The sequence below is a fragment of the Canis aureus genome, chromosome 19 (genome assembly GCF_053574225.1).
Source record: "Canis aureus isolate CA01 chromosome 19, VMU_Caureus_v.1.0, whole genome shotgun sequence".
Lineage (NCBI taxonomy): Eukaryota > Metazoa > Chordata > Mammalia > Carnivora > Canidae > Canis > Canis aureus.
Window position 1 is genome coordinate 51860174 of NC_135629.1, and position 109968 is coordinate 51970141.

Here is a 109968-nt window from a genome sequence, read left to right on the forward strand (position 1 = left end):
GAGAAGCAGGCATCATACAGAGAGCCCGATGTGGGACTCAATCCAGGGTCTCCAGGATCACGCCCTGGGCTGCTGGTGGCGTTAAACCGCTGCACCACCGGGGCTGCCCTAGCACAAAAAATTTAAGGAACAATGCTATGAGGCACAAAGGACTTCAGAAAGAACCCTTCAAATACCCACTGGATCTGGTGACTGGAAAGTTAACTGAGAACCTTTTCGGTAGAATAATGAAAGTAGAGCAGCAGATTCCTTCAGTAAATGGTTATGGAGTGCCTCCTTGCAACAGGTACTGTTGCTGAGAAGACAACACTGAATCAGTGCAGGAAACTGAGAAAGGGAATATGAATATCTCTTCTGAGGCATTAGGATGAGAAGAGGCGAAAAAAACTGGATGAAAAGCTACAGCAAAAAAAAAAAAAAAGGGATCCCTGGGTGGCACAGCGGTTTGGCGCCTGCCTTTGGCCCGGGGCTTGATCCTGGAGACCCGGGATCGAGTCCTACGTCGTGCTCCCTGCATGGAGCCTGCTTCTCCCTCTGCCTGTGTCTCTGCCTCTCTGTCTCTCTCTGTGTGACTATCATGAATAAATAAGTAAAATCTTAAAAAAAAAAAAAAAAAAGCTACAGCAGAACAAAGAGTTCAGGGTGGGTTTGGGGTTTTGTTTTTGAGATTTGAAAGACAGAGCCTGTTTATAAGCTGAGGGGAAGTTTCCATATAGAAAGATTATCAAAGATGAAGGTGAAAGAGGGTGGATTCATAGTGATGGTAAAAATAACTTCCTGCTCTCAATCAAGTGGACAGTGTCTAAGGTAACTTTTAGCTCTGTGAAGGGCACTGTAGTACTGGATGCTTAGAGCCCCTTGCTTTGTGCAATACAACATGCCTTCGATTCAATGAATATCTTCTCCCTTGGGTGTGCATTCTGGTTTTAAAAAATAAGTGTTAGTGGAACTAAATATTGCAGAAGATAGAACTTAAGGGGGGGGGGGAATACACTAGAATCAACAGATTAGCCTTGAGACCCATATCTGGCACTTCAACTTGGTGCAAATCCTCTCTGTGCCTGGCTTTCCTCGTCTGTAAAATGGGGATAATAACCACCTAGCACCTGGCACACAGTAAGATACAATAAGTGTAGTCTCACAGAAGGGAATGAGGTAAGTACTGGAAATCTGAAATGCTAACATTCATCAGGATTATGGAGGTTGTTACCATTAGCATGCTAATGGTATAACATTTAATGACCTCAGAGCACTTCACGTGTTTTACTTAAAATGCCTCAGTGGCTCTTGTGACCCGTGAAAACTCAGTGCTTCCACCAACCCATCTGCCTTATTTTGTGATGGTTTTGTAGCTCCCCATAACTCTCTGAGCTAATTCGGGAGGTGTGGTCGAAAAGGAAGGCAGCACCCTCTTGTGGGCTTCCAGGCGGAAAGAGGAAGTATTGCCAGAGACGGAGAGCTAGAAAAGGAACAAGATTGGAGGGGCCCAGGGTGCAAAATTACCTGACCTTGGCTTGTTCCTATTTTTTAAAATTAGCATTCTTCAAAACTTCTGGGTAAATTATATTTATAGTAAATGAAACAACTGCAAATGCCTCAGGAAGCTCCCCCTATTTAAAGAACTCTCCTATGAGCCCCAGCACCACATCCACACCTCAGGGCCATAACTTTGATTTTCTTAGGCCACACCTTACACAGGGCACTCAGGAGCATCTTTCAGACTACACATTCCAGGATCTGCCCTAATTAAATCAGCTGATAATAACTTTGGTGGGAGATTTTATATGTGCTGCCGAAGCAAGCACTGGTGGGAGATTTTAAACCGAGTTGCCCAATGCTGCTTTCAGCTGCCTCTTTGCCTTCACTTTCTCTTAGCTTCAGGGTCAGGAAAGATGAATCTCATTAGCCAAGGAGGTGGTGTTTAAATCTCAGTTATGGCAGGTACATCTCTTTCATGTCTACTGCACGTCTTGTCGTTATGCATCATATCTCCCTGGTCATCTCTCAATCCAACTAAGGATTCACCAAGTGAAGAGTCAGGGCAGGGCCAACAAATACTTCGGTGCCTACCTTGTCCCAGGCACTGGGTAGAGATGACTAGGAGCAGGCAGTTTCTGTCCTCGTGCAGCTTGTAGTCAACCAGGCAGGAGACAGACTTTTTGTTCCCTGATGAACCACCACAAACCCTGAGGAAAAAGTAGCCTGCAGAACTCAGAAGCACAGTATTTGTGGGCCTCGTATTCAGAATTATTCCTCTATTCTTCCATCTTGTTCACCACTTGATGAACACAACAGGAATGTCACACGTATTTGAATATGGACGAGACAATTCTTGACCTCCGTGGCGGGGGCGCTGAAGCGCTGTGGGATTGAATGGAATTGGCCAGCTCTTCCAGGCTGCAGATTTTGCCAACTCTGTGCTCAGTCTTTCAGGATTTCAGTTCAACACCAGGAAGCCCTCTTGACCTCCGTCTAACCCTCACCATCAGATCTCTTGGGACTTCATGGGCCAGAGTAATTCCTCTTCCAGGCAACGGTCCTACACATACCCGGTGACTCAATTAAGTGCCTGCTGACCATGTCAGGAACCATGAGAAGCCCCTGATATTTTAAGGCAGCTTTAGATCTTTCCTGCGGCTTCCATTTTGGGAGAAACAGCCCCAGTTCCTTAAAGAACTTCTCAGGGGACACAGTAAGTGCCTGTGTCAGCCAGTCTCTCTCTCTCTCTCTCTCTCTCTCTCTCTCTCCCTGTGAAGGCCCACACACTGCGGGCCAGCTGAGTCTCCCCCGTCCCCCTCCAAAGCTGCGGGCAGGAAAGCACGGGGTGGGACGGCTCAAATTGCAGAGAAAAGCCGGATAATGCTCCTTGGGGCTGTGGGGACGGCAGTGACAGGAAACCCTCAGCCAAGGGGGCGTGACCCCAGGCCCTCTGTCGGCAAGGAACACTGGGGACACTTGCGGAGGGGGGAATGGCAGGAGAGGGGACCTCTCGACGAAAGGGTGACGCCTGGGTCCCTTAGGAAAGACGATGCTGGGGCCCCTCAGGGAAGGGGACTGACACCGGGTTCCCTCAGGAAGGGCTGATGAAGCTGGGAGTCCACCTAAGGAAGTATGAATGGCTCTGGCGTCCTTCTCAGGAGGAAGGGACGATGCTAGGGTTCACCTCCAGAAGGAAAGACGACGCCGGGGTCCTCCTCAGGAAGAGGGGACATCTCAGGGGTCCCTCTTGGGTAAAAGGGTTGATGGCGGGATCCCTGGGTGGCGCAGCGGTTTAGCGCCTGCCTTTGACCCAGGGCGTGATCCTGGAGACCCGGGATCGAATCCCACGTCAGGCTCCCGGTGCATGGAGCCTGCTTCTCTCTCTGCCTGTGTCTCTGCCTCTCTCTCTCTGTGTCTATCATGAATAAATAAATAAAATCTTTAAAAAAAAAAAAAAAAAAAAAGGGTTGATGGCTCCGGGAAAAGGGGTGCAAACGACGCCAGAGTTCTCTCAGGAAGGGAGGCTGACGCTGGGGTCCCCTTAACAAGTGGGAACCACGACGCACGAGGTCACTCTCAGAGAGTGACGCCAGGTCCCCTCACCCACCTGGAGGTTCGAGCACCTGCAGCCGCCCGAGCGCCTCAGCTCGCTCAGCCCTGGGGCTCCCAAGGCGAAGCGGCCGCGCCCCTCATTGGCGGCCTGCTCGGCTAATGACAGCCACGACAGCCAATCGTAGCGCAGGAGGAAATCTCCCGCGTGCCCTCGCCACGCCTTCGTCTCGGTCTGCGCGTGCGTGCATTTCCGAACCCGCTGCAGTTCCCCAGCTCGGCTCTGGGTGGCGCTTGAGGGCTGGAGCTCCGCGTCCGCTCTCCCCAGCCCGTGACCCATTTACAGTAGAATACTTCGTAAGGCTGTTGTGAGAATCCAGTGCAATAACTTACGTAAAACAAACAGCGTCTGGCACCTCGTAACCTGGGCAGTTATTATTTGCATTCTACAGCGGGGGAAACTGAGGCACGGAACAAGTAAATAACCTGCTCCCAGGAACTCAGTCATTAACTGGAGGCGTGGGAGCTAGACTCCAGGCAAGCTGAACCCAGACTCTGTGTGCTTATCTACCATGCTTTGTGCCTCCCAGATAACAAACACCGGGTATTTCTTTACCCTGATTATAAAATAACTTTACCCTTGATTATAAAATTAATACCTGCTCACTGCTAAAGTTCAGAAATCAAAGTCTACGGAACGGAAAACACAGATCTCTCCGAATCCTACCGTTGGAGACATTGTTAATATTTTTATGGACAAACTGCCTTTTCTATGCACTTAATCTTTTAGTAGGATCATGTAATGCAGAACATTTTGAAATCTGCTCTTCTCATTGTAAATATGTTGTCATTTCAATAAATGTAGACCTACTTCATTGTTTTTAATGGCTGCATGTTCTTCCACTGTTCAGAGAAAGTATAATTTAGTGACCTCTAATGTTGAACATTTTTTTAAGGGAGGAAATGTATTTTTTTAAGGATTTTTAAAAGAATTTATTTATTTATTTATTTATTTATTTATTTATTTATTTATTTGACGGAGAGAGAGAACGAGCACCAGCTGGGGGAGCAGCAGAGGGAGAGGGAGAAGACAGGCTCCCCACGAAGCAGGGAGCCTGATGCCGGGCTGGATCCCAGGACGTTGGGATCATGACCTGAGCCTAAGGCGGACACCCAAAGGACTGAGCCACCTAGGTGCCCATGTTGGACATTTTTAATAGTTCTTTACTTTTCTTTTCTTTTTTAAAAAGATTTTATTTATTCATTAGAGAGAGAGAGAGAGAGAGGCAGAGACACAGGCAGAGGGAGAAGCAGGCTCCACACAGGCAGCTTGATGTGGGACTTGATCCCAGGAATCCAGGATCATGCCCTGGGTGGAAGGCAGGCGCTAAACCGCTGAGCCACCCAAGGATCCCCATTCTTTACTTTTCTAACCAATACTGGAATGGGCATTTTGTGCCTTTAGGTTTTTATCCAACTGTTTCTATCAGATGAATATTTTAACAATTTTTTAAAGATTTTATTTATTTGAGAGAGAGAGCTTGAGCAGGGAAGAGAGGGAGAAGTGGGCTCCCTGATCACCCAGTAAATATTTAAAAAACTGCAATGGCTAGGTCAAAATGCATGCAGTTACATTTTTGATAAGTATTGTCAGACCATTCTTGGAAAGCTTTATGTGCCAACTTCTACCAACACTAACGAGCTATGAAAGTTCTTTGCCCACCCCAGGATGGTCCATTTTTTTTCATTATTTGCCAGTATATTGTATATGTATATATAATATATATAATTATAAATATATAATATATATAATATACTGGCAAAAAAATATATATATATATAATCTACTTACAGGCCCCTGGCTGTCTCAGTCAGTGGATCATATGACTCTTGATCTTGGTGTTTTGAGTTGGTACCTCACTTTGGACCTAGAGCTTACTTAAAACTAAATAATTTTTATTTTTATTATTTATTTATTTATTATTTTTTATTATTTTTTAAGATTTTATTTATTCATTCATGAGAGACAGGCAGACACACAGGCAGAGGGAGACACAGGGAGCCTGATGTGGGACTTGATCCCAGGAATCCAGGATCATGCCGTGGGCAGAAGGCAGGCGCTAAACCGCTGAGCCACCAGGGATCCCCAAAACTAAATAAATTTTAAAAATAAAAACAAGTGTTTTAATTTGTACATCTTTATATTTTTATTCCGTGAAAGAGGGAGAAATATTATCTGTCTCAGGATTTTGTGCAGGTGGAATAAAGTAGCAATAATAGGAGCAGCGGGCTGGCTTGGTGGAACATGTGATGCTTGATCTCGGGGTGGGGAGTTCAAGCCCCATGTTGGGCTAAAAAAAAAAAAAAGGAGCGATGATAATGAAAGTATCAGGTCATTATCTAGTAGTTATCATTGTGGAACAGACAATAGGTGAAGTGAGGTCTCTGCCTTCCCTCAATGGCGTTAGATCACTTCCAGGCCTCAGTTTCCTATAATAGTATATATCTCCAGGACTGCTGGAGGGCCAATAAGACAATCCACCTAATGAGTTTGGCACAGGGCACGACCCTCTAAAGGCTGGAAGAGCCAGAACCGTTTGTCCCAGACCACATAGCTTGTTTGGAGGTGGCTGATGTCAACTTTAATTTGATCTGACTCCACCCCTTCCCCAGGTTTCCCTGTCTTCTTCAGATTACAAGGCCTTGGTGCTGTGCCTCACTGCCCTAGGCCACCTTTGCCTGAGGAGAGATGAACTCCCCACCACGAGGATTTTAAAGAGCCAGCTGGTGGTCACATGCCCACTTCTGCCCTCTGACTCACATTCTCAGATTGTCACAGTGTCCCAACGGAGGAGGCATTTGGGACATCATGCTTACACTTAGGGTAACCGAGGTCCAGAGCAAGAAGACTCATCAGCCCTCCCCTGAAGCCTGAGATTGGTGCTGTCGCCTCCTGACCCTCAGCCCGACACCCTTTCCCCGACTCTGCCTCCCTTTGAAACACTCTCGGGAAAACGTCTGTCTCTTCTTTACTTCTTGCACAAAGTTCAGATTCCCTGGAAACTTCTACCTAGTTTTCCAGCCTTTTTTTTTTCTCCCCTCTCTGGGTGCAGGCTGGACCCCACTCTTCTGGGTCAGGATATCTACATACTATAATGTCTTCAAACCACAGTGAAGCCTGCAAATCTTTGTACCTGCTAAATCCTATACATTCGCCCTCTAGAGTTCCAGAACTGTACAGTCTCAGATGGGAGTCATTGGCTGCATGTTGGTACTTAAGGTAAAAGGAAAATGAAAACTCCAGCTCCTCAGTTGCACTAGCCACATTTCAAGTGCTTAACGGCCACTTGTGGCTAGTCGCCACCACATTGGATAGCACAGATAGAACATTCCCATCATCTTAGGTTTCACTGGACAGCTCTGCTCTAGACTGGGATTTTTGTTATCCTAACTTTATAGATGAGACAATGGAAGGTCAGAGATCATGCCCAAGGTCACACAGCTGGAGCTGGGATCTAAAGTACTCCCTGATAACTAGACAGGAATAGTAGAGTAGGCAAGCCAACCTCTTCTTAGATCCAAGGAAGCTGCCCTCAATTTGTTTCAAAACACACATGCTGTGAATATATATATCTTTTGACCGCACTGCACTTAACCACTTAAGTGCTGTGTATGTGTGGATCTCAATTTATCACACCGCAGAGGCAGCCAGGATTCTAAACCAAAAGCTCAAATCACAAATGATTCTGTTAGCCATATCTTTATCCCCTTGGGAAATTCTCATTAGCATAAATGAATGTCAGAAACATCGGTGAGATCAAGGGTTTGTCAATTAGGCTGATAAAGGTTGGAAAAAACAGGATCCCTTGAGCGGAATTAACAGTATTCAAATATGCGGATTGGTTAAAATATCTGAAAGTCACTCACTCCCCAACCTTGAATGAACATGCAAGTAGAACAGCTTCCATCCCAAGGCAGTCTGGTGGGTAAATTTGGGAGGATTCGGCTCTCCTGATACCAATCACAAGACTTACAGGCTCAAAGCAACACAGAGCCCTGCCCTTAAGATGTTCAGGTTTGGGGGCACTTGTCTGGCTCAGCCAATAGAGCTGATCATACCACTCTTGATCAAATGACTGTGAGTGGTCAGCCCGGGTGGCTTAGCGGTTTAGTGCCGCCTTTAGCCCAGGGCCTGATCCTGGAGACCCGGGATCGAGTCCCACATCGGGCTCCCTGCATGGAGCCTACTTCTCCCTCTGCCTCTCTCTGTGTGTCTCTCATGAATGGAATCTTAAAAAAGAAAAATAATAATAAAATCTTGGGGCGCCTGGGTGGCTCAGTCGGTTGGGCATCTGCCTTTGGCTCAGGTCATGATCCCAGGATACTGGGATCCAGTCTTGCATCAGGCTCCCCACAGGGAGCCTACCTCTCCCTCTGCTTCTATGTGTCTTTGTGTCTCATGAATAAATACATAAAATCTTAAAAAAAAATGGCCAGGAAACTGGGAATTCATAGAACTCATAGAGGTAAATAAATTCTCTTGTGCCAGTTTATCAAGTTTAATGTCTGCACGGCAGAATTTGACCAGAGAACCTTTTATCATGGCCTGGCAGCCAGATGGTGGAGGCATTATCAATCAGGCCCCCTTGAGGTTTCCAGGAATGACTCTGAGATTCCAGAAGTACCCAAGAGTTATGTCAGATACGCTGTGTAGGGGAAGTAGGGTTTACCTACGTCTGTTGGCCTCTGAAGACTGGTTTGAACCTCACCTGGAGTCCCTGAGGCAGCACCTGGCCCAGGCCTGGGGGGGGTCTGCCCCCCGCCACACAATGCACTCCGTTCAAGTTCTATCTGCTTGGGGTGAGATGGGGACAGAACCTTCCTTTTGCCTTATCCCCACCCCAGGCAGACAGCGCAGGAGAGGTGCACCCACCAAAAACAGGGTGGGAAAGGAAGTCACATAAGACAGGAAGATCAGTGAAAGCCTCGGTTTAATTGGAGACAAGATCAAAGGATTGATTATCGATCAACGGACCGACTGATTGATCGTCAAAGTGGACAACACAAGAGCAGCACAGGGCGGGGGTCCCGTGCCCCCCGCTGGGGAGAGGAGCCCTGATTGGGGGTGGGGTTCCATCTCACCAGTCACACCTGGGTAAGGGGGAAGGGGCAGGCTCTGCTCAGCCCTCGCCCCCTACAATGACACGACTTCCCATCAAGCGGCAGCGCCGAATCCACCCATTTGGGGTCTATGGTACAGTTTGTATAATACAGTGGGAGTGGGTACTCTTTCTCTGGGAGACCCCACCCCTCCTTCCCCTGACTGGGTCAGCTGGGGAAGGGCAAGTTTATTTTCCCTTTTTGCCTCTGTAGAATAATTTACAAACCAACCATACAATATGTACAAAAAAAAAAAAAAAAAAAAAGAGAGAGAGAGAGAGAAAAGAAAGAAAACCCAAAGAAGTCCCACTCCAGTCACTGGCTGGGACAGAAACTACTTTTGCTACAAAAATGAACCCTGTACAGCATTGTGGGAGTGGGGGTGGGTGGTACATCCCACGGGGACGGACAGACAGATGGAAGGCTGGGGGCGGCTGGGGGCTACAGTACCGTGTGCTCAGAATTGGGGGCGGGGGAATGAGAGAGAGGCCCTGCCTTGCCCAGCTGCAGAATTGGGCTGGGGGGGCATAAAAGAGGAGGAAGATGGGGAGGGAGGGGGGGTCTTTCCTTCCAAACAGTCCCCAATGGCTTGGAGAAGAGTAGCCTTGCATCTGTCTGTTGTATTGCTCCAGGAATAGCTAAGGGTGGTGGGGTAGTGTGGCCAGGTGGGGGTGAAGGAGAAATGACTTTGGTTGGTGCCAGGGTGGGAAGGGCTGCCCAGAAAGGGGATGTGCATGTACACTGTTATTGCTTCCTCCTAGGGCAAAGGGTCATGAAGGGGGTCAGGAGGATGCTGGAGGGGGGGGGTGCCCAGGAGGGGGGCTCTGGGCCTGGCTGCACCCCACACAACGTGAAGGTGGGAGCTACTGCAAACCCCTCTCCTACAGCCATGGGCATCATTAAGGCAGAAACAAGAGGAGAAGCAGCTGGAAGGAGGGGTGTGGTTCAGAGCCACCCCCCCAAAATGGAGAAAACTCAAACAGAACCCAAAGTGGAAGGGGAAAGGGATGGCAAGCCAAGGGGGGGATCAGGCTCTCCTCAAACCTCAGACCCCAGGTTGGTGGTGTGAACGTCCCTCCAACACCCCCCTCTGCTACATCTTAAAGCACACAGCTTCCCCTGTCCCCCAAGTTAGTATTGCCAGGTTTGTGCAAAATGAGGTGGAAGACTTTGGGGGAGTGGGGTGGGCGGTGAACCAGAGAGGGGCTGGAGCTGGGGCCTCCCACGGTGACAGCCCCCTCTGAGCACCCTGCCCAGAATGGCTATTCCTGGTCGGGTTCCAGGGACCCTCCAAAATTCAGAAGAAAAACCTGGAGGGAGGCGTGATGCCTGCTTGGGCCCAGGCAGGGAGCCCTAGGAGGCCGGAAGACTGAGCCTGGGACCTGGGAAGGGGGGGACGCACTGGGAGGGACACAAGGGGTGTAGTCGGTGGGGGGAACAGGAGCGTCTACAGTGGCTGTGTTTTATCCTGGTTTTTTTTTTTTTTCTTTTTCTAAAAATGTAACAATTAAAATTCCAAAAATAAAATCCCTTCCGGGACCTCCGCCCCTTATTCCCCAGCCCCCACCTCCAAAAAGAGGCCCCATGGGTGGGGGTGGGGGGAAAGAGGAAAAAAAGAAAAGAGAAAAAAACCCACTTTTCTGTTTTCTTTTTTCTTGGGAGGCCCAAGAGTCTTTGAGGCAGTGGCGGAGGTGGTCGGGGGGTGATGGTGGTGGTGGAGGGAGGCAGGGAGAGCAACAGGGAGTAGGGCCTGGGACTCAGGTAGGACCTCCGGCTGATCCCCACCCGCCAGGAGCTGGGGGGGTCGGGGGGTCCTCGCCAGATGTTCCCGTGCACGCACTGCACGCCCTCTTGGCAGCCTGCTCTTTTTGGGCCCCCACCTCGGCCGCCATGGAGGGGAGGCCCGGGAGGCCCGGGGCTTCCTCTGGAGGGGGCAGGGTCCTCAAAGCAGGCAGAGGGGGGCTCTTGACAGACAGGGCCAGGGGGCCACCACAGCCCACAGCATCCACGGATGCATCTGGGGACCTGGCCTTGTCCTTGCCTGCAGCCACACTATCTGCTGAGTCTGCTTGCTGTGTGAAGCACGGTTCCTCTACCTTCACCTCCATGGGCATATCCTGGCCATCAGCCTCCAACAGGTCCTCGGCTGGGGACGGATCCTGAGCCATGGACAATCCCTGTACTTCGAATGCACCTGGGGCAGTAGACACCTCCTCCTCCTCTTCCTCCTCCAGTGTCAGCTCAAATTGGAACTTATCAGGTGGGGGTGGGTGGCCTGGCCCTCTTGGCTCCTCTTCTGGAGGTGGTGACGGGCTCTGCCTAATGGCACTGTAGTACCAGTCCCGGTTGTCCTCCAATGTGTCCAGGATCTCCTGTGCATCTGGATGGACCAGGTCAGCCCACGTCTCCCACAGTGGGTGTACAATATAGTCGATGAAACCCACCTGGAAGAGAAGGAACAAAGATAAAAACTGGTGGTCCGCTGGTGCAGATTGTCCTGCCATGCTGTGGGATCTAGTAAAATTTGCAAGATGTTGACAGCATTTAGCCTAGCAGTCTTGCTTCTCCAGATCCACCCTGGAAAAACTCTTGCACTGATAAGAAAAAAAAAAAAAAAACTTTACACATGAGATGCAAACAAATACTGGAAACCTTCAGATATTGGTTGGCTGGCAATTAGTTTTAAAAAATTGTGGTACCCCACAGATAGTAATAATGACATTTTTTTACAATGAAGAAAAACTAGAAATTTAACTCCACGGCAAAGTATTGGTTAACTCACTGTGATATTACCTTTCCTCCTTGTTAACAGAATCTTGATTTTTCTTGGTGGAGGCAATGCTTCCCCCCATACAGCTGAAAACTACATTTCCCAGCCACTTTTGCAAAAAAAAAAATAAAGGGGTGGCAATGTGACCACAGGTAGATGGAAGATGGGAGCTGGGGTGGGAGTAGAGGGTAGGGGTGCTGCCTCAGCTGGCAGAGACCTTTCCTCCCTGCTACGTAGCCAGAATGGCTACAGCTTCAACAGCATCTGTGACCATGAGACGGATCTCTGGGGACAGAGGCCCCACGCTTCGGATGATAGAAGTCTCCTAGGTACCTGACAATTTCATGGAGCCAAAGGGAGCTAAATTCTTTCTCTAGGCCTTTTCACATAAGAGGGAAAAAAAATGAAGGCTTATCTTGTTTGAGTCACTGTGAATTTTAACTCCTCAACACCTCAATGTCCAGCCACAGGAGAAAAACCATGTCTTCCCAGAAACCACTACCTATCTATATCTGTGAGAATACCATACAATAGTCAAAAAGAGTGAGTTAGGGGATGCCTGGGTGGCTCAGTGGTTGAGCATCTACCTTCGGCTCAAGGGGTGATCCCGGGGTCCTGGGTTTGAGTCCCGCATCGGGCTCCCCACAGGGAGTCTGCTTCCCTCTCTGCCTGTGTCTCCGCCTCTCTCTGTGTCTCTCTCTCATGAGTAAATAAATAAAATATTTTTTTTTTAATTTAGCACTTGTGATCACTGGGCCAGAGGCAAGAGGGACGTTTATCTTTGTGTGATCTATGAAAACAAAACTTTTTAAGTAACAGTAGTATAAAGAAGATTGCTAGCGGGAATGGTTACACTTACAAAGCAAACGTTTATTAAGTGTTTGCTACCACCAGACTTCAGCTCAGAGTGTGATCCCAGGGTCCTGGGATCGAGTGCTGCATCGGGCTCCCCGCAGGGAGTCTGCTTCTCCCTCTGCCTATGTCTCTGCCTCTGTGTATCTCTCATGAATAAGTAAATAAAATCTAAAAAAAAAAAAAAAAAAAAAAAAGAATGAGCTAGGGGTTCCTGGGTGGCTCAGTAGGTTAAGTGCTTGCCTTTGGCTCAGGTCTTTTTTTTTTTTTTTTTTTTTTTATGATAGTCACAGAGAGAGAGAGAGAGAGGCAGAGACACAGGCAGAGGGAGAAGCAGGCTCCACGCACCGGGAGCCCGACGTGGGATTCGATCCCTAGTCTCCAGGATCGCGCCGTAGGCCAAAGGCAGGCGCCAAACCGCTGCGCCACCCAGGGATCCCTGGCTCAGGTCTTGATCTCAGGGTCCTGGGATTGAGCCCTGCATCAAGCTTCCTGCTCAGCGGGGAGTCTGTTTCTTCCTCTTCCTGTACCCCTCCCCCCATGTGCATACTCTCTCTCTTTTTCAAATAAATAAATCTTTTTTTTTTTTTAAAGGATGAGCTAAATCTATGTGTAGAAACTTAGATCTCCAAGTCATTGCTTGGAAAAAAGGCAAGCTGCATAAAAATAAGTATATGTTGATAAAATTCATTTTTATTTTATTTTATTTTATTTTATTTTATTTTATTTTATTTATTTTAAGATCTTATTTATTACTTATTCATAGACAGAGAGAGAGAAAGAGAGGCAGAGACACAGGCAGAGGGAGAAGCAGGCTCCATGCAGGGAGCCCGATGTGGGACTCGATCCCAGGACTCCAGGATCGCGCCCTGGGCCAAAGGCAGGCGCTAAACTGTGGAGCCACTCAGGGATCCCCTAAAATTCATATTTAAAAAAAAGCAGGGCAGTCCTGGTGGCTTAGCAGTTTAGCGCTGCCTTCAGCCCAGGAGTGATCCTGGAGACCAGGGATCGAGTCCCACATCAGGGTCCCAGCATAGAGCCTGCTTCTCCCTCTACCTGTCTCTCTCTCTCTCTCTCTCTCTCTCTCCCTCTCTGTCTCTGTCTGTCTGTCTCTCTCTCTCTGTGTCTCTGATAAATAAATAAAAAATCTTAAAAAAAAAAGCAAAACTTATTACTATTAAGTTGCACAAACAGAACTCTATCATAAAATGTATGAAATTGGTTTTCCCAGGAGCTGGAGGATGGGGGTGATCTGCATGCTCAGGGGATATTTGGAAGCATCTAGAGATATTTTGGGTTGCTATAACTGGAAGGGGAGGATGGAGACCAGGGATGCTGCTCTACACCCTACCATGCACAGGACAGCCCCTGGGACAGAGAACGATGCAGGCCCCAAATGTCCACAGTACCAACACTGGGTAAACGCTGGTCTGGAAAGGCATGCGCAGTGAACCAGGGAAAAATAGGTCTCACCAGGGAAGAGACCGGAAGTAGGGAGGGTGAGAAACTTTCACGTTCACACTTTACAAACAAGATTGTGTTTCTGTACCTCTTGTTAAGTTAAATAGCACACGATGACGAATCATTGCATCTCATTTCAAAATCCACCAAAAATCAAGGATAAGCATCTGCCTTCGGCTCAGGTCATGATCCCAGGGTCCTGGGATTGAGCCCCTCATGGGACTCCCTGCTCAGTGGGGAGTCTGCTTCTCCCTCTTCCTCTGTCCCTCCCCCCAACACCCCTACCGCCCAGCCCTCCACTGGTGCTAACTCTCTCAAATAAATAAATACGTATTAAAAACAAAAACAAAAACAACCACCAAAAATCGAGGACAAGATCAGTGACCAGGTTACAGGGAAGCTGAGAGGCTGCATTGATGTAAGATCTGTAACTAAGAACTGGGTAAGTATTATCATTAATGCTATTTGGTGGCTACAAATGAGTTCGATCTGTGTGACTCAGGTCTCCAAGTTGTGAGTCCACAGTTTGCTTGTTCTGTAGGAGAGAACATGCTACAAATTTCCCATCAAGATGAAAAGGAAAAAAGCAAATGGAAAAACTTGACTTTGTAGAGAGGCAGGGCAGGAGGAGCTTCTAGGCCTTGAAGCTCCTGGCCAGCATGGGCAGGGAAGGGCCACCCTGCTGCCTTCCATAGGGGCTATAGAACTGTACCTGAGACTTCTCTACCGAGGCTGTGTGCTTGTCGCACATGGGGCTGATCTCCATGCCCCGCTCACGTTCACGGTCACCCTGCTGAAAGAACTCGGCCATGATGCGGTCAGTCCACTGGCGGTACAGCTCCAGTGGCTTGGTGGGGTTGCTGAGGTCTGCACAGTGCACCATGTTCCGAAGGACCTGCATGAGGTGGGGGGCCTTCAGAGGCCATGCCCCTATTCCAGTGTGGGGGCTCATGCTCCCTTACCACCCCCTTTATGGGGAGAGTGTGAAGGGGTAGTGGGGATATGGAGAGAGGGAGGGGAAATGAAGAAAGGAGACAGAAAGGTAGGGGGAGAGGAAAGAAGGCTGCGTTGGGGGAGGAGGAGACAGGAAACGGTTAATGAAGGAAGGGAAGAAGAAATGAGGGATGGCAGGAGATGGTGGTTGTGAGGGAGAGATGGGAGGGAGAGAGAAAAGAAAGAGACAGGAAGATGGGCAACAGGGGAGCCAGAGGCTGAGGGAGGGAAGCCACCCAGACCCAAAGAGCAGAGAGGAAGAGAGGAGGCCTAGACTCTTTCTATGGTGTGTGGGCGAGCACCTGGATACGGTCAGAGTAGTTGTCCAGCAGGAGGACCCCCGAGCTGGTCACTTTCTTGGTCTCCACCATGGTCTTCAGGTCTGCCAGGAGGGTCATGTGTTTGGACATGTCCGTGGCCAGCACCTGCGGGTTTGGGGGTGTCACAGGGGCTGCCGAAGCCCTGTGCCTCTCAAGTTTTCACTCTACACAACCCATCTGCAGCCGCCACAGTCCCCCTCCCCCACCAAGGGATGCCTCTCCTTGGGGCAACCAGTTCTGTACTCAGACCCTGCGGCTCCCCAAGCCTCAAAGGCATTGTCCCCTGTCCCGTGCCCTGTCCGGTCCCCTCCCCCGGCCCCGCCCACCATGTCGATGACCATCTTGCGCAGGCTCTGCCGCTGGCGCTTGCTGAGGTTCTGGAAGATGTCACAGTTGTCTTCCTGCAGCAGCTTGAAGCCCACGGCCAGGTGGTGGTTCTCCAGCACCGACTCATCGTTGTACATGAGCGCCAGCTCCGAATCTGCAGCCCAGGCCCAGGCAGGGGGTCAGGGGAGGGCAGGAGCCAACCGGGAGCCTTGTGGGGTGGGGCAGCGAAGGCCCCGCCTCCAACCCGGCAGGCCCCACCCCCGTGGGGGGGCCACTCACTGGTGTTGATGAGGAACTGGTTGGAGACCCCAGGATGGTCCACATCATGAATGGCAGCCGCGAAGAGGGCGGCAAGAATCTCCAGGTCCGTGAACACAGCCTAGGGGCAGAGAGTGGGGGTCGGAGAGAGATGGGTTAGAAAGATTAGGGAGGGGTCTGAGAGACAGGATAAGAGAGAGATGGGGGTGTCACAAAGGGGGGATCAGGAGAGTGAAATAAGGATCAGAAAGAGGAACAGGATCAGAGAGGGATGGAGGTCAAAGACCTAAGGCCAGATAGACAAACAAGATATGGGAGATGGGGTTGGGGAGACTCGGGGGCCAGACAGACAAACAGGACATGGGAGATGGAGTGGGGAGGGACTCGGGGGCCAGGCCGTGCTCACATCTAGCGCGGGTGTTGCCAGCAGCACATGGGTAGACTGCAGCACATCGGCCGCGTGCAAGCTGTTGTGGTAAGCCACATCGGGATGGTAGTGGTCCTCCAGGGTCAGCATATAAGTCACCATGGTGTCCACTGGGATGCGGAACTTCTTTAGCAGGTCCCGTTCCTGAGGGTAAGTAGGTATGGGGGGGGGGGGCAGTGATTCCTGCTGGCTCTCTGCTCCCCACCCTGCCCCCTCCCTCATGCTCTGCTCCACTCAGCCCATCTTACCTGAAATATCGTGTACATGATGCAGCTGAGTGAACGGCCTCCAGCATATTCTGAGACGCAGAAGATGTTCAGGCCCCACTTGTTCAGGTTCTCCAGTTCCTGGTGGAATTGGAGGCCAGAGGTCACAAGACCCAGGGCCAAGCCCCTACCCACTTGGGTGATCTTCACCCCTCTTGACTCTTTCCTAGAAATTCAGAGCTCTGGTCTGAAAAGAGCACCATTATTGCTCACCCAGTGGGTGACATGCTCAGCAGCACAGAAGTTACTGTCCATGTCCTACTGGGCCAGAAGATAACAAAGCAACCACAGCAACTGTGGACTGAGTGATGATTATCTGCCAAGCATTACACTGCTTGATCTCATTCACTTGGTTTGAGACCTAAAGCTCATAGGAACAAGGAGACTTACCCAAGACCCTGCATCTCAGTGGCAAAGCTGAAACGTGCACTCAGCTTGGCTGGTCCCAAAGCACAGTTTAACCTCTGAGCTAAACTGCTCAGGGGGAAAGAAACATGGGCTGGTTTTCCATGTCTCCCTAGAACCCAGAACAGTGCCAGCATGTAGTAGGTGCTCAATAAGCACTGGGTGAGTGAATGTGGCACTGGCTACTGCTGGCTTGCACGTTACAATAGATGTCAGCTGAGGGAGCCAACAAGAAGAGTGCACCACGTCCTGCCATACGAACCAGTGTGAGAGCCTCTTGGCTTTAGCTATCATGGAAGAGCCAGGGGCTGAACCCAGATCTGGCCTGTAGTGGATGCTATGGGGCATCTGCCGAGATCCCCTTCACTGACCAGAGTATGCTTCCCCACCTGCTGGGACTGTTGCTTAGCAAGACTCATGCTGCTCCGTTCTCCAGAAAACTGCTCTTGCCCCTCCCCACAGGAGCTACACGGAGGAGGCAATGCTGTCCGCTCTGGGGGCAGCCCACCACCAATGACTGACACAGCACTCTTGCCTCAAGGTGGGCTCAATTCTGTGGCGCTGTGCACGCTCCAGAGCTCCTCATGGGGTCAGGCTCAGGCCAGACTCTAGCTGACACTGTCTTATTACTTAGCTCCTTCCCATCCTGCTTCCTCTACTCTCCTCTCTCCTCGGAGTCTCATAAACCAGGATACCTGAATCTTCATTTCAGACTGACCCAGTGCCCAGCCCTGGTTTGGGCCTGTCCTGTCCCTCTCCAGTGCAGCCCCTGCTGAGCCGCCACTCACTTGGGCCAGGAGCTCCTCTTGATCTGTCTTCACCCCAAAGCGGGGGATGCTGGAATCATTCAGGCTGCTGCTGTGCATCAGTTTCTTCACCCCTGTGATCTGAGACATGGGCTGGAACTGCGGCCCAGGGGGCGGGGGCTGCTGGGAGGGTCTCTGACGTGGGGCTGGCTGTTTTTCTCGATCCTTCATTGTGGGTGATGGAATCTCCACTTCGTTCTGCTTGTCTGCAGAAGATGGAGGAGAGGCAAGCATGAGTAGCCCGCAGAGACCCCCTCATCTGGCCCTCAATTCCCCTCCCCTGCTCCCCACCAATGCCCTGGGAAGCCTCACTGGGGAGGGCAGACCCCTTTGGGTCATGCTGTGTGTTACTTATAAGCTGGAAGCCAGAAGGAAGGGATGAATTCTTCTGAGAGGTGGTGGGCTGGAGTGGGGACCCTGGAGCTGGTCCGGAGCTATGGGGTGGCCCCAGTCGAATGGCCAGGTTTGGCAGGGGGGTGCCATGGGAAGCCAGGAAGCGGGGTGGGGATGCTAGAGAGAGTCGCTGCCTGTTCTGTGTAGGCAGGGAAACTTGTCGGGCAGGGGAGACACCCTCGTGGTGCCCAAGAGCGCTGGTGGGGGTGGAGAGCACTGGGAGGAGGGAGGGAAGGGTAGTCTCTGGCTCCATGAACTCCCCCCACCAGCCCACCCCTCTGCCACCAGCCTGCCTGGGGGCCAGCCCCAGGAGCCCTCTTCCTGAGCTTTCAAGGGCTTCCAGAGCCCAGCCCGAGCCACCCATTGTGACCTGGGGCCCTGCCAGTCCCCAAGAAGGCCTAATAGGGGTTATTTGCATGCCATGCTCCCATTGGCTGGATCTCAGAACTCTCCATGGCCACACCCCCACCGGCGGGACCATTTGAAACTCTGAACCCTTCTCTTGAGCTCGGGAGCAGGGCTGGTCTCTAGAATTTGGAAACCTCTGGTGATCAACTGAGAGGATGAAATTACCCTGAGTTCGTGGGGGATAGTCTCAGCTTGGGCTCTTGGGTTCAGAGATTAGGATGAGCTGGAGCTCCCCACGAGCTTGAGGTTTGTAATGAATTTGAGGTGTTCCATATAACTGTGTTGGTATGGGAAAGTCTGGAGGAGGGCTCTACTGAATTTGGGGGTCATATCAAGGTGGGGGATTCTACTGAGTTTGGGAGACTGTTCAGCCTGGAGGGTTTTTAAAGTTTGGGGGACTTTTCTGGGCTCTTAAGGACAGCAGTTCTCTTAAGTTTGAGAACCCTAAAAAAAAAAAAAAAAAAAAAAAAAAGTTTGAGAACCCTACTGAGTGTAGGCATCTCAACGGTTCTCCCAAGTCTGAGAACTTACTGAGTGTAAGCGTCTCTCTTGAGTTTGTGGGAGGGAAATCTGAGTCTGGACATTCTGCTGAATTGGGGAAGGCTTCAGCCTGGAGGCATTTAAAGTTTAAGAGTTCTATTTTAGTTTGTGGGTTTCTTGAGGTCTTGAATTTGAGAGTTCCATTGAGGTTCCACTGAGTGTAGAGGGGCTTTTCTGCTTGGAGAGATATTTTTATGTGGAGGTTCAATAAAAGTTGACATCCCTCTGAGCGTGGGGGCATCAAGAGTATCTAGAGCATGGTAACCTTGATCTTTGAGGAATTAAGGGGCAGAGTCCCTTGGGCAGATGTCAGCAGTAGGACCTGTGGTCTGGGGCAGTCCCCCTCCAGTCCTGGCACACAGCCTCCCCACAAAGTGCTGCCCCTCACTCACCCAGGAATGTGGTGGAGATGTACTCAGAGACCTGGTTTCCTGACCTGCTCATCTCTGACAGGTGTGTAAGTTCACGGTTTAACATCCTCTTGAACTAAAGTGAAAGAGGCAAGAAGGAAGGAATGATGGGGAGACAGGGCATCAGAGGGTGGGGGAAGTCAGCCCCTCCCAAGAAACTTCTAAAGACCCCATGAGTCCCTCCTACTTTGCTATTCAGCCAACAGAGCCCTCAGCAAGCTGCTGGAGGGGAGGGGTCAGCCTTTCCTCTCCTCCCAGGTCTGGAGGGGGACCCCAGGCTTAGAAGTCAGGACTCAGCTAGCATACTCCTCCTTCTTAAGGAAGGGGGGGCACCCCTCCCGAGACTTCCTCCTCCCCAGGGCCCAAAGGAGGAGCCAGAGGGGCACCTGTGGAAGGGAGGGGCTCCTGCCTGCCAGTGAACCAATTGGGTGTCAGGAGAATCCCGTCGCCATGGTGATGGGAGTCTCCTTAGCAACTCCCCCTCCAACCAGCTGCTGAGCTGGGGGAAAAGGGGGCAGGCCGCAGGCCCCTTAACCCTTGCCTTCCCAGAGCTACCCTGGCCCAAGTCTTCCCAGATAGAGACCCCACTTCCAAGGCATCCTGGCCCCCAGCTCCCAACCGCCCAGTTTGGAAGGAGAGAATACAGTGTTTCCTTTACAGGAGAGCATGCAAGTTCTGGGTGAAGAGAAGGTTTGGCAGGGGCAGGAGCGAATAGTGAGCTGAGGAAACCTTGTTGGGTCACCCAGGGGAGAGGGGTTCCCATCATAGCCCCCTCTCCCTCAACCTCAGAGGGCTGGATGGATGCACAGACGAATGGAGTATACCCAGAGCCAGGCTTAGAGGTCCCTCCTGGTCCCCCCGTGCCACTTCACAGAAGCGTCTGCTGTGACATTGTGCATGCAGGAGAAAGGGCATTGGTTCCCCGCCCCCAAGCTCCACCAGAGCACCCCCAAAGCAGGAGCAGACTCTGTCCAGAAAGGCAGGAGGGACACTGGACAGGAAGGGTGAGCTCACACAGCCCACACCAGGATGGGGCACTTACTCCTCCCAGTGCTGCCAGAGACCCCAGTTGCACAGAAAGATACACAACCACACATAAGATGGACCCACAAAGTCACACAACCACACACAGAGTCACAGACTACCATCTTACACAGTTCCACACAGCCACAGACACGTAAATCAAAGGGCACAGACAATAAGGCAGTCACCGACACTTGGGGTCACATGCCCCAGAAAAATCACACAGCCCTGCGCTCACAACATGTCCCAACACACACCACCACAATCAGAGCCATATGATTGATCTCAGAGAGGGCCACATCATGACCCAGGCAAATCAGCATATGGTCAGACAGCCCCACACCACTGCAGACACACACACCGGCGAGTACTGACAGTCACACCCAGCAAGAGACCCACATCCCCAGCCATCCACTATCCCCGCCCAGCCCTGGGCCACACACAGAGACAGTCACAAGGTTTCATGTCCAGGCCACACACGTGCACAGCTGCACACACCAGCCCAGACCGGGGGCTGGAGGATCCAGAGTGGGAGGGCCAGGGCCCAGTCTCCTGCCCATCCTCCACCCCGAGTTCCCCTACCTGGTCCCACCAGCCCACCAGCCACGGCTTGGAGCAGGTCTCACAGAAGAAATCCACCAAGGGCATCTTGGAATCTTAGCCCCGCTCGGGGCTGCCGCACAGAGAGGCTGGGCTTGGGGAGTCCCGGGGTTAACAGCCACTGTGGGTGGGGGTGGGGGGGTTCTGGGCAGGTGGGCAGTGCAAGGGGGAGCCGCGGAGGGGCCTGGGCCGGCCCAGCAGGGCTGGGGGCTCCCCTCCCCTCCGCGCTCCCGACAGCAGCCCTGGTTACATGGTCTGCCAGCCCCCGGCCCTGGTGGGCCCCCCCGCGGCAGCGGCTGGAGGCGGCCTGGGACCCCTGCCCATGAGGGGGCAGGGCGAGGGTCCCGGGAGGTGGCTTCGGAGGCTCTCGGCTCCGTGTGTGCGCCTGTGTGTGCGTGTGCGTGCTCACTGCAGCACTGGCAGGCTGCATGCGACGTCAGGTGGTGCCGGGGGTGGGGGGGCATTAAAGGGGCATCAGTGCCCACGGGCCTAAGCCAGGATCCAGTGGGGGCTGCCAGGGATGGGCAGGGAGGCATGCACACCCTCCATGGACACACCCAGAGACAAAGACCCACACCCAGACACTCTACACATTCACAGACGCACAAACACTCTGAGACACACCTTCCACACCAACACACACACACAAACACACATCACACAGTCACAACTCTGATGTCCAACACATTTATAGGTATACAGTTGAGCTCACAGGATATACACACTTTCAGACACACCCCTTTCAAGAACACAGACTCACACCCAGACGTGGAGACACACACCTAGGAACAAACACCCAGATATGCTGGACATACTTCACATACACTCAACACACCCACAGACATACTTTCAAACAAACACAAATATGCACAAGCATACCCCCAGAAATCCACAAGGGCATGCTCATATTCACACCCACAAATACACACACACACCATCTCAGCAACACACCTGCAGGCCCACATTTAGAGACAGTCACATTCTCAGATGCTCAACACACCCTCAGAGACACAATCATCCTCAGACTCGAATGTTCCCAGACAAATCTCCACCCACAGGTGTATGCACCCCCCCAACACAGACACCTCCACCTGCATACTCATTTCCTGATAGACATCCTCCCACGAGGGCTACCACTGTGCTGCGCAACTCCAGGAAACATCATTCATAGTGCCCGCTTTCTGAATGGTGCCCTCTGGAGTTGTGCAGTATACAATCTACACAGCTGTACACAGAAGCCTTGTACCCTCCCCTGCAGCCCTGCAAGCACACGCGCACACACACACACACAGTCACAAACATGGAGATACACACTCAGATTCATACCCACACCGACTCACACTTGTAAATATACATATTCCTCTGGCACAAGCCCACACACTTACAGCCCAGTATAACTGCCTGTGCACACCCATACATCTTCCATAGGTACACATCTGCACATCACTCCTGACCTGATGTGCCCGCCTGAAACATCCCCTCACACCCCACCTTGTGTTCCAAATGTGTAGCCAACAAATTGAAGGCCATACAGACCTAGTCACATATATGCTTATAGACTCTAGCATAGGACAACCTCCCCCTGAGATGGTTGCCTTCATACAGATGTACAGACACCCACACCCACCCATACACCCAGCTAGCCCCACCCCTGGGAGAAGTCAAAATCCACAGGAATAGGCAGCCTAGGGGGTTGGCCCCACCTAGGGATGGACTCCCACCCCGTTGGCCCCATCTGCAAACTGGCTCTGCCCCCACTAGCTCCACCCCAGGCCCCACCCAGAAGTTAGTCCCACCCCAGGGGCCCCAGAGACTGGCCCCACCCCATGGATGGTCTCACCCAACATGGGTGGCCACCCCATCCTCAGGCCCGGCCTAGGGCCAGACACAGTCTCACCTTGTGAGAAGCCATCTCGCTCACGGAACGGTAGGTCTGCATGGTCTCCAGCTGCTCCAGACACCAGTCCAGCTCCTCCAATGTCTCCCGGGCCAATTGCTGACATGTCTCTTCTAGAGAAGGGGCAGCACGGGTGGTTAGCCAGGGGCCGCAGCCTGTGATGTTGAGGCTGCACCAGGTGAGAGGGGTGCTGGGAAAGGTTAAGACAGCCACCCCCAGGTGAGGGGCTCCCCCCCAAACACACACACACACTGGAGCACCAAGAGGGGCCCATTCCCACCCCCTGGGCTTTGTTACCTGACAGCGTGGCCTTGCAGACAGGGGTTGGGCCGCCCAGTGGGGACCGTCTGCAAAGAAATGGGGCTCCAACATCAGCCTGTGTGCCCAAGATTCCTGCCTCCCCCTTTGCATGAATAATGCCAGTTTTCCTTTTTCTGAGCGCTCAGTGTGTCCCATGTACTCAGCCTGCAGCCCCTCAGAAAGCCTCGTAGAATCCATTTTATAGATGAGGAAATGGGCTCAAAGAAGTGAGGCCGCTGATCAGCGGTAGGGACTGGTCCTTCGTATCCAAAGTTCCTGCTTCCTTGACCATCTCTCCCATAACTCCCAGAAGGGCCAGTAGTTCTCAGCCATGCTCCTGCTACCGCATAATAACCAATGCTATTTAGTGAGCTCTTAACTATGTGCTGGGCAATGTTCTCACACTTTCTAGGTATCATCTGCCAGACTCCCCACAGCAGCATATAATGGAGGTGCTATTAAATTCCCATTTTATGGAGGGGGTGCAAAGGTACCACAAGATGCCATTTGCCCAGAAAGTTGGTGTCAGGGCCAGGAGTGACCCCAAGGCTGGGATGACCAGCTACCCTTGGTCTCACCACTGTGTGTCTAGACCCCTTGGTCTTTGTTTTTAAAAGTTTCTGTCTTAGGCATTCAAATTGCAATGGTTTACTGGCTCAGAGGGAGCTGTGGCCTAAACCGAGGCTCAGAGAGGTGAAGTTCCTGCCTGAAGTCACACAGCAGAGCTAAGAGCTGAACCCAGGTGTGCTTTGCCTTGTGATTATAAGTGTTGGGGCCCAGCCTTGACTTACTTGTTGCTGGGAATGGGCACATTGGTCAGGAGTGAGAAGTTGCTGCGAACACTTCGGAGGCTGGCCAGCACCTGGAAGAGGGTGCAGCTGTGAGGACAGGTGGCTGGGGCTAGGTCCCTGTCCCCAAGGGTGGGGAAGTGTTGGAGTCCCTTCCCTCCTTAGGAGAGGGGTCTTACCTGGGCGAAAGGTGTCACAATGAGGTCCTCAGCGTGCCTGCAATCAAGGACAGGGGCAGGTCAGGACGCTCATAGGCCTGGGTGAAGAGGGGCTAGGGTGCCAGAGAAGCAACTCTCTAGAATGGACCCTCTGTGGGGGCTGGTGGGCTGGGAGGGGAGGCTCCAATAAGTCAGGGGAGAGGGAACTTATACCTCCCAAGGGTAGACCCCCTGCAGGGGCTGGTCCCGAAGGAAATGATGGGCAGGGAGAGGAGCTCAAGTGGGTGTTAGTGAGGGGTGTGCAGAGACAAAGGGGCCTGTCATAAATATATGGCCAAGGCTGAGCTTGGTGGGAGCAGTGGCTAGGAGGGGCAGCAGGAAGAAGTTAGGGGAGTGAGGTGGATGGGCAGGGTGAAGGGCTGGAGGATCCATTGAGAGGGGAGGGGGCTGAGCAGGTCTGGGGGTGCTCAGATCTCAACAGGTGGTCGTGACAAGGGGGGCTAGCTTAGGGAAATCTGGGGGAGGGGATGGAAGGGGGGCTGAGCCAAAGTGGACAATCTGTGGGAAGAAGTGGCAGCAGGGAGGGCCTCAGGTGGGGCCAAGCCCCAGCTACCAGTGGATAGAAGTGGGCTTGGGCAGGTTGGATGGGCAGGATTGCAGGGATGGGTGGAGGCTGGGCCTGAGCAGGGGCCCGGTGTAGCTAGGTAGGGAGCAGAGATGGGGTGCACACTCAAACATCACAGGGTGGACATGCTAGATAGGGACTGAGCCCTTGATGTGGGCAAGGAGGCTGTTTACTTTTCACTGGGAAGGAGAGGTGGCCCGGGGCTTGGGCAGTGTCCCCACTCCCTCCTGGTAAGGGCAGCTTGTGTTGGGAGCAGGCCTGGAGGGTGAGAATGGGGTGCTCACGCCTCGCTGGTGACTGACGAGTTCCGTGACATGGTTTTGGGGGACATGTCGTAGTCGCTGTCCGAACGGTACAGGAAGGACTCCCGGCGCTGGCTGGCAGCGGCCCCAGCATGCAACACGAGGCCCGGGCTCGCCTGCGAGTCCAGGGGGCTGCGGCCAGGAGATGGTGTGGGCCCATTCTCTGCCTCGAAGCTGTAAGGGGATGGGCGGAAGAGGGGTCAGGGGGGCTGAGATGACCCTGGGGAGGTCAAGAGGAGTAAGGTGCCAAGGAAATTCCTGGCACAGATGCGGGGCAGATGGAAGACATTAAAGAGAGACAGTTACCCCCAAAAGAGATGGGAGATAGGGAGTTGCAGAGATCAAACAACTATTGGGCACCTTTGTGAGCCAGGCTCTGTTGAGATGCCAGGGACACAGCAGTGACCAAGAGTAACCACCATCTATCCCTCACAGAGATGGCATGGGGAGGACCGGATTATAAACAGGTTAACCTAGCAGCAGTGCACACCCCAAAAGTGTGGCGGCCTTCTTGACTCTACTTTTCTCGATGCCCAAGTCTATTCAGAATCTGTCCACTTCTCACCTCCTCCTTGGTCAGCCCCCCACCCCCCCACCATTGCTTGCCTCTGTCCTGGTCCCAGGCTCCTGCCTTTGCCCCTCAGTCTGTTGCCCTCCACTGTGGCCAGAGGGAGGCTGTGAACACCTGCATCAGGCTACATCCTTCTGCTCAGATCTTTCTATAGCTCCCAGCTTACCCAGAGCAAAGGCAAAGTCCTCACTGTGGCCCACAAGGCCCTGCCCAATGGCCTCCCAGTCTACCCCTCACTCACGCTACCCCAGCCACAATGGCCTTCTTGCTGTTTCCTAAATATTCCAGATACATTCCTGCCTCAGGCCTTTGCAAGGCTATTTCCCCTGCCCAAATCTCCACTGGCTCCTCCTCCACTTCCTTCAGGCCTCAGCTCAAATGCCATCTTCTTAGGAGGCCTCATCTGACCAACACATCTAAGATCTGAATCTCTGCCCTAATAATTTATATTTCCCTTCCTTTATTTTTTTTAAGATTTTATTTATTCAGAGAGAGAGAGAGAGAGAGAGAGAGAGAGAGAGGCAGAGACACACATAGAGGGAGAAGCAGGCTCCATGCAGAGAGCCCGACATGGGACCCGACCCCAAGTCTCCAGGATCACACCCCGGGCTGAAGGCGGCGCTAAACTGCTGAACCACCTGGGCTGCCCTATTTCCCTTCCTTAAAAAAAAAAAGAAATACTACTTATCTGACATATTCTATGTTTTACTTCTTTACTATTTGCCCTCCTTTCTACAACTTAGCTATGCAGAGCAAGGATTGTCTGCTTTGTTCACTGCTCTGTCCCTTGAGCCAAGAACATGGCCTGGCACACAGTGGATACCCAATAGATGTTTACTGGATAAATCATAAAATGTAATGAATAAATATACAAATTGGATTGTGCCATGCACAGAATTAAAACCAAGTGGGTATTGGGACGCCTGGGTGGCTCAGTGGTTGAGCATCTGCCTTTGACTCAGGGCATGATCCCAGGGTTTTGGGATCGAGTCCCATATTGGGCTCCTGCATGGAGCCTGCTTCTCCCTCTGCCTGTGTCTCTGCCTCTCTCTCTGTCTCTCATGAATAAATAAATAAAATATTAAAAAAAAAACAAGTGGGTAGATGAAAGTTACTGGACAGGTGATTTTAGCTACTGTAGTTGAGCCAGGCCACTTTGAGGAGGTGACATTTGAGCAGGGTCTGAAAGATGAGAAGGAGCAGACCACTAATCAGGAGGTAGGAGAAAACACTCGGGGGGGGGGGGGGTGGGCAGCAAGTGTAAAAGCCCTGTGGCAGGATTTGGGTTTTGTTTGAGATGTGGCTAGAGTGGAAATACAAACAGACTGTAATGGAGACACAGCTAGAGAGAGAGGGGAGGATGGAGGAACCCTGGCCTGGGGACACTCAGGGTGGTGCCTAGCACAGAGCTCAGGAAACACTGGCAACTGTAAGTCAATCAGCCCCATACATGCCACTCAGGCAGTGGAATCAGCAAGGCAATCAATATGGAGAACCGAGGATGGGTGTGGGGAGCTATGTGCCTGCAGCATACTGTGTGGCCTTGGGAAGGCCACTGCCCTCTCTGGTCTGTTACCCTGTTGTTACAGTGACGGGAGTTAGAGTGGTCAGTTGACTTCAGGATATGCTCTGGTGGGTGCAAGAGGGTATGGGAATGAAATGGAATCCTCCCCTTTCCAGTCCTACCTACGGAGAGTCAGTATAAGATTTTATCTGAATGGTCCTCTGCTAATGACTAAGTCTAAAATCTCTAAGAGTGGGATAGCCAAACCAGGATCCATATATTAGCCTTTTTTTCTGGACCAGCCTGGGGGTAGGGGTGCAGGAAGACACTGTGCTGATTCCATTTTACAGATGAAGAAACTAAGGTCAGAGAGGAGAATGATTAGCTCTGGGTCACATAGCAAGAGCATGGTGCGGTCAGAATTCAAACTCAAGTCCTGTAACTCCTCAGACCAAAATGTGAACTGGTGCCTTTTGCCTGCTCGAGCCCTGTTTGAGAACATTCCTGCCATCAAAGCAAATGTCCCCAGGGGCCAGGCAGCTGACACCACAGGTAGGTTGGTGCTGGGGGCCCTGAGCAAACAGCTATTCCAATTTTAGGAAAGAAGTCAGAAATTTTATTATCATTATTATTTTTTAAGTAGGCTCCATGCCCAAAGTGGAGTCCAACCCGGGCTTGAACTCATGACTCTGAGATCAAGACCTGAGCTGAGGGATCCCTGGGTGGCGCAGCGGTTTGGCGCCCGCCTTTGGTCCAGGGCACGATTCTGGATACCCGGGATCGAATCCCACGTCGGGCTCCCGGTGCATGGAGCCTGCTTCTCCCTCTGCCTGTGTCTCTGCCTCTCTCTCTGTGTGACTATCATAAAAAAATTAAAAAAGAAGAAAAGACATTCAAAAAAAAAAAAAAAAAAAAGACCTGAGCTGAGTTCAAGAGTTGGATGCTTAACTGATTGGGCCACCCAGGCTCCTGAGAAATCAGAAATTTTAAACAAAAATCCAAACTTCTTTTAAAAACAAACATCAAAAAAAATCTTAAAAACTGAAAACTTCTGCTCTGCAAAAGAATAAAAAGACAAGCTTCATGCTAGGAAAAAATACATGACAAAGGATCTGTATCCAGACTATATAAAGAACTCTTCAAAACTCAATAAAAAGAAGACAAGCAAAAAAAAAAAAAAAAAAAAAAAGAAGACAAGCAATTTAATTTAAAAATGAGCACAGGCTGGGCGCCTCGGTGGCTCAGTGGTTGAGCGTCCACCTTTGGCTCAGGTCGTGGTCCCGGGGTCCTGGGATCAGGTCCCACATTGGGCTCCCTGTGGGGAGCCTGCTTCTCTCTCTGTGTCTCTGCCTCTCTCTCTGTGACTCTCATGAATAAATAAAGTCTTTAAAAAAATGAGCAAAGGTCTGGACAGTTTGCCAGAGAAGATATACAGATGGCAAATAAGCATAGGAAACACCATTGCTCTTTAGGGAAATTCAAATTAAAACCAGGAACCATCCCTTCATCCCTATCAGCATGGTTCAAACAAAGAAACAAACAAGAACTGGCAATCCTGGCAAGTGGTGACAAGGATTTAGAGCAACTGGAACTCCCCTCATTCATTGCTGGAGGGAACGCCAAGTGGTACAGCCACTCTGGAAAGCATTTGGTCAGTTTCTTAAGAAATGAACCATACACTTACTGTGTGATCCAAAATCCACTCCTATGTTTACACCCAAGATAAGTGAAAATACGGTTGACCCTTGAACAAATGGGTTAGGGATGCTCCCCCCCATGAAGTTGAACATCCGCAGATAACTTTGGACTCCCCCCCAAAACTTGACTACTAACAGCCTACTTTTGACCAGAAACCTTACTAATAACATAAACAGTCGATTAACACATATTTTGCATAAGTATTACATACGGTATTCTTACAATAAAGTAAACTAGAGAAACTGTTATTTAGAAAATCATATGGGGGGGCACCTGTGTGGCTCAGTTGGTTGAGTAACTGACTTCGGCTCAGGTCATGATCTCAGGTTTCTGGGATCAAGCCCCGCATCAGGCTCCCTATTTTATATAGAGTCGGCTTATTCCTCTCCCTCTGCCGCTCCCCACCACTTGGGCTCTCTCGGTCTCTCTCTCAAATACATAAAATATTTTTCAAAAAAGAAAATCATAAAGAAAATTCATTTCCAGTCATGTTCTATATATATCGAGAAAAGTCTGCATCTAAGTGGACCCACACAGTTCAAAGTTATGTTGTCAAAGGGTCAACTGTATATGCTCATTCAAAAACCTGCAGATATGGGGTGCCTGGGTGGGTCAGTCAGTTAAGCATTTGCCTTTGGTTCAGCTCACGATCTCAGGGTCCTGGGGTCGAGCCCTGCATTGAGCTCTCCTCTTGGCAGGGAGTCTGCTTCTCTCCCTCTGCCCCTTCCCACCATTCATGCTCTCTCACTCTCTCTCTCAAATAAATAAAATCTTAAAAAAAAAAAAACCTGCAGACAAATATTTATAATATTTAAGTTCTGCTCATAATCACCAAATACTGGAAACAACCAAAACAAATGAGCATCAACTGGTGAATGGATAATTTGTGGCAGATCCATACCATGGAATACTATCCAGCAATTTTTAAAATGGGGGGAGGGGCACCTGGGTGGCTCAGTTGGTTAAGCATCCGACTCTTGATCTCAGTTCAGGTCTTGATCTTGAGGTTGTGAGATCAGGCCCCCCACGTTGAGCCCAGTGCTGGGCATGGAGCCTACTTAAAAAAAATTTTTTTTGAACTACTGTGAAATAATAAGAAATATATATTTGGTCTCTGCCCTGGTTTCCTGTCACACAGTTCCCTAAAACCCTAGGAACCTCTGCAGTAAAAAGTGTCTTTGTATGCTAAGAGATGACTATCTGCGGGGGACACCTGGAGAGCCTCAAGATGGGGGGGCACTGCTTGCCTGGGGAGCCAACCATAGGATTAGGGCATTGGAACTTGCAATGCCCCCCCCCCCCCCCCCCCCCCGACCAGAAGGGAACAGAGCTGTAGGTTGAGTTAATCACCAATGGAATGGCCAATGATTTAATCAGATGTGCCTACTAAATGGAGCCTCTGTCAACATCTCTGAAAGTTCCTGGTTGCTAACCCATCAGGTGCTGTGGGTGGTGGGAGGGTGGTGCACCTGGGGAACGGCATGAAGCCCCATGCGCCTCCCCTTAGACCTTGCTCTATGCATTTCTTCCATATGGCTGTTTCTGAGTTGTATCTTTATAATAAACCAATAATCTTTTTTAAAAGATTATTTATTTATTTATTTGACACAGAGAACACAAGCAGGGTGGAGCTGCAGGCAGTGACAGTGAAGGAGGCTCTGAGCGGGCCTGAGCCATGTGAGGCTCAATCCCAGGACCCCAGGACCACGACCTGAGCCAAAGGCAGATGCCCAACCAACTGAGCCACCCAGGCACCCAATGAACCAGTCACCTAGTAAGTGCACTGTACTCCTAAGTTCTGTGACCAGCTCTAGGAAATCAGCTGAACCTGAGGCGGGAGTCCTTAGAACCTTGAGGTATAGCTGGTTGGTCAGAAGCACAGGTAACACTCTAGACTTGAGACTTAATCTAAAGTCGGGGCAGTCTTACGGGACTGAGCCCTTAACCTGGGGGATCTATACTAAATCCAGGCAGTTAGTGTCAGAACTGAATCAGGATGTAGTTCACCCAGCTGGTGTCACAAAGAGTTGTTGCAGGGAAGGGGGGGCGCGCGGAAGGCTGGGAAACCACATGCATTTGGTATCAGAAATGAAGAGTCAGCAAGAACGGAAAGAAACAGCAGTTTCCTTTTTAACTACTGATGCACAAAACAACTTGAGTGAGTCTCGAATGAATTTTGGGAAGAGAAAGCCAGCAGTGGGGATTACCTGTGTCAAAACACAGAACTGACTAATAAATGAATCTAGCATGGTTGCAAGATACAAAGTCACAAAAATTGGTTGTTTTTCCTTCTGTACACTAACAATGAACAATCCCAAAAGAATATTAGGAAAACAATTTCAGGTACAATAGCATCAAAACGAATAAGATGCTTAGGAATAAACTCAACCAAGGGAACAAAAGTTCATGAAAAACAGGAATGCCTGGGTGGCTCAGGGGTTGAGCATCTGCATTTAGCTCAGGGCGTGATCTTGGGGTCCTGGGATCAAGTCCTACACCTGGCTCCCCGCAGGAGAGAGAGCCTCTCTCTCCCTCTCCCTCTCTCTGTCTCATGAATAAATAAAATCTTTTTTAAAAAAGTGCATGGAAAACAAAAATGTTGCCGGATGAAATTAAAGAAGGAACAAATAAATTAAAAGACATCCTGTATTCAAGAATGAGAAGACAGGACGCCTGGGTGGCTCAGTGGTTGAGTGTCTGCCCTTGACTCGGGATATGATTCCACAGTCCCAGGATCAAGTCCCATATCAGGCTCCCTGCATGGAGCCTGCTCCTCCTTCTGCCTAAGTCTCTGCCTCTCTCTCTCTCTGTGTCTCTCATGAATAAATAAATAAAATCTTAAAAAAAAAAAAAAAGAATCTTGAAAGGGAAGAACAAAGTTGGAAGATTCACACTTCCTAATTTCAAAACTTACTACAAAGCTACAGTAATCAAAACAGTGTGGTGGTGGCATAAAGACAGAGTCACAGACCAATGAGATAGAGTAAAGAGCCCCAAAATAAACCCTCACGTATATTGTCAAATGATTTTCAACAAGGGCACTAAGACCATTCAATAGGCAACAGACAGTCTCTTGAACAAATGGTGCTGGCAAAACCGGTTATCCATATGCAAAAGGATAAAGGATAAAGGTGGATTCTTACCTCACACCATACACAAAAGTAACCCAAAATGGATCAAAGACCTAAATGTAAGAACTAAAAACTATAAAACTCTTAGGAGCTTCATGACATTGGACTTGGCAAGGATTCCTTGGATATGACACCAAAAGCACAGGCAACAAAAGACAAAATAAGCAGCACCTCATCAAAATTAAAAGTTTTTTGCATCAGAGGGCACTATCCAAAGAGTAAAAGGCAATCCGCAGAATGGGAGAAAATTTTTGCAAATCACATATCTGATAAGAGAGTAATACCTAGAATATATAAAGAGCTAAAACTCAACCAACAACAAAATACAAACAACCCAATTAAAAAGTGGGCAAAGGACTTAAATAAACATTTCTCCAGAGAGGTTATGGGCATACTTCAGAGATATTGCAGGCTTGGTTCTAGACCACTGTAATAAAGAGTGTCAGATAGATGTTTTCTTTTTCCCATACATATAAAGGTTATGTTTACACTACACTGTGATCTGTTAAGTGTGCAGTAGCATTATGTCTAAAAAGTTCATCTTAATTGAAAAATACTGCTAAAACATGCTATCATCAGAGCTTTCAGTGAGTCACTGGTCAGTTTGCCATAACAAATATAATAATGAAAAAGTGAAATATTGCAAGCATTAGCAAAATGTGACACAGAGACACGAAATGAGCAAATGCTACTGGGAAAATGATACTGATGGATAGACTTGCTTGATGCAGGTTTGCTACAAACCTTCAATTTGTAAAAACCACAATATTTGTGAGGCACAATAAAGCAAAGCACAATAAATAAAGTATGTGTGCATACGGATAAACAATCAGCACATGAGATGATGTTCAACACCATTAGTCATTAGGGAAATGCGTATCAAAGGTACAATGAGATATCACCGCACACTCACTAGAATGGCTATTTTCTTTTATCTATCTATCTATTTATTTATTTATTTATTTATTTTTAAAGATTTGATTTTATTTATTTATTCATGAGAAACACAGAGAGAGCGAGAGACACAGGCAGAAGGAGAACCAGGCTCCTTGCAGGGAGCCTGATGTGGGACTTGATCCCAGATCCCGGATCCCGGGATCACACCTGAGCCAAAGGCAGATGCTCAACCGCTGAGCCAGCCACCCAGGTGTCCCTTTTTTCTTTTTTAAAGAGGGGCTCTTGGCTGGCTGAGTCAGTAGAACACAGCAATTCTTTTTTTTTTTTTTTTTTAGATTTTCTTTATTTATTCATGAGAGACACAGAAAAAGGCAGAGACACAGGCAGAGGGAGAAGCAAGCTCCCCGTGGGGAGCTCAATACAGAACTCGATCTCAGGACCCTGGGATCATGCCCTGAGCCAAAGGCAGATGCTCCTACTGAGCCACCCAGGGGCTGCAGAACATGTGACTCTTGATCTTGGGGTTATAAATTTGAGCCCTACGTTGTATGTAGAGATTACTTAAAAATAAAATCTTAAGGGGCACCTGGCTGGCCCAGTTAGTAGACTGTGTGAATCTTGATCTCAGGGGTCATGAGTTTGAGCCCCATGTTGGGCATAAAGATTACTTAAAAATAAAAATATTGGGGCACCTAGGTGGCTCAATGGTTGAGCATCTGCCTTTGGCTCAGGTTGTGATCCCGGGGTCCTGGATCAAGTTCCGCATTAGGCTTCCCCCTCTGCCTGTGTCTCTGCCTCTGTCTCTGTTCTCTCATGAATAAATAAATAAAATCTTTTAAAATTTAATTTTTTTAATTTTTAAAAACTTAAAAAAATTAAAAATGAAAATAAAATATTTATTTAAAAAAGGTAAAAGGACGCCTGGGTGGCTCAGTTGGTTAAGTGTCTGCATTCAGCTTAGGTCATGATCTCAGGGGTCCTGCGATCGAGCCCGTGTTGGGCTCTCTGCTCAGCGGAGAGACTGCTTATCTCTCTCCTCCCCACTCCTGCTCTCTCTTGCTCGTGCTCTCTCTCTCGCTCTCTCTCAAATAAATAAAATCCTTTTTATTTTTATATTTTTAAAGATTTTATTTACTTATTCATGAGAGACACAGAGACAGAGAGGCAGAGACACAGGCAGAGGGAGAAGCAGGCTCCATGCAGGGAGCCTGATGTGGGACTTGATCCCAGGACTCCAGGATCATGCCCTGGGCCAAACCGCTGCACCACCCAGGGATCCCAATAAAATCCTTTAAAAAAAAGAAAAAAGGTTAAATAACAAGTGAGGATGTGGAGAAACTAGAATACGTGTGCAGTGCTGGTGGGATGTAAAATGTGTGGTCACTGTGGAAAATAGTTTGGCAGCTCCTCAGAAACTTAAGTATAGAATTACGACAGCAATTTTCCTTCTAGGTAGATACAAAGAATTGAAATACTAGATACTGGAGCACCTGGGTGGCTTACTTGGTACTGGGGCACCTGGATGGCTTACTTGGTTAAGCGTCTGCCTGCAGCTCAAGTCATGATTCTCAGGGTCCTGGGATGGAGCCCCTCAGCCAGGCTCCCTGCTTGGCGGGGAGTCTGCTTCTCCCTCTCCCTCTGCCCCTAACTCTGCTCGAGCTCTCTCTCTCTCTCAAAATAAAAATAAATAAAACATTTTAAAAAATGAAGTTCTAAATACTAAAGAGTTGCAAGCAAGACTCAAAATGTTCATAGCAGCATTATTCACAATAGCCAAAAGCTGGAAAAAGCTCGTGTCCATTAACCGGTGAACAGAAAAAGAAAATGTAGCATAGGGATCCCTGGGTGGCGCAGCGGTTTGGTGCCTGCCTTTGGCCCAGGGCGCGATCCTGGAGACCCGGGATCGAATCCCACATCGGGCTCCCGGTGCATGGAGCCTGCTTCTCCCTCTGCCTGTGTCTCTGCCTCATTCTCTCTCTCTCTCTGTGACTATCACAAATAAATAAAAATTAAAAAAAAAAAAAAAAGGAAAATGTAGCATATATTGCCAATGGAATATTATTCAGTCTTTTTTTTAAAATTTTTTTATGACATTCACACACACACACACACACAGAGGCAGAGACACAGGCAGAGGGAGAAGCAGGCTCCATGCACTGGGAGCCCGACGTGGGATTCGATCCCGGGTCTCCAGGATCGCACCCTGGGCCAAAGGCAGGCGCCAAACCGCTGCGCCACCCAGGGATCCCAATATTATTCAGTCTTAAAAAGAAATTGAAATCCTGACACATGCCACAACATGGATGAACTCTGAAAACACACTAAATGAACTAAGCCAGACACAAGAGGACAAGTACTGTAAAATTTCACTTACATGAGGTCCCTACAACAGTCATTTTCATAGAGACAAAGTAGAATGGTGGGTGTCAAGGGTTGGGAAAGGGGATGCAGGGAATTAGCCCTTAAGGAGGACGGAGTTGGGCAGCCACGGTGGTGCAGCGGTTTAGCACCGCCTGCAGCCCAGGGTGTGATCCTGGAGACCCAGGATCGAGTCCCACATCAGGTTCCCTGCATGGAGCCTGCTTCTCCCTCTGCCTGTGTCTCTGCCTCTCTCTCTCTCTCTGTCTCTCATGAATAAATAAATAAAATCTTTTAAAAAAAAAAAAAAAAGGAGGACGGAGTTGCAGTGTGGGAAGATCAGAGATGGATGGTGGTAATAGTTGCACAACAATGTGAGTATACTTAATGATGCTGAATTGTACACTCCAAAAGTGATTAAAATGGGTAACTGTATGTTATGCATATTTTACTACACTAAAAAACCCTCATATAGTATATACTAAAACAGGTAAATTTTTACCATATGTTAATTTTTAAAAGTAAGTTTAAAAACTCTTAAGGGACACCTGGGTGCCTCAGTCAATTAAGCATCTACGCTTGATATCAGCTCAGGTCTTGATCTCAGGGTTGTGAGTTCAAGCCCCATGTTGGGCTCCATGCTGGGTATACAGCCTAGTTAACAACAACAACAATAACTCTTAAGATGGAATATTTTTAGATCATGAGCTGGGCCTTTGATGATAATGTCCATTTACTGAGCACCTGCTGTGTACCGGGTGCCAGGTTAGATCCTTTTCAGTATGGAGCAATAATAACAAGATACTTACTGAATATTTGCCGTGTCTGGCATTGTCAAAGGGCACACAAACACAGTTATGTCTCCCACCAACTCTGTGAGTTGTGCTAACTCCCAGTTCAACAAGGAGAGTAAGGCATAGAGCGATGGCCAGGGGTTGGAGGCCTCATCACCTGAGAACTATGTCCTGTTTCCCAAGGCACAGCTTGGATTTTGTGGCTCTGCTGAGTGCCACTGGGGAGGACAGAGGAGCATACCTACATACTCAGGACCCCACCCTCGCCCCAGACACAGAAGCCAGTTTAGGGAAGATGAGACCCAAGTCCCAGAGGGCCGCCAACTAGCATGGCTGGCAGATACTGCAGCCCCAGGGGACTCAGCTCACGTAAGCAGGAGCCCAGAGGCCAGGATGCGAAGAGGCTCCCGGGGGCCCTGCTGTTTGCTTGCGCTTCCAGGAGCTGCTGTCCTCTGGGCTTTGGAATGGCAGAGGAAAGGGGATTAGGCCTGCTGTACAGACTGAGAATGTGTGTATGTGTGTGTGTATGTTGTGGGGAGTCTAAGCTACCCTCCAGAATTGTACCCTGGAACTATGTGGAGTCACCCTTCCCTGGCCTGCCACTGCTCAGGGTGAAACAAAGTCAGGCTGGAGGCTGCTCCATTAATGTCCCAACGGGACCCAAGGCCATAAAGTGGAGTCAAGGGCAGCCAAAAGGCCTTGACATCACAGCCACATAGCCAGACACTTCCTCATAAGGGAAATAACCTGCTCAAGGGTCCCCTTCAGAGAGGCTGACCACTTGGTGGCATCATCAAGTGAAGTTGCTACCTGCCTCCACCCGCCCCCCCATCCCCCCAGGGCCCCTAGGCCTGCCCACTTGGGCTCTTTAAGCATCAAATTGGGCCTCTGGAGGGCTGTGCAGCCCAGGAGCAGATCAAGGCTTCAGAGAGTTCTGCTGCAGGGGCCAATGGGCAACAAACAAGTTGGGAGGGGAGCAGAAAGGAAAGGAGACGTCCTGGTTGGTAAAAATCATAACAACAATGAAAGTAGTCAACTGCTATTAAATGCCACATGCTAGACACTGTGCTGTGTCTGGACATGTACTAATGCCCCATTTTCGAGAGAAATAAACTGAGGTACAGACAGGACAAACAACTTGACTATCAACTATCAGAAGGAGCATTTAAAACCTGGGCAGCCAGACTACAAACCTGGACACTAAATCACCGGGTGTCTATCTCTCCCCAGGCAGGCCCGGCATCTCCCTGGGCTCCCTGCCCCACTCCACCTGACTCCTTCGTAGGAGGTGCCAGGCAGCCTTTATGGAAAGGCCTGGCATTTGCTTTGTGAAGGTCATGCAGAGGTTGAGGGCGGGCGCTGGTGTGTGTCTGCCAGGCAGGCGCGTGGTGCCAGGTGACATGGCTGTTTGTAGGGCTGGGTGTGCACAGAGGGTCTGTGTATGTGTGAGTCAGAGTATATGTGTGCTCAGGGGTACCTGTGTGTATATAGCTCTCCGTGTGGATTTGTACATCCGAGTATGTCAGTGGGGTCTGGGTGTTCATGAGTGCCTGCGTGGATCTGTGTGTCTCTATCTATGTCTGTGAAATCTGTGCGACCTTGTAAGAGTGTTCCTGTGTGCCATGCATATATGCTGTGACCGTCCCTGACTCCTGAGTGGGCATGAGGTGTGTTCCTGTGTGTGGCTATGTGTGGGTGGGAACCAGGCCTGGGTGTGTGCCGAGGTGAAAGTGTGTTCCTGCAGGCAGTGTCGTGTATGATGCTGTGTGAAACCAGCATTTCTGTGGCTTGTGTGTCACTGCACCCATGAGTCAACTGTGAGATTCTCTTTGTGTCCCCACCGGCGAAGAGAACCATGCCTTACATAGTAAACACCAGGTGACCCCAAATACCCTGTGTGTGGGTGTGTCCGTGTTTCGGTCATGTGTAGCTGTGGATGTAGCATGTGTGTGTGTCCGTGTCTGTGTTATGTGTGTGTCCAGGTGTCTGAAGGGGCTGGTGGAGGGAAGCAGGAACAAGGCTGGAGTACCCTGAGAATTCTGAGAACTCTTCTTCTCCAGCACTGTCCAGCTGATTCTAAATAACCTCCAGGAGTTCCAGCAGTTCCAACCTACCCTCCCTCCTCCACCCCAGCTTGGTTTTCAGCCTGGCAGCACTAGCGAGGAGGGGGTGGGTAGGACTGGAGTCACAAGCAGGGCCAGAGGGACCTGGCTCCAGGCCGGTGGCCTGGGAGTGGAGCCCAGGTGACGCTGGACACCCATATTTGCTGCCAGGATGAGTGCCAGAAACCCAGGTTTAGGGGCACAAAGTGGATGAAGGGATCCCATCTTAAATAAGAAGGGGGCAGGACCTAGCACTCCTTTTGAGGGCTATCACCTGCAGGAAGCCCCCAGCAGCACCAAGAATGTTAGGGCCAGGGAAGGGGGTGGGGCTCCAGGCGGACCCTGGAAGCCACTCGGGGGACTCCCCAAGGCAGACTGGGCACCCTCTCCCCCCAGCCAGAGCCCTCCATGGCAAAGGAGGGAATTGGCCACAGGCCACCCACCTGACAGATCTGCCTGGAGGGTGCCAACAGGTGTCCTCGTCGCTGAAGGAGAAGTGGACCAGGGACTCGGGGCCCGCCGGGGGCAGTGTCAGGTCAGGGGGCCGGGGCCGAGCCCGGGGCGCTGTACCCGAGCGCATGGGTGCCAAGGACCGTCGGGGCGAGCATGGGGACAGCGGCACGCTGTGTGGCGCGCGCTGCTCGCAGGCCCGAGGTGTCTGTGGCCACTGGCAGCGCCGCCTCCACACCCGCCCTCCCGGTGACCCCCCCAGGGACGGCCCCGGGCGTTCGGGCGTCTCCGTGTCCCCAGCGCCTGCCTCCTGCGGAACTCTGAGCACACTTCCCGCTTGCCCCCCTCCCTCCGGGCCTGGGGCGCGGGGAGGGGTGTGCCCCGGGCTCCCGATTCCCGGGCTCTGGCCCCGGCCCCCCTCTCCCCCGCTCCCGCCGCGCCTTGCCTCTGGCCCCGCCCTCCCCGCTCCCCACTCTGACGCCAAGCTGGGCCCGCTGGAGCCGCTGGAGCCGCTGGAGCCCTTTGAGCCGCGCGCCCCTGGGGGAAGAGCCTGGCCCGCGGGGGCCTAGTTCGGGGTCCGGTGACAAAAACCCGGGGGAGGGACGACGGATGCGGGGAAGGGGGAGGGGCAGAGACAAGAAAGACAGAAGTGGAGACAGAGACACAGGGAGCAACTTGGGAGGGACTGATTCCCCCCCCCCCACACCCCGTCCCCGAGGCCACGCGGGGCTCCCGACCCCTCCCCATCTTCTCTCCCCTTCCCAGGCTCTTCCCGGGTCCAGACGCTGAGCCTGTCCCCGCAGTGCCCTCCCCCGGCACGTCTTTGGACTCAGGTTCCAAACAAGTGCGTGCGGAGAGTTGGGGTTAAGGGGGTAAGCAGAGGATCGTCCCCTGGTCCTGGAGAAGCCCCCAGACCCGGCCGGCTCCCACCTCCCGGCTGTCGATCTCCGATCTCCGTCTCCAAGCGAGACGGGGTGTGGTCTCCAAGCTTCCAGCCCCCCGCACCCCACCCCGGGTCTGGCCAGGAAGAGAAAGTCCATTTGCCCTCCGTGCCCGGTGCGCCCAGTAACGTCACCGAGCCTCCTGGCAAGGCAACCCCGGGGTGGCAGCGCTGGCCCCATTTCACAGGCCGTTAGCCTGAGGCCGGCAGACCTGAACACACGACCCCAGATCACCCTGGATGGCAGGTTGGCCTCACCCCTCCAGAGCCTGACTGCAGCCTCAGGTCTGCACAGGAAGTGGGAGGAACCTAACGTTTATTGAGTGCCTACTGCATGCCCTATCAGATGTCTCCACGGCAACCCTGGAGGGCAGGGATGATTTTTATCGCCGTCCTGTGACGGAGGAGGGGAAGTCAGGCTGGGGAGAGCCAGCGAGGAACCCCAGCCCCGGCCCGCGCCAGCTGGTCAGGGGGGACTCGAACCCACCGCCACGGGCGCGCACTTACCCAGCCCACGCCTGGCGGCCGAAATCCTGGAAGCTGCGGAGAAGCCGAAGACGCCTGCGGAAAGTTGGGGACGGGATGGCGAAGAAGACTGGCGAGGAGGGCGGCGAACGCAGGCGGCGGGGTGCGCGCGGGACCGGGGGTTCAGGCAGGAACGCCTCGTCCTCGGCGGCCGCCGCCGCCGGGAAGGCCGCCAGCTGCAGTTCGGGGATGCGGCCCAGGCCGTGCGGCCGCGCCATGGCCACAGGGGGCGCGGCCCCCCTCGGCGGGCGCTGGGGAGCAGCGCCGCCCGCCAGCCCCGCGCAGCCCACGCAGGCCGGCCGCCCAGCCCCGGGGCCCGCGGGCCCCACCCCGCCGGCCGCCTCGGCCCTTCCGGCTTCGCTCTGGGGCCGCCCCCGGGGCGGAGCGGGCCGGGGCGCCACGCGGCTGCGGCGGGACGCCCCAATGGCCCCAATGACCGCAGGGGCACCCGCAGTCCCCTTGAGGTCCCTACAGTCGTCGGAAGCGTCTCTACAAACATCTGGGATGTCCCCCAAATCCCTGGGGTGCTCTTACAAACCGCTGTGGCTCTCCCAAACCTCAGTGTCGTCCCCAAAGTCCCTCAGATGTCCCCACGATTCCAGAGACTGTCCCAACTATCCCTGAGGTGTCCCCACAGAACCCCAAAGTACCCCAAATCCCTGAGTTTCCCTCAAAAGCTAGAGGTGCTCTGAGAGGCCCCATGGACTCTGGGACAATCCCTTAGCCCCCCAAATGTCCCCTACTAGTGTCCTCATTGTTACTGATATATCCCCACAAACCTCAGGGCCACCCCGAGAATCTCAGGATGCACCCACAAATGAAACTCCTTCAGATCCCAGGATCATCAGGTTTCTTCAGATGTCCCCCAAATCTCCTAGAGCACCCCCACCATCCCGGAGTCAGGCAGAGACCCCCAAAGCACCCCTAAGAATTTCCCACAGCCACAGAGTATTCCTGCAGACCATAAATTGTGCCCCCCAAATTCTAGGATCCCTCACAGATCCTAAGAACGTTTCCACAGTCCCTTGGATGTCCCCCAATCCCTAAATGGCTCCACAGTATTCCTGAGGTGCCCCCATAAGTTCAAAGACACTGAAATAACCTCAGGGGTTCTTCGGACTCAAGGACTATTCCCATAACTATGTAGCTGCCCCCCAAATCCTAGGATACCCCATAGGCACCAAGGGCACAACTAGATTCCTCCGCAGTTCCTAGGCTACCTTCCAAAACCAAGATGAACCCACAATTCTTGGGGATACCTCCAGAATGCCCCTCACAGCTTCTGAAACATACCTTATAACTCAGAGACACCGCTAGAAGCTGAGGGTGCTCACAGCCCCTAGACACTCCTAAGGTTCCCCCAGTCCTGCCACTCCTTAGTCTCTGAGGCATCTTAGAATTGGGGCCCTCCTCAGCTCATGAGGTGGCCCCAAGAAGCTGACCTCCCCTTAGCAGAGCAGTACAGGCCGATAGGGACTTTCTGGGGCTCCTGTGGTGGCACTGCATACCCAGCCAGTGTGACTCTGTGGGGGGCACATTACCGCCTTTCACAGATGAAGAATGAGACTGAGGAGTTGAAGATTCTAGAACAAAGCTAGCCAGCTGGTTATAATTTCAGAGACTACCCCAACCTACCTGTGGCTCTTTGGGGTTAGGAAGGGGGAGAAACTTGTTTTAGATAAGAAAATTGGAGCAAATCTCTATTTTAGGGCCCTACCTCTGTAAATACCTTTCTTTCTCTACCTGTTGGCTCCCTTGTCTTGGGCTCCAGAATTAGCTGGCCTAGGTTTGAGTCAGGCCTCCAGCACTTCTTAGCCATTTGACTTTGGGCCAGTTATTTCACTAAGCCTCAGTTTTCCCACCTGTAAAATTGGCATAATGATACTATGCATCTCATGGGTGGACATGTAAAAAAGAAAAAAAAAAAGGCTCACAAAGCATTTGGGGATAGTAAAGCATTCACTGAATGTTAGCTATGATTACCTGACAAAACATTTTTTTGGAGAGCTTGTAATGTGCAAGCCACTGTACTCGCCACAGGGTACAGATGATGATGATGATGAGGAAGATGATGACGATGGTGGTGATGACAGCAACTAGCCTTCAGAATGCCTCCTGGACATTCAGCACCTCTAGTTCTGATCTCATTTATTCCTCATAAAATACCTGCAAAGTGATATGTTGTTGTCCCCATTTTACAGATGGGAAAACTGAGTCTTGGAGAGAAACAAGCTGCTCAAGGTCACACAGCCAATGAGTGTCTGAGTCAGGCTCTACACCAGTGTTTGCCACCCTTTATTTCATTATCCCCAACACTGCCCCAAGGAATAGCCTGCTTGGACAGTCCCTTCTCTATGAAATAGCCTTCTTTATGAAATGTCACAGCCACTCATACACAGGTATACCTCAGAAATATTGCAGGTTTGGCTCCAGACCATTCCAATAAAGTGAACATCACAACTAAGCGAGCCAGATGAATTTTGTGGTTTCCCAGTGCATATAAAAGTCATGTTTATACTACACTGGTGTCTACACTAAGTGTGCAATAGCCCTACGTCTAAAAATGTGTACATACCTTAATTTAAAAATACTTTATTGTTTAAAAATGCTGACCATCATCTGAGCTTTCAGCGAGTCATAATCTCTGCTGGTGCAGGGTCTTGCCCCAATGTTGATGGTTGCTGACCGATCAGGGTGATTGTGGTAATCTCTTAAAATAAGAAAACAATAAAGTTTGCCACATGGATTGAGTTTTGCTTTTAGGAGCATTTGCAGGGTCTCTATAGTGTATGATGCTGTTCTATAGCATTTTACCCACAGTGGAACTTCTTTCAAAATTGAAGTGAATCTTCTTAAATTCTGCCACTGCTTTATCAACTATATGTAATATTCTAAAATCTTATCATTCAACAATCTTCACAGCATCTTCACCAGAAGCAGATTCCACCTGGAGAAACCTCAGGCTTGGTTCATCCATAAGAAGCCACTCGTCTTCCGTTCCAGTTTGATCATGAGATTGCAGCAATGGGGACCCATCTTCAGGCTCACCTCCTAATTCTACTCCTCTTGCTGTTCCCACCACACGTGCAGTTGCTTCCTCCCCTGAAGTCTGGGACCCCTCAAAGTCATCCATGAGGGTTGGGATCCACTTCTTCCAAACTCCTGTACTTGTCAACATTTTGACCTCTTCCCATGAGTCAGAATGTCCATAACGGCATTTAGGATGGTGAATCCTTTCCGGAAGGTGTTTGATCCCTTTTGCTCAGATCCATCAGAGGAGTCACTGTCCACAGCAGCTATAGCTTTATGAAATGTATTTCTCAAATAATAGGACTTGAAAGTCAAAAATTACTCCTTAATCCGTGGGCTGGAGAATGAATGTTGTGTCAGCAGGCATGAAAACAACATTAATCTCACTACATCTCTGTCAGAGCTCATCAGTGGCCAGGTGTATTATCAGTGAGCAGTAATATTTTGAAAGGAACCTTTCTCTCTCTCTCTTTCTTTCTTTCTTTCTTTCTTTCTTTCTTTCTTCCTTCCTTCCTTCCTTCCTTCCTTCCTTCCTTCCTTCCTTCCTTTTCTTTTTTCTTTCTTTCTTTCTTTCTTTTCTTTCTTTCTTTCTTTCTTTCTTCCTTTCTTTTCTTAGCAATCAGTCTCGATAGTGGGTTCAAAATACTCAGTAAACCATGTTTTAAACAGATGTGCTGGGACACCTGGGTGGCTCAGCGGTGGCTGCCCTTGGCTCAGGGTGTGATTCCGGGGTCCGGGATTGAGTCCCACGTCGGGCTCCTTGCAGGGAGCCTGCTTCTCCCTCTGCCTGTGTCTCAGCCTTTCTCTCTGTGTGTCTCGTGAATAAATCAATTTAAAATCTTTTAAAATTTTTTTTAAAAAACCCAAAACACAGAGGTGCTGTCATCCAGGCTTTGTTGTTCCATTTACTTTTTTTTTTTTTTTAAGATTTTATCTATTCATGAGAGACACAGAGACAGGCAGAGACACAGGCAGAGGGAGAAGCAGGCTCCATGCAGGGAGCCCAATGTGGGACTGGATCCCGGGGTCTCCAGGATCACACCCTGGGCTGAAGGCAGCACTAAACCACTGAGCCAACAGGGCTGCCCTGTTGTTCCATTTTCAAAGCAGACAGGAGAGGTTTAGCATAATTCTTAAGGGCCCTGGGATTTTCAGGATGGTAACTGAACATTAGCTTTAACTTGAAGTCACTAACCGCATTAACCCTGTCCTTTGAGGCTCTGAAGCCAGGTACTGACTTCTCCTCTCTAGCTATGAAAGTCCTGGATGGCATCTTCCAATAGAAGGCTGCTTTGACTACATTGAAAAGTGTTTAGGGCAGCCACCTTCGCTAATTATCTTAGCCCAGGCTTCTGGATAACTTGCTGCAGCTGCTGCATCAGCACCTTTGCTTTTATATAATAGAAATGGCTTCTTTCCTTAAACCTCACGAACCAACCCTCCGGTAGCTTCAAACTGGTTTGCAGCTTCCTCGCCTCCCTCAGCCTCCACAGAACTGAAGAGAGTGAGGGCCTTGCTCTGGATTAGGCTTCGGCTTAAGGGAGTGTTGTGGCTCATTTGATCTATCGAGACCACTTGAACTTTCTCCAAATCAGCAATAACGCTGTTTTGCTTTCTTAACATCCTTGTGTTCCCTGGAGCGGCACCCTTATTTTCTTTCAAGACTTCTCCTTTGCATTCACAACCTGGCTAACCCGTACGTACGAGAGGCCTAGCTTCTGGTCTGTCTCAGCTTCCAATATACCTTCTTCATTAAGCTTAATCATATCTGGCTTTTGATTGGAATCGAGACACTTGTGTGACTCTTCCTTTCACTTGAACACTTAGAGGCCATCAGGGTGATTAATTGGCCTAATTTCAATATTGCCACGTCTCAGGCGCAAGGAAAGGGAGACCTGGGAAGCAGCTGGATGGTGGAGCAGTCAAAACACACACACACACACACACACACACACACACACACAACGACACGCATCTATTTAGTTTGCCGACTGCTATGGGCTCAGTTCATGGTACCCCCAAATGACTACACTAGTAACATCAAACTGATCACACATGACCACAATAAATATAACGATGAAAAAGTTTGAAACTTGCAAGAATGATCAAAATGTGACCTACAGAAACAAAGTGAGCAAATGCTATTGGGAAAATGCACCAATGGACTTGTTCAACGCAGAGTTGCCACAAGCCTTCAATTTGTAAAAAATGCAGAATCTGTGAAGTGTAATGAGGCGAGGTATGCCTGTACTGCATATCTGCTTGTGTGTATTTGGGGCTTTATAGATAAATGTAAGTTGTTTTATTTTTCCTACATACATCCACCCAAGAACCAATTTTCGCCCCTTTGTGGTGATAACACCTTGTTGGGAATGCAGGGTTTCCCAATCTTGGCACTACTGACATTTAAGGCCAGATAATCCTGTCCACTAGTAGCCAGTAGCACCCCCCCTCAATCATTAAAATGTCTCCAGCCGAGGCACCTGGGTGGCTCAGTTGGTTAAGCGTCTGCCTTGGGTTTAGGTCATGATCCCAGGGTCCTGGGACAGAGCCCCACATCGAGCCTCACATGGAGCCCCACATCAGGCCCCTGCTCAATGGGGAGCCTGTTTCTCCATCTCCTTCTGCTGCTCCCCCCTGCTTGTGCTCTCTCACTCTCTGTGTCAAATAAATAAATAAAATCCTCTCAAAAAAAATGTCTTCAGGCATTGTGTCACACATGTCCCTGGAGGCCAGAATCACTTTCAAGTGAAAATTCCTGGTCTAAAAGCACTAAGACCCTTGCACTGGCCACTGGGACCCCTAGGTCCAGGTACAAAACAGAAAGGAAGAGCATTCTTGTTTACCTGCCCTTAGGCTCCCTTCCATTGTTTCGCTGACTCCTCAGGACAGAATTTGGAAATAAGGTTCTGAATTGACCTGTTTCAGAGACAGGGTACCTGAGGCCCAGGAAGGGGAAATGACATGGCCAGGGTCACCCAAACTGGAAAAAGCAGAGCTAGATGATGAGTCCAGTTCTCTGACTCCAGAGACTGGGATTTTTTTTTTTTAATCGTTAAATCTTTTTTTATTTATTTATGATAGTCACACAGAGAGAGAGAGAAAGAGAGGCAGAGACATAGGCAGAGGGAGAAGCAGGCTCCATGCACCGGGAGCCCGATGTGGGATTCGATCCTAGGTCTCCAGGATTGTGCTCTGGGCCAAAGGCAGGCGCTAAACCGCTGCGCCACCCAGGGATCCTGAGACTGGGATTTTAGCCACTAGGCTACACAGGCCCTTCATGGTTCAATCTCCTCCCAGCTCAGTGACTTTTGTCCTTTCCTAAAAAGGCAGAGATAACCTAAGGCCTAAAGCCAATGCTGACCATAGCCTGTAAGGCCCTACGCGAGTGCCCTGTTACTTCCCTGCCTCATTTCCTTCCACTCATCTCTTGCTCACTCTGCCTCTGCCACACTTGCCACCCCTCTGCTTTTCCCCTGACATAACAGATTGGCTCCTACCCCAGGACCTTTGAACTGGCTGTTCCCTCTGCTTGTCACCGTCTTCCCTTAGGCTTACTTCGCATCTGATGTTACTTCATTTAGGTCTGTACTAAAATTTCACCTCTTCAGAGAGCCCTTCCTTGACCTCAGGGTCCCTCTTTTCTTCCTGTCCCATGTGTGACCAGAATTATCACATGCCTTTACTTGTTATTTCTTCCTCATCTACTAGCTTGAGAACTCCAGGACAGCAGGGACTGTGGGTCTGTCTCATTCCTTGCCACAGCCTGAAGAGGCTCAATCACTGCCCGTGGAATCAAAATCAAAGGCTCAGGTAGGCAAATCCTTTCCTCAGGGCCCACAGCAAGTCAAGGGCCAAGGCTGGATTGGAGCTCTTACTCAGGAGTGAAGATAGTGGGCTCAGATGCCCCCCCAAACTCTGTCCTCACCCTGTCCCCCCAGCACCAAAGCCCTACCTCCAACTCAGAGGAGCCTGCCAGTCAATCTGTGACTAGTGAAGGAAGGAGGGGTGTGCCCTGGCAGCCAGAGCCCAGGATTGTGGTTTGGAGGACACCCCCCTTTTGTCTGCCGACGACGTCAGAGAGATGCACTTTGCAGAAGCGCAGTTCTCCAAACACCAGCTCCTGGCTGCCCGGCCCCAACGTCAGCCATCTGAGCCTTACCACAGCCCGGGGGGCGGGCAGATCTTATGCACGCGGGTTTAGTAAGAACACTGAGGCCCAGGGGGGCATGATGGTGGGCTCCTAGTCCCACAGCGAGTCAGGGGGCAGGGCTACAACCTGATTCTCACCCACCCATCTGGAGTCCAGGAGACCTGGGTTTTAACCCCAACTCGCTGTGCGACCTTGGGCAAGTCACTTCTGTTTCCTCGGCAGGAATAGCGAGCCAGAGACGCTGGGGGTGAGCACGCGGGTCGGTGTTGCGAGGCCCTGGCAGGGACAGGGGCAGCGGCAGCCAGGAGCGCGGAGGTGAGCCGGGAACCCCGCGTGCGCAACTTCTCCGCCAAGCTGCTCTGCGTCCGCCAGGCGGCCGTCTCCACTGCGCTCGGCTGGACGGGGAGAGCCGCCTGGTCCCGCCCGGGGAGGCCCGGGGCCTCCCCCGCAGCCTGCGGCCGGCCGGCCTGGCGCCCACTCTCCGAGGCGCTCGATAAGCAGGAAATAATAACCCGGGGCGCCCGGCAGTGGCGGCGGCGACTGTGCCCCGCTCGGGGACTGGAGTCCCGCCCAGGCGGGCCCGCACTCGGAAGGCGCACACAGCCTGTGCCTTTCTCGTCCCCCAGCAGAGGGCGCGCGGAGGGAGGGGCGCGCGGAGGGACCCGCTCCCAGGGCAAGGCCAGGGATACGCGAGAGCCAGAGAGGAGGGGAGGCGCGGACCCGAGTGGAGACACAGGCCACCGGCCAGAGACAGACCCCAGTTCGGCGGCCTCCGCCCCTTCCTGGGGTCCCGCGGCGCCTCCCCGGGCGGGAAGACTTTGCGGAGACAGAGGGGCACGGGGCGGGCTTGGGGGTGGGGGGTAGAGGCTGGTACGTTGGCCCCGCCCCCAATTCAGGCAAGCCCCCCCCCCCGCCCCCACTACCATCGCACTCTTTCTCTTCCTCCAGCTCCATCTGCCTCTTGACAGATCGTTGTGGTGCCGTGACTCAGCCCCGCAGGGCGCCAGGAGCACAGGCTCATACATCCCCAGGTCTGGAGGGGGGTTGTGGATGCCATCTCAGATGGAGGGCAGTGCCCTCTCTCTGGGGGTTCCTGTGACTCAAGTCTAGGGCTGTCTGGATCCCCTTTTTGGTGGCTGCAGGAACTGCAACGTGGGTAGCATTGGAACGCCCTGTGTGCACTCAGAGAACCCCCTTTCTGGAGAAACAGGCTGGCAGAAAGCCCATTCTAAGCAGCAAGGTTCCCACTGGAGGCCTCTCAGTTCCCCCTTCCTCCTTCTGTCTAAGGGTGGGGGGAGGACGCTGGCACCCATGCCTTCCCTCCCGACGAAGCCCCTGGAGGCTACACAGGCCCACAGTGAAACAGAAACCTGAGCCCTGAAGGGATGTGGTTGAGGTTCCGTTTTTTTCTTCCCACCGTGGAGGAGCAGGGTCTATGCAAGCCCCACCTCCTCTCCTGAGTCCAGGTCCCTGAGTGACTATCTACTGAGCACTCACTGTGTTAAGCCCTTTACACACATCCCCAATCTCACAGAACTCACAAACACACACACCACCACCACCACCACCACCACCACCTCTGCTGCGGGCAACAGAGCAGTGCCAACAGCCCCACTTTACAGATGGGGAAACTGAGGCAAGGAGAGGGCAAGACATGTGCCAGGACCCCAGGCATCAGATAGCCGGGTGTTGGGATCTCAGCTTTGCCATCTCCTGCTTGTGTGAGCTTGGGCATGAAGGAGGGGTGTCTTGCTCCTCTGGGCCCCAGTCTGTCCAACAGGAATACCTCCTGAGGCACTGGAAACCCAAGATGAGGGGAGCCTGAGAGTGAGCCATTAGAAGATGGATACCACTAAGATAATGATGATTATTACCACTCAGCCACTGTCCCCAGGGAGTCAGCACCCCAGAGACCAAGGCAGGGGGAGTCCCTGAGGCCTTTAAAAGGAAGCGGGCCCAGCTCCTCCCCGCAGTACCCCACTCCTTCATTGGTCTCTTAGGACAGTGACCTGAGCCAGTTTGGCGCAGCCCCCGGTCTTGGCATTTCCTGTTGATTCCAGCTTTTGTTTTTCTTCAGCTTCTCTCCAGTTCCCTCTGGGAGATAGCAGGCCGTGTGTTTTGGGCCCCGGCACATGCTTCCTGCCTGGGGGCTGAGGCTGGAGCTGGGGAGTGGGTGGGAGTGGTTTGTGAGGTCGTAGGGCTGGCTAGAAACCCCTAGAGAGAGCAAGGACTGTAGGATCACAGCCTAGAGGGGGAACTCCGGGAGTGAGAGGCCGGAATCTGATCGTCTTAGCGACATCCCAAGCAGAGGGGCACCCATGGGGGTCAGACAAAGCACAAAGTCAAAGCTCTCAGTCACACATGTCACCAGAGCACACACAGACCCCCAAGCAACACTGGAGCAGATCTGTAACGAGAAACATGGGGTGGTTAGAGGACAGTACACCAGGCAGCCAGGAGCACACCCCAGAAGTCAGACGACTCCCAGATACAGGGAACAGAGGCAGCTGAGAGCACGCCAGTGTCTCTATCAGCATCCCTGGGAGCACAGACAGTACCGCTGACATGACCACTGTCCCAGAATGTACACATCACAGAGCCACCATCACTGCCTTCCAGGAGTACATACTGTCACAATCAGTGCCTCAAGAGCACACGCAGTCACTGTCACAATCGTTGTCCCGGAAGCACAGTCACATAATCATGGTGCTGGGTGCTCACACGGTCATATTGTCACAATTCCTGTGGCCCTTCAATACACAAGTCATATTGTCATGATTACTGTCCTGGAAGCCTACACTGTGTCACAACTACACTGTCCTGAAGCACACAGTCATGCTGCCACAATCACTGTCTCAGAAGCACATATGGTTCCACTGCCATAATCACTGTCCCTGGAGCACACATAATCCCATGTCACAGTCACAGGACCCCAGAAACCCAGGCAGAGCATGTAGCTAAGGCAGACACAGCTAGTCTACCCCAACAGCGGGAGCCAACCCAGGTCAGTGAGAGGATGCCATCAGAGCCAGTCCAACACCACCCCTCACTAACACTGTCTGCTCCTAGAGGCAGGGATTCCCTTACCCTGTGTGAGGACTGTGCACCCTCTGGGCACTGTTACCTCCCTCTGGGCAGCTACTGAACCCTAACACTCCTGCCCACAGAGGGAGCCCCAAGCCAGCACACAGACCTCAGTGCTCCCTGAAGAGGCTCCCCCTAGATTTCTGACCCGAGCTGCTCAAGCGTGAATCTTCCATTCCCCCCCCCATACAGTCCTCCTTTCCCTAGAAGAACCCCAAGAGCCCCTCGGCCTGGAGGAAACATCGTGAACCTAGGAGGCACCACCGACAGTGCCCTCGAGGTCGTCGACAAACATAGTGAATCCAGCTGCCAGTACAGTGCCCCCGGGAAAGTCCCTTCAAGTACCCTGCGCTGTCAACAACTATGGTACAGACTCCCAAAGCCGCAGCCCTCAACCAAGCCGCCGTTAATACAACACGCAGCATGGCGCCCCCTAAGTTGATCCCAGGACCAGCTTCAGTGGGAAGGGTGCTCGTACACAAGGAGCCACCAGGGTCGCGTCCCGGACGCCCCCACGGTAGAACTCCCCCCACCTCCACACCCCCGCCAGTCACTCGGACTCCACCCGCAGCGCAGCGCCCCCTGCGGTCAGCGGGGCGAGTTGCGTCCTCTCTGCGCGCCTATCCGCTCCACGCGCGTCTGCAGCCCGGAGTCTTACCGCCTGCAGCTGCCTCCGCTCGCGCCGCCGCTGCCGGTGCCGGTACCGTGGAAGGACGAGGGCCAGGACATGCGGGAAGTGCGCAGGCCGGGCCGGTCGCCGGTGTCCACGGCGTCGGCGCGCTCTATGGGCCGGTGTGGCGGCCGCTCGGGCTCTGCGCGCTCCGCGCTGTCGGAGTAGCCGCGCTGCTGGATACGAATGGGGGTCCGCGGCTGCCGCCACAGGTGCTGGGGGGGCGGCTTCAGGGTGGCCTGGCCCTCCCGGGGCCCAGGCAGAGACAGAGACAGGCTCCTCTCCGAGGGGGCGGCCGGGGGCTCCATGGCGCCGACCCCCTCCTGCGCCCCGGGGGGCCCCGGCCTCTCCGAGCTTCACCCTGCTCAGCGGCGCGCTAGCCGACGCGCCCGAGGGCCCGCGGGTGCGCCCGGCCTCGGTGGGGCCATGGCGCCCCGGGGACAGACCCGGGGGCGCTACGGGCCGATCGCCCCCGGGGCCGGGCGCCGCGGCTTTCTGTCGGCGGCTGGCGCTCCGCTCGGCGCCCGGCAGCGCTCTCCGCGCTCGGCACCCCGCTCCGCGCCAGCCCCGGCTCCCCCGCCCCGTCCCGCCCCTCCCCGCCCCCCGCCCGCCGCTCTGTCAGCGCCGCCCCCCTCCTCCTCCTCCGTCCGGGCCAGTGGGGGGCAGCCACCCAAGGAGGGGGGCCCTCCCGCCCACGCAGAGCCCCGCTCCCGGAGGGGAGGGGGCGCCGGAACTCGGCTCTCTCCGGAGCGCCCTGCCTAGCCGCGGCGTGCACGGGAAAGAAGGAGTTAAACGGTTAATCCGATCAGGAAGGAGACACCCGACTGGTTGCCGGTGTGTCAGTCAGTCCGTCCATCATGGCGGGGGCGGAGCCCGATGCTGGCGTGTCCTCGCCGCTGCCTCAGGCCGGGGGGAGCGCGTGGGGAGTGGTCCCGGGGCCGCCGACGCGGGCTCTGCGGCTGGCAGCGGCGACGTTCGGGGATTCTCCTGTTGGTGGGTCGGAGGGTGGTGATGGCGCGTGCCCAGGGCGGGATGTGCGCGCACGTGGCCCCTTCCGAGGGTTGTCTGTGTTTTTGGTGTCGGCTGGAAGTGTGTGCGCGCACGTGGTTGGCTGCTGCGGTCTGCCTGTTTCTCTGGATTTCGCTGTGTGTGTATCTGTGTGTCTGTGGGTGAAGGATGTGTGCGCACGTGTGCTGCTTGTTTGGAGGGTGTGCGCCGCTGTGGGGTCTGTTCTGGCGGCCTGGGGCTGTGCATGTGTACCCACGCGTTTGGGTGTGTATTGTGGTCGGTCCGCGCTTGCGGAGTTGTGCAGGCAATTTGGCTGTTTGACTGTGGTGTCTGAGGGAGTCTGTATGTGTTGGTGTGTGTGTGTGTGTGTGTGTGTGTGTGTGGTCGGCTTGAGGGCCGCTTTGGGGTGTTTCTGGGGTGTGTCCCTTTGGTTCCCGTGTGGCTCCAGGAGGACACCGCGGCTGCCGCCCACCGCTCTGTGCGTCGCTGCCTCTTGCAGAGCGCTTCCGCAGGAGGTAAACTGAGGCAGGTCTCCGGCAGCCGCGGGATGCACCCCCATGCCCTTTTCAGGCGAGTAAACAGCCGCGCCTCCTCCCCGCGGCCCCCGCCAGCAGAGCCCCCCTTCCGGCACCTAAATCGGGAGTCGCCGTGACTCACGCTCCCGCCTCCCCCAGCGCCGCGCCGAGCGAGCGAGCGGAGAGCGAGCGGGATCCGAGCGCCACCCTCCCCCCATCTCTGCCGCCCCGGCCGCGACGGAGCCCTGGCGGTGGCCGGGCTTTGGGAGCGCGATCGCCGGGGCGCCCCACCCCCGGGGCCGACGCGCGCTCGGACTCTAAACGGCTCTGATGCGCGTCCCCGGAACCAGGTCCCCGCCCCCGCGCGCCCCCTCCACGGACTCCCCAGGGCAGGCCGTGCCGTCTGCCACCGCCCTCCTCCCTCCCGCACCCCAGCACTGTTGTTATAAAAAAAAAAAAAAAAAAAAAGCGGCCGTTTCCAACCCCCACAGCCGCTTTTCTCCCCGCCCGAGGGGGCTCCGGGCGTGGGCGAACGCGGAGCAAGAACCGGCCCCGCATTAGCAGCCGCGGGGTATCCCAGAAGCCAGAGCTGTGTCTCCCACTTCTCTCGGGGACCCTCTGCCTCCCCCCGCAGTATAGACTCAAAACGGTTTCTAGGGGATTGGCAAGGACTGCGATTCCCCCCCCCCCCCCCCCCCCCGCCCACCCAGATCATTTGAGGGTCCTGGACTGGACCAAATTCCTGGGGGAAGGTGGAGACTATAGGATTGGCCGCAGCTCAGGGTGGGTAACAAGGGATGGGGGGGCGGAGGAGAGAGGGGTGGACCACAGCGGGGTGGGGGTGGGGCGGTTTGCAGAAGAGGGCCGCAAGGCTGTGGGCTAGGGCTGGTGTTTGGAACTCTGGTCTGAATCCGGGATAGGCCAGGCTGGACCTGAACCTGGAAGAGGGTAGAAGGATTTGGGGGGAGGGGGAGTTGGAGGGAGATACATTAGACCGAGGGAGGGGGGAATGGCAGTCACTTCCTTTCCCCATCTGGAAATGAAGCATTATCCCAAGACCCAAGCAGAGACCCTGGAGACCTCCAATTGAGTAGGTGAGGGGATAGGAAGATTGAGGCTGCATAGAGCAGGGACCTGAGGAGGGCAGTGCGGGCAGGAGCCTGGCCAGCAGCCAGGGCAAGCTCAGCTGTCCAGCTTTCGAACTCACCCTCCGACCAAGATGGGGGCTCAGAGGACCCCAAATGAGAAAGAGCAAGAAAGTGTGCCAAGCTGGAGCCCCCACGTATCTCTTCCATCTACCCCCAAGAGAAAGAAAATTGCCAGTCCAGCTCTCCTGTAGGGTCTCACCATCCCCTCTAAGGTGGGGGAGGAAGTGGATCTTCCCAGGAGGGGAGATAGAGGCACACAGCTGCCTGGTAGGAGACCGACTCCCTAACCTGTCCCAGCTGTCTGATTGTGAGGACATGGCAGGGGACTGTAGGGCTGAAACCCTTTCCACAATCCTGCCTCTTGCTGACTCAGGAGGCTGCAAAATGGAAGAAGGGATTCCTAGAGGCTGCAAGGGGAGCCTGGGGGAAGGGATGTTACAGCTTGACCCACAAGGCTCCAGAAGTTTCGGCTGGTTTTTGGGAAAGGCCAGGGGCCTGGAGCGCGGAAAGGGCTGGTGGCTGGACACAATCCCCGCTGGCCCTGAATCTCCACCCCACCCCCGAGCCTCGTCCCCTCCTGCCTACCTGTCTGCTTTGGTGATGGAAATCCGAGGAGGGACCAGCAGTGGCAGCGTGGTGGGCCTTGGCGGCAGAGGGACCCCAGGGTCCGAGGGCTCCGTGTCCGCCCAGCCCAGCCCGGGCCCCGTGGAAAGGCGACGACGAGGGCGTCGGAGGTCAGCCCCCAGCATGTTGGCACTGGTGGGCTCGGGGGTCTCCCACGGCCTCTGAGGAGGGACAAGGACCAAGGACTGGATGGGGGCATGGCCTGACCAGGCGGCCCTGAGGCCCTCCCTCCAGTAACACCCTTTCTTAGCCACTTGAGAAAGTGACTGATGGGGATATAACCTCCTTGTGTTCCCTTCACATCTTAGCCACTCGGTGATCCCTCCCACAAGGGGCGCTTTTCATCCCTTACATCTGAGGGGTGTCCCTTCTCAGCCATTAATTCTTATAGGGCTCCCTTTTGATGTTCTGGCCCTGGGGCTCTGGGCCCTCATGCCTGTACAGTCTGTGCCTCACTGTGGAACCCTCTAACACATCGTCACCCTGCACGTCTAGGAGGCCCCTCCTGGCCTTATGGCCTGTGCCCCTCCCCCCAGGCCCTCAAGACCTTACCCCCAGCACCCCTCCCTCACCCTACAATCCTCTCCCCACCTGGGCAGCCCCTTGGAAGCTCCCGCCTTCTGTCGCTGGCCTGAGAACCTCTTAATCCAGGCAGCAGGAAAATAACGGAATCAAGGGAGTAAACTGAGGCCAAGGAGAGGACCCTCCCCAGATTTGAGGCTGTGAAGCCACACCTGGTGAGCCACACAGAGGGCGCCCGTGTCCCCTGCGGCCCAAGCCCCGCCCCCAGCCCGGGCCCCGCCTCTCGCACCTCGTCCCCGGTTCCAGCCACCGACAGGACACTGCGACTCCTCTTCATCCCGCCAACCTAGCGCGCTGCTGCGGCTGCGGAGGTCATATCCGCCCGGGCCAGCGCCTCCTGAAGGACCAAGCCGAAGGCATTCGCCATTAGTGCCCTGGGGCTCCCCCTGCCGGCTGAGCCTGAATCCTGCCCCCCCCCCCCGCTAGTTTGCTCTCCCGAGGCGTGACGTCAGCAGATGGCTGACGCACTGCCCGTCCGGTGACGTCTCCCGCCCGTTGCCAGAGCGACAGCTGACGCACGGCTGGGGTCTGGACGGCGTCAGTGCCCCGGTTGGCCACTGGGGGGCCGGGAGCCTCGGGACCGGGTCGCCCCAGCCCCCACCCCGCCCTCCCGCGGGGGCTTCCCCCGGCCTGGGGATCCCGCGGAGAAGACCGGGAGCTCCCAGAGGCGGCCGCGTGTGGCGCGTGGTCCGAGCCGGGGGCCGGAGGAAGCGTCTCCTCCGAGCTGTTGGGCTTTTATGCCTAAACCCGAAATAGCTGCGAGGTGCGGGGGCCGGGCGCAGCGAGACGGCGGCTTGGGCACAGATGGGGGACGCACAAGCAGAGGCGCGCGGAGACAGACAGGGACGCGTGGAAATAGAAACAGACAGACAGGGACACAGACGCAGCTCCCGAGGATGAGCGCGCTCTGCTGCCGGCGATCCTGGTCTAAAAGCCTGCGGGGGGGGGGGGGGCTGGCTCACTTCACCTTCGCCCCCAGGTGCGGCGAATTTATTGCTGTGTGGCCATGGGTCAATGACAAACTCTCTGAGCCTCAGTTCCTCCTCTGTGAAATGGAATGACGATCCCTACAGGGTCCATGTGAGAATGACATGAGACCAGACCATGCTGAATGCGCACAGGTCAGCTTCTGGCACTCAGTAAGTGCTTAATACTACCAACATCTGAGCCTGAGAGAGGGTGTTAGAACCCAAGTCAGATCATGTCCCTCCTCTGGTCAGAGCCCTCCATGGCTTTTACCTCAGAGGAGGCCCACACAGTCCTGAATGATATGCCCAGTCATCTCGCTGTCCTCACCTCTTACCACTCCCTCTGAGCCTCTGCTCTATCCACACTGGTCTCTTGGCTGTTTCTAGACAAACCAGGCACGCTCTAACCTCAGGGCCTTTGCACCTGCTGGTTCTGCCTGGAACTCTTCCCTTTGATATCCACAGGCTCCTCACATTCTTTAGGTCTTTGCGCCTATCTCACCTTTTCAGGCATTTCTCCTGGAGTTCCTCTCCATCTCATCCCTGTTCAAAGTTGCTAGCCCCTCAGGACTCCTAACTTATCTGGCTCTATTTTTAACAGGTCTTTTTTTTTTTTAAGATTTTATTTATTCATGAGAGACAGAGAGAGAGGCAGAGACACAGGCAGAGGGAGAAGCAGGCTCCATGCAGGGAGCCTGATGCACGACTTGATCCTGGGACCCCGGGATCACACCCTGAGCCAAAGGCGGACGCCCAACCGCTGCGGCACCTAGGCGTCCCAGGTCTTTCTTTTTTTAATTGAGATTTTTATGTATTTACTCATGAGACACACAGAGAGAGGCAGAGACATAGGCGGAGGGAGAAGCAGGCTCTCTGTGGGGAGCCTGATGTGGAACTTGATCCCAGGACCCCCAGGATCTCAACCTGAGCTGAAGGCAGAGGATCAACCACTGAGCCATCCAGGTGCCCCTTTAACAGGTCTTATCACTTCATAATGTACTATATAATTTATCTATTACATTAATTGTCTCTTCCCACATTAGAATATCAGCTGCAGGAGGGCAAGAATATTTTATCTATCTTATTCATTACCATATCTCCAGTGCCTAGAACTGAATCTGGAACATAGTAGGCTCTTAGTATTTGTTCAATGTCTGGTTATTATTTTGAGGACATAATAGCATAATTATAAAGTTCCTAGTGAGATCCACTACAGACTAGCTACTTTACCCTCTACTTTGGCTCTTCTTTCTTTTTCTTGCCTTATTGCACTATCCTTCACTTTAGTTCAGTGTCAACTAGTAGAAATGAGTGTAAACACTGTCTCACCAACCTAGGCAAGCCTATGACAGACAGTTGTTGAGCAAATGGATGAATGTATAAAAATAGCTTAAAGGTCACCTCCACGTCTCAGCCCAATGAGCCAGTCCGTGTTCTGAGCTCCCACTGCTGCTTATTCTGTCCCCTTTAAAGTGTTCATCATTCTGAGTTGTAATTATCTGTATAAATGGTACCCATTCGGGATCCCTGGGTGGCACAGCGATTTGGCGCCTGCCTTTGGCCCAGGGCGCGATCCTGGAGACCTGGGATCGAATCCCATGTCGGGCTCCCGGTGCATGGAGCCTGCTTCTCCCTCTGCCTGTGTCTCTGCCTCTCTCTCTCTCTCTCTCTCTCTGTGTGACTATCATAAATAAATAAAAATTAAAAAAAATATTAAAAAAAAATGGTACCCATTCATCATGGTCCCCCACACACGGTCTCAATGAATGGTGAACGAATAAAGGAATGAATAAGATAGACACAGGGAAAAATAGGCACTCCCTCTCTCTGTATGAAGTCAGATACATGCATTCAGACAGAGAAAGGGCCATGTAGTAAGGGCCAGCCTCCAAAATTACACTGACAGGTGTGCCTACGTGGCTCAGTCGGTTAAGCACCCGACTCTTGCTTTTGGCTCAGGTCATGATCTCTGGATCTTGAGATCGAGCCCTACACTGGGCATAGAGCCTGCTTAAGATTCTCTCACTCCCTCTCCTCCACCCCCACCCCCAAGCAGCATGGGTGCTCCCTCTTTCTTAAAAAAAAAAAAAAAAAAAAAAATTTAGGGCAGCCCTCGTGGCTCAGCGGTTTAGCGCCGCCTTCAGCCCGGGGTGTGATCCCGGAGACCGGGGATCGAGTCCCACGTCAGGCTCCGTGCATGGGGCCTGCTTCTCCCTCTGCCTGTGTCTCTGCCTCTATCTCTCTCTCTCCGTGTCTCTCGTGAATAAATAAATAAAATCTTTAAAAAAAAAATTTACACTGGCAGGCTTCCATTCAAATCCTAGCTCTGCCATTTATTAGCTGTATGTCCTCAGGCAAGTCACCCAGCCTCTCTGAGCCTCAGTTCCCGTATCTGTAAAATGAGAATAATATCCATACCTATCTGAGGGCACTGTTGTGAGGATGAAGTGAAGCAATGCATGTAAGGTTCTGAGCACAGTGCCTGGTTCACAGTGGATGCTCACAAAACAGTACCCGCTTTCCTAGTAATAATAACAATGATCATCATTGTTGTTGGTTTGCATGGAGCTATAGACAGACATGGAAGACAGCAGCCTCACTTCCCCCCAACCACCCCCTAAACCTACCAGCTGACTCACTGTTCCTCAAAGACTTCAAACATATTCAGACCTCAGGGCCTTTGTATTTGCAGTTCTCTTGACCCAGAAAACCAGGTTCGGATATCCTGTGTTCCTCTCACTTCCTCATCTCCTTGACTCTGCTTTCATTTTGTTTGTTTCTTTTACTTTTAGACTTATAACATTCTAACAAGATAAAGAATTTACCTACTATTTTTATCAGCTGTTGCCCTTCCTTGGATTAGGACCTGAGGTCAGGCTGTTGGCCTGTTCTGTCTCCAGCTGGATCTGCAGTCCCAGGACAATGCTGGCATACAGTAGGTGCTCCACATATATCTCTTGAATAACCAGTTGATGCCTTTACCTCCTCAGGCCTCTGCTCAAAGGTACTTCATTCCAAAGGGCTTCCCTGACATAAATGCCTCCCTCCACCCCTTCGCCCTCACTCAGCTTTATCTTTCTTCTCAGCTGTCATCCCTGGCATATCATATATTTACATTTCTTCTGTCCTCAGGCTGATTTCCACGAGGGCAGGGGATTTTTCGGTCTTGTTTTATCTATAGCGAGAACCAACTTCACAAACATGTGACCTGTGCAGTCACTCACAGCCCCACGCTTAGGTTTAATGCACCACCCTTGTTGTCTTGAAATGCTTCATTACTTTGACCAGGAGCCTTGCATTTTCCCCTTGCCCTTGGCTCTTCAAATTCTGTAGCCAGATCCCCAGGGCCTAGAACAGCACATGGATTTGCAGAATAAAGGAAAGAATGAAGGAGTGGATGGCCAGCAGAGCCCTGAAGTGCAGGGAAGAGGGGCAGAGACACACCACCGCTATCCGGACACCAGTGCATGTTTGCAGAAACCAGTCTTGGAAGAACCCCAGGCATGGAAGGCAGGGCATCACAAACTGGCTGAGTCCCCAAGGTAGAGGGGTGCCTCTAAGCCTGCCTTCCCCTCCCCTGGGTAGCAGGCCGGCTGGGGACGGGGGTCCAGATGGCAGAGCAGGTTGCTCTGGGCAGCTGGCACCAGGCTCAGGCTGGGAGAGGCTTGCTTCCCTTATCCCAGCTTGTCAGCACAATCAGCTAGTGGCCCAGCCTGGGAGCCCCTGGCCTCGCTTGACAGTAAAGCACTGGCTTCACCCAAGCCCAAGACCACCATCCTTGGGAGAAGGATGCAGGGATGGATGGCCAACAAGAGGGAAGGAAGTGAGGACAAATGCCCCCTTATCCACATCTTGGCCCAGAGCATTCAGGCCTGAGAAGGAATAGTTACTAACCAGCTCTATTCCTGGAGCTATAAAGCAGGGCCAGGAAGGATTGTCAGGGGCCCCAGGCATGTGTATGTGTATGCATGTGTGGGTGCATGAGAGTTTACAGCTGAGCAAGTGGAACTTTCTATGAGTGTGTGTGTCGCAGAGCTGAAACCAGAGCATACCTGCAGCAGTGTATGTAGTGACAGGGCGAAGCTACATCAGCCTACGTAGGAATGAGACTGGATGTGCCTCTGTGTCATCATGGTATGAATGCATATGTGGGGAAAGAGGGGGTGGGGAATACACACATGTGGATGCAGTGGGAAGCAGAATTTCACAGTAGTGAGAAATGCAGGTTCTGGGTTCAAGTGTTTACTCAGTCACTCACTAGCTATGTGGCCTCAGGCACATTATTTAGCTATGTTGGCTCCAGCCCAAATATGGTGTTAGTATGATTTTTATCTGTCTGGATTTAAGTGCGTATGTTTGAAGAGTAATTCAACAATTCCAGGAGGCCTTCCTGGATACCCAACCTGAAGTGGGCCCTTCCATTTTTCTCTTTTGACACAGCCTTCTATTTCTATCACAGTCCCAATCAGAATTTGTTGTTATATATTTGTTTGTGTTGTTTCTTTTTCTGGCTTCTCCATTAAATGTCACCCCTGTGGGCACAGAGAGTTTTGTTCTGTTTCCTGCTGTGTCCCCAGCACCTGGCATATAGTCATAGGTGCTGAATAAATGCTTGTTGAGTAGCTATTCATCACAGTATGGCTGTGTCTGTGGGTATAAAGAGGTGGAAGCTGGCTGGGGATCATGGGTTCCTGGAGGGTCCTGTGCTCAAACCTGGTCTTGACTTTCTTTCTTTCCCATTCCCTCAGCCACACTCACTTTATGGGAATGATGATACTCCATCAACTGCCTGTATTGCCTTTGACAAGCTCTTTCCCCTTTTCTGGGTCTTAGGAACTCACCTACTCACCTACCATCTGTAAAATGGGAAGGAGGATGGATTGGTTCATGATAAGCCTCCTTCCTGACCTAAGGCACTATGAAATAGTCTTTTATTGAGCACCCACTGTGTGCCAGGCACTGTTCTGGACCTGGCCCTGCCCTCATATGAGGAGCTTAAGTGAATGAGGAAGACAGGTATCAGCCAGAAATCTCATTTCATCAGGAGCACCCTTACTTCCAGTCCCTTTCTATGCCCTATGAAATTTTAGACTTTATTCTGATTCTGAATTCACCAGTGGGTAGTCTTCTCTTTACACACAGATCTTGCTCCCTCATTCAGCCTTGAATATAAGCACAGCAAATGCTGGCTGTTTTTATTGGTTGCTACAGCCCCACCACCTGGCTACAGTGCTGTGGCACGTAGTAGGCACTTGGGAAATATGTGTCAAATGAGCTAAGAGAAATCAATGACTGAGCAAAGGCAGGCTCCCATGCATGACCTCACGGAATCCTCGGTGTCATTACCCACTTAGCAGATGAGGGAAATCGAGGCTCAGGGAGGCAGAGCCGATGCCGGGGTCCCACCCCTGCTAAGTAGTGTGTGGCTGTGGGATGCAGCAGAGAAAGCTTGGATAGTCCACAGGACCACTACCAGTCGCCCACCCCCACCTCGCAGGTACGAGAGAGAGAGAGAGAGAGAGAGAGAGAGAGAGAGACGGCAGAAGATGCGCTGATGGAGGTGCTGTGAGAAACCCAGTGGCAGTGCAAAGCAACTCAGAGGGCTCTGTCTCTGTATCCAGCTGGACATGCTGTGCTGGCAGATTAGGAAAGTCTTGGCGCTGATGGGGAAGCCTCCGGCGCCCTGTCCCCAATTCTAGGAGCTGGAGGGCTCCTGGGACCCCGTTTCACTGGGGCCGGTCGGCTCCAGTCTCGGAAGCCACGGAAAGAGCTCCGCGGAAACCCGGGAATCTCTAGCATCTGGGGTCCTCTCCACACATCCACAGCCGGGAGGCCGGCCCCAAAGGGCGTACCGCAGGGCCTCGGCTTTCTCGGGGAGCGGGAAACCCCACAGCGTCCTGGTCCCCTCCCTCCGGGGTGCCGGGTCCCCTTCCCCACCGCAGCTCGCAGCCGCGAAGCTTACCTTGCAGAGAGGGGCTGGGGAGGGAATGCCCCGCCCTCTCCGGCCTGAGGGCAGGAGGGGACAGGGGTGTCCAGACCCTTTGTTTGCTGTTGTGTGTGTATGTGTGTGTGCGCGATTGTGAGACCCGCTGGGGTGTGGGTCCGTGCGCGCGCGCGCCCGGGCCTTGACGGCCGCAGAGATGCTGGACTGCCTGGGCTCAAGGGGGAGGGGGGGAGGAGGGGGGACTCCCCCGCCCCCGCCCGCCCACTCGCGGGTTTGAAAGATGCTCGAGGGGGAGGGGAGGCAGCGGGCGGGCGCTTTTGTCCGGAAGGCCCCTCCCCTTCCCTGGGCTGGGGAATCCCCCCATTTTGAGCCCTTTAATCCATTCCCTCCAGCCCGCTCTCTGCAAACACCTTCTGGGGGGTAGTCTGGGAAAAACGCCCCTCATCCGAGAGGCTGGAGCTCCTCCCATCCCACCCGCCCCCACGGAACGCCCTTTAATCTGAGATAATCCTGGCCCTAGGCTGCAACACGGCCTTTTATCCCAGTATCAAAACGAGGGTGGGGATGCACGCAAGTGTGCAGCTGGGGTCACCCAAGCTCACAGTAACGGAGTCTTTAGAGTCCCGGCGGAGTAAGGGGGCTCCAGACCAAAGGGGAGGGGCTACGAACGATTCTAGAGTACCACCACGAGGAAAGCCTCCATCCGCACCTCCACGATCCCCTTCCAGCCCCCCGGCTGCGCGGGGCCAGGAGCAAAGGCCCCCTTTGGCTAGACATTAGTGACACCCAGCGGCCGCACGGGGAGACGCCTCGGACAGGAGTCCGAGATCCGTTGACTCGGGCGGGGGCGGGTAGGGAGGAGCCGGGGTGGATCTGGGTGATTTTAGAGGGGGCGTGTGTGCGCGAATCCCGGCTCAGGAATGTCACAGGCCGGGGACGCGAGGGGGAGAATGGTCCGAGCTAGGGAAACACCAGCTCCCAAGGCAGGGCCACATCGCCCCCACAGCCGACCCCCCAAGGGCGGAGCCACGTCCCTCCTCCACTTAGAACTTTCCTGGGAAGGGCTCTGTACCCCAGGACTGGGAAAGTGCTCTCATCAGACACCCCTCCCCAGCACAGGGTTAGGTCCTCTTCTCCAGGGGCAGAGGGACAGGTCTTCGCGCCGAAGCCCGCCCCTGCAGTGGGCTCCGGCTGACGTCACTGCGGCGTGGCTAAGGGGACAATCCTCTGCTACAGTCTCGCCATCGGCCCCGCCCCCCGAGGCCGCCGCAAACGCGCACCGGGGGGACAGCTGGAGATGAGGGGGGCTCGAGGTTGGAACGCCAGCCCGTATACCCTCACGAGGTGCCCAATGAGGCGGGGTCTTTGCCGGGATTCCCGGGGGCCGGAACACGTGCGCGGGACCCTTTAAGGCAAGCCGGGTCTCCACAGCCGCCACCGCGGTTACTAGGGATGTAACGTCATGCGCGGGCGGGGACGTGCGCGCCAGGGCGGAAGCGGAAGGGGCGGGGCTCCGCAGGCCGAGTCTCCAGCGCTGCCGCCGCCAGAGTCAGACCCGGAGCCGGAGCGGGCTGAGCCGCCGAGGCAAGATGGTGGACTACAGCGTGTGGGACCACATCGAGGTGTCTGACGATGAGGACGAGACGCACCCCAATATCGACACGGCCAGCCTCTTCCGCTGGCGGCACCAGGTAGGGTGCGCGCGCCCGTCCCCTTCCCCCCTCCCCCCCGCCCGGGACTCCGCTCCAGAGTTCTGACCCCTAGTACTGCCAGGGACCCCGCCATTGACACCTGGGATTCCCAGCGCATAGTCTGGGCTTTCAGTACCGCTTGGGGTTCTTCGATTCGACTCCAGACCCCAGAATTGCCAGGGCGCTGAGTCCCTACCAGAGGTCCCCGGCCTCCCCTCCGATTTCTGCGTGGAGCTCCCAGTTGACCCTTAGAGCACCTTCCTCCGAGTCTAAACTGCTAAGAGAAGCTTTGGGGGTGTCCCCCCAATCCTTTCTGGGACCTTCCACTTAACACGCAAAACTCTGCCTCGGAGCTGGACTCTTGATCCTGTTCCGGGAGACATTTCTGATCTTGGATGTACCATCTGCCCCTCCCCAAATCCTAGAGTCTTCGGTGCTTTGAATTTATTCGGAGATCTTCCTCCCTGGTTCCTGACAGGGATTCCCATTCCTTCTCCAAACAGAACAAGGAACCCTGCCCTCCCCTGAGGTTTCTGTTCTTGGCTTGAGAGTCCAACCCATACCCGGACCCCTTCTGTAGAACGGAGCTGGATGCTCCACCAGGGCCTTCGGTCTCATCTAGGATGGAGTTTTGGAACCCGCTTGCCCAAACCGGACCACCAGGTCCCCCTGATGGAGTCTCGAATTCCAGCCACTCTTTAGCGTCACCTACTGTGGACCCTGTTTCTCATTATACCAGGAAACCCTGCCCCACAGGGCTTCCGGCCCCTCCAGAGCCCCTGCTCCTCCTTGGTATTGCAGGCCCAGGCACCACCCACCCCCAACAGTTTCCTGTAGAAGCCTCTGGCAGCCTTGGAATGCCTTCTACCAACTCAAGTCCAGCACCCAAACCCACCCAACCTTCCTCCTGACCCCAGCTTGGTCTGTTGCTCTCAGACACCCACATGTGCCTGCTCTAAGGACCCTCCCAATTTGATTCCAGATTTACTGCCCCTTCTTTTTTTGTCTGTTTGCCCCCAAATCCAGATCCCAGAATCCTGTCTGCTTGTTGTCCCATCTCCCTGCCCAGCAGTGCTCACAGGACAACAGAGCAGCTCTCATAAGACTTAATATTCTAATCTCTTGCTCCCCCAAATCGGAGCTTCTACACCCACATACTTGTGCGTGTTATACTCTCACTTTGAGGGCGTATACCTCTCAGAACCTTCCAGTTAGGAATTCCTCACTCCACCCTCGCATATGGCAACTCCCAGTCATTTATCCAGAACCTCCTAGAAGGGCCCTTCCCCATCCTGTGGTGTCTTTAGTCCCTACATCTGGTCTCCAGTACCATTTCCAACCCTTACCTTAAAGCAGCACTCTTGGGTAACATACCTACCAGGCAAGCCACGGAGAATGTAAGAAGAAAGTTCTAGCACTTCCATTTTTTGCCATGTGTAACATTTTATTATGAAATGCTTAAGACTCAACACAGAGCTCTAAAGACTGTTCTTGGGAGTACCTACTTGCGTCACATAAAGAGGTTAATCTATACAGCTATGTGGAGAGCATTTTGGTCCTGCTGGGTGGGAAACCAGTGCCCCCTCTCCTGCAGAGTTCTCCCGACCCTGCCTTCCTCCCTCCTGGAACAGAACCTTTTCTTGTCCTGCTGAGGACCCTATGGCTGTAGTGGAATCAGGTGGGGGTAGGGCGGGGGGGAGGGGAGAGAAGCATCTCTAGCCCCAGCTTCAGTGACAGGCAAGTTTGGGTTCTAATCCCAGCCCTACCACTTACTGCTTTACTTTTCCTGCCCCTAGAGACCATCCGAAGAATGAAATGAGATTAGGCCTGACAAGAACTTGGCTCCGGGCCTGGGAGGGAGTAAGCATATAGGAGGGGGAGGCAAGATTAGGAAAAAGGTAGCCTGCTGCACTTCTGAGCACAGGCCTGCACAACTGGGTTCCAGTCCTGGCTCCTGAATCACTGACTTACTGCATGACCTCCAGCAAGTTGTTTGATCTCTTTGTGCCTTGGTTTCCCCAGTTGGGAATATTAAGGGTATCCACCCGATAGGGTTGTTATGAGAGGTTACTCTATTGAGTACGTGTGATGTCCTTAAGGATAGCACGTGGCACGTGATAAGCTCTCTGTAAACTTTAGCAGTTACCGTCATTGTTATTGTTTAGGTAATCCGTGCTCCGGGAAAGAAAGATTCCAGAGGTGCCAGAAAGAGACAAGGGAGTGTCCCAGCCCCACCTCCCTTGTCCAGATACAGCTACTGTTAAACTAGTTTCTCGGGACTCCTTTCATCAAACTATGGCGCTGTGATTCTGTGAGCGTCAGGTTCTTTGTAAGGCTGGAAGGTGGTGACACCTGCAGGTCCCAGCTTCCTGCTGTGGCCCCTGTCACACCCAGGCTGCCACAGCCCCTCCCAGAGGTGGAAAGCCCGTGCTGGGCAGGCTGCCGCCCCCACCAGCTCCAGGAGGCCTTTATTTAGCTCCAGTCTCCCTGGCGGCCACTCAGAGGACATCGAGAAGAGCTCAGTGGCCGCCCAGCAGAAGCCAGCAGGGTGGTAGGCTCCTGCTGCCACCCGAGGCCAGCTAGAATGCCAACCCCAGAGAGCCCCGCAGCAGGAAGCCCCCAGGGCACCCCAGGCCCCAGAGGGGAAAATGGCAGAGCCCCAGGCCTCTCTCTTACTCTTCCAGGAGGCAAGGGCCCTTTCGGCCTTGACACAGCTGGGGAAAGTGAGACTCTGGACTGTCAGCAGTCCTGTGGGGCTAAGTTAGAGAAGGCTCAAGGCTTCCCCATTCTCACCTACTGCGTGCCTGACTCTGCTCAAACTTGGAGATACAGCCTCAGAGAAGGCCCAGAAGTGAGTGAGTGAACCACTCTGGGGCCAGTGGCCAGGATGGTGACGCTAACAGCGGAATGTGTTCATTACGTAGGAGTGCGTGCAGTTTCCTGGGAGTAACTCCTTTGATGCTGCGTTTTTCCCAAAGAGGAACTAACTCCAAGGCTAGAAGTGTTTAAGTGTCTTAGCCAAGGTCACGTCACCAGTACGCGGTGGAGCTGGGTGATGTGACAGTGCGGTAACAACCACTCCCAGGTATTGAGCATGTGCTCTGGGTTGGAAATTGATGGAAACACTCGAAGTATGCTTTCTTGTTTGAGCCCCAGAATGGTCAAGAGAGAGAGAGAGATTGTCCCCTTGGATAGTAATGGCAGTCGCCGCCACGGGAATGGTGCTTGCCGAGCATCCAGCATGGCTCTGGACTGTCTACTTTGACTTAAATCTCCTTTGCTTCTCCTGGTGCCGCTCGGTGAGGTCGGTACTGTTGTCTGCCTTTGACAGATGAGGAAACGGAGGTCCCTAGAGGTCAGGGGATTGACCCAAGGACCCCAGCCTATACTCAGTAGCCACGGCTTATGACTCCACATCTGGGGCCCTGAGGCTGTTCTCCAGTGTCTTATCATGCTGTCTGATGATCTTAAAGGGGGCTTTGAGGCACAGTGATGGGGAATGGGGGGCCCTTGGGGAAGGCTCTGTAGAAGCTGAGACCTGGGGCCAAAGGACATGGAGTGAGAGGAAGAGAGTTCCAGGTAGAAGGAGCAGCCTTTGCAGAGTCCAAGAGTCAAGAGCGAGCTGGTGCATTTGGGATCTGCCTGCAACCTAGAATTGGGAAAGGAGAATGGGACCCTGGCCCCCTGGGGCTTTGGTGCCACTTGGGCAGCTTGGAGTAAGGCTTTGGGATCCCATCTGAGCGTAGCAAGATGGTTGGGGTGGCAAGAAGGGCTGCAGACAGATGTGCGAATTTCCAAGACTGGCAGTCTAGCTTGGAACAGCTGTGGAAGGTGGTGGCACCTCTCAGGGCTCAGTCAGGGGCTTTGGATTGAGCAGGCACTGCTGAGAGCTGGGGGAGATGATGGAGCAAAGCAAGGGTGGAGGACAGACAGGGCCATGTCATGTTGTAGAGAGTCTTGTGGGGACCGGAGCGAGAGGGGGAACGAGGGCACCATCTGAACTTGGGGTGCAACAGCAGAGGAGGTCTGGGGAGCAACAGCTGGGGTAGGGGGGACAGGAGGCCGGTGGGCACCGAGCTAAGGCTCAGGGTGGGTGTGCTGGCCCGGAGACATAGCTGATGGGGCCTTGGGCAGCCATCCAGGAGTAGTTCTCTGGGTGGACCAAATTGGAGAGACTTCTAGAAGCGAAAGCTGTCAGGACTGGGTAGGAAAGAGGGAGGAAAGGACAGGACCAGTGAACAGGCCTCAGTGGGGGGCATCGGAGATTGTTGGGCAAGGGAGGGCACCTGAGTGTCACTGAGGGCGGCTCCGGGGAGGACGAGTGGCCTGAGACCCCCATCCAGTATTTCCTTACTTTATTCATCCAACAAGTGTCTCCTGAGCCTTGACTGTGCACTTGTGTGTGAGACACAAGTGAGCAGATCCCCCATCTCTAGGGACCCCACTCCTCAGAGAGGGACAGTGTTGAGAACAGTAAATAATTGTCACCAGGTTGCCACCAGATGCTAGCAGGTAATGAGTGCTGAGGAGGAAGGTGAAACAGGGCACAAGTAAGGGGAGGTTGCCATCTTCATTCAGCAGGGTGGTCAGGGAAGGGCCTCATCTGTAAAGTGATGTTTGAGCCAAGATGGCAAGGATGTGAGGGAGTAAGCTGGTTTGGGTGCCAGTGGGGGGAGTCTGGAGAGAGAACTTTCCAGGCTGGGGCAACAGCTAGTGCAAAGGCCCTGAGTTTAGAAGTGGGTTCAAGAAAAGACAAAGCAGCTACTGTGACTGGAGGGAGGGGGCAGATTGTGCAGGGCCTTGTAGGTCATAGATAGGACTTGGTTTTCTGCTCTGAGTGACATGGATGCCACAGAGCCTTCTGAGCAGGGTTGGGGGTGGACACACACAAAGTAAGGTGTGTGCAGGTATCCTGGTGGGATGGAAGCTGCCCCCCCAGGGGGGCACAGAGGGTGGTGCACACATTCCCTGAGGCCATCCCAGGTGCAGGGGGTGGGAGCCCTGGGTGGGGCAGGGCCGAGGTCAAGGGACCAGCCTTTCCCCGGAGTGCAGGGCTTGTGTCTGCCCGCAGGCCCGGGTGGAGCGCATGGAGCAGTTCCAGAAGGAGAAGGAGGAGCTGGACAGGGGCTGCCGCGAGTGCAGGCGCAAGGTGGCTGAGTGCCAGCGGAAGCTGAAGGAGCTGGAGGTGGCCGAGGGCGAGGGCAGCAAGGTGGAGCTGGAACGGCTGCAGGCCGAGGCTCAGCAGCTGCGCAAGGAGGAGCGGAGCTGGGAGCAGAAGCTGGAGGAGATGCGCAAGAAGGAGAAGAGCATGCCCTGGAACGTGGACACGCTCAGCAAGGACGGTTTCAGCAAGGTGGGAGGGGGCCAGCAGGGTTCCCCCCATGCAGGGGCTGGTGGGGTAGGTGGGGGTAAGGCCTGGACAGCTCAAGGGAGGGACGGCCTGGCATGGAGAGGGTGGAGGGACAGGTGTGGGGCTGGGTGGATGAAGCACCCCACTGGTACCCCCCTCTGATCTGCCCGAAGGCCCTAGTTCGAGGCCACACCTGCCACACCCACGCTCCCGCCACACTGATGCTCATGGCGCCGTCACCACCTCCGCCGTGGAAGGGATGGGCGCTGCGGCCTCGGCCCACCCGGCCGTGCTGGAGGCGCTCTGCGGCCTCGCCCCAGCCCACTCCCCCTCTCGCCCCATCACAGAGCATGGTCAATACCAAACCAGAGCAGGCGGAGGAGGAGTCGGAGGAGGTGAGGGAGCAGAAACACAAAACCTTCGTGGAGAAGTACGAGAAACAGATCAAGCACTTTGGTGAGTTGGGCCGTTGGAGGGGGCCGGCAGGCTAAGGTTAGGAGGTTACACAGGACAGGGGCTGGTCCTCTGCCTCTGGGGCCCCTCAGCACCTTGCCAACACCTTCTCGTAGGCATGCTCCGCCGCTGGGATGACAGCCAGAAGTACCTATCAGACAATGTCCACCTGGTGTGCGAGGAGACAGCCAACTACCTGGTCATCTGGTGCATTGACCTAGAGGTGGAGGAGGTGAGTGGAGTCTACCCCGGGACTAGGGGAAAGCCCTGCCCTGAGGCCACCACTTGGTGACATCCTACCTCTTCTCCCTTGGCAGAAATGTGCACTCATGGAGCAAGTGGCCCACCAGACCATTGTCATGCAGTTCATCCTGGAGCTGGCTAAGAGCCTGAAGGTGGATCCCCGTGCCTGCTTCCGGCAGTTCTTCACTAAGATCAAGGTAGTGTCCCCGAGGAGCCAGGGTCGGGTGGGGTGTGGGCCTCTTCAAGGCACCAGCCTCCATCTACAGGGGGTATATACAAAGGTCCATTCAGACTTGGGGCCGTGGGATCAGAACCTGTTCGATCAGGGGAGGCTGGAGACATGGAGGGGCCAGTAGTCAGCCCCCGGTTTGAAAGACGGGGTGTGTGGACAGTCCCGACGTGGGGTGAGGGACAGAGTCAAGGATGCCTTAGGGTTCCCTCACCTGAGCACCTGGAAGCACAGAGCTGCCCATGATGAGGCCTGGGAGGCTGAGGGCAGGGCAGCCTGCGGGGAGCGATCAGAGCTTGGGTGAAGACATAGGTGAGGTGAGCATTCACAGGTCTGTGACTCAAGGCAGGCACGTGGTCATTAGCACGTCAGCAGTAAAACCAGCCTTCGGGGGCGGGCCCATGGGAGAGACGGACCGAGCCTCTGAAGAGATCTCGGCCCTCCAACCCTGCAGACAGCTGACCGCCAGTACATGGAGGGCTTCAACGATGAACTCGAGGCCTTCAAGGAGCGCGTACGGGGCCGCGCCAAGCTGCGCATCGAGAAGGCCATGAAGGAGTACGAGGAGGAGGAGCGCAAGAAGCGGCTGGGTCCTGGTGGCCTGGACCCTGTTGAAGTCTATGAGTCTCTACCTGAGGTGTGGCTCCCCAGCCCTGGGTGGGCAGCAGGCAGGACCCCCAGGAAATGAGGCCCTGACCCCGGCCCATCTGTACCCGCAGGAACTCCAGAAATGCTTTGACGTGAAGGATGTGCAGATGCTCCAAGATGCCATCAGCAAGATGGACCCTACCGTGAGTAACCACTCCCCAGGCCCACCCACCAGCCCAGCTGAGTGGCGGGGGCAAATGATATGTCCCCTGCCCCCCCTCCAGCCCTGCTCCCCACATCGCTGGTAGAAGTGTCCCTTGTGGGCTTCACGGAGCAATAAGGGAGGTCATGTCAACCGTGTGGCCAGCACATGAGCCAGCCTATGGAGGATCTACCGTGTGATTACATCCAGCAGTGAACTTGGAACTTTGAGCATATCCCCTGCCACTGTCACTGCCCCCGTGGGCCATTTATGAGCATAATGGGCACACCAGGTTGATCCTACCTTTGTCCAAGGAAAGAGTGCTCCTCCCCAGCCTTGGTTACCCAGTTTTCTCTGGATACTAACTTGGAAAATCTGGGAGTGAGGGGGTGCTAAGCACATGGTAAATGTCAGCTGTTGTTTGTATGTGTGCATGTATTTTAAAGTAAGCCTCTACCCAGTGTGGGCCTTGAACTCATGACCCCGAGATCAAAAGTCACATGCTCTACTGATTGAGCCAGCCAGGTGGCCCTAGCTGTTGTGACTAGGAACAGCAAGGGTGCTGGTAGATGGGACTTTGTGTCTTTACAGACCTTGGTTCGCCCCCATTCCTGCTGTTTGGCTCACTGGTCGGCCACACTAGTTTCCTCATCTGTGAAACAAGTCTAGTCACAGGACCTGGCCTTGGATTTCTAGAAGCTTCCATGAGAATGGATATCTAGACCTAGAGTCTTCACACTATAGTTTATAAGCTCACTCCTGTGTTTATCAGTTTTATTGGCATGCAGCTTTTATTCTGGGTGTACACTATTTAAATTTGAGTTCAAGTTAAGTAAAATGTGAAGTTCTGTTCATCACTTGAACTAACCACATTTGAAGTGCTTGGCAGCCACGCATGGCTGGTGGCTACCATGTTAGACACTGCAGATTACAGACAATTCCCATGATTGCAGAGTCCTTTGGACAGCTCTGATCTAGAATGAGTAGTAAGCAAGGTTAAGGACGTGGTTTAAGGACGCGCCACCAGGGGTGGCAGTCCTGGCCTCACTCGCCACCCTTCTCCCCACAGGATGCGAAGTACCACATGCAGCGCTGCATCGACTCCGGCCTCTGGGTCCCCAACTCCAAGTCCAGCGAGGCCAAGGATGGGGAGGAGGCGGGCCCTGGGGACCCCTTGCTGGAAGCTGGCCCCAAGGCAGGCGACAAGAAGGATGTCAGCGCCTGACTCGCCCCAGCTGCTGCCCTCCTGCCTGCAGGCCCCTGTGTGCCCCTTTTCAGAATACAAAAATAGATGCCATCTCCCCAGCTCCTGGCTTCTTCCAGTTTCACTGCTCCCGCCCAGCCTGCGGCCGGGAGAGGGCCTATCCCCACCCCCACTGCCCCCACCTCCATTGCTCATTCAAGTCTGCTTTGAGTCAAGGGGCTTCACTGCCTGCAGGCTGCTACTTCCTTCTCCCTCCCCCCAATCAGCATTATGCCAAAGGCCTGGGGGTCCAGGGAGGGGCGGAGGTCGCTAGGCTGGTCCATGGGGCGGGGTGGGGAGGGTCCCCAGCCCAGAGGCCTGCTCTGGTCACTCTGGGCTCTGTTCTCATTGTTCATCTGCTGTGAGTCTTCTATATGGTAAACAGCAATGATCTTCCAATAAAGGATTTCAGATGCTCAGGGGGGCGTCTCAAGGGCTGTTGACACAGCTCTTCTCTTGGAATGGGAGGGAAACCCAGTGAGTGTTGAGAGGCCTGACCTGTGATGCCTCAGGCTTTATCCTCCAGCTGTCTGGGCAGCTCCCTCTATTCTGATTCCAGGCTCTTGAACATGCTATTCCACTGCCTAGAACATTCATCCCTGGGATTCCTTTACATCAGAGTTCTTCTTGTCCCCAATCCCCTACTCTTTGGCTGGCCCCCCAAGCCCCCTGCCATCACCCATTCAGGAGGATCCCCTATCTCTGGTCACTGCCCTTTGCATCCATGGCCTCCACCCTGGTCCAGATCTTCACACCTCTGGCCTGCAGCCTGCCCCAGCTTCTTGTCTCCCACCCCCGTTCCACATCAGACCTCAACAGGCAGTGGCCAGAGGGTAGCCATAAACATGTGAGTCAAGGCACATCATTCTCCCCCCGACAGCAGAAGCCCAAAGTCCTCTGTAGCTCATAAAGGCCTGCACCGTCTGCCCAGTCTTCTCTCTGCCCTGATCTCACATCCACCTGTCTGCCTTCCCTCCTTGCGGGTTCTGGAGCACTTTAAATTTCTCTTTATCAGTGTGACCTTGGGCAACTGACTGTCTCTGTGCCCCCCCTCCCCGCACAGTGAGTAATGTTAGTGCCTTTCTCCTGGGGTAGTGCTGAAATGAGATCATGCCACAGACAAGCAGGGCACCTGGCACGTAGATTCTCAAAATGTGGGCCTTGGTGTATACCTGTTCCTCTACCCAAACACCCTTGCCTGCAGCCCTTGGGGGCTCCTTTAAGTAACAAAATATTGGGGGCAAAAGGGCCTAAAGAATAAGATGCACAAGGACATGGGTTTAAGATGAAGCAGTGAAGCCCTCTGCCCAAAATCCCAGGAGACCCCACCCCAGGCAGCTGCTTGTCACTCAGACTAGAGCTCAGTGCCCCCTCTTCCCCCAGGGCCCTCCTTGACCCACCTGAATTGCCCTGCACACCCAGCCAAGGCAGCTTGCCTCACCTGATGTGTGCCAAGCTTTGCCACCCTGCGTAGTCCTCTCCCTTGTGCTGTGAGCACCAGCAGGGCACAGTCTTTGGTCCTGCAGTATTCAACAGTGCCCTCAGGGGATCTTTGCATTCCGTGGTGAGGGCTCTGAACATCTAAAGCAAAGCACCCCCAGATGCTGTTGTGTCCAAACTGATTGCCACCAGGGGGCAGTGGTGAGCTGCAAACCCTGGTGGCATCACCTCAAGCTTTTATGTGATGGGAATGGCAGGCAGGGATCTGATCTGGAGGGCTTGGGGAGGAGGAAGGCATCCTTAGTCCTGGATAAACCTCCACCATCCAGGATCCATCCAGGATTGGCAACTTCATTATTTACTGTGAAAACTTTCAAAGATAGAATCCATATTACTGGTTTTTCCTTTTGCCTCAGGCTCCAATGTAACAACACTGTTACTGATTCTTAAAATTTCAATATTTTGTTCATGGTTTTTTTTTCCCACATTAATTGTGCTTTTTAAAAAATATTGCATTAAAGTATTTATCTTGGTTACTGAGCTTTTTTGGCGCCCTCTTTGCTTTCATGCCTCACTTCTCTTACCCTAGTGTCGGTTGTCCTAAGGATTTAAAACATCAGATACTAGCAGGAGTAGCTCTGACTCTGCTCATCCTCCACTCAAGTGGTTCCCTGCCCCCAGTCATGGGAATCCACGGGAACCCACTGTCCACGGTTTCTCGTGACTCCTTCCAAGGTGTTTTGTTTTTTTTTTTTTTTGTAAAATTGAATGTGTTCTTATTGCCTCTCTTTTTTGCCTAAAACTTAGCTCGTTTTACAGTCTGAAATGCATCTTTTTTTCTGCTGAGCCATTAGGACCTGCAGACCTTCCTTTATCGTTCCATCAGCACTTCCTCATTCTTTCTATCCTGTGTGGAAAGCTCCTTGGGGTGCCTATCTCAGCATTGGTTTCATTGGGGGGGGGGGGTTCCAGTTTCTGTTTCTTCAAGCCAGAAAAAGCCCTGTGCACCGCTTCCCATGAGCGCAGGCATCCTACCTGTAGGAAAAATTCCCAGAGACAGGATTGCTGGGTCTTAAGTTTGAGAAACAGAATTCAAATAAAAAGGGTTTAACTGAGCAAATTGTAATGAAAGGATTGATGTCATCAATTGAGTGGGGTTGGAGAACCAACGAATGTGTGTTGAGTGTATCCATCTTCTACAGCTGTTATAACAAATAACCACAAACTTAGTGCCTTCCACACCAATTTATCGTCTTACACTTCTGCAGCTCAGCAGCCTGACCCGAGTCTCACTGGGTTAAAATCGGGACATTGGGAGAGCTGCAATCTGGAAGCTCTGGGTGGGATCCATTTCTTTGCCATGACCAGCTTCTATAGCCTGCTCACATTCCTTGGCTCGTGGCTGTTCTATCTTCAAAAATGGCAAAGATAAGTCGCTCTCATATCACATCGCTCTGATTTCTTTTTCTGCCCCCCCCTTCTACTTTTTTTTTTAATTAAGATTTTTAGTTTTGTTTTTAAGAGAGAGTGGGAAAAGGGCCAGAAGGAGAGGGAGAGAGAATCTGAAGCAGACTCCACGTTCAGTGCGAGCCTAATATAGGACTCAATCTCACAACCATGAGATCATGACCTGAGCCAAAACCAAGAGTCGGTGCTGGCTCAACCGACTGAGCCACCCAGGCGTCCCCACCCAACTTCCACTTTTAAGGATCCCTAATGAATCCTATATTCACAGATTCCAGGAATTAGTTCATACATGGCCATGTGTGTGTGTGGGGGGGATGTCTGTTACTCTGCCTACCACAGGGAGGAGCCACATCCAGGGCTCAGGTGCATGGGCAGGACACAGAATTAGCAGAACTCATGAGGGAGACACTCCTTGCAGAATATGTGGTCACAGATACAGCCACTACCCAAACTGTAGCCAGCAGGGAGGGAGTAGTGGAATAGATAACCCCTCCTGGGTCTTCCACTTCTGGTCTCTGGCCAGGCTTCCCCATCAAAAGTACCCACCTGAAGCCAGGGATGTGGAAGCTGGGCAAAGCACTTTTTCTTGTGGCCACAGGAGGAAGCTTCAATACACACAGCTCCTCGGGCTGCCTTGGTGGCTCAGCGGTTGAGCATCTGCCTTCAGCTTAGGTTGTGATCCTGGACTCCCAGTATCAAGTCCCACATTGGGCTCCCTGCATGGAGCCTGCTTCTCCCTCTGCCTATGTCTCTGCCTCTCTCTGTGTCTCTCATGAATAAATAGATAAAATCTTTTTTAAAAATACAAAGCTGCTCATAGGCAACAAATATACTGGATGCTGGGGACAGAATCTAGAAGTTACTCCAGCTCCCTGAAGCCCCTTACCTGCCCAACTTGTAACTTCTTTACCACTGACCATCTCCCAATATATCATAAAACCTGCTTATTCGTATTTATCTGGTTTATGTCCACTCCCTGGAGGCAGGGATCCTGGTGTTTTGTTCATGGCTAAATCCTCATGTCCTAGAGCACAGCCACAGTAGGTGCTCTATAAGTGTGTGTTTTTAAATTGTGGTAAAATGTACGTGCCATAAAATTACCATTTTAACTGTTTTGGGGCGTGTGATTCAGTGGCTTTAAGTATAAGAAACTATTCCCGTTAAAACACTTAACCCCCCATTCATAAAATATCTGTAATTTCATGACTGGCTTATTTCGATTAGCATAATGTTTTCAAGGTTCATCCATGCGGTGGCATGTATCAGTTTCATTTATTTTAGAATTGAAAAGTATTCCTTTGTAGGATATACCATATTTTGTTTACCATTCATCCATCAGTGGATACTTGAATTGCTTCCACTTCTTCATCACTGTGAATAATACTGCTGTGAACATGGGTGTGCAAATCTCTCTGAGTCCTGCTTTCTTTTGCATGTACACTTAGATGTGGAGTTGCTGGATTGTATGGTAATCTGCATTTAACTTTCGGAACCACTGAAGCATAAACATATTTTGAATTCAGTAATCCAATGTCAGGGGCCCATAAGGAGAGTAAGAACTTGTCCTCAAAATCCTTTTGTGTCTTTTCAACTTGGAACCATGTGAATGAATCACTACTTAAAAGAAGTAACTCTATAAAAAGGAAGAATGACAGTATAGGAATGTTTCTTGGCACCACTTGGAAACCACATAATTGTCCATCCATGGGAGAAGAGACAGATAAATTGTAGCCTATTAATGTGCAAATGTTGCATGGATAGAGCAGTGAAGCCAAGAGAAATAGAGTGCCCCCCACAACGTGGGTGAAATTTATGAACAGAAATATAGATGGCATATCTCCATTTATTTTTTTTTAAGATTTTATTTATCTAATCATGAGAGACACACACAGAGAGGCAGAGACACAGGCAGAGGGAGAAGCAAGCTCCATGCAGGAAGCCCGACGTGGGACTCTATCTTGGGACTCCAGGATCATGCCCGGGCTGAAGGTGGCGCTAAACCGCTGAGCCACCCGGGCTGCCCCATATCTCCATTTAAAAAAATAAAAAGAGGCACCTAGGTGACTCAGTCAGTTAAGCATACGACTTTTTTTTTTTTTTTTTTTTTTTTTTTAACCTTGGGGATAAAGGTCTTTATTCAACAAAGTTATCTTACTTGGTAAGCGTATGACTCTTGATTTTGGCTCAGGTCATGATCTCAGAGTCATGAGGTGGAGCCCCACTGCATCAAGCCTGGCAGCAGGCTGAATGCTGGGCGTGGAGTCTGCTTGAAATTCTTTCTCTCCTTCTCACTCTGCCCCTCCCTGCCTCTCAAAAAAAGAAAAAAAAAAAAAAAGAAAAAAGACAAATTCACCCCTATTTTCTTGTAATGACCTACATTTTTTACCTTCATGCTTACGGAGAATTTCTAATAGCATGAGAAAATGCTAATGAAAGCATTAACTACATAAAAAACAGAACTGTGTGGTCAGTATAATACCAAAATTACAAAAATTAAATTATATATACTAATATATATGTATATGCAATATATATGCAAGCAAGTTACAGAGTCCAGCATATGGATAGAATTTTCATAAAGGTCAAGGACAGGCTTTCTCCCTAGGTCTTGGCCTTGGCTGTTCCCTGCCTGGTATATGTTTCCCTGGATATCACTATGGCTCCACCCCAGCTCCCTCAGGTCAGAAAAGGGGTTGCAGACACCCATTCCCACCCAATTTCAAATTTTAACTCCCTGCTTTGCTTTGTCCGTATCATGTCACCATCAGCCACACTGCATATTTTATCTATTTATCCTTCTTCTCTGCTATCTTCTCACCTAGAATATCCATGCCACAGGGGCAGAGAATTTTTTAAAAGAGAATTTTAAATTTTGTTTGTTTGTTTGTTTATACATGAGAGACATACAGAGAGAGGCAGAGACATAGGTAGAGGGAGAAGCAGGCTCCCTGCAGGGAGCCTGATGCGGGGACTTGATCCTAGGACCCCGGGATCACAACCTGAGCCAAAGGCCGATGCTCAACCACTGAGTCACCCAGGTGTCCCAGACTTTAATTTTGTTTAAAAGATATATTTATTAGAGAGAGAGAAAGAATGAGTGAGAGGGGCAGAGGCAGAGGGAGAGAGAATCTCAAGCTGACTCCCACTGGGGGAGGAGCCAGACCTGGGGCTCGATCCCATGACCCTGAGATCAGGACCTGAGGTGAAACCAAGAGTCAGATGCTTAACGGACTGTGCCACCAGGCATCCCAAGGGCAGGAAATTTTATTTGTTCTCCTCTCTGCGATGTTCCTTGAGATCTAGAGCAGGGCCAAATCCACCACAGATGCTTGAGAGATATGTGTTGTGTAAATGGAAAGCAGCCTTCTTCACTGCTTAGGCGGCAGGAGTGGATGGCACCTCTGGACAGCAGCTGCTCCTTCCCAGGTTAAGAGCAGGGAGTGAAAGCATAGATTCTCCACTGTATTTATGCTGTTTTATTTTCCTGAGTGGATTTGTTTTCTTTTTTTAATCATGTTAAAATTAACATAGTGTGGGATCCCTGGGTGGCGCAGCGGTTTGGCACCTGCCTTTGGCCCAGGGCGTGATCCCGGAGACCCGGGATCGAATCCCACGTCGGGCTCCCGGTGCATGGAGCCTGCTTCTCCCTCTGCCTGTGTCTCTGCCTCCCTCTCTCTCTCTGTAACTATCATAAATAAATAAAAAAAAAATTAAAAAAAAAAAAATTAACATAGTGTAGGGACACCTGGGTAGCTCAGCAGTTGAGCATCTACCTTTGGCTCAGGGCGTGATCCTGGGATTGAGTCCCGCATTGGGTTCCCTGTGGGGAGCCTCTGCCTGTGTCTCTGCCTCTCTCTCTCTGTCTCTCATGAATAAATTAATAAATCTTTTTAAAATAAATAAAAATAAACACAGTGTAAAACTTCCATTTTAACCACTTTTAAGTGCATAGTTCAAGGGCACTAGGGACATTCACATTGTTGTGCAACCATCCCCACCATCCATCTCCAGAATTCCTTTTTCTTCCCAAATTGAAACTCTGCCCCATTAAATTCTAATTCCCCGTCCCCCTTCCCCCAGCCTCTGGCCCCCATCATCTACTTTTCTTCTCCATAAATCTGACTCCTCTAGGGACCTCATATAAATTGGAATAATCTACTTTCATATATGGCTTCTTGCACTTAACATAATGTTTTAAGGTTGATTGTGGCATGTGTCAGAGCTTCATTCCTTGTTATGATTGAATATTCCATTTTATGGCTATACTACATTTTGTTATCCATTCACCTATTGATGGACACCTGGGTTGTTCCCACCTTTTGCCTAGCTGATTTTTTAATGTATTTCCAACCCCTTTTCGAGTGCCTGAAATATGTCCTAGTCAAACGATTCTGCAAAAGAGAACTAGATGCAGTGGAAAGGAAAGATCACCAAAAAATATCATTAAATGAAAAAATAGGGACTCTTGGGTGGCTCAGTGGTTGAGCATCTGCCTTTGGCTCCCATCGTGATCCTGGGGTCCTGGGATCGAATTCTGCATCAGGCTCCCTGCAGGGAGCCTGCTTCTCCCTCTGCCTATTCTTTGCCTCTCTCTCTCTCTCTCTCTCTCTCTCTCTCTCATGAATAAATAAATAAATAAAATCTTTAAAAAAATAAAAAGAGGGATCCTTGAGTGGCTCAGCAGTTGAGTGTCTCCCTTTGACTCAGGGCATGATCCCAGAATCCTGGGATCGAGTCTCGCATCGGGTTCCCTGCATGGAGCCTGCTTCTCTCTGCCTGCGTCTCTGCCTCTGTGTGTGTGTGTGTGTGTGTGTGTTTCTCATGAATAAATGAATAAAATCTTTAAAAAAATAAAAATTAAAAATAAAAAGAAATAAAAAAGATAATAGCACTCACTCTGCACCTGGTTCCAAGTTCTTACATGTATTAGCTCATTTGAGGTTCCTGACACATCTTGAGCTTGGGACTCCAATTAGCCACATTCTCCAGAGGAAGAAACTGAGCATGGGGAAGTTAAGCATTTGCCCAGTATCACACAGTGGCAGAGCTAGGATTTGAACCCAGACCTTCTGGTTCCCGCCTTCGTGTAACTCCTCTATTTCCTCCTGAGACCAGCATAGAGTATCCAGTTTGAGGCTGCTCTTAGGAATTTCCTGGAAGCATGTATTTACATGTGCTCAACAGTGTATTGCCCTTTCTTGGAAAGATTCCCAGAAAACTGACCAAACTCATGGCTGTTTGGAGGAAGGGGCTGACTGTTCCATGAACTTTCCAATTTAAAAGAGCACAAAGGGATTTTGTTTTTAATTTACCCACTCTTGGCTTTTGCCTGGTCTGGTGGGAGCTCTAGGAGGCCCCTCCCTGCAGGGTTAGGGGAACCCCCCAATTTCAGCTTCCTCCTGAAAACCAACTAGGGACGGATGGCCAATTGTCCCAGTTTGCTCAGGACTGTCCCAATTGTAACCCTGAAAGTCCCCTCTGGGAATCTCCCTCAATCTTGGGCAAACCCCGACGACCACGCACGACGACCACGCACAATGCTCAATGCTCGACAAGACGCTGGACAGTCGGTGGGGTGAGCTGGAGCCTCCCTGCTGGTACCATCTGGTCTGTGATGGAGGAGTTTGCAAAGGAGGACTTGTGCCCTGGAGGCAGGACATTAGCCTCACCAGCAGCCTCTCTGGTCTCTTTTTTCTTTAGCTGTCAGGTGGGGGTGTTGGTCTCACTTTAAAAGAACCTGAAAGGGGTGCCTGGGTGACTCCATTGGTTCAGAGTCTGCCTTGGGCTCAGGTCGTGATCTCAGGGTCCTGGAACTGAGCCCCATGTTGGGCTCTCTGCTCAGCAAGGAGTCTGCTTCTCCCTCTCCTTCTGCCTCTGCCCGCCCCCTTCACTCATTCACTCTCTCTTTCTCTCAAATAAGTTAATAAATAAATAAAACTTAAAAAAAAGAAGAAAAAAAAAAAAAGAAGAACCTGAGAGAACCTCAGTGAATTCTAAGCACCCAATCCTGGGCCTGGCATCTAGTCTGGGACACTCTGAGTTATTATTATATTCTCATTACAGAGGTTATTACCATCATTAATATTATTAGTCATGATAGTCACTTGCCATTTCCTGTCCCCGCACCCCGTGCCCCTGGGATTCTGGACACCCAGTCCCAGGCTCACCCCATGCTCTGTGGTCCAGCCTCCATATCCATTGGAGGCTGCCCCATCTCACCCAGCTGGCTGTTGAAGAATCTGGCACCTTTGGTTTCCTGCAGCTATGCCTCTGGGGGCGGAGAGGAAGCCAAGGCCGGAAGGCCGTGGTCAACCCTTCTGCAGCAAGGACAGCAGCTAGGGCCCGTAAGTCTCCTCAGGTCATGCACCCACCAGCCGCTTCTTCTTCTTCTTCTTCTTCAGATTTTTCATTTTTAAAAATTCTTTTTCTTCTTCAGATTTTTATTAATTTATTTATTCATGAGAGACACAGAGAGGCAGAGACATAGGCAGAGGGAGAAGCAGGCTCCCCGCAGGGAGCCCAATATGGGATCCAATCCTGGGACTCCAGGATCACGCCCTGAGCCAAAGGCAGACGCTTAACTACTGAGCCACCCAGATGTCCCCCCACCAGCTTCTTAGGCAGCTAGTGGATGCCAAGTATAATTCCAGGTATTGGGGATACAGTGGAGAACCACACAGACATTCTAGAGTGGAAGAGAGGCGTTAAACTCAGTGCTCAAAGAAACTTCCAATGAAATGTCAGATTGTCATAAAGACTGCAAAGAAAAACAGAGCAGGCAAAGAGAAAAAGATGGGTTTGCTGATTTAGATCTAGGTACTTCTGGGGAGCGGTGAGGGTTTATATCTTGGCCTGAGTAGTTTGTTGCGGTTGTTCTTCAAAACTGGGCCCACAGGAGAAGCCCACAAAAGCTTTCTTTAAAGCATGGTAAAGGAAAACTTTCCCTACCTACAACACTTCTGATATCCAATACGTGGGTTTTCCACACGGAACAACTCTGGTTTTCTGTGGACACCAACTGGGAGGAATGTGATCAGATATCAAAGGTGCGGTGATATAAGGATGACAAAGGATTCTTTACTCAGATGGATGAGCAGGCTAAAAATAGGCTCAGGCCAAGGTTGAGCGCTAGTCAAGTAGGCTCAGACTACTTTAGTCAAGGAGAGAGTCTTTGTCACCTCTCTGCCTCAGTTTCTTGCTCTGAAAACTGGGGACAATATAAGCCTCCAGAGGACTGCTGCCAGGATCAAATGAGATAATGCATGAAAACATTCAGTGCGTAGCCTTCTCAGTAAATGACAGCGACTTGCTGTATGTTGATTAGAACTCAGGTCAGGTGAGATGTCCAAGCTGCTACTTTGCTGGCCTCAGAGGACTGGGCTGGAGGTGATCAGGAAAAGGATCTGAGCAGTTGGGCCGCAAATGCCTCCCCAGTGTCCGAGGGGGTGTCTTCATCCGGCTGGGTGGGAGGGGGTGTCTTCATCCAGCGAGGTGGGAGGGGGTGTCTTCATCCGGCTGGGTGGGAGGGGGTGTCTTCATCCAGCGAGGTGGGAGGGGGTGTCTTCATCCGGCTGGGTGGGAGGGGGTGTCTTCATCCAGCGAGGTGGGAGGGGGTGTCTTCATCCAGCGAGGTGGGAGGGGGAGTCTTCATCCGGCCACATGGAGCTGGCCAGGCAAAACCAGGGAAGAGGGGCAGGACGGAATGGAGTCACATGGCTTGGGGGTTGGAAGACTGAAGGGCGCCTGGTTGCAGCCTTGATCGCCGGAGTGAGGACAAGAAGCCCGCACCAGGGCCGAAAGGCTCACTTGGGCCCGGCGCCAGCGTAAAGAATCGAGGCCGCCGCGCCGTTCCTAGGCCGCACTCTTGAACCTCACGGACGAACCCCGCATCCCCGCCCGCTGCCGCCAGCAGCCAATCGCTGACGCTGCGGCGCATCCGGGCTCCGACCCAGCCAATCGCGGTTGAGCACAGGAAAAAATGAAGCTGAGAACCAATGGGAGCGCCGCTATTGTAACGAAAGGCCCAATGGTTTCGGGCGACAGGGCTTCTTCAGGCGGCCAATGGGAGGCGGCGTCACGGCGGCGATTTGGCGGTGGCTGCCCGCGACTGCGGGGCGGGGTCCCAGGTTCGAGCCAGAGGCCCGGGGGGAAAAGGGTGAGCCTGGAACCCCCGGGAAGTCCCCTGGAGGGAAGCGGCCGGCGGGAGGTGCGCTTGGCAGGGGTGGATAGGAACACCCGCTGCCTCGTGACTGGTCGATGCCTGGTGGGTGCGCCTCGCGGCTGCCGCTCCTGCCCCCCTGCGAGCGAGGTTTCGAGGTTTTGGGGGGGTGTTTCGGGTGGGGTTGGTGCTGGCCTCCTGGGTGCAGACGTCGCTCCTACTGCAACTGCAAAGCTGGCTCTGCACCCAGCGGAGAAGGAAGGAGGAAATGGGCACCCCCCCAATCCCATCCCCACAGTATTTTCTCAAATGCTAACATATAAAAATAGCGAAAACCTAACAAAGTAGCTACTGCACGCCAGACCCGAGCTGAGCGCTCTCCCTGCCTCGTCTTACTGAATCCTCCCAACGCCCCTTTGAGGGAGAGACTGCTTGCTATACGCCTACTTTCCAGACGAGGAAACACTCAGAGGGGAGCTGATTCCTGAGGAATCTGACCTTGTGCATGACGACATTCTCTTCTTCCCATCACTGTTTATCTTAAAACTGGAGATCATGGAGGCCTGAGCCCTGGGCCTGGCTCTGGAAAAGTCCCACAGCTGGATTGAGGGGAGAGTGGAAACACAACCCCTCCTAGGCGCGGGTGAGTCAGCAGGGCCTGGGGTCACTCGTTGGGGAAGATGTGGGAGGCAGGAATCTTGCCCTGCAAGAGAAAGACCATCAGGACAATGGAATCGATAGTGATGATTTTATTTTTGTTTTTGTCATATTTGTTATTTTTTTCATGCCTGCATTAAGGGCTGTGCTGTGGGGATGTCACAGCCTTCTTTGCGTGGCAATGCTCTCAGCATCTTCATTTTCCAACGGGGAAACTGAGGCCCAGTGCGGCTAAGTGACTTGCCTGAGTTGACACGGGGAGAGCCAAGATTCGTCCCCTGGTCTGTCTGACCACACGTGCCTGCCTGGTGGTTTGGGGAAGGTGGGTTCAAAGCAGGTTTTACTATTGGTGCAGCTTTGTCGAGTAAAGGGGTTCAGTGTCATTCATGACAGATCTAACAGGTGTGGATTGTATCCTAACTCCATCAAACATGTAGAAACAGGCTCAGGGAAGGGAATTGGGTGCCTAAGGTCACACAGTGAGGAGTTTCTAGAATCTTCCCCTCACGCCTAACACCTGGGGGCTGATGGCCTATCTTTTCCCAGCCAAGCCAGCTGTCAAAAGCATGCCTCTGTGCCATTCGGGTGCCACCACCAGGGACAGCAGGCCTGATGGCGATGAAGCTCAGCCCCTGGCCACCAGGGGAGGCCTGAAGGTCCTTCTGCACTGGGCTGGCCCTGGTGGCGGGGACCCATGGGTCACCTTCAGCGAGGCCACACTGACCGCAGAGGATGTCTGCATCCACATTGCACACAAAGTCGGTGAGTCTGGGGCATCAGCCCCATGGCAGGGGTGGAGGTGCTGACAGCAGCTGGGCCTGCCCATCTATCTGTCCGTCTGTCCGCCTGTTCATTCAGCAGGCATCGAGTGAACAACTACAGTGCGCCAGTCCCAAATTGCTGCCTTTGTAGAGCTTATATTCCAGTAGGAAAATCAGCAAGAAACACAATAAATAAGAAAACTGTGGCAGGGGCACCTGGGTGGCTCAGTCAGTTGGGTGTCTGCCTTCGGCTCAGGTCATGATCCCGGGGTCTTGGGATCAAGCCCCACATCAGGCTCCCTGCTCAGTGGGAAGTCTGCTTCTCCCTCTGCCCCCCAACTTGTGCTCACTCACTTGCTCTTTCTTAAATAAATAAATAAAATCTTAAAGAAGAAGAAGAAGAAAACTCTGTGGGAGAGCAGAGGTAGATGATGGAGAAAAATTAAAAATTCAGGAGAGAGGGACGGCTGGGTGGCTCAGTGGTTGAGCATCTGCCTTTGGCTCAGGTCATGATCAGATTCCTGGGATCGAGTCACACATCGGGCTTCCTGCATGGACCCTCTGCCTGTGTCTCTGCCTCTCTATCTCTGTGTCTCTCATGAATAAATAAAATCTTAAAAAAGAAGAAGAAAACTATGTGGGAGAGCAGAGATAGATAATGGAGAAAAATTAAGCATTCAGGAGAGGGGCACCTGGCTGGCCCAGTTGGTAGGGCATGTGACTCGATCTCAGGGTCATGAGTTCAAGCCCCATGTTGGATGTAGAGATTGCTTAAAAAAGAATTGAGGAGATAAGGGGGAGAGCCACAGGGATATCTGGGGTGAGATGGTACCTAGCAGAGGGAACAGCAGGTGCAAAGCCCTAAGGGGGGGAAGTTGCCCAGGCATAGCAAGGAGGCCCAGGTGGCTGGAGCAGAGTGAGTGAAGGGGAGACAGGAGTAAGTGAGAGCAGGGAGGCGATGGGGCAGGTTGAGCAGGACCTCAGGGAGGACTTGGGATTTTACTCCCCAGTCAGGTGGGAGCCACAGAGGACTGTGAGCAAAGGATGGATGTGACTGGACTCAGGCATCACTGATGCTGTTTGGTTGCTGTGCGGGGAAGAGACTGTGGTGGGTGAGGGTGGGAGCAGGAGACCCGGGTGGCAGTGACCTCCAGGTAGGAGTTGCAGGGAAGGTCAGCCAGGGCCAGATCTTACGGTGCCTTCAATGCCAAAGAGGAGTTTATGCTTTCTCCTGAGACCAGTAAGAACTATGGAATGGCTGAGAGAGGCTGTAGTAGAGGTTCCAAAAGTATAGTTTCTTCTTCCAGAGGAGGAGAAGGTGTGTCCGACTGGATATTGCTTATATGCCCCTTCCCCCAGGAAATCCTCACAGGCCGCCTTCCCCACAACTGGATGGAGGCCTCATGGTGGATTGCTACCACACCTTGTACTTTCCCATTGGTAGCTGATTCTTCAGGAGCTCAGACAGGTGTCCAGCAGAAGGAGCAGTGTGTGCAAAGGTCCCAGACAGCCTAATCTGTTTGAGGAAGCAAAAGACTTGAAAACTAACTGGAGTGTCGGTTTCAAGAATTTGAAAAGGGAAGTAGCAATTGAAAGTGGAGCATAATTGCCAGAGGCCCAAGGCATAGTTACACTTTTTTTTTGTTTTGTTCTTTTAAAGATGTATTTATTTTAGTGAAGGGGGAGGGGCAGGGGGAGAGAGAGGATCCCAAGCAGATGCCCCGCTGAGGGCAAAGTCTGACATGGGGCTGCATCTCAGGACCCTGAGATTGTGACCTGAGCCTAAATCAAGAGTCACATGTTTAAAGGACTGAGCCACCCAGGCGCCCCCAGGTCATAGTTATTGTGTGCTGAGGGGGTTGGGCTTTCTCATGGGGCCGTAGGGAACCATGGAATGTTTAAGCCAGAGTGAAACAGGTAGATTGGTCCTTTAGGAAGTTGTCTCTCAAGGAGGCATTCTCCTTCTCTGGGAGGCAGTACACTTGGACACAGCAACTTTGGAAAGTGATTGGCATCATCCAATAGAGTTGAAACATACATTCCCTGAGGCCGCACAGTTCACAGTTCCAGACCTAGATATGCACTGGACACTCAGCTCATGTGTTCTAGGAGACACCATCAAGAATGTTCAGAGCTGCTTCATGTATCTTAGTTTTTGTTTGTTTGTCTTTAAAAGATTTTAATTTGGGGCAGCCCCGATGGCGCAGCGGTTTAGCGCCGCCTGCAGCCCAGGGCATGATCCTGGAGACCCTGGATCGAGTCCCACGTCGGGCTCCCTGCATGGAGCCTGCTTCTCCCTCTGCCTGTGTCTCTGCCTCTCTCTCTGTCTCTATGAATAAATAAATAAAATATTTTAAAAAATAAATAAAAGATTTTAATTTATTTGAGAGAGAGAGAGAGAGGAAAACAAGTAAGGAATGGGTAGAGGGGGAGAGAGAGAGAGAGAAGCAGACTCCCTGCTGAGCAGGAAGCTCGATGATGATGATGATGATGTGGGGCTCAATCCCAGGACCTGGAGATCATGACCTGAACCAAAAGCAGACGCTCAACCTACTGAGTCGCCCAGTTGCCCCTGCTTCATTTATCTTAGTGAAAAACGGGAGACCATCTCAAAGTACTTTACAGGAGAATGCACAAATTACAGTAAGGGTGAATGCTGGAAAGCTATATAGTCAGGAAAAAAGGAATTTCACTGAAGTTACCCATATCGTATGAAGCTTTGTGTTTTTTAATTTTAACTTTTTTTTTTAAGACTTTATATATTTAGGGGATCCCTGGGTGGCTCAGTGGTTCAGTGCCTGCCTTGGCCCAGGGCATGATCCTGGAGTCCCGGGATCGAGTCCCTCATCAGGCTCCCTGCATGGAGCCTGCTTCTCCCTCTGCCTGTGTCTCTGCCTCTCTCTCTCTCTCATGAATAAGTAAATAAAATCTTAAAAAAAAAAAGATTTTATATATTTATTCATGAGAGACACACATATATAAATTTATATATTTATTTATTTATTCATGGTAGGCTCCATGCAGGGAGCTGAGCTGAGGCAGGCAGGTGCTGAGCCACCCAGGCGTCCCAATTTTAACTTTTTTTTTTTTTACAGTCATCTCTACTTTTGGGGATCCCTGGGTGGCTCAGAAGCTTGGTGCCTGCCTTTGGCCCAGGGCGTGATCCTGGGGTCCTGGGATCAAGTCCTGCATCAGGCTCCCTACATGGAGTCTGCTTCTCCCCCTGCCTGTGTCTCTGCCTCTCTCTCTCTTTCTCTCACGAATAAATAAAATCTTTAAAAAATAATAAATAATCTCTACTTTAATAAATTTTTTAAAATTTTTATTTATATATGATAGTCACACACACACACACACACAGAGAGAGAGAGAGAGAGAGAGAGAGAGAGGCAGAGACACAGGCAGAAGGAGAAGCAGGCTCCATGCACCGGGAACCCGATGTGGGATTTGATCCCGGGTCTCCAGGATCGTGCCCTGGGCCAAAGACAGGCGCTAAACCGCTGAGCCACCCAGGGATCCCAGTAATCTCTACTTTAAACGTGGGGCTTGAACTCACAACCCTAAGATCAAGAGTCACATGCTCTACCAACTGAGCCAGCCAGGTATCCCTCGTGTGTGAAGTTTTAAAACCTGTTGTAACATGAAAAAAGAAACTGTAGAAGGACACTTATTGTGTAATACTGCATTTAGAGCTCATAACATTGAAACTAGAGGATATGGGAATAAAGTCTCATTCAGGAGTATGGTTACCTCTTTGTGGGAAGGAAGAGGAGGAGGATGTCGGCAAGGTCAAGTTTGTACTTTGGTGATGATAAATTATTCTCTTTTTTTTTAAGATTTTATTTATTTATTCATGAATGACACAGAAAGAGGCAGAGATCTAGGCAGAGGGAGAAGCAGGCTCCCTGTGGGACTTGATCCCAGAACCCCGGGATCACAACCTGAGCCAAAGGCAGATGCTCAACCACTGAGCTACTCAGGTGCCCCAGTGATAAATTATTCTGAATGAACTATCTTAGATAAAATTTTCAAGTGATTTGCATAAAAAGGATGCCTTGGGTGGCCGGTATAGGGAATGACAGCAAGTCTGGAGGCTGGATTAGGATTGGGCTTTGGATCTGAAGGATCCCAGAGATGGAGGAGCAGGAAGAGCAGGCCTAGTGACTGAATTGATGGGGTTTTGGGTGAAGTTGAGGACAAGAACCAAGTCATAGCTTAAAGAACCAAGCAGGCAAGTGGCAGGTTTGGGAACATGGGATGAGGTCTCTTTGGAACAAGGCACATCTAAGGGGGCTGTGATGTCCAGGGGGAGACAGCCAGGAGGGTTGGATATTCCTCCAGGATTGGAGTTCAGAGAGACTAGGCACCTGCCAGCAGTCTGTAGACTTGGGTTGGTTGGTCTAAGGTAGGTTCTTGCTGCAGTAACAAGCAGCCTCCCAAATTTTCTTGGGTCGAGACAATGAAGGCTTACCTAAAATCTAATGCAGGTCAGATGATTCACCTCTGTCTTGTGGCTTTGGTACATAGCGTCTCCAACATCCGGGAGGCAGAGGAGATTGCAGGAGAGTTTATTTCCAGGCCCAGAAATCTGCATACCCCTTTTGCCAACATCCCATTGGCCAGAAACCAGTCTATGGCCCCCTCCCAGCTGCAAGGGGAGGGAGGACCTGGGAGGGGAAACAGCAGGTCTGGGGGTCGACAAGGCAGATGGCAGCAGATGCAGCCTCCTGACCTTTCTCCCCTGTTCCAGGCATTACTCCATCCTGCTTCAATCTCTTTGCTCTCTTCGATGCTGAGGCCCAGGTCTGGCTGCCTCCAAACCACATCTTGGAGGTCTCCGGAGACATGAACCTGACCCTGTACTTCCGCATGAGGTGGGTCATGGCCCCTTGGAAGCCTTGTCCGCTTTTTTTTTTTTTTTTTTTAAGATTTTATTCATTTATTCATGAGAGAGAGAGAGAGAGATCGACACAGGCAGAGGGAGAAGCAGGCTCCATGCAAGGAGCCCGACGCAGGACTCAATCCCGGGTCTCCAGGATCACAACCTGGGCCAAAGGCAGGCGCCAAACCACTGAGCCACCCAGGGATCCCCGCCTTGTCCACTTTTATTCTGTCCCCTTGCTCCCCTGCACCCCACCTTCCTGGAGCTGGTCTGAGTCCATGTGAAGCCCCAGCTGTGACCTCTGCCTCCCCTCTTGCAGGTTTTATTTCCGGAACTGGCATGGCACAAATTCTCAGGAGCCGGCTGTGTACCGCTGTGGGCCCACAGGGACCAAGTCCTCCTCAGAACAAGCAGAGCAGGGGGTGCAGCTACTGGACCCAGCCTCCTTTGAATACCTCTTTGAGCAGGTGTGTGTAGGGCGGGGGAAGCGGGACAATTTGTGAGGGACTTAGTTGAGGAGCCCCACACCTCTCCCCAGTTCACTAAGGTAAACAGATTTCAACTCATGCCATCTCTGATCCTTTGGCTGCCTGAACCAGAGGATTCTGAGACACAGGATTGTGGGGGAGAGAGTGCTATGATCAATTAGTGATGTCTGCCACAGGCCGAGGGTTGGACATAGGAGGCACACGTGAAAATGGGGGTTCCCTCCCCTCCCCCAAGAGGACAGAGCTGGGGAGTGAACGGGTTCTCATGCCGCCCTTTCTGCCTGATTCCCCCCTCCCCAGGGCAAGCATGAGTTTGTGAATGACGTGGCGTCACTGTGGGATCTGTCGAGCGAGGAGGAGATCCACCATTTTAAGAACGAGAGTCTGGGCATGGCCTTTCTGCACCTCTGCCACCTTGCTCTCTCCCATGGCATCCCCCTGGAGAAGGTGGCCAAGAAGATCAGGTGTCTGGGGATGGGGCGGGGACAGGTACCTGGGAGCCACGGGAGGCCTCCCCTACTGCCATATCTTCCTTCAGCACTTAGCCAGTACCTGCTGTATGCTGGCGTTGAGGCCACAACGGTGAACAAGCCAGACAAAAATCACAGCCCGTCTGGAGCTCACATCTGGTGAAGGAGACAGGCATTAAACAGAATACAAAAGTGAAAGGTTCAGTGTTTCTGACTGAAACATGATACAAGTGATAAATGCGAAGGGGGAGCATTAAACAGGAAAGGAAGAAGGAGCATGTCAGAGAGTGAGGGGTGTACAGTTTAAAACGGGGCAGTCTGGGATTTCCTCACTGAGATAGCATTCAAATTCAAAGGTGTGAAGGAAATGAAGGTGGGAGGCTTCTGAGTGTCTGGGAGAAGAGCATTCCAGATATAGGGGACAGCCAGTGCAAAGGTCCTGAGGCCTGATGTGTGGAAGGATGTGTGGCTAGAGCAGAGTGAGCTTGGAAAATTCCACAGGATTCTAGGGAGGGAAGGACACAGGAGTATGGGGAGCTGGGAGCCAGCTGTGTGCACCGCCATTGCTGTGAGGGCATGGCAATCAGGAGGCAGTGGGAGAAAGGGATCTTTGAGGACCAGCAGTTCTCCTTAAAGCATCCCTGATGTGTTATACTCTGAAAGACTCGGGCTGGGACAGTCAAGTCCAGGGTGCTGGTACCCTCTCTAGCCTGGATGTCAGAGAATGCTTCCTGGGGAGGTGACATTTCTGCTAAGACCTGAAGGTTGAGTCAGCTTTATCCAGATGGAGACTACGTTTTTGGGGGGACCTGAATTTGGAATACCAGGGCCGGAGAGCCAGAGTCGACCAGGCTCTAGTCAGGGGGCTGTAGGGAGCCCAAGGAAAATTGGAAGTGGGGTTAAGAGGCAGGTAATACCTTGAGTTTTAGGATCCCTCTGGTCAAGGGGTAGGAGAGAGGGCTTGGGACCGGGAGAAATCTGTTCTCTGAGCGAGATATCCTGGCGGTCAGATGCCAGACAGGCAGAGAGAAAAGGGGTGAGGGCCAGGGCTTTGTGAGGGGCAGAGGGGCCTTTTGTAGATAATCCTAACACTGGTGATAAAAGCAACAGTGACTTCTCCAGCAATAACAGCCCCCGACGGTCACGTAGTCCTGCCAGTCGGCAGCCCTGATTATCTCAGCCCTGGAGGTGCGCCCTCTCTGATCCCACCTTGCAGGTGAGAAGACAGGGCCCTTTAGAGCCTCAGGAAGTTGTCCCACAGCTGGAATTTTAGCCACCCTGTCTCCTCCGGATTTCTGACCCCACCCAGCCTCCCTATGCCAGACCTTTATCGTGTTCTCTTTCCACCTGCGTGACAGCCTGCCTGTTTGCTAGACGAGGCAGCTGGGGTTCGGAGAGGTTAAGCCACTTGCCCAGTGTCACCCAGCTGGGCCTGCAACCCGGGCTCCTGACCAGCCCTTCCTGGTTGCCCCCCAGCTTCAAGGACTGCATTCCACGCTCCTTCCGGCTGCAGATCCGGCGGCACAATGCGTTGACCCGGCTGCGTCTGCGGAGCATCTTCCGCAGGTTCGTGCGGGCCTTCCAGCCGGGCCACATCTCGCAGCAGGTCATCATGGTCAAATACCTGGCCACGCTCGAGCAGCTGGCGCCCCGCTTCGGCACGGAGCGCGTGCCTGTGTGCCACCTGGAGCTCCTGGCCCAGGCCGTGGGGGAGTCCTGCTACATCCGGGACAGCGGGCAGGCCCCTCCAGAGCCTGAACTGGCCACCGGACCCCCCACTCATGAGGTGCTGGTGACAGGCACTGGTGGCATCCAGTGGCGGCCGGTACAGGCAGAGGTGAGCAGGGTGCACCTGGGCGTCCAGGTTGGGCTGGGGCTCCTGCTCTACCTCCGCCTTGGCCTCCGAGGGTGGCTGCCGTGCACCCTTCCCCCGCATGGCTCTGGGGTGTGTCTGTCTATCCCCTGGGATGGTTTTCTGGGGAGTGCCCTCCGGCTCTGTCTACCCCCTGGGGACCTCATTTCTGGGGTCTGTACCTGTGAGGATCCCCTGTCTGGTATCGAGGTGTGAGGGTCTGTATCGAGGTGTGAGGGTCCGGCTCTTCCTCTCTTTCTCCCTGAGGTTCTGGCTTCTGGCATGTGTATCCCTTGGGGGAGGGTCCCCATTCCATCTATGATACTGGTGCTCAAAGGAGGGTGCCTGAGGGGTATCCCTGGCCTCTCCGGCTCCTGCCTCTCCCCGCAGAGAGAATGTGTAGGAGACTAAACAGGCAGAACCTTGGGATGCCTGGGTGGCTCAGCGGTTGAGCGTCTGCCTTCAGCCCAGGGCGTGATCCTGAGGTCGTGGGATCGAGTCCCATGTCGGGCTCCCCGCAGGGAGCCTGCTTCTCCCTCTGCCTGTGTCTCTGCCTCTCTTTCTCTGTGTCTCTCATGCATAAATAGATAAAATCTTTAAAAATAAAAAAATAATAAAATAAAAAGATTTTATCTATGAGAGAGAGAGAGAGAGAGAGAGAGAGGCAGAGACACAGGCAGAGGGAGAAGCAGGCTCCCTGCGGGGAACCTGACGTGGGACTCGATCTCTGATCCTGGGATCACGCCCTGAGCCGAAGGCAGATGCTCAACCGCTGAGCCACCCAGGCATCCCAATAAAATCTTTAAAAGAAAATAAAAATAAATAGGCATAACCCCGCTTCATCCATCTGCCCTATGTGCTGGGTTTCCAGAGTCCCAGAGGCGACAGCAGCAGCAGGAATCGCCATGCTGACCCATTTAGGAAGAAAACCAAGGCCGGAGAGGTGGGCGACCAGCCAGTGGACAGGCCTCAGGAAGAGCCATGGGTCTACTTCTGTGACTTCCAGGATATCACCCACGTGGTGCTCAAGGAACGCCACATCAGCATCCACTGTCAGGACAACAAGAGCCTGGTGGGGCCTGGGGCTGGGGGCCTAGCAGGGGCTGGGGGCACCTGTAGCCCGCGATGCCTGCCTGATGTTCCCCCGGCCTGCAGGAGCTGACCCTGCCTTCCCGGGCTATGGCCCTGTCCTGGGTGTCGCTGGTGGACGGCTACTTCCGCCTGACAGCCGACTCAAGCCACTACCTGTGCCATGAGGTGGCCCCTCCACGGCTAGTGATGAGCATCCAGGACGGTATCCATGGACCCTTGATGTGAGTGCTAGGAAAGGCACACAGGTGACATGGGGCGAGGGGGTGGCTGCCAGCTAGACTGTGAGCTCTAGGGACGGTGAGGCTGGAGAGAGGTGTGTGCGTGTGTTTGTGTGTATTCATATCTTTGTGTGCATTCACGGTGTGTGTGTTCACCCGTGTGTGAGAGTATACACATGTGTGCAAGCATTCATGCCTGCGTGTGTGCTCATGAGTGCGTGCCTGCATGTATGAGTATAGGTGTGTGTGCCTATGTGAGCACATGTGTGTACAAGCATGTGTGGCTGGGGTGTACATGTGTTTATACACACACGGATGTGAGTATTCACTCACACTCCGTATGTGTGCATTTATGTCAGTGTGTGCCCGTGTGGGAGTGCACGCACTTGTGTGTGTGCGTGTGTTCACCTGTGTGTGTGCATGTGTGGGAATGCATGTACTTGCATGTACATGCATGCAGACATGCACCCCAGGGGCTGTAGGGGGAGAGAGGGTGTCTGCGGTGGTGTGGGCCATGTCATGACGGTACCTGGGTTTGGGATGGTCACCGTGCATGTCTGCATGTTTACCAGCCCCATGGCGTGTGACTGTGTATTGTGATTGCGTTTACAACTGTCCTTGTCTGTGTTTGCTGCTATGGGATGGGTGATTTTTGTGGTGCCATATGTCGCACAAAGGCTGGTGGCCATTCGCACGTACACCTGTTTGCACTCCTGCAGGTGTGTGTCTGTCCTGGTCACTATAGGTCTGTGCAATTCCGTGCAGACACGTGGAGCTAAGAATGTGCAGTGTCACGGCTTCAGGGGTCCCCAGATGTGTGTGTGGCCATCCTGCATGCTGCAGGGTCAGGACATGTGACTTAGCTTGTGTGGCCATTATACCTGTGCCTGGCTGTCCCCTGTCCTACCTGTGACACCGGGACCGGGCATCGAGGTCTGGCCCGTCTCCACGCTAGAGGAGGGTACAGTGGCCATTCCTCCTCTCGGGAGCTGTGGTGGTGCCACATCACAGCTAGGTGGGGGCCACCCGGGCAGGGGTCTGCAGGCCCCATCCACCCGAGTCCTGATGTGTCCGGACGCCCATCACCATTGGCTGGTGATGTAGAAACAGCGGACAGTGAATTCTCCTCATTCTGGAGGCTGGAAGTCTAAGTTCAAGGGGCAGACAGGTCCAGGGTTTGGTTGAGAGCCCCACCTCCGGGTCTGCAGACGGCCGGCCCCCGGCTCGTCCTCACACGGGAGGAGCGAGCGAGCTCTCCGCAGTCCTTTATATAAGGGCACTGATCCTACTCACGGGGCTTCCACCCTCTTGACTCAGTCGCTTCCTCGTTCCAGCACGTTGGCCATTAGGTTTCGGCACAGGAACTCTGGGGAGACCCAGACGTTTGGCCGATGGCTGCACGTGACCCCCCACACGTGTAGGTGTCTGGGCCCGGGTGGCTGTATCACGTGCAGTGCCTGTCTGTGCCCATGATGGTTGTCACCTCAGGGCCTGGGACATCGCTCCCCCTCTGCCGCCGTGTTACACTGGGTGAGCGGCCGTGTCTGTGATTGTTGTCCAGTAGCTGTGTGTCAGAGCAGCTGGCCAGGTGTGCTCCCGTCCCGTATCTGATGGCCGTTTCCTGTCCCTGTGTACACGTTACCTTGTTGGTGGCGCTGCCTGACCGTTGTCACATGCGAGCATGTGCCTCTTCCCTCCTCTGCATTTTTCTGTGCACGACGGTGTTACATTGGTGTGTGTGTGTGTGTGTGTTCACACCCAGTGTCACCACGTAAATGCCTGGGTCTGACACATGTTGCAGCTAGGAGTGCTCCCCTACGGGCAGGTTTTGTGTGTCCTTCCTGGTTGCCAGGCGTGGGTCCAGTGGGACCCCCAGCTTCCCCGACAGCGCCCCCTTGTCCCCTACAGGGAGCCCTTTGTGCTGGCCAAGCTGCGGTCTGAGGATGGCCTCTACCTCATCCACTGGAGCACCAGCCACCTCAACCGCCTCATCCTGACAGTGGCCCAGCGGGACCAGGTGGGCCTGGGGCGGGGGTCCTGGGCTGGGGCTGGCCGTGCTCCCTGCCTGGACCCCTGCTCACCGCCCCCCTGCCCTGCCACCCTCCAGAGCCCGGGCACACAGCGCTTGCACCTGCGTAAATTCCCCATTGAGCTGCAGGCCGGGGTCTTCAGGCTGGAGGGCTGGGACCGGTCCTTCCCCAGCGTGCGGGAGCTGCGAGCCGCCCTGCAGGGTTGCTCCCTGCGCGCCGGGGATGACTGCTTTTCCCTGCGCCGCTGCTGCCTGCCTCGGCCCGGAGGTAGGCCACGGGGGCCGAGGCTGGGGGCGGCACCTCCCCCGCCCCACCCCTCTGCCAGCCCCAGGGATGTTACTTCAATCCCCAGAGATCTCCAACCTCATCATTATGCGGGGGCCCCGGGCTGTCACAAGTCCACCCAACGTCAGCCAGCTCAGCTTCCACCGGATCTGCCAGGCTGATGTCACCCAGGTGTGTTCTCTGGGCCTGGGGGGAGGCGGGGGGGGCCAGGGAAGGGGCGCAACGGGGGCAGGGGCAGCTCTGAGGGCTCGTCCAGAGACGCTCCGTGCTCTGGTCCTCCAGCTGTCCCACCTGGGCCAAGGCACGAGGACCAATGTGTATGAGGGCGTGTTACGAGTGGGGGCAAGAGCCCCCAAGGAGGGCGCGGCGGACGGTGAGGACCCCCCCACACCCAGTGAGGACTCTGGGCTGGAGCTCCGAGTGGTACTCAAGGTGCTAGACCCTAGTCACCACGACATCGCCCTGGTGAGTGAGCACAGCCAGGGGCCAGGTGGAAGGACGGGGGGGGGGCCGGGGGCCGTGGCCACCTGACCTGCCCCATCCCCACAGGCCTTCTACGAGACAGCCAGCCTCATGAGCCAGGTCTCCCATGTGCACCTGGCCTTCGTACACGGCATCTGCGTGTATGGCTCTGAGAGTGAGTGGGCCCCACCACGCCCACCCCCGTTTGCAGACCACCCCCCACTTATACCCACACCCGGGTGGTACCCCAACCCTCAGCCTGTGTCCTCATCCCGGACTGCATGCTCCACCTTGACCTATACCATGATCCCTGACTACACACCTCGATCTCTGACTCCTTGACCTTCAACCTATACCCCAACCGCTGATTGTATTCCAACACCCACCTTGCGTCCCTACCTGAATACACCTTGACTCTTAACCTCCACCCTAACCCTCGACCTACACCCTGACTCTTGGCTGTCTCCTTCCCTCCATCGACCACCTAACACCTCTACTACCCATCCTCTGTCTACCCTCTGACCCCCACTGGCATGCTAGGGCTGTTGGGCACCCCAGTCCTCCCAGATCTCAGCCCCTGCTTCACTTTACTGCTCTATGCTTACTCTGCATGTACCTCAAAACTTCTTGTCCCAGGTGACCCCCACCAGTAGTCCTCAGGTCCTCAATCCCGTGTCCACCTCTTGCTTTCCCTCCAGCACTGGTCTACACCGCAGGAGCACCCAAAGCCTGTGGGATCCTCTCACCACTTATGTCCCAGCCTCAAGCTCCGCACCTCCACTCGTCTCCACCCACCCCTAGTTCCCCCGTCCCATCTTCCCCTTTGTCATGTACATGTCAGCTTTCTCCAGCCCTAGCCTGGACTCAAATGCCAGCATACACCTCTGCCTCACTCTGCACCCACCTTGCCTACACTCTATCCTGCATTTCCTTTCACCCCAGGGTCACTTGCAAGCTGCCCCCCACATCTCTGCCCCAGCACCTTCCCCACCCACAGTCTCCAGCCCCATGTCCTGTCCCTGGTGTCCTGGAGGGCAGAGGCAGGTGGGCAGCCTCTGCAGTGGCTGGGCCTTTGCAGACATCATGGTGACAGAGTACGTGGAGCACGGGCCCCTGGACGTGTGGCTGCGGCGAGAGAAGGGCCATGTGCCTGTGGCCTGGAAGGTGGCAGTGGCCCAACAGCTGGCCAGCGCCCTCAGCTACCTGGTGCGTGGCCTGCAGGTGGGGCCTGGGTGGGTGGGGAGCGCCAGGCTGGCCTCAGCATGGGGTGTGGAGGCCTCAACACATTAATCTAGACGCTGGCACCGGGGATCTTTCCACGAACCTCTTCTGCTTATATACCGCTGTGGCTCCCATCGCCCTCAAGAGGACACCTCACCCCTCCATGTAGTGTCTGAGGTCACAGGGGGCCTGACCTCAGCTCCTCTGTCACTCTGGCTTGCCATTCGTTCCAGCTCCTCCTGGTCCCTTCACCCCAGTTTCCAGAGCACCTCTGTGTGCCAGGCTCTGTCCTAGGCCTGAGGACACACTAGAGAACAAAACCAAAGTCTCTGTTGTTGGGGAGCGGGCATTTTAGTTGGGAGGGGCAAGCAAATAAGAACTACACTACATAGAATTTTAGAAAATAGTGACAAGTATGGGAGAAAAGCAGGGGTGGAGATAAGGAGTTGCTACAGCCTGGGGAAGAGGTGAAGTTTTAAATAGATGGGTGAGGGAAGGCCCCGCTAAGGTGACCTAGAGGAGGGGAAGGAGCCGGAGGCATCTAGGGAAGTACATCCCAGGCAGAGGGAATAGCCAGTGCAAAGGCCCCGAGGAAGGAGCTTGCCAGGCATGGTTTGAGGACAGCGGTCAGACCTGACTGAGAGCTTTGGCCACCAGCTCTGGGAGGTCAGGAAGGACCTACTGGGTACCCAGTGCTGCCCGGTCACAATGACAATGTATTTGGATCCCCATGATTGGTTTTGTTTTATTTGGCCGTGATTATATTTTTTCACATGAGCTGTCCCTTTGGAGGCCATGTGGGATGGGAGTGGGGGGCAGCATGTACAGCCCCTCCGGTGGTCACGCCCCCCACTCTCCACCCCACCACAGGAAGACAAGAGCCTGGTTCACGGTAATGTGTGTGGTCGGAACATCCTGCTGGCGCGGCTGGGGCTGGAGGAGGGCACCAGCCCCTTCATCAAGCTGAGTGACCCCGGTGTGGGCTTGGGTGCCCTTTCCAGAGAGGGTGAGGTCCCGGGCAGGGCTGGGGGCAGGGCCAGGCTTCCCCCCACTCTTTTCACCCTCAAGGACTTCTGACCCCGGTCCCCAGAGCGGATCGAGCGGATCCCCTGGATAGCCCCCGAGTGCCTGACTGGCGGGGCCAACAGCCTAACCACTGCTGCCGATAAATGGGGCTTCGGTGCTACCCTCCTGGAGATCTGCTTCGACGGGGAGGCCCCCCTGCAGGGCCGTGGCCCCTCCGAGGTATGTCTAGGGCATCCCTGGGCCCTTCCGACAAAGGGGATTGACACCTCCAAGGAGTCTAGGGGGCACATTCAGGATCCGGAGCTGCCTCCCCTCCCCTCTGGCTGTGTGACCTCATGTATATCTGTGGCCTCAGCTCTCTGGGGCTCCATCCGGTTATCTGTCAGTTCTGGTAACAGTCCCCACCTCATAAGGTGTCTGTGACACATAGCAAATAGGTGATATGCTTTGGTTTTCAGCAGAGCGACCAGGGCCACAATGGGAGAACCACAGCCTGTGGAGGTGTGGGAGGACCAGAGGCCTCCGCTGAACCAGTTGAGGGCTTAGGCAAGGCTTCCCAGAGGAGGTTTTAAAGTACAGAAATGCTGCAGTGACCCAAGCTAGGAAGTGCACCCTAGGCGGAGGTCACAGCACGTACAAAGGTCCTGAGGCTCCGGTCCATTCAGGTTGCTGCTGGAGGTTCCTGGAGGCAGAGAGAGGAGGAGCCAGGGCAGGGGAGGGGAGGGCTAGTGTGAGCTGCCAGGAGCACAGCAAGAGTCAGCTGGACCTGGGATGGAGCCCTGGCTCTGCGGGGGTGGCCAAGGCCGCTTCCCTACGCCAAGCCTGTTGTGTCATCTGTAAAATGGGAACGACTAGAATGGGGACCTAGCCTGCTCAGGGAGCTTGACTGTGTTTTGGAGAAGGGGACTGGGGGAGGGGAGAGCCCTGACTCCTGTGGGTTCCCTCCCTGGCAGAAAGAGTGCTTCTACCAGAAGCAGCACCTGCTTCCTCAGCCCTCCTGCCCGGAGCTGGCCACACTCATCAGCCAGTGCCTGACCTACGAACCAGCTCAGCGGCCCTCCTTCCGCACCATCCTGCGTGACCTCACTCAGCTGCAGCCCCAGAGTGAGCTCCCCCCACACCCCCACCACCATCACTGGGACCCCTGCTAGTGCCAGCATGGTGCCCCTTCGGTTTTGCACAGTGACTCATGTCATGTGTGTCAGTTTCTGATTCCCTTAAGGGCGTGCAGATGCCTATGCTCCTTTTTTTTTTAAAGATTTTATTTATTTATTCATGAGAGACACAGAGAGAGAGAGAGGCAGACACAGACACAGGCAGAGGGAGAAGCAGGCTCCACACAGGGAGCCCGATGCAGGACCGATCCCAGGCCTTCAGGATCACGCCCCGGGCTGAAGGCGGCGCCAAACCGCCGAGCCACCAGGGCTGCCCGCCTGTGCTCTTCTTAATGTTTTATTTGGCAAGAGCCACAACTTCCTTGGACAAATTAGGCCCTTGTGATTTTTTTCTTTTTTTTTTTGGCTTTTGTTTTCTCTTGGGATGAAACACCCTTACCCAACCTAAACACCCCAGATGTCGGTTTTGATGCAGCCCATTCTGCATTTTGGACAAGTAGAATTTTCCAGCTGTTGCAAAACAAAAACAAAAAACAGTTTCCTTATATTTGAGATCAGATGCTGGGGGAGCAGTGGCCCCCTCTCCAGGTCCCCAAGCGTGGGCCTGCTGGGAAAGAGGCAGGGGTCCAGTGACACCCACTGTGGCCCTCCTAGATCTTGCTGACGTCTTGGCTGTGAACCCCGACTCACCTGCATCAGACCCCACCGTCTTCCACAAGCGCTATTTGAAAAAGATCCGGGATCTGGGCGAGGTGAGGGCCCTAAGGGTCTGGGGCAGGCCCTGGGCTGTCAGAAGGCCCACCTGCTAAAGACTTGGGGTCTGAGTTTAATTCTAGAAACATGAGTGGGGCCTGGCCTAGAAGACCCTCCACCTCAAGGGAGGCCCTAAGTATTTGAACGGGAGTCCCAGCCCCCAGGGGGACCCACTAACACAGAGTAGGTGGGGCCTAGGACTTTCCAAACAGACCCCACTGGAGGTGGGGCCTGGGGAGCCCTGGTAGGGCCAACCCTCCTGCGTGTCCCGGGGCCAGGGCCATTTCGGCAAGGTCAGTCTGTATTGCTACGACCCAACCAACGACGGCACTGGCGAGATGGTGGCGGTGAAGGCCATCAAGGCCGGCTGCGGCCCCCAGCTCCGCACCTGCTGGAGGAGGGAGATAGACATCCTGCGGACGCTCCATCACAAGCACATCGTCAAATACAAGGGCTGCTGTGAGGACCAAGGTGCGGGAGCCCAGGGCCCCATTGGAACTTCTGGCTAGAGCTGCAGGCTGGGGGGCACACGAGTATGGGGGTGCCAGGGCTGCCTCCTCCCTCCCCTCCCGCTCCTTGGCCTCTGCTGGGGCCAGGATAACTGGGACGGACAGTCAACTCCCTCACCTGGGCACGTGGGGTCAGCTTTGAGGATGGGCTGCTCTGCTTGAGAACTGGACTTACTGTGGGAGGGGGCGGGTCAGAGCCCCACCCTGGGGAATCGGGAGAAGCCTCTAGCCCCTGCCTCCACTGCCCGCTTGGGCCACCCCTCTCCTGCATCAGGAGAGAAGTCGGTGCAGCTCGTCATGGAGTACGTGCCCCTGGGAAGCCTACGAGACTACCTGCCCCGGCACAGCGTCGGACTGGCCCAGCTGCTTCTCTTCGCTCAGCAGATCTGTGAGGTGGGCCAGCGGGCCTGGTGGTCCCACACAGTCTGCTCACTGCTCCCCACTCTTGGGCCGGCTCCCCAACCCAGCCTGTTTCCACCCAGCCTGTTTCCATGCCCAACAGCCCAGTCCCTCCCAATCCCCACCCTCCCTTTTGCTGGGCCACCTGCCATCCTGCCAGTACCTGCGCCTGCCTGGTCCCCACAGTCCTAACCTGCCTGCCCCCCAACCCCCCACCTTCCAATCCTGGTTAGGAGCACTCCCCAGCCTCCACCCTGCCCCACTGATCCTGACTCGCCCCCTCCCCTAGGGCATGGCCTACCTTCACGCACAGCACTACGTGCATCGAGACCTGGCTGCCCGCAACGTGCTGCTGGACAACGACAGACTGGTCAAAATCGGGGACTTTGGCCTAGCCAAGGCTGTGCCCGAAGGCCACGAGTACTACCGCGTGCGCGAAGATGGGGACAGCCCCGTGTTCTGGTGACCAGACAGGACCCAGCTGGAGTGGGGTGTCCGGGTCATGTGGAGCAGACAGGGTGAAGGAGATAGATACTGGGGTCTCAGATGTCAGGGCCTGGTCCCAGTGAGACTGCCCCCCCCCAGGGTGGGGCCCTAACTGGGACCAGAGAGCCCCTAAGCCCCAGGTAAGGACTCCAGTCTGGTCTGGCGTGAAGCCTGAGTGCCCCATCCCCCCAGGTATGCTCCAGAGTGCCTGAAAGAGTGTAAATTCTACTATGCATCCGACGTCTGGTCCTTCGGGGTCACCCTGTACGAGCTACTGACCTACTGTGACTCCAGCCAGAGCCCCCCCTCGGTGAGACGCAGGCCCTCAGCCCCACCCCATTCGGAGGAGTTAGCCATGCAGTGGATTCCCAGCCCTCCCACTGTGGATTCCCAGCCCTCCCACTGTAGCGAGTGCTTGATCCGCCTGGGCCTCCTGGCCCCGGTATGTAAACTGCCCACTTGCAGGGTAGGGGGCTTTGATTGTGTAGAAGCCACTCAAATAGAAACAGCTTGTTCAACTGCTGCAGACTGGGAGGCACAGCTTGACTTCGATCCTCAGATGTCACCAGGAGACCCATTCTTCTCCATCCCCGCTCAGCTGTGCTCTGTGGCAGCATCTCTCAGCCCCGCCCCTTGTGGGAACCACGGTTCCCTAGCCCTTCAGGCGCACCGGCTCCCAGCTGAGGGGGTCCCTTTTCTCCCCCACCCCACCCACGCATGATTGAGGGCATTCTGATTGGCCAGCTTGCCGCCTGTGTCCGTCACGGAGCCAAATCACTGGGTAGCCATGAGCCACACTCGTTGGCCAAGCCAGGGCTGGGGGAGGAGCCAAGGCTAGGCTGGAGGTTTATTTTCTTTTTTTTTTTTTTTTAATTTTTTTTAATTTTTATTTATGATAGTCATAGAGAGAGAGAGAAAATGAGGCAGAGACACAGGCAGAGGGAGAAGCAGGCTCCATGCACCGGGAGCCCGACGTGGGATTCGATCCCTGGTCTCCAGGATCGGGCCCTGGGCCAAAGGCAGGCGCCAAACCGCTGCGCCACCCAGGGATCCCTGGAGGTTTATTTTCCAGAGCAAATCAGAGCATAAGGTGTGGAGGGGTGGGGGAGTTGGTGGGAAAGGTTTCTGGACCGATAAAAACGGTTTGTTGAGAGGCTTTAATAGCAAACCCCAGTTTCAGACTTACTCTATGAATATTAGTTACCCAGCTTCACAGTAACTCCGTGGTAGGTGTTGCTACCCCATTTTACAGGTGAGTAAACCGAGGCCCACAGAGATAAAGTCATAAATCTAAAGTTCTTTTTTTTTTTCTTCAAAAGATTATTCATGAGAGACACACACAGAGAGAGGCAGAGACACAGGCAGAGTGAGAAGCAGGCTCCCCATGGGGAACCCAATGCAGGACTCGATCCCAGGACCCCAGGATTATAGCCTGAGCAGAAGGCAGATGCTCAACCACTGAGCCAACCAGGAGTCCCATAAATCTAAAGTTATGCACCAAGAAGTGGTAGAGACAGGACCAAAACCCCTTGTTCCTGCAGGTTCCTGACCTCTACCCAGGTAGACCTGCCTCCTGAAAAGAGCTTGTCTTGTTTTTATGTAGAAATTCATCGAGCTCATAGGCCTCACCCAGGGGCAGATGACGGTGCTGAGGCTCACAGAGCTGCTGGAACGAGGGGAGAGGCTGCCCCGGCCAGAGAAATGTCCTTATGAGGTGAGACCTCCCTCCCCCTTTTCATCTCCCCGCTGTCGGACTGCAGAGAGAGCAGCCACCACAGTTCCAGTGTCTTCCTGCCCAGATCTATCTCCTCATGAAGAACTGCTGGGAGGCAGAAGCTTCATTCCGCCCCACCTTCCAGAACCTCATACCCATTCTCAAGACGGTCCAGGAGAAATACCAAGGCCAGGCCGCCTCAGTGTTCAATGTCTGCTGAAGCCTACCTGCAGCTCCCAGGGGGACTGGAGCAGGATGCCCCCCTCCCCTGCCCCGAGGGCCTCCTCATCCCCCAAGGAACCAAGAGGGAGATGCTGGGCCTCACCACTCCCCGTGCCTTCAGTCTGGAGACCCCACATCTGTGAACTGACTTTCCTCCTGTCTTCGTCCCCTTGGGTTGCCATAACAATACGACAGATGGGGTGGCTTATAGACAGAAATTTATTTCTCACGGTTCTGGAGGCTGGGAAGACCAAGAGCAAGGCGCCAGCGTAGTCACGTGTTGGTGAAGGCTGTCTTCTTGGTTCATAGCCCACACCTTCTGGCCGTGTCCTCCCAGGGTGGGAGGGGGCTGGGGATCTTTCTGGAGTCCTTTTATACAGACACTTATGAAGGCTCCACCCTCATGATCTAGCACCTGCCAAAGGCCCACCTCCTAATACCATCACATCAGGTATTAGGATTTCAGTGGAGGAATTTTTGAGCAGAAGGGCACCTGGGGGGCTCAGTCGGTTAAGTGTCTGCATTCAACTCAGGTCATGATCCCAGGATCCTGGGATTGGCTCTGCATCAGGCTCCTTGCTCAGCAGGGAGTCTGCTTCTCCCTCTCTGTCTCCCTCTGCCCCTCCCCCTCCTCATTCTCTCCCCCTCTCTCCCTCAAATAAATAAATAAAATCTAAAAAAAAAAAAAAAAAAAAAAGAACTTTGAAGGGATGCAAACCTTCAAACTGTAGTGCCTTCCACAATATGAGCCTGAGAGGCCCAAGATAAGCAAGGACCTAATCAGGCCCTTTAATCCCATCTTTCTGCCTCCCCCTCCAGCTCCTACCCGTAGGGCCCACCATTTCCATTAGCTGGTAATAAACTCATATTTTCTCCGCTGGGGGCTGTGATCCTGTTCAGCAAGCGTTTGCTTTCCTGGGGATAGCACCTAGAGCAAGATACTGCAGAAGAAGCCAGGCTGAACTCTTCAACCTTTGCTCACCCCTGAATCACCAGCTAGCGGGCCAGTACCAGAAGACTCTCAGTGACTACTTCCTCAACGAAGGATGGAGGACTTGGGCAGGGGGACACCACGTAGTGACTGAATCTTGCCAGGTTCACCCTTTCCTCCCTGTGTGACTTCAAGCCAATGGCTTTCCCACACCTTAGTTCTCAACTATGAAGTGGTCATGCTTGCTACCTCAGAGGACTAATGTAAATAGCTCACGAGGGCCTTTGTGCGAAGCTTAGCAGGAAGACATGCAAACAATGTACTTAGTAAACATTTTATACTATTGTTAATCCGGTATTTGCCAAAGCGTTTTTTTTTTTTTAAAGGAAATGATTTAATTTTTGCTTTTATTCTTAAGATTTATTTATTTGAGGGAGGGAGGAAGGAAGGGCAGAGGCAGAGGGAGAGAGAATCCCAAGTGGATCCCACATGGAGCCCGACATGGGGCTTGATTTCGAGACCCTGAGATCAGGACCTGGGCCGAAACCAAGAGTCAGACTGAACTCACTGCACCACCCAGGTGCCCCTGTCAAACCGCTTTTACTAAATAGGTGTCGTGGAGGCAGGATGTGTGTCAGCCACATTGTGAAAGGCAGTGAAATATTTTTCTTTCTCTTTGGATTTCTCAAGACCTTGTGCATTGCAGCTCCCTTTATCTAGATAATTCCACACTGATGTATTTGCTATTTACTTTTTATTTTTTTTTATTTTTTTTATTTTTTTAAAATATTTTATTTATTTATTCATAGAGATTCAGAGAGAGAGAGAGAGGCAGAGACACAGGCAGAGGGAGAAGCAGGCTCCATGCACCGGGAGCCCGACGTGGGATTCGATCCCGGGTCTCCAGGATCGCGCCCTGGGCCAAAGGCAGGCGCCAAACCGCCGCGCCACCCAGGGATCCCTACTTTTTATTTTTTTAAGATTTTATTTATTTATTCATGAGAGACACACACACAGAGAGAGGCACAGGCAGAGGGAGAAGCAGGCTCCATGCAGGGAGCCTGATGTGGGACTCGATTCCAGGACCCCGGGATCACACCCTGGGCCGAAGGCAGGTGCTCAACCACTGAGCCACCCAGGCATCCCTGCTATTTACTTTTTTTAAAAGATTTTATTTATTTATTCATAGAGACAGAGAGAGAGAGAGAGAGGCAGAGACACAGGCAGAGGGAGAAGCAGGCATCATACAGAGAGCCTGACGTGGGACTCGATCCAGGGTCTCCAGGATCATGCCCTGAGCTGCAGGCGGCGCTAAACTGCTGCGCCACCGGGGCTGCCTATTTACTTTTTAGAACAGTTCTCATATTAAATATGCATTATAATTATAAACTGGTGGAGGGTGGGTAATATTGACATAAGCAGTGAAATATCTTATTAGCCACTACTGTTATCTCCCTGAAGGCAACGAATGTCACCGGTTTCCTGTTTTTGCTTCCAGAGACACCTCATCCAGATATAAGGAAATCTGTAAACATACTATATTTTCTCATCTTTTTTTTTTTTTTTATGATAGTCACAGAGAGAGAGAGAGGCAGAGACACAGGCAGAGGGAGAAGCAGGCTCCATGCACCGGGAGCCCGACGTGGGATTCGATCCCGGGTCTCCAGGATCGCGCCCTGGGCCAAAGGCAGGCGCCAAACCGCTGCGCCACCCAGGGATCCCTATATTTTCTCATCTTTTGCAAAAATAGTAGCATGTGGAGCACCTGGCTAGCTCAGTAGGCGGGATATGTGGCTCTTAATCTTGGGGTTATGAATTCAGCCCCACGTGGCATAGAACCTACTTAAACTTTTTTTTTTTTTTTTTAATAGCACCATGTGCCACTATACAGAACTCTTCCTCATCTGACAGGTAATTTTGAGATGGTCTCACATATCCAGGCCTATAGTGTTTCCTTGTTCTAGTATATGGTGGTTTACCCAGGTTCAAGAGTATCTGTAGCACAAATTCTCAATGGGAATAGATGCTTGCAGGAACAGGCCTGGTAATTGCCCACCTGGTAAAAGATGTTGCCCCAAGAATATATTTTGATATTGGATAGGGCAGTCTCTTTCCAAAATTATCCTGCTTATTCTTGCGGCGCTGCGGGGGGCTCAGTCCATTAAGCATCTGACTCTTAGTTGTGGCTCAGTTCAGAATCTCAGGGTCATGATATCTCAGGGTTGTCAGATCAAGCCCCACTTCAGGCTCTGTGCTCAGTGGGGTATCTGCATGAAGACCCTCTCCCTCTGCCCCTCCCCTTACTCTCTCTCTTTCTCAAATAAATAAATCTTTTTTTTTAAGATTTTATTTATTTCTTCATGAGAGATACAGAGAGAGAGAGAGAGAGAGAAGCAGAGATACAAGCAGAGGCAGAAGCAGGCTCCATGCAGGGAGCCTGATGTGGGACTCGATCTCGGGACTCCAGGATCACGCCCTGGGCCAAAGGCAGGCGCTAAACCGCTGAGCCACCCAGGGATCCCCCTAAATAAATCTTTTTAAAAAATGATCTTGGGATGCCTGGATGGCTCAATGGTTGAGCGTCTGCCTTTGGCTCAGGGTGTGATCCCAAGGTCCTGGGATTGAGTCCCACATCATGCTCCTTGCAGGGAGCCTGCTTCTCCTCCTTCTTCCTATGTTTCTGCCTCTCTCTGTGTCTCTCATGAATAAATAAAATCTTAAAAAATATATATGCTCTTGCTGGGCGCCTGAGTGGTTCAGTGGTTGAGCATCTTCCTCTGGCTCAGGTTGTGATCCCAGGGTCCTGGGTTTGAGTCCTGCATCAGGTTCCCCACAGGAAGCCTGCTTCTTCCTCTGCCTATGTCTCTGTCTCTCATTAATAAATAATAACACCTTTTTTTTTTAAAAATGATCGTGCTTATTCTTGTGTAGCTACTTATTTAAAAATATATATGGACCATTTACAGCATATGCAAAACAGGGAATTATAATGTAACAAACCTGAACTTAACAGCCAACACGAGCAGTTTCTGATACCCATTGCCAGTCTAGTTTCAGCTCTACCCCATCCCTACCCCAGCCACTGGAGACTTTTGAAGCAAATCGCAGACATCATTTCACCTGTATGCATCTTGAAGAGACAGACCACAAACAGTACTGTCATTATCACACCTAAAAAGCTTCAAAATAATTCCTCAATATTTTTGTGTAGCCTGTAGGTGTTTGGATTCCCCCAATGATTTCTTAAATATTTAGTGTTTGTTTACAGTTGGTTCCAATAAAAATGCAAACAAGGCCCATGGTCCTGCAGTGGATTAAGGGCACCCTCCTTGAAGTTCTAGGCTCCTCTTTTCTTTTTTTCCCCCTTGCAATACATCCCTGGATGGCGCAGCGGTTTGGCGCCTGCCTTTGGCCCAGGATGCGATCCTGGAGACCCGGGATCGAATCCCACATCGGGCTCCCGGTGCATGGAGCCTGCTTCTCCCTCTGCCTGTGCCTCTGCCTCTTTCTCTCTCTCTCTCTGTGACTATCATAAATAAATAAATTAAAAACAAAAAAAAAGATACTGGATTGTTCGTCCTGTAGGGATTCTCAGTCCCATGTCACCCCTGTGGTGTAGTTTAACATGTTCCTCTGTCCTCACCTTGACCAACCAATGGTCAGGTTCACTTTCCATTTCTTGGGTAGACTTTTACAAAAGGCATTGTGCCTTCTCAGCAGGAGGCACTCGAAGTCAGCTTGTCGCTCCTTTTGAGACTCAAGCAGCCACTCAGATCCATCAAGGATCCAGTTTTTATTTTCCAACATTTTTGTACTGAAGCATTGTTAAGGGGCGCCTGGGTGGTTCAGTCAGTTAAGCATCTGACTCGATTTCAGCTCAGGTCATGATCTCAGGGTCATGAGATGGAGCCCCATGTCCAGCTCCACACTGAGTGTTGAGCTTACTTGTCCATCTCCCTCTGCTCCTCCCTTCCACTCATGTGCGCATGCACTTGTTGCTCGCTCTTAAATAAATAAAACCTTAAAATAAAAAGTTAGAAGAGCAATACAGTGAATACCTTTAGCTTCCATAATTACCTGAATTGCCAAATTTACCTGCTTAAATGTGCTTGATCATACTGGATCTATCCATTCCTCTATTCATCCAGCAATCCATCTCATGTCTTGGATACAAATCAAAATAAGCATATGTCTTTTATTTTTCTGTGGTAAAATAAACAAAATATAACTCTTGGGGTGCTTGGGTGGCTCAGTTGATTAAGAGCCTGCCTTCAGGGCAGCCCAGGTGGCTCAGCAGTTTAGTGCCACCTTTGGCCCAGGGTATGATCCTGGAGACCTGGGATCGAGTCCTGTGTTGGGCTCCCGGCCTGGAGCCTGCTTCTCCCTCTGCCTGTGTCTCTGCCTCTCTCTCTGTCTCTCATGAATAAACAAATAAAATCTTAAAAAAAAAAAAAAGAGCCTGCCTTCAGCTTCAGGTCATGATCCCAGGGTCCTGGGATTGACCCCCATATCAGGCTCCCTGCTCACCACGGAGCCTGGTTCTCCCTCTCTCTCTGCCCCTCCCTACTCTCACTCCTGCTCTCTCTCAAATAAACAAAATCTTTAAAAGCACATACACACAAAAAAAACCCAACGAAATATAAATCTTACCATTTTAACCATTTTTTAGGTGTATGGTTCAGTGGCATTAAATGTATTCACAATGTTGTGTAACCAACAGCACTGTGTACAGAACTTTTTCATCTTCCCAAGCTGTTTCCATTAACACGGACTCCCCATTCCACTCCTCCCTCAGCCCCTGGTAACCACCACTCTACTTTTTTTTTTTTTTTTAAGATTTATCCATTTATTCATGAGAGAGAGAGAGAGAGAGAGAGAGAGAGAAGCAGAGACATAGGCAGAAGGAGAAGCAGGCTATCCGCAGGGAGCCCAATATGGGACTCCATCCCAGATCCTGGGATCATGCCCTGAGCTGAAGGCAGACACTCAACCGCTGAGGCCCCCTAGTGTCCCACCATTCTACTTTCTCTACGAATTTGTCTGTTCTAGGTACCTACCTCATGAGTGGACTATCTGTCCTTTTGTGCCTGGCTTATATCACTTGGTGTACTGTTTTTGAGGTTCAGCCATGCTGTAACATGTCAGAACTTTTTCTTTGTAGGGCTGAATAATATTTGACTCTATGTATATGCATATGTATATACTTTTTTTTTTTTTATCCATTCATCTGCTGATGGACACTCAGGTTGCTTCTACCTTTCAGCTTTTGTGAAGAGTGCTGCTGTGGACATCGGTGTACATATATGTATTTGTTTGAGTCCCTTTAGGATATACCTACCTAGGAGTGGTCATATAATTCTACATTTTTGTTGGTTTGCTGGGTAATATAATTCTACATTTTTGTTGGTTTGTTTTATAACTCTATGTTTAACTTTTTGAAGAGAGCCGCTCAACTGGTTTCCCCAGTGCCCGCACCATTTTATATTCCCACCAGCAGAGTAGGGGAGTTCCAACTCCTACACATCCTTGTTGACAATTGTTTTCTGCAGGGTTTTTTGGTTTATTTTTTTGATGATAGCCATCCTAATAGTTGTGAAGTGCTATTGCATTCTGGTTTT

The 109968-nt window shown here is 52.7% G+C and overlaps 3 protein-coding genes across 18 annotated transcripts; 2 read left to right on the forward strand and 1 right to left on the reverse strand.

The window, feature by feature from the left end:
- Nucleotides 1-8502: 8502 nt before the first annotated feature.
- On the reverse strand, nucleotides 8503-55093 carry PDE4A (phosphodiesterase 4A). Of its 5 annotated transcripts, XM_077859980.1 has the most exons (16): nucleotides 55031-55093; nucleotides 54181-54380; nucleotides 25000-25191; nucleotides 24112-24148; nucleotides 23936-24006; nucleotides 23142-23191; nucleotides 22845-22957; nucleotides 19307-19400; nucleotides 17556-17779; nucleotides 16345-16443; nucleotides 16076-16240; nucleotides 15691-15790; nucleotides 15411-15565; nucleotides 15067-15189; nucleotides 14484-14666; nucleotides 8503-11132 (listed from the first exon to the last, which is right to left on the reverse strand). In XM_077859980.1, exons 1-16 carry the CDS (start codon nucleotides 55076-55078, stop codon nucleotides 10446-10448), a joined length of 2541 nt encoding a protein of 846 aa, XP_077716106.1. In that variant the 5' UTR covers nucleotides 55079-55093; the 3' UTR covers nucleotides 8503-10445. The 5 variants fall into 5 exon arrangements, with proteins under 5 accessions (XP_077716106.1, XP_077716105.1, XP_077716107.1 ...); XM_077859979.1 differs by lacking the exons at nucleotides 54181-54380; nucleotides 55031-55093 and adding an exon at nucleotides 50913-51270; XM_077859981.1 differs by lacking the exons at nucleotides 54181-54380; nucleotides 55031-55093 and adding an exon at nucleotides 39970-40220.
- An 8104-nt stretch (nucleotides 55094-63197) lies between these two features.
- On the forward strand, nucleotides 63198-73692 carry CDC37 (cell division cycle 37, HSP90 cochaperone). Its single transcript, XM_077859993.1, has 8 exons — nucleotides 63198-63404; nucleotides 68476-68757; nucleotides 69102-69210; nucleotides 69324-69439; nucleotides 69525-69647; nucleotides 70134-70316; nucleotides 70399-70470; nucleotides 71539-73692. The coding sequence occupies exons 1-8, from the start codon at nucleotides 63303-63305 to the stop codon at nucleotides 71692-71694; spliced, it is 1143 nt and encodes a 380-aa protein (XP_077716119.1). The 5' UTR covers nucleotides 63198-63302; the 3' UTR covers nucleotides 71695-73692.
- Nucleotides 73693-82630: 8938 nt separating this feature from the next.
- On the forward strand, nucleotides 82631-104700 carry TYK2 (tyrosine kinase 2). 12 transcript variants are annotated; one of them, XM_077859965.1, is made up of 26 exons: nucleotides 82631-82774; nucleotides 83232-83420; nucleotides 83576-83756; nucleotides 83981-84196; nucleotides 88946-89069; nucleotides 89397-89544; nucleotides 89866-90029; nucleotides 91512-91872; nucleotides 92759-92959; nucleotides 93043-93200; nucleotides 95106-95214; nucleotides 95305-95494; nucleotides 95580-95683; nucleotides 95795-95977; nucleotides 96062-96149; nucleotides 97053-97180; nucleotides 98066-98201; nucleotides 98286-98440; nucleotides 99175-99325; nucleotides 99991-100088; nucleotides 100368-100560; nucleotides 100873-100991; nucleotides 101287-101459; nucleotides 101676-101793; nucleotides 103087-103197; nucleotides 103283-104700. In XM_077859965.1, the coding sequence occupies exons 4-26, from the start codon at nucleotides 84001-84003 to the stop codon at nucleotides 103415-103417; spliced, it is 3543 nt and encodes a 1180-aa protein (XP_077716091.1). In that variant the 5' UTR covers nucleotides 82631-82774; nucleotides 83232-83420; nucleotides 83576-83756; nucleotides 83981-84000; the 3' UTR covers nucleotides 103418-104700. The 12 variants fall into 12 exon arrangements, with proteins under 12 accessions (XP_077716091.1, XP_077716100.1, XP_077716093.1 ...); XM_077859968.1 differs by having other exon boundaries at nucleotides 82635-82745; XM_077859966.1 differs by having other exon boundaries at nucleotides 82688-82882.
- Nucleotides 104701-109968: the final 5268 nt, after the last annotated feature.

Bases quoted from the DNA above. Each gene is read 5' to 3' on its own strand.
- PDE4A (XM_077859979.1), bottom strand. From the start codon at position 51,232: ATGGAGCCCCCGGCCGCCCCCTCGGAGAGGAGCCTGTCTCTGTCTCTG. The intron at 24,007-24,111 runs GTAAGACCCCTC...ACCCTCTTCCAG, and splicing joins TTGTGACACCTTTCGCCCAG to GTGCTGGCCAGCCTCCGAAG. The intron at 17,780-19,306 runs GTGAGTGAGGGG...CATCTTCTGCAG, and splicing joins CATCTCCACCACATTCCTGG to ACAAGCAGAACGAAGTGGAG.
- CDC37 (XM_077859993.1), top strand. From the start codon at position 63,303: ATGGTGGACTACAGCGTGTGGGACCACATCGAGGTGTCTGACGATGAG. The intron at 68,758-69,101 runs GTGGGAGGGGGC...GCCCCATCACAG, and splicing joins GCAAGGACGGTTTCAGCAAG to AGCATGGTCAATACCAAACC. The intron at 69,211-69,323 runs GTGAGTTGGGCC...ACCTTCTCGTAG, and splicing joins GAAACAGATCAAGCACTTTG to GCATGCTCCGCCGCTGGGAT.
- TYK2 (XM_077859965.1), top strand. From the start codon at position 84,001: ATGCCTCTGTGCCATTCGGGTGCCACCACCAGGGACAGCAGGCCTGAT. The intron at 92,960-93,042 runs GTGGGGCCTGGG...CCCGGCCTGCAG, and splicing joins GTCAGGACAACAAGAGCCTG to GAGCTGACCCTGCCTTCCCG. The intron at 99,326-99,990 runs GTGAGCTCCCCC...TGGCCCTCCTAG, and splicing joins CACTCAGCTGCAGCCCCAGA to ATCTTGCTGACGTCTTGGCT.